A 138,431-nucleotide genomic window follows, 5' to 3' on the forward strand; every position below is an offset into this window, starting at 1 on the left:
GCAGTAAGAGTTTTACTCTTTAGTGGGCCGACCCGGCTCAACTGGATTAGTCGAGTCCAATTGGGCTTTCGAATATCATGATTCCTAAAAAAAAAATTATCAATGCTATAAGGTCAATATCTGATACCAACATAATTTTCCGGTTAGCTTAATTAAAGAATATCGGTCTACGTAATCTCCAAAGGCTCGCCCATGCCAGATGGTTGGAATCACTATAAGAAATTTTTTATGTTGTGACAAATTCTCTTGTTACGAAAGAAATTTTATCACAAGAACGACATATTATGATAATAATGTTAAATTACACTATATAAAATCTCAATATACATATTAAGTACATACATATTAAGTAGGTGCATTATGAGACTTTATCAAATATATTTATGTCTATATACATATTAAGTATATGCACTATGAGACTTTATTTAGTGTAATTTAGCCTTTTTATCACAATATACTTTTCTTGTGATAAAATTTTTTTCGTAACAAGAGAATTTGTCACAACATACAAAATTTCTTGTAGTGGTGGGTTTGGTTGGGGATTTCTGTTGTGATGATATTTGAAGTTTCGGGTGGTGAATTAGCTCAGTTTCTACTCATCACTGTAATATTATATTCTTTTTACAGATGACCGCTTGGATGATTATGGCATTAGTTGCACTTCTGTTGGCCGCAGCTTGCTATGCGCACGAGATCCCCCCATTGTCCTGCAGGTCGAGCGAGCCAAGCCCTCGCTCAATCGGAGGTGAGGGTTACTTCCCACTCCTTGGGTCCGGCACTAATATCGGGTAATTCTCTATTACTTTCAACAATTATCAAATATTTAAATGAGAATATGGGAAGCTAAAAGAACTTTATTATTCTAAAACTACTTTTTTTTTATTGACATTTTTTTTTCTTCAATCATATTCACGTTTGAGTCTATTCCTGATATATTCATGTATAACTTTAATCTTGTTCATATATTTTGCTTATAGAAGTCCAAAATGCATGTTGTTTTTAAATATACTTATGTATAGGAAAGAGAGGTAATATATGCGATAATATACACCTAGTATGATAGTACAAGACCGGAAGAAATTACTTGGTTTGGCAAAGCTCTTTTTTTTTTTTCATTTTATCAGCTTAATAAATTTTGTGGAGATATTTGAACTGAACGTAACATATGAGATAAGAAAAATTACAAGTGAGAGCATTATTTTATAGTGAATTTAGATATAGGCAGTAAGCATGATGAAATGAGAAATTAAAAAAAAAAAAAAACTTTTGAAGCCTTTATAATATTTCAATTGGTGATAACAATAATTTCTCGATATATATTCTTATATGATTATTTAAATAATAAGATCATCATATATGGATATTGTTATTGCTTTTGCTCCGATTACGCTACCCGTTTTAAACTAATCTGATTAATTGTAATATTAACAAGAAAACTAGGTAAAAGATAAAGTATATAATGAATTTCTTTTCAAAAATTTATCACCAAATTTTGCATTTGTTTTTCTCGATTGATAAATTTTTTTGTTGTTAAATACATAGAGGTCATTCTACTCCTATTCCAATTCAAATCATACAGATATAGATAACAATTATGTAAAGGATCCGTGCAATATAAATAATGAGTTTTATTTTCTATAAAATGATTCAATTTCGTTATAAATTATTTCCTATACAATAATTTCGTTAATCAGTTCTTGTTTTATTTCTGTATAAATTATTTCCTAACTCCTCTCGGTTCTATTCTTTTTTGCAGGAATTATTATTATTATTATTATTACGCCAAGGCTGAATTTGGAACTCCGCCACCGGAGTTCTCCTTGGTGGTCGTTCCTTGTCCCATTTTTCAATGTTAAGTGTGCTTTGCTCCGGTATCTTTGGGCTTCATTCCCTTTGGGGGTTTCCTTAAGCTCTGTGTCTTGCGGGTTCGTGGCGCACGCGGTGGACTTGTCTGTGTGACTCGATCAATTCCGGTCTTGGATCTGCTGTTTTGGGGGGTTCTTGTTCATGCTAGGGTTTAGCCCCATTTTCTGTGCACAATAATATATAAGATTTTATGCCACGAAAATAACGGATAACTTGTTACGAGTTTTGTCAAAATAAGTTCGTTCTAATAAGTATATTGTGACAAAATAACATTTGGTCACAATATCTTATAACTTATGGTGATAAACTTATTTTCGCGATGAAAACGTTATACAATGTTAGTTATAATGTTCCTTATGTCACAATATATGAAAATATGTATATATATATATGTTAGTTATTTTGCGAATATTTGGTTTGTAGAGTTCACACAATATTGAAGATATGTGTGTATATATAAATATATATATATATATATATCTTCATACATATTAAGTATGTGCATTATGAGACCTTATTTAGTATAATTTAACATTCTTATCACAATATACTTTTCTTGTGATAAGATTTATTTCTTAACAAGAGAATTTGTCACAACATACAAAATTTCTTGTAGTGAATTGTGGCAAGAGTCACGTGAAAAGGGAAAATTACTTTTGAAATGTTGCCACAATATGGAATTAGATGAAATGCATCGCAAAAAGGTACGATTTTCAAATGTAAAACTAAGAAGGAATAAACAGAAAGGTTATACAAGAAGACTTTCCTCGTGGAATAAAATCGATTGGCAAAATAATCGAATTATAAAGGAAGCTATACAATGAAAGAAAATTTCTAAATAACTATTAAAATGGCACAGATCGTCCGATTTCGCAAAATAATTTTGATTATATAAGAGAGGCTCATATGATTTAGTCCAAGAAATAAATAAAAAATCTAATTAATGAAATGCAGATATGTAATAAAAAAGGGACACAGATGGTTAATATTACACTTACTGTACGTCTCCTTTGTCATTCATGGAATAACTTTTAGTATTACGGATTTAAGTGGTTCCAACTTTGAGTGAACCTAGTTGCAGAAATGAAAGCTAATTAAGTGACACTCCTACTTTGAGAAAGTCTTGGATATAATGGGTATATCACGTAATATGTATCACAAATTAATTGATATTAAACACATCAGCACATGTAATTACAAATTTATAATATGGTACTATTGAAAAAGATATTTGAGTTTTGTGATACAATGCCGCATGACGTACTCGTTAAACATAGACTTTCTTAATTTTGTGGCTTCCAAAAATTTTCCCTTTTCCTCATACTTCCCCTTATAATAAAAAAGTACATCACGATGCCATAACAATTATATCTTTCTCTCACCTTTTTCTTTTTAAATTAATCTTATATATATATATATATATATATATGATAAACAAGACAAGATAAATGAAATTGATCGAATAGGGTGGTGGTGGCCCCTTGCTGACCTTGAAGCTGCGTAGGCGACCACTTGCAATGCCCATGCCTGTGGAGCTGTTTATGTCATTGTCAACTTCCCAATTTGTTCGACCAAAAATAAAAAATTCCCAACTTGCCCATAATTGATGGTTTTTTTATGGCTCGTTAATTGTTTTTCCTTTTTGTAATTATTGTTATTAAATTCCCAAGATTGCATCTCGTTAATTGGCCTCCAAGAATTAATATAACATAAAAGATTTAATGTATGACTTATCTTATTTGTTTAAAGGGATAGGAATATATGTAGAGAGAGCGTTATTTCTCTGAATCTAATAATATCTTGGGGAACTATATTTTTCTATGTGAACTGAATATATTAATCTTGATTTGAAATCTCTTTTCATCGATTTAGGAAAATATAATTAAAACTCCTTGTTTGGATAGACATATATGTCTCAATCAAACAAACTAAAATATAACTCTGAGTCTCTTTCATGGAGAAGTTAATCATTAAGTAAATATAACAACATAACTTATAAAAATCGAGCGTTGGGGTCAGGGAGATGATCCTAAATTTTTCTATGATCACGTGAAATTGTGTTTGTTTCTAACTTGGGCCAGGTCAAAAGGGGTTACATATTTTACAATCGTGCCCACTTCCTAAAGTAGCGTTTTGCATTATGGCTTTTCAAGATCGATGCGATTGGTAACTGGGCGAGCGGCTTTTTTGCACAATATAGGTTTTGCCTTCTTGGTGTCTGCCAAGCTTGGAGGGGTGATCCCAGAACTACAACATAGCGTGATCCATTGGGATTTTTAGACGACTAGTGGTCGAAGTGGACTCCCAAGCCATCTGCGATTTGGTGTTTGGTACCGCTTGGCATGTTGCAGAGGAGTCGACAGCGCACAGTGGTATGCGACTCGCACCTATCGCAAGGGTAAGGCCTGCACTGATTGGCTACCTCCAAGGGTCAATCCTGGGTCCTCGGACATTACGAGTCATTAATTCTTTTCGTATCATCTTTTATTAAGAGATATTGTAGGAATTTCTATGCCCCATCATTCTTTGTTTATTTCGAACTCCTCGCGTCTGCCGGTTTGTTTAAAAAGAAATGGAATTGATTAATAGTGTCATGAATCACAATCTTCATATATAATTGATAACATCGCTACCGAAATCATGGGAAGGCAGAGAGTGGTGGAAAGCTCATTCATTTCATTGGTTGATACGACTAATTAATTTTGGAAAATCGTTGGAAACTGGTGCTTGGATGATTTCGACAACCATTATTAAGCACCTTACCAAAAAAAAAAAACCATTATTAAGCATTTCGAATTTGCTACTCCTGAAACCGAAACCAATGCTTTATGAACAAATTTGACTTTTTAACCAAGTGGAGGAGAAAATTGTTGTTTGGGTTTTGTTAATAAATTTTTTCTTTGATGACATCACTTATTAGATAATTTAGACCCACAGTAGGTATTTTTTTTCATATGCATCTTAATATTCAGAAACTCAACGAATTCCAATTAATTCAATCTGACCTAGATCGACTCACTAAAATGATAAAAAAAATTTCAAATCATGGATTTTTTTTTCCATTTACAAGGCTCGAATATGAGATCTTGTATAAGGAATAAGCATCGAATCGCTTAAGTTAGCCCATGTTGATCGTGCTTATAAAAGAAAAACAATGGTCCCGTCATAGGTATTTTGATCTTAATAAGTCACGACAAGATATTTAATTATGTTGAAATTCAGTATATGATTTCTGTCATAAATCATCAGGCAATTCAGGTATTACAAGATGCTAACCAATGATATATCCAACAAAATGTCATAAGATGCTAACCTTAATAGATAAACACGTAATTTGCTTTTCATTAATTTTCCCTCTCGCACTGGTTGGAACAGTCTGAAATTATGCGGGAAATTTACTGAATCAAAGTGGAAAATATGTACGTTGAATTTCAAATTAGATGTGTTAGTGTACCATATAGAATGACCATCTACTGCTGCGAATTAAACGTTGACCTTATTAGATTAAGATGCAGTTTGTCATTTATTAATGAAGTACTTCAAATCAACTCTTGTATGTAGAAGGTATAACTTATATATTATTAATTGTTGGTTTTTAATGCACTTTTAAATATATATTTTTTTCACAATAATATATTATGACACTCAATCTGTAGAACTAATACGGTCCCCGAATTGAAATACTACTCGCTTAATTCAGCCGACCGAATGAATAATTATTATTATATGTTATATATAATAGACTGCGCTTGCAATAAATTATCCTAACAAATGCTATTGATATTGTAAAATTAATAACTTATTAAATATATAGTTGACATAAATATCATAAATGCTTAGTATTTGCAACAAATAATAATAGTGTGAGCTTATTTATTAGCTATTTAGAATTTCTCTTTCATTGTACTAGGATTTGGACCTCTTTTAAACCGAAAAAAAAAAGTAAGATTATAGTCAATCTATATATATACACACAATACAAATACATGCTATAATGCCATTAATAACAACAAAAGTTATGCTATTATTACAGATACAATAAATAAATAAAGTATATATTGATATATGACAGTATAATTTCTGTTGAGATATATAAATATCTTATCATATAGGTGAAAACTAATTGAACTACTCAAAGTTTATATTGATAAAGTTTATAAATATCTTATCATATAATTTCTGTTGAGACATAAATATCTTATCATATATAAATAAAGTTTATATTGATAAAGTTTATAAAATATTATTTCTCAACAAATTTGAAAACTAAAGTTTAAAATAATAGATAAATCTACGAGGCATAATGATAAATTCATAATTGAACTATTCAAAGTTAGTCCAACTCTATTAAATTTGTTCAACTCTATTTAAGATTATTTTCTAATTTTAATTATTGAAAATTTTTTCTCTTTATTAGTTAATTAATCTTCTAAAATATGATATTCATTATGACATGTAATATAAAAATATGAATATGAATCCGTGCAACACACGGATTGGAAATTAATAATCTTTTCAGTGTGTGCCCTCGTGTTTGGAATGCTAGTGGGCATTGATTAATCCAGTTCAAATTAGGTCGGCCCATTAAAGGGTAAAACTCTCATGGTATTGAATTTCTCCATTCACCATACTCGAATTCGAGACCATGCTTAAGGGAATAAGCACCGATTCACTTGAACCAACTAATGTTGGCAATGGTCTTAATTAGGCTAATGAAGTCTTCATTAATTGATCGTAGATATGTCATCAGATGCTCTTTTTTCCTTCGGTGAAGCTCCTTTTTTCCATGAAAGAAAATTATGGAAGAAAATACTCTCACAAGTTTGGAAGATTAAACATTAAAGGTTATTCTCTCTTCCAACAAGTGTATTTCTTGGGACTCGAACTTGCGTTCTCCTCCGTATGGATTTAAACTAAAGTTGTTTATCACTCAACCAACGCTTTGTCAGTCATTAGATGCTCTTTTTTATTCGATGTGAACACTGCTATTCAGAAGCCTAATTGGGCAGGTCGGCCTATTAAAAAATAAAACTCTTTTAGCATGGATTTTTTGCATTTACAAGGACTCGAATCCGAAACATTATTTAAGCAGAACAAGCGCCGAACTGTTTCAACCAACTTACTTTGGTATTAGATGTTCCTTTCCATCAGGATTAGTCATCTCCTTAATTTCATGAAAATGGCAAGAAATTCATATATTGTAAAGTAAAAATTGGCTACTTAACGAGCCAAATGAAATGCTGCATGAATTGAATGAAAATTTTATGCTTGCAAGAATTTTATCTAATCAATTACATGCATTCCTAACAATTTTTACCATAAAAGGTCCAGAAAGGAATTAAATGACAATCAAAGGCCTACACAGTTCCTCGCGGTCGTGACTCCACCATCCACGACAAGATTGTGGCCGCTAACGTACTTGGACTCGTCGCTTGCAAGGTAGAGGGCCGCCTCGGCGATGTCCCTCGGCCTGAGGATGGTGCTGCTAAGGTTCGCGAGCCCTCTGACAAACTCCTCCATTTTCCCGACCTCCTGTTCATCAGGGACACCGAAGCTCATGCAGTCATCCTCGTCATCGCCCGTCCTCCACGCATTCACTAGCATCGAGGTCGCGACCCCAAAGGGCGAGATGCAGTTGACCCTAATACCATATCGGCCCAGCTCGCAGGCGGTGTTCTTGGTGAGCCCCACGATGGCATGCTTCGAGGCCGTGTATGTGTGGGGACCGAGGCCTCCCATCACTGCCGCTACACTTGCCATGGAGATGATGCACCCGCCGCCCCTTGGGATCATGACACGGGCAGCGTGCTTAATCCCAAGGGCGGTTCCCTTCACATTGATCTGCATGATTCGGTCGAACTCAATGGGGTCGAAGTCGATAATGCTCTTCTTGGTCTGGTTCCCAAGGACCCCGGCATTGTTCAAGAGCACATCCAGGCGACCGTACCGGGACACGGTCGAGTTCACGAGGTTCTCGACATCCTCCTCAGAGCTGACATCACAGTGGACGTAGGTGACCGAGGGGCCCAGTGAGCTCGCAAGCGCGTCCCCCAGGGTGTCCTCAACGTCCGCGATAACTACCTTGGCGCCATGCTTGGCAAATAATCGGACCGTAGCCTCCCCAATCCCTCGAGCTCCACCCGTCACAATCGTGACCTTTCCCTCCAACCTATATAAACGCAAATATATATATATACACATAATGAGAAAACATATATATAGACGTGGAGAAACCTAAGTGAGGTTTCCGATTATATAAGAAAACATGGCTGAAAGTCATTCATCTTCTAATAGTTGGATATTATATATTTCGGTTATATTACGCTTTCAGTTCGATCGTACTGAACCTAGTCAAAGTGAAAAGAAATAAAATGAATTGAGATATCGATATTAAATGGACGAAGAATTAATGAAATGAGGATCAATTGTTTAGTCAGAAAGTAGGAGAAGGGAAGTGAGGACGGTACTAGCTAGTATACCTTCTGGGAGACGGGGCTGGCGATTCCGGTCGTCCGGTAAGGTGAAATCCTTGAAGGGCTTTCTCCGGGACCGGGAGAACTGGAACTGGCATTCTTTCTCTAATATATAGATAGATTCGAATGTCTATTAATAGGAGAATATAATTCACAGAGAGAGAGGGAGAGGGAGAGAGAGGAACTGCAGACGAGATGAGAAGGGTGCGATTCTGGGAAGGAAAGGGAGGGGAATATATAGGGAGAGGGGGAGAGAGAATGTGGGGGCTGACTGTGTATGTGTATGACAGAGAGATACGTTAGATTAGAATTTAGACGTCTATTTCATGGTAACTTCCCAAAACACAACTTTTACCCTGGAAATATGTTTTTATTGACTACCTTTTTCCCTTTTTTTTCTGGCTTCTTTCTCTTCGTCAAATCAGTGTTTCCGAACATAGGTTCTGAATTCAAATGTGTCGACCGACAATATTCAAAAATAATCAACGTCCAAATGTCCTGAGAAAGGGGATTTATAGTGCACTGCCATTCATTTTTCCTCGGGTGGTCGACTTGAAATCGAAATATCTCTAATACAATTTTTATCAGTAAAATTACTTGTGTTCCATTAATTCTTTTTTTCTTTCTATTCCTTGAAGTAATTTAATTTCAGTAGGTTTGAAACTTTTGTGCTACAGGTCAAATATTTTGAATGAAAAAGAATCTCGAACCAAAGATCTTCCTCGACTACTATAATTAACCTATAACCTAGTACTTAACAGCCAGCTAGCACGTTGCTTATTATTGGGACCAGAGTGAATGTTGATCGAGTGGTTGACCAGATTGGATTCGCATCCAATGGTTCACACTGGTCGAATCTATATACGATGCCAAATGAAATCCAAAATATTCTCAAAAATATTGATATTAATACACCTCTCGTGCAGCATGAGGGTATGGGTATGGTCCAATACCGACTTGACCAAATATTCAAGTCCCACATACCACTGTTCACACGTACGCGGTACAACCAAGTTTTTTGTCTTTATTATGTTACTTGACATCTTTTTTTTTTTAATAATATAAAATAACATTTCGATGTAATTAATGTAATTTAATAATGTGTCTTGTACATGAATCATTGTGATAATTTATTGGGATATGGCCGAAATCGTGGAGGACAGAGTCGGAGACTTTATCGTCTTCAAGACAGACTGTCTGAGCTCGGGAAAAAAAAAAAAAAAAAAAGAGTAATGGTGCCGACCACCGTGGATGTGTAGTGTAACAGAACGATGACTTTTTTCTTTTTTCTTGTTTTTTTAAAGCAGATTGAAATTATATTCTATGACTCTTGACGGAAATTTTATGGTCCTCGATGACCTTCCGTCATCCGAAACCGTCGGACGAGATTCCGCCGATTCTCAGGAGCCGAAATGGTTCGTTGAGGCCATGAATTCTTCTGATTCTACCGGCCCAAAAGCTGCTCATCACTGCCAACGATAAGAAAGGTTTCAGATCCCAAAGAACAAATTTGGCCTTCTGTGGTGGTTTTCTATACTTGCGCGTCACTTCAGACCAACTAATTAATGGAAATTAAATTTTTTTCGATGAAGCTGGATAATAAAAAGTGCTAATTATCTGTTAATCCTTATATGGACACTAGTGGTGGGACATTTCATTTGTCAGATCTTTTTTATCTTACTCGTTCTGTCTAAAAGTTAGGATTCTTCTTCCATTAGTAGCAAGTTGCTTCAAATATAAAAGAAACAAATGTCTTCAGAGAACATTAACTTATATCTTTCTTTTTTGGGTAAAAATTATTTTATTTTTTAGTTATTCATTATGTTGGCCGGTTGGCCTTTTTTTTCTTTTTTTTCTGTGGGTGCTGAAAATTATGATCGTGTTTTTTTTTTCTTTTCACTTGAGGATTTCAATAAAATTATTATTTTGATATAACACTTAATTATACATAACTATATATAGAAATTATGCTTTGAGCTTTATCCACAACTATTTTGACCACCTCCAAAATATTTAGTAGTGATTGAAGGTGCAACCCCATTAGAGAAGTGGCCTCCTGTGACTACCACAATGAGTTGGCCATTAAGCAAGTGAACAGGTGTGGGCTGGCCCAAACTCAACCCCAAAATAGTCCAAATTAAGGTAATAACAAGAAATAATGTCGCAGGGCTAGCCTTACTATGAGCAGTCGAGGGTTCTCGGTTAAGTGCAGGAAATCCGGACGTCCTTCGAGGACTCAGACCGGGTCTGGGGTACGCGCCAGGTCCCGATAACGTTAAACAAAATGTATCTACGTCATCTTATTATTCTTGTTGTAGATACCAACAAAACAACCACTCTCAACGATTAAAAAAAAAATCACTCTCAACGATATTCAGTTTCCTACATTTAAAGGATTGCTAGGTCTCCGGCATGGAGCGCACAAAGATTAAACGCGAAACGTTATCGACAAGGAAAGTAAACATTACAGCAAGAAAGCCTTCTTCGGATTGTTCCTGGAGATCGGGCTATGTTTGGTTATAGAGTAAGAGTTCTCAACTCTACCCAACTCTTCACTCAATTCAACAACACAATCATTATATTTTTATCTTTTTATTTAATATAATAATAAATTTTCTTACATATTTTTTTAACCATTATTATAATTAATTTTTAATATTAAATTCTTTCAACTATTTTTTACTTTTTTCTAAATTCAATAATACAATCATTACTTTTTTATATCTTTCTTCAATTAACTAATAAATTCTCACACATATTTTTTTATAATCATGATTATAACCCCACTTAAATATATATATATATATTTGGAATGGAGTAGAGTTATTACCGAACACTACTAATAGGACCGCGGTAATAACTCTACTCCATTCCAAATATATATATATATTTAAGTGGGTTATAATCATGATTATAAAAAAATATGTGTGAGACTTCACTTTGTACGGTCTTCACTTTGTACGGTGCTTCTCGTTCAATTCTTGACTCTGCGTTTCTTATAGGCATCCCCACATGCTCAATCAAATGGCCGGTGCTTTTCTCACCTACCAAACTACGAATGCCCGGCTCTAAGTTGTTCAGCTCACGTATATTTTCACCTCATATGGCTCCTCATTGATTCAAATTGCGGTTCTGCGATATCTCATAGGAAAAACCATCCTGCATGCTTGATCAAAGGGGTGCTTTTTTCATGACATTGTGACTAGACTCGTCCTCCCCTCTTTTTTTTCAAAACTATGGGAAATATTGCCCTTATCATAAAAGTTATTTGTTGTCGGGCACTAAGATGCCCAGTTTTGCTTTTCTTTTTTCGATGTGCCCTCTGTCATTTGAAAATTCAATGAATTTCAACTAATTACTTTAAGTCAGGTTGGCCTACTAAAACATAAATGATAAAACATTCTCTCGTAATTCATAAATTTGAATCAAGATTTTATTTAAAAGAACCAAGTGGTTACACCCCCAATTAGATCCATACGTCCTGACGCACTGACAATTAACAGAATGAAGAATCTGCTATTCGTCAGTTTCACTTATGGCGGCGCAAGAGACTGCGGTAAATGATGTCTGCTTCAGTCTGCGACACGACCGGGCAAATCAGGAACCTCGTACAGGGTCTCTCCTCCCTTTCCCAGCTCCGGCCTCTTCATGCCGCCCTCCTCCGCCACGGCCTTGAACAGGACCCCTTCCTCCTCGGCCCCATCCTCCGCTTCGCCTTCGGCCTCGGCCGCACCTGCTACCCTCTCCTTCTCTTTCATCAGATCAAACGCCCCAGCGTCTTCCTCTGCAATACCGCCATCCGCGGCCTCGTCTCCAGCGACCGCTTCTCTGATGCCATACAGCTCTACCACTCCATGCGGAGTCGTCATAACCTCCTCCCCAACAACTTCACACTCCCCTTCGTCCTCAAGGCCTCCGCTCGGTCCTCGGATTCCGTCCTCGGGGTCAAGTTGCACGCGCTGGTGTCGAAGCTTGGGTTCGATCGGGATGTCTTCGTGCAGACGGGTTTGATCAGTTTGTATGCAAAGTGCGGGCTCCTCGAGGATGCGTGCAAAGTGTTCGATGAAATTCCCGATAAGAACACGGTATCATGGACTGCCATCATCACGGGGTACATGGACTCCGGGATGTTCCGGGAAGCCGTCGATATGTTCCACAGGCTTCTCGGTTCGGGCATGAAGCCTGACGGTTTTACACTTGTGCGGGTACTTTCTGCCTGCGCCCACCTGGGGGACTCGGCCACCGGGGAGTGGATGGATCGGTACGTAACCGAGGAGAGCGGGACGGGAAGGAATTTATTTCTTGCAACCGCATTGGTGGACATGTATGCAAAGTGCGGGGACATGGAGAAGGCCCGTGGTGTCTTTGACTCGATGCCAGAGAAGGACATAGTCTCATGGAGCGCGATGATTCAGGGCTATGCATCCAATGGGCTTCCCATGGAAGCCCTCGACATGTTTTATCGGATGCTGGATGAGAATATGAGACCCGATTGCTATGCCATGGTCGGGGTGCTCAACGCCTGTGCAAGGCTTGGAGCACTGGGGTTTGGTGAGTGGGCCTGTGATCTGATGGGCCGGGACGAGTTCCTCGATAATCCGGTATTGGGCACAGCGCTGATCGACATGTATGCCAAGTGTGGGGCTATGGCACGGGCCTGGGAAGTCTTCCAAGAGATGAGGAAGAAGGACCAGGTGGTGTGGAACGCAGCCATCTGTGGCCTTGCCATGAACGGCCATGTGCAGGCCGTTTTTGGGCTATTTGGTCTCATGGAGAAGTTCGGGATCAAGCCCGATGGGAACACGTTCATGGGCTTGCTCTGTGCGAGCACCCATGCCGGTCTCGTCAGCGAGGGGCGCCGGTACTTCTACGGCATGGCTCGCATGTATTCCATTTCTCCGACGATTGAGCATTATGGTTGTCTAGTCGATCTCCTCGGCCGGGCAGGTCACTTAGACGAGGCACACAGGTTGATTATAAGTATGCCAATGGAGGCTAATACTATCGTCTGGGGAGCTCTGCTCGGAGGGTGTCGAATGCATCGAGACACCCAGCTGGGTGAATACACGCTCAAAAAGTTAATCGAGTTGGAGCCATGGAACTCAGGCAATTATGTGCTCTTATCGAATATCTACTCTGCGACCCGTCGATGGGACGATGCAGCGGAAATCAGGTCTAGAATGAACAGTGAGGGGATCCAGAAAGTGCCTGGGTGCAGTTGGGTCGAAGTAGGTAGCACTGTCCACGAGTTTCACGTCGGGGACAAGTCTCATCCATCCTCGGAGAAGATATATGAAAAGCTCAACAAGCTGGCTAGGGAAATGAAAGCGCTAGGTTATGTCCCGACCACAGAGTTTGTGTTGTTCGACATAGAAGAGGAGGAGAAGGAGCATTCCCTCGGTTGGCACAGCGAGAAGCTTGCGGTTGCCTTCGCCCTGATAAGTACCGAGGATAATGAGGTCATTCGGGTGGTGAAGAACCTCAGGGTGTGTGGCGACTGCCACGAGGCGATGAAGCTCATCTCGAGGATTACAGGGAGGGAGATCATCGTCCGGGACAACAACCGGTTCCATTGTTTCCGAGACGGTTCTTGCTCGTGTAAGGATTATTGGTGATGCCGAGGTATTAGCATTCAGATAACCGGTCTAGAACAGATTAAATCACAGTCATCGCAGACAATTTGGATCGCTCTACCAAATCAACATTTCGCCCGAGCAATGAATTGATACCAGATGGTTTAAACGCCCAAGATTGCAATCCTAGTTGGTAGCTGGCCCATATCATGTTTTGGACACACATATACGGGGTCGATGCAAGAGTTGATTTTATGTAGCGTACAACAGTCACATTAGATGTCAGTGAAATTTTATTTTATTCAAATATTAATTAATATTGTAGTAAAATTCCTCTAAGGTTCAGTAGAAAAGCATATAATACTTTGAAATAAAGAGTTAATTTTGACAAGAACAGTCCCGTAAGTTGGTCGAGGCGCTCAAACTGCGGAAGCAAATTCAACAATTAGCAAATGAGTGTGTGTAATAGTTTGAAGACTTAATTGAATCTATCAATCTTGGATTCAAAATTGCTCTATAAAAAGTTCCTTAAATCATCAGAACAGTAAGAAAAAGGAAAATTCAATAGCACTAGCTTGGTGGTTAAGATGCGGTTTTCTTGATAAAAACTCAAATTTAAATAATTATTATAAATTTAAACAGAAGAATACCTTTTATTGAATCGCCCGAGTGACATATTTGGCTTGGATTTACCTATTTTGGGAGTTTGCTGTTCACATGGGATGTGTCGACTAGTCGAACAAACCATTTATACAACAAAATAAAAATAGTTTTCTTTATTGAAAAAAAAAAATTTAAAGGAAAAGGAGAAGGACTAGTTGTATGCATCCGTACAGCTAAATGCTGGCGATTGATTCTATAATGTAATTACGAAATTATTGACTATTGACTTCATTAAAATAATTGTTCATTTGATTGTATGAATCGGACATCTTTGGGAGCAACCATTTATCAATGAGATGATAACTCATTGCTAACAAGCCGGTGTTTTAAGTTTTAAATAAAAGGAATTTTTACCTTAAATAATTCATGGTTTACCCATTTTGTCAAATTTATTATATACTTTTTTTTGTCAATATATCACATGATTTACTTTTTGCATCAAATCTATCTCAACATTATCTTTTTTGTTAACATCTAACGGCTGTGCTGACGTGGCACGTGAAAGGATAGTGAGCCACACTTGCCACGTGGGCGTCACGTCAGTATGACCGTTAGATGTCGACGGAAAAAATAACGTCGGGATAGATTTGATGAAAAAATAAATCATTGGATAAATTTGACCAAAAAAACATATGATAAATTTGACAAAATGGGTAAATCATATGCCATTTTAGGTCAATTCCACTAAATAAAATAAAATAAAGAAGGTAGATTCTTTTTCTTTTCTTTTTCTTTTTCTTTTTTGCTTGAGACAATAATGAAGATCATTAATTCATATCTAACTAGATACAACGGTCCACTACAAAAGCGGATACAATAGAAAATACCCAAACAAAAATTACAAGAACGAGATACATCGGTTGACTCGCCAAACAATCTATAAAGGAAAATGGGCATCAAGCCACAAGGAAAAAGAACGTCACAATTGTAGAAGGCATCCTAAAACTAATAATTCCGATCAACTACCTTCCTGCAACAATTCTTCATGGAACCCAGTGAAAACCGGGAAGGGGATTCTCAGTCCAGTCCATTAATCCATGGTAAATTTATATATCCACTACGGGAAATAAAGCAGGAAGGATTAGGAGTGATCGGTTCTGGGTACCTTATACTTTTCACGATATCCGAACCCTACCTTGTAAGGGACAAGTTTTAAGATTTTAGAACCGGACCCTACCATGTTGAATCTTGGAACCGGAACCTACCCGGAACCTATATCATACCACAGGTTCTGGGTACCCTGTTGGAACCTATAAATCTTTTTATTTCGCTAAATAAAATCGAAAATGTCACATACATAATTAGTAATCACGCCAAATAGAATATCTACAAATTTAGATTAATCCACAACAACAAAAAAATAATATGTTTCATCAATTCAATGGTAAAATTAAACATCCATAATACGATCTCACATAACAAAGTACCTATATTCTGATTTATTGGAGGAGACAGTAACTTTACTTTTTCCTCTCTATTTTTTTTAATAAATAACCGATTTCCGGGTACCCTGTAGGCATGAACCGAAACCGAAACATGTTTTCGCAGGTTCCTGATTTTAATACCCGAAACCTACCATATTTTCAATACGAACTACCCGGATCCTACCATAACGGGTAGGTTCCGACCGATTTCGGGTATACCCAGTACCCATGCACACCCCTAGGAAGGATGCCTTGTGTCGGTATTCGAGCGCAGGCTCTCATCACGGATCACAACTCTTAGACAGTCAAACCTAGGGAATTAAGCTAGAGCTCCCTAGATCAATTCAAACCTAGATCAGTTCAAATCAGTGACCATCTTCCGATCTTAATCAACCTAACCTAAGCTGTCCAATCCTAAGACAATCAAACCTAAGGAATTAGAGCGACTAAGCAACTGAAGCTCCCTCGATCGGTTTAAACTAGCGATTGTCAAAAGAGAGCCGCCGAGCCATTTAAAATCAACAACAAAAAATAGCCACAAAATAGATGATTTAAACCAGTGGGAAGAAGAGCGGACTAGCTGGAATCATGGTCCTAATCGTGATGGGTGGGGGTGCTGCCACTGATGAGGGGCAGTATTGTCGAAGAGGAGAAGCCGCCACCGGAGAGGAGAAGGAGAGCAAAAGGTTGGGCAGGTAGGGAGGTGGGGCAAGGGCGACGCCACTATTTTGTTGGAGAATGGGTGCTTTGCCGGTCAAGTCGGGCGTGTAGAAGACAGTTGAATCAAGGTGAGCGTGACGGATCAAGTCGGGTCGTCTGCCGGTTCGGGTCGGGGCGAGGCGAGATGCTCAGTTTGGGATGGCAAGTCCTCCACTGTCGTAGCTAAAGATCGAGGAAGATAAGTCAATCTTCCCTCTCCACAATCTACTCGGAGGTGAAGGAGACGTGACCCCAGCGGAGAGCGAGAGACTTCTCCACAGGGGACACCTCTACGCACCACCAGAAACAAAGAGGATGAGGAAAAGGGCCATTCAACCAGCCTCTGACTCAGATTTCGGCAGAGATGTCAGAGACGACCAACAACCCAAGGACAGCCGCCTGGACAGAAGCAAGGCAGCCCATCTGTAGTAGCTTCATAAGAGTAAGAAGGTGACGGTCGGCAAGCCTCATGGTCGGATTCGAGTCATACTGCCCTAGAGAGCTTCGTGACCCCTGTCATGGAGGAGCACCATGACCCAAGCCGTGGATGAGCGCCAAGTAAAGACCCACACCCACACCAATAGATCCCTGGACGAGCCGCACAGTGGCTGGGGACCGGATTAGAGGACGACTGACTTGAAGAGTCCACCACTCTTTACCATCGGCTTGAGGTATCAAGCGGAGCCGTCGCCTCCTCGGCCTCCCTCATCCATCCGAGGAGAAGAAAGAGTGAGGAGGAGATGGGAAAAGGGGATGAGCCAACGGGATCGAAGATAATTGGTAGATAGGGGCGGCACCAATATCTTCGATCCCGGTATAGGTGTAGCCAGACGCACTTGACCGGTGCCGGATGCACTGGTGAAGGTGGAGTAGACTAAGGTTTCTGGCTTAGAGGGAGAATGGGAGAGAGAGAGTATCCGACACAAACTTGATTTACAATCAAAAGTCTTCAAAAAAAAAAATGAAGATTCCCTTATTTCTATTATGGGAAGTTTGGATTTGATTATGTACTTGAGAAAGAGTAGTGTTTCTCTGAAAGTTCATCAGAATTGTAGTAACGAGTTTTAGACCCTTAGTCTTGATGTAACTTGGCTCAAACTGGATATTTCATGATAGGACTCAGCCCCAAATGGTGTTGTTTTTGGGAGTTTGTTACGTCGGCCACCTTCAATTCTTTTTTTATTTTAATTGGATGCAGGTTGAATGTCTAAATAAGAAGCTAACGAATACAAAGACGAGGTATGAAGATCTCTACTAAATGGACAAACAAAAAGTAATCTATACAGTTAAGCACAAAAGACAAAACATGAACTTCGAGAAGTAAAGAAATGGTGCTACGGGCAAGGCAGCCGGCACCACTATTCCATTCCCGATAGATATGTTTGATGACAACCTCCCAATCCTTTGACAGGAGCTGCTTGATGTCGTTCACAAGAGAATGAAGGATTGGTGTGCAACTTGAGCCATCCTCCAAGCTAAGACCACGGGAAATAAGTGTCAACCTCAGGAACAAGCTTACAGCGACTCCCCAAAACTCTACAACTACAATGATGGAAAAACCAAGATTGTGCATGAAGCCACTCACCCATTTGCCATGAGTTTCTCGAATGAGGCAGCTCGCTCCAGCAAGTCTTGCATTCCCTCGAACCGCTCCATCCGAGTATAGTTTGAACCACCCAGCAACTAGTCTGCTCCAACCTATGAGTTTCCATTCCCTAACTGAGCCAGGAAGGACACAGGATTCTCGATCATTTTACTTAGAAGAAATGGAGCAATAAATTTGAAAAGTATGTGTCATTAATGGCACAGGATTTTAGAATTACCAAAACAAATAATTTATACAGTCCCAAAAATTAATATTAGAAATTTTTTTATTATGATGATTATAGTTCATACTTTCGATTTTTTTTAACGGTTGCAGAGGGGCTACTGATCTAGTACAAATAAAATAAAAGTCTTAATGACTTATAAAGGGATAGATAATCCCATAATAAGTATCGAATCTAAATTTTTTTAGTTGTTAAGCAAAGGCATGCGCTACTACGTTATACTCTCTTTAATTCATATTATTGAAAGTACCATAATTTACATTGGGATACTAACTAAGCCACCAGCCAAGATAACCTCAAGACTGACCAGCCAAAAGACTACCAACTAAAGAACGACTGTCAATCACAAGGCCAGCCACGCAGACGTGGATAATTGAGTTATCATCCCTTATTAAAACAAATCCACAAAACAAACCACACGATAAATATAAACAGATCATACCCAATGGATGCCAAGCGATTCTAACTTGACTCAGCACGAGACATGACTGACCAAGCATGAACTAACTAGACCGAGCACACCTCAGTATGGACACTAAAATGGATAGAGAATCGGATAGATGAGTGGCGCCGAACTACGTCAATAAATTGTCGATGGTAATGTCCGACGACCAAAGTTTTTTAGTCATAAACGGGAGGGGGGAGGTGACCATAAGAAATGCCATAATGAATCATGATCGGGATGGGGTGGCAAGCCATGGGCTTGATCAGAACCCTGGCTGGTCATTGCGAAGATTTGAGGGCGAACATACGGGGTGGAGGAACTGTTGTGGCGTGCGACAACCACCATCGGGCTGCAGCGGAGGTCAACAGGCAACAACAACGACCATCAACCACGAGCATCAGCAGCTGTAATCGACAATCAGTAGCCACGATATCAGGAGAGGGCTGAGGTACAAGAGGATGAGGGAAGTGATAAGCTTATGGACAAAGAGGGAAGAGGCAGATGGATAAAAAAGGACGAAGGGATTAGATCGATGAGAGCAGGGGAAGAGGATTCGCGGTCGGACATGCCCAACCGATGCAATACGCGCCAAAGACAGTGGCGAAGATCTAGGGTTTGGATTTCCTGTGGGAAGGTTTTTTGGAGGATCCTTCGAGATGATGGCTTTGAATTTACATGTTAATTTGATTGATAGATGGTTTGAGTTACCATTTTCTATTTGTTTTATCTTTTTCGTTACAAGGGTATGATTAATAAAGATTGAAAAAAATATATGGCATAATATAACATTTTACTTTTGCGTCAATTTTATCACAGATTTTAAAAATTATACTATATAACACAAGATTTAGGGTGTAATGTCAATAATAGCACAACTTTTTATTTTTGTGCCAATTTTATCATAACCTTTTAAAATTATACTATATAGCATATCGTTTATGGAGTAGTATCAATTATGGTATGCACGCGGTCAAATTTTTCGTAAAAATTAAACGGAAGACCGATGTGGCACACCCGTGGATGAACAGTGAGCCTAGACTCTTGCCACATGTGAAATTACTCATATTCCGACATGCCTGGTGGCTTTTTACCCACCGACTCCATCGCTATTAATACTTGAATCTCATTCGCGCCTCTTCACACATTTTCCGCATCACAACAGTCCCAAATTTCTCTTTAGTTCAGCGTTTTGCCCTTTCTCCCCTCTTCACCCACGAACTTGTCAACCTCTCTCTTCACACTTTTTCCTCATTTGTTCACATAGAAGAAAACAAATTAAGGTTTACATTTCATTTGACAAGTATGAGCTTTCTTTTTTTTTAACAATTTTCTTTCGTTATTCACTCCATGAATTATAATACGTTCAATGTGTGATTTTTTTCATTAAATTGATGATGTGATTATTTTTCAAAAAAAGTAATTCCGTATATGAAGGGACGGGAATGAAATTCGAGTATTGATAGTGAATGAGTCGGGTGGGTAAAAGGACACCAGACGAGTCGAAATATAGGTTATTCCGCATGTAGCAAGAGTTTAGGCCCACTATTCATCCACATGTGCCACAAATTAGCCTTTTTTACGGAAAATTTAACGTTAGACTATAATTTACACTACGTTCTAACCGTTGGCTATATAGTATAATTTTAAAAAGGTTGTGATAAAATTAACACAAAAGTAATATGTTGTGCTATGAAATATATTTTTCCCTTAAAGATTTATACTGCGTTTGGTTTCAAAGTATGATTTTAAAATCGGATTTTGATTTTGAAAAAGAGTGGTATAAATAGGGTATATCATTTGACGTTATATGAGTTATTTTATTTTATTGTGAAAAAAAAAAGTGCCATAAATGGGGCTCACGCTTTGACTTTGTATAAGTTATTTTATTTTGTTGTGAACAGAATTAAGTTTTTGAAATCAAACAAGCCATTAGATTTTAGTACTTTTATTTATGGTTTTGTCTTGTCATTTTGCAGACAATATATCTTCTACCTCAGTGGTCTGCCCATACAAATTATATTTTTTCCGCGTGAGCACCGATATTCGGAAATCCAATTGAACTCCGACTAATTTAGTCGAGTCAGGTCCGCCTAGTAAGGGTAAATCTCTCCCAACGTGAATTTTTTGCATTATGAAGTCATACAAATTATATTTTATAGGCATACGAAGAAGCCACCTAAACGGGAATAACGAATGGGCAAGTTAGCACCTCCCAGGGTATAAAGAATTAGTAGCCAAGAATTAAGTCGAACGCAAATTACCTGAATTTCATGTCCTCTAAAAAAAAAATCAATTTCCAGATTCTGCAGTTGGACGGGCAACAGAGATTATTTTCTTCTTTTTTTTTAATAAAGTGCATTTCCAATTAAAAGTAAAAGAAAAAAAGTCGGAAATCCGAAGATAATTTCAGATTATTTAAGGAGAATTTTAAAGCGCCAGCCAGGTAGTACCGATATAATGTTGTATAATTTTCTAAGCATCCGATCCGATTGTTTTAGACCACAGTTTGGCAAAGCTATTCCATTAGCATTAGCACGAACATTCGCAAAAGCATTTCTCAATTCTCCTCGTAAAATTTCCGTAGATTTATGAGACGGGAAGAGAAAGAAAGTTAAGTTTGAAATTACATACACGACTTTTAAACGTTATGTATCTTGGGCAATATTCCATTTATGTATCTAATATTTCAAGAATGTTTTGCTAGCTAGCACATCTGCAACTACTAAAGGAGAGGATCTCGGCCAGGGACGGATCTAGAAATTTAATTCAAGAGGGGCGAAATTAAAAAGGAGGTGAAGAAAATGTAGAATAGTAAAGCAAGATGGCGAGATATGACAATTCATGTAAAAAAATTAGCAAACTCATTAGGATATATGAAAATTTTGTAGTTTTTCCAGTATCCAAGGGGGGCGAACACCCGCCCAAACAGATCCGTCCCTGGGCCCGGTTGACAAACGTGCTCTCTGCATCAACATGACGTATTTGCGTCAATAGTTGTTAAACAATCTAGTTGTTGTATGATTATCTTAAACAGGTAAATGAGATATTTCTTATCCGTACGTACAAAATTTTCGAATGATCACTTAAGTATTTTATAAAATATTATTTGCATATGAGATGACATATCTTAATTACTTTTATAAAGAAAACATATGAAACTGACTGACGAATATTTTTTTCAGTTCACGAATATTTTGATCGTAGTTATTCTAGAGAACGGATGTACTATAGAAGCAAAAATCAGGGGAAGGTATCAACTTTTCAATGATGAACACTTATCATGGCAAGGATAGAACCTTCACCAGTTGAACATGCGATAGAAGAATATATTTGTTTTTTCCTTTTTTAGGTACGAATATATTGATGGATTTCTTTGGACAGGAAAACGGAAAAAGAGGAGAAAAAGGAATAAATATAAAAGAGGAAAACCGAATTACAGCCCAACCTTTATTTGTCTTCTACTTTATATTTAAAGGAGAAGTATTTATAAAAGGAGGGTGATATACATTTTTACCAGATAATTATTAAGATATTTTAATTTCAATACTTGTAATGAGACAATCGGTGTCCGTTCATTATTAAAATTTTATTTTATTATATTAGGTAATAGGGTCTCTCTTGCAGTAAAAAAAATAGAAAAAAAATAAATAGTTGTTCCTCTCACTCCGCATGTGCCGAATGTCTCTAATTGATAAAATGCCCTTGCTTTTTACACCATTTACAGGAAGAAACGCTTGTAATTTACATAATGGTCCCTATATTTGGCGTAAATGCATAAAAGTCCCAGAATTTGAGGGTTTTTTTGTTGCTTTCATCCCTGTTAGATAGTTTGAGGACATCTAGGACGTACATATTTTGGAGGGGAAAAACACATGCGTACTTGAAGCAAAAATCATGGAAAGACATCAATGAGCACTGTATGTATCAGAATTTTCACAGTTGGATCGTCAATATATTGAGGTGGGCCATGCATTATTATTAACTAATCCATAATAATATGATCCTCGTGAATGGTATTCATTTCATAACCTTCACAAGTTATAACTACATAGAAGAATTAATTTTTTTTTCATGGTATGAATATTTCCGATGGCTTTCAAAAGAAAATTAGAAAATTAGAAATAGAGCAGAAAAAGGAAAAGGAAAACCGAATTGTAATCGAATTTTAAGTTTGACCAAGAACATAACTGAAAAGGAATGTTTATGAAAGTCTACTACATCCATCCAGCAAAAAAGAAAAAAAGTCTACTAATCTAAATCAACAATTCTTGAACTTAGAATCAAACAACCACATACCTCGAAAAAGACGAGGATAATGTGTAAACCTCGTCGAGGACCTTGTTGCTTTCGCAAATCTTAAAAGGCCAGTGTCTTGCCAGCAGGCCTCATTCAGGGCCTTGGGAAGACCCTCTCCATAAATCGACAAGTCGTTCAATAATGGATATATAATGAGATTCAATCAAAGACACGTAACACGTATCTATGATACAAAAGTTAATGTTAGACATGCACCTTGAGGTCAATTTATGGTAGAATCCTTATTATTGCACTTGGGAAGGACATATATGTAGTACCAACATGATAAGTCTTGTAGAACAACTATTCAATAAGAAAAGAAAGTCTTGTAGATCAGTTATGAGTGATGTTAATCCATGTCCAAGTTATACCACTTTTTCGAGAAATTGATTGCCGCACAGTGCTTGTTCCTCTTTTAGAAAGTGTCATGTGCAATAATAATACTGTAAAAAAAAAAAAGAATCGAGTAAGTTCTTTCAAATAATTTGTGTGATTTCTTTAAGTAAACTTTCGATTGAGTTTTGTGAATGAGAAAATCTACGATTGAGAAATCTCTATCTCTTATAGGACCAACTCTATTAAATTTTGGATTAATAATAGTATTTTGACCTTTCGAATAGCACGTGGTGCACGGAAAAGAAATATGAAACTAACAAAAAGTCTTCCAGGCTCCAACGTAATGGAGAGGTGTTCATCGTGTGGACGAGAGATGTGTTTGCAAATTCCTGATCATTTATAAGGCAAATTGATGGGATGGAAGTTGGGTTGGGGTCCATGTGGCAATTAATCATAATGGGGAAATAAAGAGAATTTTGAAGACCGTGAAGCAATATTGTCCAGTGACTTATATACTTTCATCTAAGAATAAAAATGTTTCAGATTCGATCACGACTAAGAAGATTATTCGTATGTTTTTATTTAGAATTTTAATATTGAATATTAGATTCGTGAATTTCTCTGATAGTATAAACTAAGGAAATTTATTTTTTTAAAAAAAAAACAAAAAAGCGAAAATTGAGGTTACGTTACATGTTGCGAACGTACGTAAGACCTGACCTCCACGAGATATGACCTCCCTCAGCTCAGCTAAGAATAGAAACGCCCGGGAAGGAATCCGGTGGGGCCCACACTGGCAGCCTGCCCGCCTGCCTGTCCGTATGGGTCTTTGTCTTGTCTTTGCTTTAATCCAAAGCCGTTCTTATCTGAGTAAGGCTGGTACCACGTAAAGGCCATTGTATAAGTACGGCCATCCCTCACCACCGAAAGATCATCTTGCTTTCCCCACTTTTCTCTCTCTTCTTCATCATCATCATTATTATTATTATTCTATTTTGCATTTTTCTCAAAATAATATTATTACTATTATTATTATTATCACCCTTCTCCAACCCAATCAAAAAAAATAAAATAAATGATCATCTTCCAATTTCACGTGTTATATACCTCAACCATACAAAAAAGAAAAATCATCCCGCACATATTAACAATAGTACATAAAAAAAGAAGCAAAATAATAATAGTAATAATAATAATAACAATAATACCGACCTTGTTGGGTAAGAACTTTCAAGTATTAGACAGAATCATCGGCTCGCTTCATATTTCTCTAACGTTTACTCTCTGAAAAATTAAGATGATGTTGTTATTAGCTTGGCTCATAGAGCATCTTGTGTCTACTGATGACAGCATGGAGATGGAGTCTTCGTATTGCACGATTGGTTTCTTGTATCTAATGATCATCATATCATCCAATTTAGTTACTATTTGATATGATCTAGAAGGATCTATCGGATCGATGCACCATCTCGGAATGAAGGAATTCAAGCCTAACAATCTTGCGATTCTTGCCTATTTTCAATGCCTCAGCACGAGAGGTTCCAACGTCCTGTGGACCTCCTGTAGAAGTTGGATCAATTCTTTGTACCATGATCAACGATTGGAGTCGGTTTTTCTTGAAAGGATCTCATTTACGTTCGGTCTCGGTATACTATACATCCGGAGGGATGAATCATTAGAACCTCGGAGAGACTTTTGACTAAGAATATATTTTATGGCGAGTGAAATGAAACGTTTATAAAATTAAAATAATAAATGATATGATATGATATGATATGGTGGGCGCCCCGGGGGGGGGGGGAGGGGGGCGTTTTGACGAAATTTTGGAAAGGAAGAAGGCAATATGTTCGTACAAATCCGTCCTTCCTCACATAGTCCTCCCCAAGTAATGTAATGAGAGTTAGGTCGGGGGTGATAATATACGGTTGTGACGCGAAGATGAAAGCGACTTTTACCAAATGACAAAAGTAACCCCGTGGATTCCCCCTTTTTACCGCCCGTCCTTCCCCGTCCTTTCCCGTACGGTAGCCATCGCTGTTTGCTGAAAGTACAGAAGTACCCCTCCTCCTCCTCCACCTCCACCTCCTTTTGACTGGTCAAATTCGGTCAAGCCTTCCTTCCTTTTTTATATCTCTGCATATATATGTATATATTCTCCATTTTTTTTTTTGCAATAAGTTAGATTTCATTGTCTTAAAAATATCAATTTATAATCCTCCAGTTTGTTAAAAGAAATTATTGCATATTCCTGTCATATTTAGTATACGTAATCCTCTTTTCATAAAAAGAAGTTAGAAAATGAAAGAAGATTAATTTTATCGTAAATAAATTTTTCTAATTTTTGAAAGACTGTTTAAAACTTTTTTGGTGGAAGAACACGAGCAACGCTAATAAGGAAAATAAAGGAAATAAAAGATGAAATATATTTCTCGAATTTTGTCCGATAATATTATATTATCACATATACATATACATATACATCTTATTATATTATATTGAAAAATTATAATAAATGCTAATAAATGGGGAATGAAAAAAATATGTGGAATCCTATAAATGTACATATTATGTACTCTCTCTCGGGGCTGCCCTGTTTGAAACGGCATTGGAACAGAGAATATCGTTTGTCTGATGGATTCGAGGAGTATGAAAAATAAAATAAAATAGAATAACAACAAAAAAGAAAAAAGGAAAAGATGATCAAATCAACTGGGGGGAAAGCACTCATGCCCATTTTAGTAATTTTGCACTCTCCACCTTCTTCACTAACCCCGAATACGAACTACCCAACCTGAATAAACAAACCCACCATCTCCATTTCCATGTCCATTCTGTGAATTCAATGGCTGCCTCAGAAAACTAATCAACCAACCCTCCTCCTCCTCCTCCTTCGGCCCACCCCTCTAGTCTCTCCTTTCTGCAAGTTCCGGCTGACCCTTCACCAGTCTGCTCGCAGAGATCCCATCCTTTCTCCACCATGAAGAAGCAGAAGACGGCCCACCGCGGACAGGAGCTGGGGCAGGAGCTCAAGCTCAACCCCTTCGATTTTCTCTCGGAGGAGATCGTCTTCACCATCCTAGACCTCCTCGGCGACAACCCACTTGACAAGAAGTCATTCTCCCTCGTCTGCAAGTCCTTCTACTCCATCGAGTCCAGCCACCGCCGCGCACTCCGCCCGCTCCGCCCCGACCACCTCCCCAAGATCCTCGCCCGCTACCCCAACACGGCGCGCCTCGACCTCACCCTCTGCCCCCGGGTCACCGACGCGTCCCTCGCGGTGGTGTCCAGCTCGTGCGGGCCCTGCCTCCGCTCCATCGATCTGTCCAGGTCGAGATTCTTCTCCGCGACGGGGCTCTCGCAGCTGGCCGCCAGGTGCGGGAACCTGGTGGAGGTCGACCTGTCGAATGCGAGGGAGCTTCGGGACCCCGGTGCGGCAGCGCTGTCGGGATTGAGGAACCTCGAAAGGCTGTGGCTTGGGAGGTGTAAGCTGATCACCGACATGGGCGTTGGGTGTATCGCGGTCGGCTGCCGGAAGCTGAAGCTGCTGAGCTTGAAATGGTGCCTTGGGGTTGGTGACTTGGGGGTGGGGTTAGTTGCCGTTAAGTGTAGGGAGATCAGGAACCTTGATTTGTCTTACCTCCCGGTAATCATATACTTGATTCCCCTTATTTTAATTTCTGCAATTGGATTGAGATGGGAAGTCGTCTGTTCTTGTTTCTTCAAGCCCACAGGTTGTTTGTTGGGTTTTGTCCATTGTTTGAATTTCATGTTCTGGTTCCGGCTATTATAGGAAAGGATGGAAATTGGTGTTTTAGATTATGCCCATTATTGATTGTCGGCTGACTTGGTTGTAGAGAACTGCAAGTTTGGATCTTGGGAGCAAATTATGACTTTTATGTTGTTTGGATTCAATTTTCTTTGTATGATCTTATTATGATCTGGGAAAACAGATGATTTAAGATATGCCGTGATTGGTTGTTTCCTAAAAATTGATTCTAGGGATTCAGAATTTATCAAATGCACTTATAGGAACTAAAGAATGTTTTTTTTCAGTGAAGAGGAACTAAAAAATGCTGTTCCTACTGATGTCTATAACTTGTATGCTTAGATGTTTTGGTAGCTTTCCATGATTCCATCAGATGTTTAATGGATGTCTCCTGACTCTTGCAGATTTCAAACAAATGTTTACCGTCCATCATGAAGTTGCCGTATCTTGAGGATTTGATACTGGAAGGGTGTTTTGGTATTGACGACAACAGTCTTGCTGCAGTTAAACAAGGTTGCAAGTCACTCAAGGTATATTTCGTGAAAGTTCAGTGCAGCCGAGGTTTACATTTTTGCTCTAGAAATTACTTAAGATGGCACAACCATGATTTTCAATGCTTTATGGTCATATTAGGAAGCCTCCGACACTTCCACAGCATGTATATCATATCGCATGGACGATTGATCATTAGCAGATTTCCTTTACTTCTCTGACTAGCTCGTTTACTTTCTGTGCAGGCCCTTGATATTTCGAGCTGTCAGAACATAAGTCATGTCGGGCTATCCTCCATAGCAAGCAGCACCGAAGGTCTACAGCAACTCACCCTCGCATACGGGTCACCGGTAAGGAATTTATCTTGGTATATGGCATTTTGTATGAATGAACAGAAAGGAAGAACATTCCGTTTTCCTGACGTTTTGGACTCTCAGACTGTAATTACTGGTGGCGCTGTTTCAGGTCACTGCTCCTCTTGCTGCGAGCTTAAAGAAACTAATCATGCTGCAATCGATCAAATTAGATGGCTGCTCGGTCACATGTTCTGGCCTGAAAGCCATAGGGAGCTGCTTTGTTTCATTGAGAGAGCTGAGCTTAAGTAAATGCTCCGGGGTGACCGATGAAGGATTCTCCTTCCTTGTGACGAGACAGAAGCAGTTGAAGAAGCTCGACATCACTTGCTGTCGCCAAATAACCGATGTTTCTATAGCCCATGTCACAAGCTCTTGTACAGGTCTCACTTCACTCAGAATGGAGTCCTGCTGTCTTGTCTCAAAAGAGGCGTTCGTCTTGATTGGTCAGCGATGCCATTCCCTCGAGGAGCTTGACCTGACTGATAATGAAGTTGATGATGAAGGTTTGCCTTTGTCTTTGTGGAAAGATGTTGACCGTTTATAGGTCCTCATCTCATTTCCATCAAAAGTGGTTACTGCCTTTTGTCGCTGATATTATTGATAATTCGTTCTGCAGGCCTCAAATCCATTGGAAGATGTTCCAGACTCACTGTTTTGAAGCTAGGAATTTGCCTGAACATTACCGATGAAGGGCTGACACATATTGGCAGATCCTGCTCAAAGCTTGTAGAGCTTGATTTATACCGGTCAGCAATAAAGTCGAATTTGATTTTGAGCAAAAACTTATATACTATGGATTTTTCTTACTGTCGTTTCGTTCTTCAGGTCTGCAGGAATATCCGGGTCGGGCATTCAACCGATTGCATGTGGTTGTCCCAATCTTGAGCTGATCAACACGTCATATTGCTATGCCATCAATGATGCTGCCCTGAGGTCTCTCTCGAAATGCATGAGACTGAACACATTAGAGTGCCGGGGATGTCCACTCATCACATCCTTGGGTTTGGCGGCGATTGCCATTGGGTGCAAGCAACTCGCCAAGTTGGACATAAAGAAATGTCACCTCATTGATGATGCCGGCATGATCCCACTCGCTCACTTCTCTCAGAACCTTCGGCAGGTAAAAGCAGTTTTCTTCTGATGTCTGTTAGCATGTGGCTACAGTGATTAAAACTCGTGTTCTAAGTTCAGTGTCGGCATTTATTTATTTTTGCCTCTCTGTTTCAATGTCGCAGATAAACCTGTCATACACTTCAGTGACAGATCTGGGCCTCTCATCTCTAGCCAGTATAAGCTGTCTCCAGAGCATGACGATCTTGCACCTGAAGGGCCTGACCCCGTGGGGCCTAGCAGCAGCTCTCCTGGCCTGTGGGGGGCTAACGAAAGTGAAGCTCCATGCCACCTTCAAAATGCCCCTTCCCCAGAGCCTCTTCGAGCACTTGGAAACGCGGGGCTGCGTGTTTCACTGGAGAGACAAGGCCTTTCAGGTCCAAATTCTAAAAGAAGTATAAATCGAAAGTTCAATGGGTTTCAATTTTTTCTTTAATTTTTAGTAGCAACGGTCTTGATGGCTGTTTGCTTGATTGTTTCAGGCTGAATTGGACCCGAAGTCTTGGAGACTGAAATTGGAAGATATTGTGCCGTAGGAGATTTTACAAGCTCTCTACTACGGGATGAAGAGAAATCAAGGAATTGCAAATTTGCTGAAGTCTTGTTTGCACTGAACTTAGGGTGGGTATGCGTTTTTCCTAAGCGTCCTGCAGCATAGATAGCCGTTGCTGTGTGTGATGTGGTCGGAGTATAAATGAACTCAGCTTTAAGTTCACTTACTCGGAAGAGTTTTTGAGCTCAGTTTGCATTTATACTGCTGCGAAAGATTTTGTACCATCTCCCTTATCTGTCGGAGGTTCTTTTCCTTCCTAATCAAGAACAAGAGATGAAATGGGAAAGATTCGGCAAATACTCTTCTCTTGATTGAATGGCAGTTCTATAAAATATGGACTCTGCTCTTCCCAATCAAATCCGAGCATCGGAGGCCGGTCATAAGTTTAACAAACTACGCATGAAGTGGCCTGTGGCTATGATGATGAATGACGAGGTGGGTTGGATAGAACTGTCGCTTTACAGTTAAAAAGGAAAGGATTCGGGCAAAGCCCATGTATCTTCTGAGGTTGTAACAGGGCTTGACACGTTCGATATGTCATGTCGTGATTCACATGTTAATTTCCGTAATGGGTTGGGTTTTTGGTCTGCATAAATATGGATGGGCATGGACAGGACAACAGGACCAAGAGAATTTTGATAGACCTACCACACATCCTTCAGCTGATATGACGGGCAATGAGATATCAATCAGTTCTTCCCACTAATTCATAGTTGTTCGTGTTGATTCAATCGCATTGAAAAATGATGTTTCCTCCAATCAGAGATGCTCTTGTTCTCTTTTGTGATAAATGTGTATAAAGAAGAGAAAGAAGAAGATGAAGGGTCTGACGATTCCTCTACTTTCTCTCGTCAACAAGCTCCTATTCTAGTGATGAAAACTATTGTAACTCTCTCATCGCCTTTGCCCGATTGTCTGACAAGGGCACCCCCACCTCTACTGATGAAGATGATTCCCCATTGACTATGGTCAAATGTCTGACGAGAGCACCCCCACCTCTAGTGACGATGGTGACGATTCTAACTTCAATTCTGAATTTGAGTAGGAGCATCCATCCTTCTCTAGTGATGATGGTGATGATTATCTGACTTTAGTTGTTCCCTGATCCCTCATTTTGTAATTTTATATGTAATGAATGAATGAAAAGCATTTTATATGTTTTGGCTTTGGCATGATTTATCCCTCCTCCCTCACTTGTTTGTTCCCTAAATAAAGAAAGAAGGAAGAAGAAGAGAGAAGACTTATTTGATAGAAAAAAAAAAAGAGGACTTATTTGAAAAAATATTATTGAGATAGTTAACGGAGGCTAACAGAGTTATATCAGTAAGGACTATATTGATGCATTTCACAAGGTTTTAGGGACAATGATAATTGAAAGGCCTAGTTGATGTTAAAAAGGACTTAATCGATGTTTCAAAGGATCAATTTGACGTTACTAGGCCTAATTGATGTTATAAAGAACTAAAGTGGTGTAGTCATGACTTATTTGATATTTCAAATGACTAAATTGATGCTCCTACGGATCAAAGTGGTGTTGATTTTAAGTTCGGGACCAAGGTGGTGCAACTTGCGTAAGTCATGGACCCAATTGATAGTTTACGCTTAATAATATCATTCCATCACGGATCAGTCTTTAGCATAGACTCTGAGAGCAAAAAAAAGAGAGAAGAGATCACTTCTGGGGCGGCGGCCTGCTTTTCCGGTCACCGGCCGCATTGCTGCGGCATCTGTCTTCCCAAAAATCAGACATCTTGGCCGGTTCCATCTCCTCCGGAAGCATCCCAACCAACTCCCACCATGCGTTCCCTCTTTTCCCCTTCCTTTCTCCACTATTTACCGTTCTTCCACTACCCCCTCCCCCGCCCTCCTCTCGTCGGAGCCAACCACACCTCCGCCCGATTCTGCTCCCGCTGAATCAGTCCCCGCCTTCCTCTCCGATCTGTAATTCTCCATTTTTCTTTTTGTTCGTATTTGTTGATTCTTTTTGTTATTTGTTATTGTTTTCCAATAATTTGAAGGAAAGGAAATCTCGGCGGCTTCGATGATAGAGCCAAAGCCGAGCTTCCTGAGGAATATTCTGGTGCGCGCCCTCATCTGTGGCGTCGCCGTCCTCGCCATCCGATTCGCCTACGTCGTCACCGTCGCCGGCGGGTCCTGCGACCTCGGCGACTTCTGCTTCTTTTCCTTGCCTGAGAACCTCAACCTCAACCTCGTGATCGCCGGCACTGCCACTTCCGCCACAGAGGCTGCCCCCATCGCGCCCCCCACCCGCGATGTCCGCAAGGGCAAGGACTGGATCAGGGCCGTCAAGTTCTACTCGTCAGTCTTCGAGGATCTGATCTCCGAGGAATTCCTCTCGCCAAGCTTTAAGTCTCTCTGCGTCGAATCTGTGAGTGGGGACGACGTTCATGCACTCAAGGAGATTGGCGTCAAAAACTCCGTCGGAGTTGCCGGGAAATCCTCTCGCGCTCTAGCTAAATACAGAGATGGCACATTTGATTTCGTCTTCTGCGGTGGAGGCCGCTTTGATTGGGTCCCTCAGCCGGCCAATTTGGCTGCCGAGATGCAAAGGACGCTGAAACCGAAAGGTTTCATCGTGGTCCATGTTAGAGCAAATGACACTTACAGCTTCAATTCGTTCCTCCAATTGTTCGATGACTGCAGGCTGCTGAGAATGCTCGATATCAATGGGTTTGATCCTGGGATGGCTCAAATTCGAGAGATAATCCTGAAGAAGGAGAGTGACTTCCACGTTCGGAACAATCTCGGGAGCAAACCCAGTAGCAAGTCTGGTAATAAGTGTGAAGTCCCGGCATACAAGCAGAGGATAGTAGCTGGGGCCGAGCCATTGATTGAGGAGGAGCCCTTGAAGCCGTGGCTCACCCTGAAGAGGAACCTGGCGGACATCAAGTACTTGCCGTCCATTGTTGATATTAGCTTCAAGAGCAAGTATGTGTACGTTGATATCGGGGCTCGGAGCTATGGGTCGAGCATCGGAAGCTGGTTCAGGAAGCAGTACCCAAAGCAGAATAAGACATTCGAGGTTTATGCCATTGAAGCAGACAAGCACTTCCACAATGACTATAAGCGCAAGAAGGGCGTCACGCTGCTGCCCTATGCCGCCTGGGTCCGGAATGAGTCGCTCTTCTTCGAGATAAACCGGGACACGGATCAGAAGGTCCAGGAGAAAGGCCGGGGGATGGGCAGGATCCAGCCTGGGCAGTCATCGGCTCGCCCCAACAATGGGGACGTCGAGAAGATCACAGCGTTTGACTTCGCAGAGTGGTTGAAGAGGACAGTGAGCGAGAAAGACTTTGTGGTGGTGAAGATGGACGTGGAAGGGACCGAGTTCGAGCTCATCCCGAGGCTGTTTAAGACCGGGGCTATATGCCTGATCGACGAGATATTTCTCGAGTGCCACTACAACCGGTGGCAGAGATGCTGCCCCGGCGTGAGGAGTTCGAAGTACGAGAAGACATACGGGCAATGCTTGGAGTTGTTCACTTCTCTGAGGCAAAGTGGAGTTCTTGTTCATCAATGGTGGTGAATATATAGATTTTCTTTATTTCTGTAACAATGTCTTCTCACTTTTCCTTCCAAGGAGGGATTTTTATCCTGTCAAATTTTTTCTCAAATTTTCCAATTTTGGATTGAATTTTTCTGTAGTCCAGAATAGGGATATGATATGATTGTTTCTCTGCTGTAAAAATTCCCAACTGCAAGCGAAAGGTTATCATGGGAAGTTGATTGGATTCAAGGATGTTTTTGGTTGATTTTGCAACATTTTTGATGGAAATCATGAACAGGTTGAAGGGGGGGACAGTAACATTAATGAAACTGGAATAATGGGATCATGACGTTACTAAACATAGCTTTGCTTTCTATTAAATGAGCAGAGATGGATAGATATCTACTTTGGACAACCCAAATAAAGAAAATACCAAATAAAGAATAGAATCAGGATCTCATTCGATGTTATAATATGATAGATACAGAGGAAAGTACAATTTTCTCCCAGCATTTTGTCCCTATGTAATGCAACATACCAAAAGTAGATGGCGACTTAAAAGTCCCGTGATATCGACATTCAACCAATCTTTTGTCAATGAGGATACGCAAGATTATATATATCGTACTCCACAAATGTGGAAGATGTCTTTTTTAAAAAAGAATGGTGGAATCCTTCTTCAAGAGTTGATCACAAGTACATTCGAAAGCAGATGGGAAAATATAGGCTGCAGCTTCCACCGAAGAAGTTTATAAAAGGAGCAGGCGCCCTCTACTCGAAAAGCCATAAGACTTATGGACATGTCTATATGCCTTTCCTTAGTGGTTTGCCCCATTTAACCTCCCTTGCAAGAGAAACTTCTTGGATAAACCTCACAGGAGAAAACTCGCGGTTCCTCTCAGTTAAGAGATTGATCGTACGACAAGGAGCTGCCAATTCCTAGCAAAAGCCTGTGATGATTGCTCGAATTATGAATCACAACCGCAATAATCCAATTCCAACATCACCCCTAATGAAAAGCACCTTAAATTCCATGTGGAGGAAAATGATACCTGCAGACAAAATCGAGCGTGTTGTGAATTGTGTACAGAAGCTAGAAGACGGAATGAGCGTATCAGTTGAACAATGGTGTGTACCTATGCAACAATAGTTGAACAATAGAATGTTCTTTTTTTCTCAGGATCCAGATGAATCTGAGATACAGCATCAGCAGTAACAAAAGTTGATGATACCACATGTAAGATCTATGGCGAAATATGTGCAGAAGCCGTAAAAGAGGAAATGGGACAGCTCCATAAGAACTGCAGTAAAGAGAGAAACTGAGACCACATGTAACATCTCTGACATATATGGAAAAAGTTATATAAACTGAGGGCGATGATATACCTGGATGGCACCATAGTCCTGATAAAATTAATTGCATGTCGAAATCAGTGCCCGAAATCATCTTCAAGGACATATAGAAGCTTCCTGTAAGCCTGCCCATCCATGGCATCTTTCTCTTGCAGCTGTCTCAGCAAATTCATGGCCTCCTTAACATTCCCCCGTCTACACATCTCGTCTAAGACTGTCCTATATGTAATTAGATCGCCAGACCTGTGTTTCTCAATCATCTCCCACATAAAACTAACTGCACCCTCGATTTCTCCATTTAAAGCCAATGCACTCACAAGGGAATTATACGATTTGCTGCTAGGAATGAAACCCTTTTCTTTCATTTCGTTGAACAATTCCCTTGCATTTACAGTGCGAGCCTGGGCGCACAACCCATGGATCAAATAATCATATGAAAATGAGTTGGGACTACTGTTGTATACCACATCCATTTGATGGAATATTCTGAGCGCATCATTCACATGAAGGGAAAGCACATACCCTTTTATCATAGAGTTCAGGGTGAATATATCGGGTTCGATCCCATCACTCACCATTTGCTTGAACAGGCTCCTTATAGTCTCCATGTACATGTGATTGATGTAAGAATTCTTGCCCCTGCTCAAAAATGCTGCAAATAAGAGATTGTAAGTTCTAACCGACGGCCTACAGTCCAATTTCCTGCTGTTTCGCATGTGGTTGAATATATTCACAGCTCTTGTCAGCTTCCTAGCTTCTGTGAAGAAATATATGATCGTGTTGTAAAGAGCCTCCGTCCCAATATGAGAGACTGCAAGCACTTGATTAACAACAGTATCCATTTCTTCATACATTTTCGCTGAACCGAGTTTCTTTATTGTTATGTGATATGTGCAGACATCGTGCCGGAACCTGTGCTGTTGAGATGCCCAGTTGAACAGTTCTAAGCATACCAAAGGATCTTCCTGCAGAGTTATGATGTCGCAAAGCTCCTCGGGTGAAAACCTTGGCGAGAGTTGGGAGATCGCCTGTTTGAATTGAGCTACATTGAGAGTGGGTTTCCGATTAGCTTTCGCTCTTCTACTAGCTCGCCTTCTGTATGATCTCGACATGGGTCCAGAAGAGTAAGAGGAAAACAAGCAAAGACGAGCACGTAGATGAAGGGATTCATCCAAACCAATGCCCTCTGCCGGTTTAATATGCCCACGGGTTATATAATGTACATACTTCACTGCATCGTTCACAACGCTCAGCTTTTGCAGGCCCAGAAATGGTGATGTCGGCTCGACATAATAGATTAAACTTTTGAAGTATGTGGCGCAGTTCCTATGGAGAGTAAGCATTCCAAAACAAATGAGATACGAATCCAACTTCAATGGGAAGCGAGGCACCCAAGATCAAGGTGTGATTGCCTAGCGATACAGCTAATATCAGCAGATTAGATAACTGAACGCAACCTGCACATGTCCGGGAGGGAAAAATCAATAATGGGGATTCATCGATGATCTCCTACGCCTACTTACTACAAGAGCACGGATAAAGGGTGATCAAAACAGTAGAAAGATAAAGATGGGACTTCAACATACTTTTGATATAAGGATTCCAAGGTTCGCCTATGCATTTCATCAAACAACTGACATGCTATAGCTAGAACATATATTGCTCTGAAGAATCGACAGTGGCAGTCGTCAGGAAAGAAGGAAAGCCCACTACCTGGAAGCATCTGCAGATGAGACGGAGCGACTCCGACAGAAGATGGACTCGAGATCTCCTTGTACTGAGTTCAGGGTCTGCACCGGAAGTCTCACGCCGGTTTTTGTCAGGAAAATCGCGGGAGGAAAAACTGTCGTGCCGGAAGACTGCAGAAGAAGAGTGGCCAATACAAAGCGATTGTCCCTTGTCCGTCCCCTGTGACCGATCGATGATGATGTTGATGGGACCATATGGAGGGAATTATAGGATAAATCAATTCAACTGATACGGTATCGGTGCCGACTCGCACTAGAATGATCCGATTCGCTTGGATCACAAGTTCAGTGAACATATTAAATCTGTGTTACAAGTTTTAATATTAAGAGTAAAACTACTGAACAGTGGTCCCAATCGATCGAGAGATTGATTTATGCGTATCATAACATATGATCTTGGATTGCCACTTTCGCCGGTTTGCTGTTGCCTTGTAAATGTAAGTCCAGGTTAGTGTTGATCTTTTTTATGTACTAGAAATGCAAATGACATTCATATAATATACACACACTCGTGAGCATACACATCCACTAGATGCATCGTCTCTCATCAGCCCATGAAAATAATTATTTGCTGTAGCTCGTTACAAATACGATTTTAAGACAAGAAACAGATAAAGCAAAAACCTTGGAGAAATGCCAACAACAATCTCAGTTATGGCGGGGAGATTTCTTGGAGTTCGACTTTTGGTTTCGGGTGCCTTCAGGAGTAAGTAATCAACTGCTGGCTTGATGAACAGCATTCCCAGCTGCGCATGCACCATGAAAAGCTGTACAAGCAAATTGGTGCACCAGTTCGGTTACAAAACCCTGTCGAGATCCGAGGAACGAGTGCCGAGGAAGAAATCTTTGAGAACTGATATCAATATATTCTCACGCGAGGATCTGAGCATAGAGTGCAAGGAGCCGAAGCATAGGTAAGGATACTACCAGGCATCTAGCTCCAAGATGATGTTTTTACTTTGGGGAGATGAACATGGCATGGACCATACATCAGATCCGAATTCTTCCGATGATTAATAAAAGAACAAAATAGTCTTCTGGCCCGCACGACACGGTAGTCTCTCAGGACTGTAATTTACCTGTCTAGAGGGCCTACACATGATTCAAACTCTAAGCAGAGGACAGATATACATCTAATTCTGGAGTGAGAAACGTCAGTTCATGTCTTGGGCCACCAACGCTCGTGGCTACCCCAGCATGTTCGCACCTGCACTCCATACCTATCGAAATTCTCAAGGTGAAAGACAGAGCCTTCGGTGTTCTGTAAAAGGGAGCGCTGTAATTAAATTTCGTGGAACCCACATATAACTTCGCATCCAGAAAGAGGAACCGCGTCGACTCCTCCCCTGCCATCATTTTCAGCCACAGCATGCTCTCCTTGGATACATTGCTCAGATTAATCTCAACTGGTATAGCAACAGGTAATCCCCGAACAAAGTATAGCGGGTTCTCGGAATTGTTACCAGGGACAGCTAGTTCTGCAGATACACACTCCAATCTTCCTGAGAGCTCGTATTTCTCAAGAGAGAAATGGTCGAGTACCTTCCTAAAGAGATGGGGGTGACACGGGATGTTAATCATTAACTTCTTCAGTTCGGTCACGAAGGATGATAGCTCAATGGAAGCCTCTTCATGGACATGCTCTATGTGTGATAATACAGCAGAGAGCTTCCTCATGCTGGTGGCACAGCGGTAGATCTCAACTTTCGATAATCTAAGGACAGAGGAAACAAGATCTAGCTCCAGGACTCGTAGCTCCTCTTCTTTAGACCGACCTATGAACTGGAACCTCATGTCCCTAAGCCTCCTGTCTAGTTTTCCCAGCAGAAGGTCCAAGTCCCCCACTCTGTAATTAAAGTAGTTCACAGTAGGCAGAAAATGCACCGATATCTTAGCAAGCAGTTTCACTATCCGCAGATATAGGGCTGTGAAAGCTACAGATGACGAGGATCCAGCAGGCTCAGAAGCAAATATCGCCAGCTCTCTTTTGCAAGCTCTACATGGAAACAAGCCATAAAAAAATGTCAAATTTGCTTCAGATTCATTTAAATTAACATCATGAGTTTCAAAATGCAGAATAGAGGAAGAGAAGAGCTCAGAGAGAGTATAAAGAACTCATGTGCTAAGCTATATGAAGTGTTGACTACTAAAATTGAGCAAAATGACCTTCCTTCTAAATCAAGAGCATAAGCATTGATCTTCAAAACGATAAGTTTGAAGTCCAATTTAATTGAACTTGAGAAACAAAAACGGTTCACATTCAGCATCTTTCTAGTGATCTAATAATGACATGCTCCTCGTGTATGATCTGTATAACTTCTTGGGATAGATCACTACTAAGGAGATGAAATTAGCGATATAGTTTAAGCAAGTAGACTAAAAGAGAATATTCTGAATAGTTGGTAAAGATAATTCCCATCCCCAAACTCGTTATCAAATAATTGATTGTATCACTACCTGAGAGTTCTGAGCCCTTCGTGCAGGAATCCCAATTTTACCAAAGACCAGATGTCTTTGATCTTAGCAAGGATAATATTCATGGACTTGAGTAATTGATCATCTGTCTCATGCTGCAGCTTTGCAAGTGTGGATGGTAAGTTACCGCGCTCCAATTTCTGGGCATAAATATCTGAGATCTCAGAGCCCATCTGCACAGGAGAAAATCTGTTGGAATCATTCTTCTCACCATCAGTTAAGCTCAGTTTGTCACATGTTGCTGGAGTTGGTACCTCCTTATAGTCGGCCACAGAATTGGTTGAGCATTTACTGCAATGAGACAAGTAAGCCATAAGGGTACTTTGGTCTACTTCATCAGCTAGAGCACAAGAAATTCTCCCCAAGATAGTAACAGCATAGGAGAATACTGCTGCTGGATTCTTGCTGTGACTCTTCCGATTGCATAATGGAGCTGATATGGAAAGTACGAGGAAAGCAGCTACTCGGGCACTATCAAAGCCGAATTTACCATCAGAAGAAGGCTCTATCTGGAGAATACGATACATTTAAATTTTAAAAATAAAATAAATATAATAACATTGACAGTAATAATGAAAGAGGAGAGACGAAATCAGTGTCTAGAAGCCAAGTGGCTGGGAAGAAACTAAAACAGAAACTCCGACGGAAAATGAAATCAGAACTCAATTTAGTCCAGCAACAAATTAGAATTTGTTGTGTTCTTTTTCTGGCCTGTGTGTTCCACTCAATTGGCTCCAATAACATCTATATATATGTATAAGTAAGAATTTGAGCATACATGTATATTTGACAAGTAAAGAAGCATCAATATTTCTGCTTCACGCCTGCAAAAGTATTCAAAGCCGCAACCACTATACCAGATATTCAAATTTCGTGCATTATCAAACTTACAAGTAGGTGCCGTATGTATATGTGTGTGTGTGTGTGTGTGTACATCCTAAATTCTGACAAAAGGCCACAACAAATCAAACAAAATTGTTGATAAAAAGTAACACATGCGAAAGTGCATAACCCCAAGTTTTGTCAGCAATTAGGTTTAAGTCTATAGGCACGTACTGGTCACATCATAAAAGAGGGTGGACAGGGTGGAAAGACCAAATAATGATAAGCTCCCACAATCATCTCAAATCCAAGTGCCTCAATAGAAATTGTAATGGTCATCGACATTTATCAAGGGAAATAATATTACCATATTTCATATTATTAACAATAGCCAGACAATAAAAATGACAGATAAGGGATTTAATTTTTTTTCCTCCCCTCTGTATGTATACCGAGAGAGAGAGAGAGTAGAAGAGCCTGCTTACCTCTTGAAAAACCTTATTGATAAGAGACACTGTGAAGCTCCCATGACGTCGACCCATTTCAAACAACACTGCAAAAATCTTGGCTTCATCCTGGATTTAAATGATTTTATTGTTTATAGGGATACTATATTATATAAGTATCAAACTACTCTTATGCACAAAACCTCCAATCTAAACAACAAACTTAGAAGCTCAACATATAACTGAAATTTATAATCAGCGATGGAGTCTCCCTCAATAGAGAGAGCTCAAGCAACAAGACATACCTTATGTAAGACCTTCAATGAAAACTAAAAGGCCTAATTATAAATACTCGGAAGGATTCATACACGGGGTAGGATTTCAGAAATATCAATGAGTCCTATTCTATAGAATACTTCAAAACGAAATTGACTGGTAGGAAATATAAGCAGAAGCAGAACGAAACAAAGACCTGATGATATCTCTGCAGGTTTTCTATAAGTCCATAAACAGATAATGTGAATATCTCCAGATTTGGCAACTTCACTGACTTAAGCACTTTCCTCACAGCATCTCTAACCAATGAATTATTGTCAGTTAGGGAGCTGAGAAACTGCAAAAGGGAACAAATGGTTTCATCCTCAGAAATTATGTCCATTTCCCAAAACAGGTGTGAATTTAAATTGAAACCATTAACATGCAGAAGAACCCTAGTGAGTGTCGAAGTTACCCTCAAAAGAATGAAAGGAAGATAGTTGTGATAGAGCCCTCAAAATTATGAATTTAGAAATTGTAGAATATGACACAGATGCATGAGAGAGAGCTACCCTCCCTCATAGATAGAGTCATATTTGTGAAATATGTCATAATGAACTCACCATGTGCATGTTTGCAACCTTTAGAGACAGATGACCACAATTTGCCATCTCACGCATTGTTTCCAGCGCTTGCAACCGAACAGCCACAGCATCATCATTCAGCATATCTGTCAACAAGTTTATTGCTTCACCAGCAAATTCAGAAGATAGGGCAGTAAACTTCTGCATGGAGTAGCAAGCAGATTTCCGAACCTAGTCACCCGAACATCAATTAATTTGCTTGCATATATTACCACATAAGGCCCATCATATCAATATGATATCATCAGTGCATGTCTCATAAGTGAATAAGAACGAAATTAGAGAAAATAATGAGATAACCATCAAAGAATAAAAGGCCCCAGACTGCCTAGGTAAGATGAAAACAATAAGAAAAACCGAATGAGAGCAGCTGTCTCAGGCACAGTTCAATATGAAGGAACAACTAAAGTACAAGATGGTGTCCAGAAAGATCACCTCATAAAATTCATCCTCAAGCCCATGCACCAAAGCTCCAGCAGAAGTTGATACCAATGCTTCAATCTCTCCCGTGGACCCTTGACTACGATAATTCACTTTCCTAATACCTAAGACCTTCTTAGATAGTGTTTGTAACAGAACATCCACAGATACCATTTCTATCTTCCCAAGTGCATCAAAAGCTGCAACTCTGACCTCCACACTCATGTCTCTAACCATTGAAGATAGCTGCAATAACAAATGATCCTAACAAGCTGGTAGAAAGAAATTTACTGGGTTTTCTAGTTTTCTCTCCCCAAAGTTAACAATCGATAAGGGAAAAAAAACAATGAAAGTGCCCAAGATGTCCCACTTAGACACAGATGTAGACATTATCAGTGAGGGGGTAAATAAACTCTGATCTAAACGGACCGTAAAAGAATCCAAGAAATTTCCAGCTCAGGAGGAGGAAGAATCACATGACTTTATCAAATTTTGATACATTAACAGCATTGGCATTCCAGAGTCTCCTCCATAAAAGTAATTCAGAGAAATATCAAATACCTTAATAAATACTGCATCTGACTGCTTCAGTCTATCAGAACCACAACTAGATGCTACCAGCATTTGCCCCCACTCACTCACCTGAATTGGTAATAAAAATGAAAGTTTGTTAGAGGAAAAAATAGCTAATCAGTTGTGAAACATGGGTCGACTTACCAAATAACACCGTAACGAATTAACTACCGGTAACACCCTCAAGCAAAGGGCTTTTGGATATCAATTCTCTACCGGAAAAAATTCCAGCAAAATTAACAATTCCATTATAAGAATCCTCCATCCATGCCTAGAAAACCAGTGACTCTTAACTATTTCATCAACAGCAATTTCAAACAAAACAGGGATGGTCAAGTCCCCGGTTATTGCACCTTATATCATTTCCGCAATTCATTGCGCCACCATTGCCAATATCACCACGGACCACAAATTTTAAGACAAGTTTTCTACTTTTTGCCAAAAAAACCACCCATTTCACATGCTACTGCAAGTATTATCGTACCGTGTGAACGGCAGCAGTCCTAACACAGGCCTCCGTATCACCTAACAGCTCGACAGCACGGCAGTAGCAGCCTTGGATGAGGCTGCTATCCTCGATAGCACCAGACTTGCTCAAACTCATCAATCCATCCAAAGCAGCTTGCCTCACATAAGGATACGGATCCTTCGTGAACCCCAAGAAAACAGTGAACAGCAGGTATGTCCTAATGCCAAACCTTCCAGCATTTCTGAGAAGCCACGCCCGCGAAGGAGCGGGCACGTCGAAGCAGAGGGATACAAAGAAGCTGTCGTCAAAGTTCCGGTCATTCTCCGATATGGAGGCGAGTGTGTCGAGTGACTCGGTGGCGAGGCGAGTCGACTCAGTAGAGAGCAGGAATCTACTAACCGACTTGGATATGACAGCAGAGTGGCCGCCGTCTCGGTGAGCGAGCTCGGTTAGGAGCTTCAGAGTGTGGTGGAGGAGGAGGGGGTCGCGACTGAGCTGGAGGTGCCCGGTTAGGGTTTCGAGGGTCGAGGATATCAACGAGGCGGGAGTGGAGGGGTTTATGATGACAGACCGGAAAGACGCGAGAGTGTGGCGGGTAAGAGGCTCCTCGGAACTGGCCGTTGAAGGAGGCCGAGAGGTTTCGCCGGAACTTGACGCCGGTAGTTCCATTGAAGAGATCCGGTGAGAGCTTGCATAGCGGCAGGGATTGGGAAAGGAGGAGGAGGAGGAGGAAGACGGCGGGAACGACAAACGTCGGAGGAATTTTGCACTGGCCACCCAGAACTTTATTTCATTGTCATTTTGGGTACAGGACTTCACTCTTTATCACAAGGGTCACTCAGAGTGTAAGTTTGAGTCAATTTGGCCCCTCGGACTAACATATTCTTGACCTGAGTCTTATTTGGCCGGATAAATTTTTGCTTTCCACCGCGAATCAATTTTGGATAGATTTCCCATTTCTCCTTTTACTCATCCATTCGAAGTCTCAATCCAATCTTTAAGTGAATCGCCACAATGACACGTTTATTAATCAAATGTTCCGATCCTCTTGAGATCAAACTGAACGAGTAATCTATAAATCTCGTAAATCGTGTATAGATAACATACTTTTTAACTCACCTGAAGAGATAAATTAGCAAAAATACATACAAGCTGGAACAGCTGATCGCAAAATAAACCATCAATTTTCTATCTTGCTAAGTTGTTTTTCTTCATTTTATATATATCATCAATCAAATATTGAAGCTTGGGTCAAAGCCCAAGCCATTAAAACGACCCACAGGGGATCCATGTTCTAGCATGGTCCTTATCCGATCATATTCCAACACACTGAACTTCCGCCTTCAAAAGTTTCCCATTTTCATGAGCAGAGTCTTATTTACATTTTTTTTCACTGAATGAGTCTAAACATTATTCAATTACTCTCCAACAATGCGATAACGGTTAAACTAAGTTTTTAGTAAATGAACTTTATGTGCAGTGTAAAAACTCGAAACTTATTAGATTAAAAACACCTTAGAAAGTAGGAACATGGTAAAGTTGACATCGCCTCGAAATGAGTATAAATGATTCTAAGCCCTCACATGGACAGTTAACTATTTGTGACGAAATAGTATCAGAGCTCAAGAAAGTCTTACAGGTCACGAGTTCGAAATCTAGCAAAATCAATGTGGGGGTCGTCCGCCAAAGGAGTCCAGCGCGGAGCATGATGGGCCTCGGGATGAGTACACATGATTTTGTACCCTCACACGGACAGCTAACTCTTTTTGCGAAATATAATTTGCTTTAGTTAATAAAGTGAGATTATCACTTTTTTTGGTGAAAAGTACGATTGAATTATGAATTTATGTTTTCTCTCGCGGCTATCTCTCCCGCCCCCGGTGAAGTGAATGGCCCCTACTTACTTTTCTTTTGATTATAAATAAGACCGTGACATAATGTAAATAGAAATCGTAATAACTAATAAAAAAAGTGAATAATCTCACTACAATTATCAAACTTAAAAATTCGAATTATGACCTATCATCAAACCATTGTTATCAGAACCGGATCGGACCGGTCGGATCGAGAACATGCACCATGTTCGGTCCGGTTCACCTGAAAACCCAAATTGCATATTTGAACCATCGAACCAATTAACCGGTCAATTTTGAGCAAAATTCCATTGAACCGGCCGGTTTATGAATTTTTTTATGGGAAAATGTCAAATTTGGTCATCAACCTTTAGCTCTTTTTCTATCTTAGTTCTAAACCTTTTTTTTTACTGGATTTCGTCCTCAATCTTTTTTGCGCGGTATGAGTTCAATTCTTCCATCCAAAATTCCATCCATTTTCCCTGACATGTATATTCGTCAAATGAGAGCGCACCACATGCGGGACAGATCACTGCTACTCTAAACCGATTATTATAGGGTAAATTCGATTCTTTTTTTAATCATATCTGTAAACCGGACTAAGATATTTTCGGTTCTTTTAGGATTCCAACCATCGCTTCTCTTTCTTTGTCTCACGCACCGACAAATGGATGGAATCCTAAAATAAACGAAAAATATTTTAGTATGTTTTACGGGTCTAATTAAAAAAAGAATGGGATTTGCTCTATAACAATCGATTTAGAGTAACTGTGATCTGTCGCGCACGTAACACACTTTCATTTGACGAATATACATGCCATGGAAAATGGATGGAATGATTGAACTCATACCGCGCGAAAAAGATTGAGGATAAAATCCAGCGAAAGAAAAGGTTTATGACTAATATAGAAAAATAGCTAAAAGTTGATGACCAAATTTGGCCTTTTCCCTTTGTTTATTTAGTGTAAAAATTGTTTGGTTATTATAAGGATTTGAACTCATGACCTTTTGCTTCCTATACTAGCATACTACCAACCAAATCACTACTACTTTCTTGTTCTTTAAACTTTATTTTTAACTACTTATTAAATTCTAATATTTATTTTAGAGTAAGAAATATTAAATACAGATATTTTCTTACTCTATTTTTATATTTTTTTGAAATCATCATACTTCTATCTTAATTATCATAAATTTTTAATAATATGAATATTTATTTTATTTTAATTAAACGTGCGGTCCGACCCATCGAAATTCCGATTGGACCCACAAACCCATGAACCCAAATCCCTTTATGTTCATCATTCGATCCGGTTATGATAATACTATATCCAACCACTCTCTCTTTCTCAATTCCCGCATATTCTCTTCTACACGACACGTGCATCTTCGTCTTCTCAAATCCACGAGAAGGCGAAACACTTGAATACGTCTCATACGTCACGACAAACTTGAAAACACTATGTTTGGCTAGTGAGTTATATTTTTAAGATTTTAACTCTAACTTCAACTTTACTCACTACACAACAAAAATCAATAACACAATTATTATTATTTTCATTTTCTTCAATTTTTTTAACCATTCAGTTCAATTTTTAATAATAAATTCTCTCAACTATTCATTATTTTTCACAATTTTTCTCATAATTCAACAATACAATTATTACAAACCAATTAAAATCAAAATTTAACTTTATTTAACTTTAAAATCAAACACATCAAAAAATTCGTAATTAACAGACTTCACGAGTCGTGTCATCCAACCACACCGTGTTTCTCTATTCCCACTTATCTTCTTCTGCACTGACACTTGCATCTTTCTCTATACGTCACGTCGGTTTGACAATTTCCAACTTCTGTGGGAAACAACAGTCATTTCCATGCGCATGATTATTTTGATTTCGCATTTTTCTTATATTCCCAATTAATATCATCCGATAATTCAGGGAAATTGTTGATTTTCCTGATTCTTTGATCTTCCTCTTCTATGAGAATGATCATGCCTGTCCATCACTTCGCATCAAATGATTTATGTCCTTTTAAGGAACTGTCCAAGCTGTTTCCATCATTACATTGACATTTTAATATTAGAATTCATATTTTGAAAATTTAATATGAGAATAAAAAATTGCAAGAATGGTTCCTCATAAGAATTAGATAATTTTCTATGGTAGGAATGTATTGGGTGGCATTAACGCACTTAGAACCATAAGAAGGAGCGGAAATGGGTCGTTCAATCTCATGTGTATATTATATTAGAGAATCGTGCACAAGATAAAAATAAAATAAAATTAGTGTACAAAAAATGAGGAAATGGAGTAATAAAAATGAAAGAGTGAGAAAATGGGGTAAGTGAGGAGGAGATAGAGGATAATTTTTTTTTCTTTTGTTTTTACTTTTTTGCTCCTAATTTAATGGTCATAATTACTTGAATAATAACTAAAAATTATGATTTCGACAAATAACAGTGAGACGGAATCTGCGTTTATAACTTTATATAATATATATATATATATATTTTTTATCCATTCACTCTAAAAAAGACAAAATCGTTGCAATTAAATCATTTCAAATGTGTATATAAAGGAATCTAAACATATTAATTTTAATCTCGAAATCATTATTCGTTTTCTGAAAAGTGGTCACAATGTGGTCATGAGACGTGGTGAGGAGCGATTCCATGATCTTTCTCCCGCGTTCAAAGTGCGCCCTCACTTGTAAGTGGTGAGCTACTTGTTGTCAAAAACTTCAGACCTAACAATCGAATATCGATAAAACATTATTAAAATTTTTATTAGAAAATATTTTTAACATAGTAATTTTTATCGAAAGTGAAAATAAATATTCAAAATAAATAATTATTATTTTCGGTAAAGTAATAATTAGAAAAATTCATTTTAGAAATCTATGTCTACGAAACTTATTTTTGATAATAAATAATAATTAGAAAAATTAATAAATATATCAAATTAATTTTTAATATGAAAATAATTAAAATGGTGTGGCCACCATTGAGATTAGAATTCGGACCGATACCATTGTAAGAGATAGTCTCAATTTGATAATAGACTACCATTATCATCCTCTACTTATTCATTAGTAACCGTTTTTGTCCTCGATATATTTTTGTCACCAATTAGCTTCAAACGTTGGCATTCCATCTAACATTTAGACCCTTCCGTGACAGAAAAGTGATGGAAAACATAACGCCGTTAATTAATCTTTTGTCGCGGATGTTAACAGATTGGTATAAATATTAGACGGAATACCAACGTTTGGAGCTAATTGGTAGCAAAAACATGTTACGGACAAAACGATTATAAATGAATAAGTGAAGGGCGACAGTGGTAGTCCACTCCTCAATTTGATGATGGTCCCAACTCTTGTTTATGTGACACGACGGTGGATCCCAAATAAGTGGGACTTGGGACCAATCACTAAACATGCTTTTAGAACTAAAGTGCTTAATTTTATTCACTCAATAATATAGGCATTTCATTAGAAAAAACAGTGATACTCGTATCAAATGTTATTCCCTTCATTCAGAAAACTCTTTTCCTAGCTAGACTTTCAATTTTCCATAGGTCGAAAGTTGGATTTGGTACGGTCCCCCCCCCCCCCAAAACAAATATGTTCCTCGTGGCCTCCACTACACTATTACATTGTTCATGAGATGTTACTACTCAGAAGAAAGTGGGACTAATTTTTTTTGTTTGAATCATAATTCGCACGTTGCAATGAAGACAAGTTTTCTACTTTTTGCCAAAAAAAAGCACCCATTTCACATGCTACTGCAAGTATTATCGTACCGTGTGAACGGCAGCAGTCCTAACACAGGCCTCCGTATCACCTAACAGCTCGACAGCACGGTAGTAGCAGCCTTGGATGAGGCTGCTATCCTCGATAGCACCAGACTTGCTCAAACTCATCAATCCATCCAAAGCAGCTTGCCTTACATAAGGATACGGATCCTTCGTGAACCCCAAGAGAACAGCAGGTACGTCCTAATGCCAAACCTTCCAGCATTTCTGAGAAGCCACGCCCGCGAAGGAGCGGGCACGTCGAAGCGGAGGGATACAAAGAAGCTGTCGTCAAAGTTCCGGTCATTCTCCGATATGGAGGCCAGTGTGTCGAGTGACTCGGTGGCGAGGCGAGTCGACTCAGTAGAGAGCAGGACTCTACTAACCGACTTGGATATGACAGCAGAGATGCACGTTAGATAGGAGAACTTTCCATACCCGCTTGACTTCGGCGTAGACTAAGAAAAATGAGGTCTTCGCGATACAATTTCCTAGCACTGTCGTCCAATCCCGTAAGTCTCGAGACATATATCCAATCAATCAAATTCTATCATTAAAACATGCTATCTGCAATTTCCAGCCTTTCTATGAGTTCGTTCGCGCAGCATTCTCGAACCACAAGAATCATGCCCCACCCATACACTCCACATACCCTCCAAGAGACTCAATATGACACCATCAATCAATCACTGTCGAGAAAAGGATGCATTTTTCCGTCAGGCCTATAATGACACGTTTATTAATCAAATGTTCCGATCCTCTTGAGATCAAACTGAACGAGTAATCTATAAATCTCGTAAATCGTGTATAGATAATATACTTTTTAACTCACCTGAAGAGATAAATTAGCAAAGATACATACAAGCTGGAACAGCTGATCGCAAAATAAACCATCAATTTTCTATCTTGCTAAGTTGTTTTTCTTCATTTTATATATATCATCAATCAAATATTGAAGCTTGGGTCAAAGCCCAAGCCATTAAAACGACCCACGGGGGATCCATATTCTAGCATGGTCCTTATCCGATCATATTCCAACACACTGAACTTCCGCCTTCAAAAGTTTCCCATTTTCATGAGCAGAGTCTTATTTACATTTTTTTTTCACTGAATGAGTCTAAACATTGTTCAATTACTCTCCAACAATGCGATAACGGTTAAACTAAGTTTTTAGTAAATGAACTTTATGTGCAGTGTAAAAACTCGAAACTTATTAGATTAAAAACACCTTAGAAAGTAGGAACATGGTAAAGTTGACATCGCCTTGAAATGAGTATAAATGATTCTAAGCCCTCACATGGACAGCTAACTATTTGTGACGAAATAGTATCAGAACCCAAGAAAGTCTTACAGGTCACGGGTTCGAAATCTAGCAAAATCAATGTGGGGGTCGTCCGCCAAAGGAGTCCCGCGCGGAGCATGATGGGCCTCGGGATGAGTACACGTGATTTTGTACCCTCGCACGGACAGCTAACTCTTTTTGCGAAATATAATTTGCTTTAGTTAATAAAGTGAGATTATCACTTTTTTGGTGAAAAAGTACGATTGAATTATGAATTTATGTTTCCTCTCGTGGCTATCTCTCCCGCCCCCGTGAAGTGAATGGCCCCTACTTACTTTTCTTTTGATTATAAATAAGACCGTGACCTTAATGTAAATAGAAATCGTAATAACTAATAAAAAAAATTTGAATAATCTCACTACAATTATCAAACTTAAAAATTCAAATTATGACCTATCATCAGACCATTATTATCAGAACCGGATCGGACCGGTCAGATCGAGAACATGCACCATGTTTGGTCCGGTTCACCTGAAAACCCAAATTGCATATTTGAACCACTGGACCCATTAATCGGTCGATTTTGAGCAAAATTCCATTGAACCGGCCGGTTTTTGAATTTTTTTATGGGAAAATGTCAAATTTAGTCATCAACCTTTAGCTCTTTTTCTATCTTAGTCCTAAACCTTTTCTTTGACTGGATTTCGTCCTCAATCTTTTTTGCACGGTATGAGTTCAGTTCTTCCATCCAAAATTCTATCCATTTTCCCTGACATGTATATTCGTCAAATGAGAATGCACCACCTGTGGGACAGATCACTACTACTCTAAATCGGTTATTATAGAGCAAATCCGATTCTTTTTTTAATCCTATCTGTAAACCGAACTAAGATATTTTCGGTTCTTTTAGGATTCCAGCCATCGCTTCTCTTTCATTGTCTCACGCACCGACAGATGGATGGAATCCTAAAAGAAACGAAAAATATTTTAGTCTGTTTTACGGGTCTAATTAAAAAAAGAATGGGATTTGCTCTATAACAATCGATTTAGAGTAATTGTGATCTGTCGCGCACGTAACACACTCTCATTTGACGAATATACATGCCATGGAAAATGGACGGAATTTTGGATAGAATGATTGAACTTATACCACGCGAAAAAGATTGAGGACAAAATCCAGCGAAAGAAACGATTTAGGACTAATATAGAAAAATAGCTAAAAGTTGATGACCAAATTTGGCATTTTCCCTTTTTTTTATTTAGTGTAAAAATTGTTTAGTTGTTATAAGGATTTGAACTCATGACCTTTTGTTTCCTATACTAGCATACTACCAACCAAATCACTACTACTTTCTTGTTCTTTAAACTTTATTTTTAGGTACTTATTAAATTCTAATATTTATTTTAGAGTAAGAAATATTAAATATAGATATTTTCTTACTCTATTTTTATATTTTTTTGAAATCATCGTACTTCTATCTTAATTATCATAATTTTTTAATAATATGAATATTTATTTTATTTTAATTAAACGTGCGGTCAACCCATCGAAATTCCGATTAGATCCATAAACCCATGAACCCAAATCCCTTTATGTTCATCATTCGATCCGGTTCTGATAACACTATATCCAACCATTCTCTCTTTCTCAATTCCCGCATATTCTCTTCTACACGACACGTGCATCTTCGTCTTCTCAAATCCACGAGAAGGCGAAACACTTGAATACGTTTCATACGTCACGACAAACTTGAAAACATTATGTTTGGCTTGTGAGTTATATTTTTAAGATTTTAACTCTAACTTCAACTCTACTTATCACACAACAAAAATCAACAACACAATTATTATTATTTTTTCATTTTTTTAACGATTTAATTTAATTTTTAATAATAAATTCTCTCAATTATTCATTACTTTTTCATATTTTTTCTCATAATTCAATAATACAATAATTACAAATCAATTAAAAATTGAACTTTACTTAACTTTAAAATCAAAATCAAAATCAAACTTTATTTAACTTTAAAATCAAAATCAAACACACCAAAAAATTCGTAATTATCAGACTTAACGAGCGGTGTCATCCAACTACACCGTCTTTCTCTATTCCCACTTATTTTCTTCTGCACGACACCTGCGTCTTCGTAGTCTCAAACTCCGCGAAAAGTCCAACATTGATTACCTCTCATACGTCACGTCAGCTTGACAATTTCCGACTTTTGTGGAAAACAACAGTGATCTATGATTATTTCCAATTCGCATTTTTCTTATATTCCCAATGAATATCATCCGATAATTCAGGGAAATTGTTGATTTTCCTGACTCTTTGATCTTCCTCTCCATTGAGAATGATCATGCCCGCCCATTACTTTGCATCAAATGATTTGTTCCCTGTTAAGGAACTGTTCAGGCTATTTCCATCATTACATGACCTTTTTATACTAGACTTCATATTTTGAAAAGTAAATATGAGAATAAAATATTGTAAAAAGGATTCCTTAAAAGAATTAAGAATGTGTTTGGTTTTAGAGTTGAGTTGAGTTGAATTTTGGTTTTAATTAATTTGTAATGATTGTATTTTTGAATTATAAGAAAAAGTGTGAAAAAGTAATGAATAATTGAGAGAAAGTGATGATTAAGTAATGATCGTGTTGTTGAATTGTGAAAAAGTAATGAATAGTTGAGTAAATTTAATATTAAAAATTGAATTGAATGGTTAAAAAAATTTTAAAAAAGGAAAAAAGTAATAATTGTGTTGTTGAATTAAAAATAAGTAGAGTTGAGTTGAATTGAATTAAAAAAAAGTTTTGAAACCAAACACACCCTTAGATAATTTTCTATGATAAGAATGTATTAGATCGCATTACTACACTTAGAAGTTAGAACGATAAGAAGGAGCGGAAATGGGTCGTTCAATCTCATGTGTATATTATACATTAACATATATTAGAGAATCGTGCACAATATTAAAAAATAAAATTAGTTTGCAAAAAATGAGGAAAAGGAGTAATAAAAATGAAAGAGTGAGAAAATGGGGTAAGTGAGGAGGAGATAGAGGATAAATTTTTTTCTTTTATTTTTACTTTTTACTCCTAATTCAATGGTCATAATTAATTGAATAATAAATAATAATGGTGATTTTGAAACATAACTGTGAGACGGAATCCGAGTTTCTAACTCTTAAACATTTGTTTTTTTACTTTTTTTTCTTTTTCTTTTTTCCTTGGGTAGAGTCTTAACATTGTTTTTTTTTCCAGGATGAGTCTAAACATTGTTCAATTAATCTACAGGTAATAACTGCTAAATTAAACTTTTAGTAAATAAACTTTATTTACAATGTAAAAACTTGAAATTTATTAAAAACACCTTAAAAAGTAGGAACATGATAAATGTGACATCTAAATATAATTTGCTTCAGTTAATAAGGTGAGATTATCCGTTGTTTAGTGAAAAGTACGATCAAATTATGAATTTATGTTTCCTTTTGTGGCTATCTCTCCCGCCCCCAGTGAAGTGAATGGCCCCGGCTTACTTTTCTTTCGATTATAAATAAAATCATGATCCCAGGCTTCCCAGTACAAATAAAAATCGTAATAACTAACAAAAATATGTGAAAAATCTCACCACGATAATCAAATTTAAAACTTTATAATTATCAGGTGAGACGCGTCATCCAATTACACTCTCTTTGTCTATTCCCGCTTATTTTCTTATGCACGACGCGTGCATCTTCGTCTTCTCAAACTCCACGAAAAGTCCAACGCTTGAATACGTCACGTCCGTTTGACAATTCTACCTTCTGTGGGAAACAACAGTCATTTCCATGCGCATGATTATTTTGTTTTCATATTTTTCTTATATTCCCAATTAATATCATCCGATAATTCATGGAAATTGTTGATTTTCCTGATTCTTTGATCTTCCTCTTCTATGAGAATGATCATGCCTGCCCATCACTTCGCATCAAATGATTTATGTCCTTTTAAGGAACTGTCCAAGCTGTTTCCATCATTACATTGACTTTTTATATTAGAATTCATAGTTTGAAAATTTAATATGAGAATAAAAAATTGCAAGAATGGTTCCTCATAAGAATTAGATAATTTTCTATGGTAGGAATGTATTGGGTGGCATTACCGCACTTAGAACCATAAGAAGGAGCGGAAATGGGTCGTTCAATCTCATGTGTATATTATACATTAATATATATTAGAGAATCGTGCACAAGATAAAAAAATAAAATTAGTGTACAAAAAATGAGGAAATGGAGTAATAAAAATGAACGAGTGAGAAAATGGGGTAAGTGAGGAGGAGATAGAGGATTTTTTTTCCTTTTGTTTTTACTTTTTTGCTCCTAATTTAATGGTCATAATTAATTGAATAATAAATAATAATGGTGATTTCGAAAAATAACAACGAGATGGAATCCACGTTTCTAACTTTATATAATAATATAGATATTTTTTTTATCCATTCACTCTAAAAAAGACAATCATTGCAATTAAATCATTTCAAATGTGTATATAAAGGAATCTAAACATATTAATTTTAATCTCGAAATCATTATTCGTTTTCTGAAAAGTGGACACAATGTGGTCATGAGACGTGGTGAGGTGCGATTCCACTATCTTTCTCTCGCGTTCAAAGTGCGCCCTCACTTGTGAGTGGTGAGCTACTTGTTGTCGAGAATGTCAGACCTAACAATCGAATATCGATAAAACATTATTTTATAGGAGGTTGTTGATGATGGTGATAATAAAATAACTATATTAAAAATATCAATAATGAATTTGATATATTTATTAATTTTTCTAATTATTATTTATATAAAAAATATATCTATTGGTCATCGAAAAATTAATGGCTATTTTTAATTTATAAAAACCTATAAATACCATCCAAAATACAAATATTTCACACAATTTCCACTCATCGTTTACTCTAATTGAAATCTTATAAGCATTCTCCTCTCTTCTTCCACCAGAAAATATGGATCTCAATAAATTATGTGTCGAAGAATCTTTCAATTCCATGCGAAATTCCAACATTCCTCCTCAAAATCCAAATATTACATATTCTCGATCTTCAAACTCTCAATATCTAATTAATTATTAAAATTTTTATTAGAAAATATTTTTAACATAGTATTTTTTATTGAAAGTGAAAATAATATTCAAAATAAATAATTATTATTTTCGGTAAAGTAATAACTAGAAAATTTCATTTTAGAAATCTATGTCTACGAAACTTATTTTTGATAATAAATAATAATTAGAAAAATTAATAAATATATCAAATTAATTTTTAATATGAAAATAATTAAAATGGTGTGGCCACAATTGAGATTAGAATTCGGACCGATATCATTGTAAGAGATAGTCTCAATTTGAAAATAGACTACCACTGTCGTCCTCCACTTATTCATTAGTAACCGTTTTTGCCCCTGACATATTTTTGCCACCAATTAGCTTCAAATGTTGGCATTCTATCTAACATTTAGACCATTCCGTGACAGAAAAGTAATGGAAAACATAATGCCGTCAATTAATTTTATGTTGCAGAGGTTAACCGAAGAGTATAAATGTTAAACGGAATACCAACGTTTGGTGCTAATTGGTAACAAAAATATGTCAGGGACAAAAAAGATTACAAATAAATAAGTGGAATGCGACAATGATAGTCCACTCCTCAATTTGATGATGGTCCCAACTCTTGTTTATGTGGTACGAGGATGGATCCCAAGTAAGTGGGATTTGGGACCAATCACTAAACATGCTTTTAGAACTAAAGTGCTTAATTTTATTCACTCAATAATATATGTATTTCATTAGAAAAAAATAAAGTAGAGGAGTGATGCTCCTATCACCTGTTATTCCCTTCATTCAAAAACTCTTCTCCTGCCTAGACATTCACGGTGCGTTTGGATTCAGAGTTAAAGTAATTTTGATTTTGATGATGAAAAATTATAAATGAGTTGGGATTATAAATTTGACTTGAGAAACGTGTGTTTTTGTTGTGTAGTGTGTTGAGTTAAAATTAAAGTTAAAATTTTTGACTTGGGAAATGTGTATTTTTATTGTGTAGTGCGTTGAATTAAAGTTAAAGTTGAAATTAAAGTGATTTTAACTCACAAAACAATCGGGCATCAATTTTCCATAGGCGAAAAGTTGAATTCGGTACCGTCCACACCCCACCCAAATATGTTCCTCCTGGCCTCCACTACTTCACTATTACATAATCCGTGAGATGACTCAGAAGAAAGTGGGACTCATTATTATTGTTTGAATCGTAATTCGCACTTTGCAATTAGTCCCCTCCCGTTTTTTTCCCTCACAATGGTAAATATACATATATAAACACATATATGGCATCCAAGCATTGTGATTGAGTTGACAAGGTACCTTCATAATTCGAACCAAAATTCCTAATTTAGTACTTTCTTATGCTTTGGCTTGTTTTAGACTGGTTTGCATTCATATAGTTCAACTTCTGTTATTTTTGTAGCAGCACGAGCGACGGTGCCATATGCTGGTAATTACAAGAGCCAAAAGAAGAAGTATGCCTTGCCTGTATATTTCGACGAACGTGTGCTTGGAGGGGATCGACACAGCTCCCATTTTCTCCGAAGCCACCAAAGCCGTTGTCTCCCTCACCGGCAAACCCGAAAATGTACGCACGTCTTCCCTCTGATCCCCTTCACCCTGTACGTACATCTCTACAAAGTATATCTCATGCATGCTATGAGCAGCTCATCCCATTTTATTCTTCTCGTGCAAACAACGTAAGATATTAACTTCTTGTTTTTTTTTTTTTTTTGGGGTAACTTGGGCAGTATGTGATGGTCTTACTGAAGGGGTCAGTGGACGTTAGTTTGGCTGGGACCAAGGAACCGGCGGCCTACGGGGAGATAGTCTCCATGGGTGGCATCAACACTCATGTCAAGAGGCAGCTCATTGCTTCCATCTCTTCAATCCTACAAACCTATTTGTCGGTCCCGAGGACTCGGTTCTTCCTCAAAGTCCACGACCTGAATGTCGGACGCAATGTTGTTACTCCCAAACTGTGATGATCTGAGAAGAACCGACGAACACGACAAATTGGGATCCTATACATCAAGTGATGATCATAACAAGTAGCTTTTTGTTTTATGCTCGGTATTATTGTGAGGATCATATATCTCACTCATGTGCGTGTCTGTGATTTGGTACAACTTGTTAGTGACCATACATGTCCAACCTGAAGAAGGCAGAATATATAATGCGTTTTTTGGGTCTATATATGTCAATTAGATTCAATTAGATAATTATAATTATCTTATTGAAACAATTTCATCGGTATTTATCTTGAGATAGTTTTGAGTTAATTATAAGTGTTGAAAAACTTTAATATTTATTATTTAAGTGCTTAAAATATTAAATAAAATATGTTTGGTAATCCTTCAAAAAATAATAATGGACCTAGGTGACCTTTATGGGGCTCCTTGAGGCTGCCTGCAGTTGCTCTGTCTACATCGCAGCTCTTTAGAGTGCGTTTAGATTTAGAGTTGAGTTTTGATTTTAATTGGTTTATAATGATTGTATTGTTGAATTATGAGAAAAAGTGTGAAAAAAGTAATGAATAGTTGAGAGAAAGTAATGATTATGTTGTCGAATTGTGAAAAAATAATGAATAGTTGAGAGAATTTAATATTAAAAATTGAATTAAATAATTAAAAAAATTTAAAAATAAAAATAAGTAATGATTGTATTGTTAAATTGAAGATAAGTGGAGTTGAGTTGAAATTTTTTTAAAAAATAAACACACCCTTAAAATAACATCTAATGAGCCTCGTTATTATTCTCGGATCAAAGGTTACAGTTCAGCAGGAGCCTGGCCCGGCACCTCGCAAATCTAGCCACTATGCCTTCCAAATGTTTCGGTCGAAACTTGTCCCCAGTGAGTCAAGATTAGTGTCGAAACTAAACCAGATCTCGAAAGGGAAGCGTTTCCCATTGGGCCTCCAAAGCTACTACTGGGCTTTCTGCACAAAGCCATGAACTGCCCAACTCCCATAAAAAAAAAAAAAAGTACAAAAATCATTCTTGTGGTTTTGTGTCAAGACAAATATATATATGTATTTTTGTTTGGGACAATTAACCCCACGTGGTATACTCTGTTAGCATAAGAGTTACAACGTTAGTTTTTTTTTTTGGTCTTTAATCTTTAGTATTTTAATAATTTTAATTATAAATCTTTTTTTATCATTAATATCCTTAACTTTTTTATTTTTTTCATGTTTGCCCTAAAAAGAAAATAGACAAGGAAAGAGGGATCAAGACTGCCAATCGGCAACTCCGACCCCTCCACCGAGATCGCCGATACCCACGGAGGACTTTGGCTATCTCGATAGAGGGGTCGAGGTCACCGATTGGCGACTTAAACCTCGAATTGACCGGGGACTTCGAGTCGAAGCTCCCGATCGCTTCGTGTCCTCGGGCCGCCAACTAGGGAACCCGACCCCCCACTGAGGTCGCTGGCATTCTCTATTGGTACCGGCGATCTCTGTGAAGGGACCGAGATTGTCGATTGGCGGCCCTAGCTTGCGAATCAATCGGGAGCTCCGACTCGAAGTCCCCGGTCGATTCGGGAGATAGGGCCTCCAATCGAAGACCCCAAGCCCTCTACCGAGGTCGTCGGCATTCAAGGAGGATGACGCAACCTCAGTGGAGGGGTTGGGGTTGCCGATTGGCGACCTCGACCCCTCCTTCCCGTCGATTTTCTTTTTGGGACTAAAATAAAAAAAATAAAAATTTTGAGGATGGGAATAATAAAAAAATATTTAGAACCAAAATGATTAAAAGGCAAAAGATCGATAACTAAAAATGTAGAAAAAATTAACGTCGTAACCCTTTATGGCTAACGAAGTACACCACATGGGCTAATTGTCCATAACAAAAACACATTATGTAATTTGTCCCGATTTCAAATTGCAAGTAGAGATTTTTATACTTTTTTCTTTCATTTTTCTCATTTTTGGACCACACCAATTGTGCAAAATTGGAAATGCAAGAAAGCTATCAAAAAACTACAAGAATTCAAGAAGCTTCTTGAAGGAGAAGAAATACATAAAAGGAAAAGAAAAATTAGATCTTTATAGACTTTTTCCTTATTTGAGAACACAATATTTTTTTTTATTCTTTTCCATATATTTGGTAACAATAATATCTTTTTCATTGTTGATACAAACAGGGGCAGAGCCAGAAATAATATTCAGGGGAGGCAAATTAAAAGTTTTGAGGCAAAAGTCCAATAATAAAATAATTTAGGGGGCATTGATTTTTTAGGGGCAAAAGTTGAAATTTTTACAAATTTGTATGTGAAATTTTCAATAAATGGAAAAGTCAGGGGGCAATTGCCCTCCCTGGAGTCTTAATGGCTCCGCCCTTGGATACAATAGAAGATGATGATGATGTTGATGATGATATATAGATACTATATATATATATATATATATATATATATATATATCGGTTTTGCTCAAAACAAAGTAGGGTTAATTAAAAAAACATAAATTTTTTACATTTTAACAATTTTAGTGCCAATTTTTTTTAACTTAAAAACGCACAAATCTTTCGATTTGATAACAATTCTAGGACAGAGTTAAATTTTCTATTAATTTGGAAGGAATTGAGGCAACAGAGGGTATTGACTACCCCAATCGGGGGGTGGTGGCCTGAATCGAGACCCCCATCCCCCGGAATTGGGAAAACCCTCAAATTGGGGATTCTCTTTATCCCGGCCCGTGGAATCGCGACCCCAACCATCAGCCCCTAATTGGGATCGCTAGCCCTTATATGGCCTCGATTACGTCCAAATTAATGAAAAAATTGGCGACGCGATATAATTGTTTTCTAATTGAAAGTTTGTGTATTTTTAGGTTACGGAAAAAAAAATTATACTAGAATTGTTAAAATGTGAAAAGTTTATTTATTTATTTATTTGTTATTAAGCCACTAGAGTATGATGATATAAACTTAACATTACTCGCCTGAGATATTCGTGTTAATGTGTAGGTAGTCCTTAAGCTTTTGCAAAATAGTACCTCAACTCATATCCACAATGAGATGTAGTAAACTACGTCTATGATGCGTAGTGAGCTGGACTGGCATATGTCCTTAGAGTTAATCGGACCTCAATGTTTTTGTACACAAAATTTTTTTGGCCGTACATTTTGATAGATAAACTTTTGAAAATTTATTTGAAGTCTGAAATTGGAGCATCATTTATATGAGCCGGCCACAATGACATGATTCCATTCACACAAAATTTCAACAGTGATCAATTAATTCATGTGGTTCAATGCCTCTTTACCTTAAGTAAGATATTGGATTCGAGTCTTGATATGACGTGGTGTATATCGGAAAAGGTAACATCAATAAGTATAGGGCCTTAATTGTAATTAGTATAAAATTGAGGGACTTTTTGTTAATTTACCATCCAGCGAGGGAGTGGGACAGAGAGAGAGGACTGGGTGAGGGTTTCATTTCATCAGAAACAGAGTGAGGGAGACGAGTAGCAGAGCATAAGCAGTACCCCTACCAGGAGGACGAAGACGAGATGCCGTGCCTCAACATCTCCACCAACGTCAGCCTCGATGGCATCGACACCTCTGCCATCCTCAGCGAGGCCACCTCCTCCGTCGCCAAGATCATCGGCAAGCCCGAGGCCGTACGCTCCTCTACCCCCCCCCTTTCTCTCTTTATTGTACTCCCTCCCTTTATCATTCACTGTTCGTGCTTATGTTTGCCGATTACATGCAATCGGAAGAATTCTCTAGTCTTGGTGATGTTCGGATAGAAGTACGTTGGCAGTTGACGCTATTTGTGCTGATGGTGAATAATGTGTCTAGACGTTGATTGTCAGTCTTCATCAAATGCCGTGCCGCTGCATGTGTGGATTTTTCAATTATACAATTAGCACAGTGAGATTTCCATGGGAGATTGTTATTTTGCATCTAATAATAACGATGTTTCATCAGATTTCATACTATAGTACAGTTGATGCGATATTATCAGGATTCAGGCGATTTGGTTCGATTCCCAAGATGAAGTTGTGCTCCTTTAAGTATAGTCTTTCAGATTAGTGGTCTGAATTGATTTGTGGATTGGAAAGTCTTGCCAGTTTGATCGATTGAGCCTGTTGCTAAGTGGTCATTCTCGCTGCAACCAATCGGAATAATCATTATCAAGGCATTTCTGCTGGATATCTTGGCATTGAGTCATTTGGCATCTGTTATAATCTGTTGATACGGCTACAATGGTCGTTATGTTTTTATGACGAACTTGATATGATTACCCCAAGAGTGAAAGGCTTGCTACGATATAGTGCAGCAATTATTACTGCATATGCTATGGAGTAAAGATTTTTGATGACTTTATTAATCTACGCCTTTTATTCTAAGACCTGTTTCCTGCTAACTCCTGAATACCTCTGGAAGAGTTAGCTGTTAGTCGGTTGGAGGTGCTCGAAGATGTCTCTACTCTTTTCAGCGGAGCTTGTTGAATCCTTGGGAATGGGCCTTGTTGACAATGGTTTTCAAATGTTCTGCCGTGCTTTGAGATGTTTGTCTTAATTATGTAGCCTTTGATGCTGTCAGTATCTGCCTTGCAGTATGTGATGATTGTGTTGAAGGGATCTGTGCCAATGGCTTTTGGAGGGACCGAACAGCCCGCAGCCTATGGAGAACTGGTGTCAATTGGAGGTCTCAACGCCGATGTGAACAAGAAGCTGAGCGCTGCAATTGCTGCGATTCTTGAGACCAAGCTCTCTATTCCCAAGTCGCGGTTCTTCCTGAAATTCTACGATACCAAGGCAAGCCGCTCTCAACTTTCTTTCTAAAGAAGTCATTGCTCTGCTCTCGTCCTTCTCATTGCATTCTTCCTTTTTGTTTAGGCCCACCAAATCCAAGAGTATGCTCAGTGTTTGCATGCTATACACCAGTCATAGATCGTGCAATTGACCCTTACTGTTAAGACCTCGGGCTACATATTTGCTTTTGTGGATAATTAATCTCATCAGAGTCTCATACTTCCAATCCTTTCAATCTTTAAACCAGGTTCAGCTCAAGATCTGACTCATGCTTTATATTTTGCAGGGCTCCTTCTTCGGATGGAACGGATCCACCTTCTAGATGCTGTGCAAGGCATCCCGAAAGACATAAGACTGGGGAATCTGCTTTAGATTTTAATTCTCTCTGTTCCCTCCGTAAGTTAATTACCTTAATGCAAGGGAAGCAGACATCATCCGTTTCCACCTTATGATTGATTAGTTCTAGTAATATGTGGAACCGTGAAACGGCTTATGACTATATACAATATGATTCCCCCGGAATATGCCTATTGCTATCGTGCTATGCCCTATCTCTTTAAGCCTTTTTTATGTCATGTTTGGTGTGGATGATTGGAAAACATTTTACTATGGAACCTCTGCTGCAAATGTTCTGACGGTCGGAACATGTAAATGTGAATCTAAATCCGGGTCTGTTACATGATTCTATTCTTGTGGACTTGTGCAGAATGTTAATTTAGAGCAAGGTCTGTGACATGATTCCAGGGGCTCGATTGGTGGGAAATCTGTATTGAGTTGGCTTAAATTGCAGACGTAGTTCCTAATGGCAAACAGATTATCATTCATTATTGGAAAGTTGTGGTTGTAGTCTTTCAAGTTTGAGGTTCTATTTTCCCATGAGGAACTCACATTGTGGGTTTCTCAATCCGATACTTGCCGAGTGAAAATGAAGTTGCTCCTCCTACGATGGCGACTCGTCAGCAGAATATTGCTGGCAAGGACAGGACCGTGACCTCCCTCCATCTCTCCTTATTCTCCTGCTGCCATCTTCTTCTCCACTTAATTACTTGTCATCTTCTTCTAATTACTTGTCATCAATCGACAATGCAAGAGGTAAGTAGTTGGGATATTCCACTCAAAAGCAGGTTGGAATATAATGCTTGGTGATGCAAATCTGGTGTTGAATGGACTGTGAGTCGATGCAAGAGGTAAGTAGTTGGGATATTCCACTCAAAAGCAGGTTGGAATATAATGCTTGGCGATGCAAATCTGGTGTTGAATGGACTGTGAGTCGATTTTGAAGAGGCCGAATCACCGTTCAATGTAATGATCTAAAACAAGCAAATCTGTGGAAAGTGAGCCCTGATTAGGTCGCAGGATACGCTAACCGTGTGTGATCTAAGTTGTCTTGCGCCCTGGAAGAGACTTGCAATATGAAACAGAAGTGGCAATATTGCATCCGCCCGTCCGTCGGTCGGTCGGTCCAAGTCCATCCATGTACACGCTTTTAGGAAGTCACTTGGAAAACCGTTTTCCTTTTATTATTATTTTTCCTTATGTCAGTTGGAATTGGAAAGTCACCAGAATTTTAGTTTAGGGTAAATTATACTGGTGATTCAAAAAGTTTTAATAATGTATCAAATTAGTCCAAATTTTTTTTTTGCTACTTGATGGTACAAAATATTTCAAAGTTGTAACATGATAGTACAAACAGTCATCTCGTCATTAACGCCGTCAAGCCGACGCTGATGGTGCAAAATCGATTTTTGTAAGACGTTACATGATAGTACAAAATGTTTTGAAGTTGTAACTTAATAATACAAAATATTTTACGTAAATTACATGATAGTGTAAAATTTACAGTATTGTAAAGGACAGCTTGACGGCGTCAATGACGAGATGACAGTTTGTACTATCATGTTACAATTTTGAAACATTTTGTACCATCAAGTAGCAAAACAAACTTTTTAGACTAACCTGATATATTATTAAAACTTTTTGGACCATCAGTGTAATTAACCATTTTAGTTTATCATTTTCGTACTAATCATTGACGTGGTAGAAGGTCATTGGCCAATACCCACGAGCCAACAAACCTCTCCAATCAAGATTTTTCTTTTCTTTTTCCGTCAAAGCAAATTAGACTTTTTCATTGATATACGTTGATTTAAGCCGTTTGACTTCCATTCTCCTTAAATAATTCTTAAATTTAAATCTTATAAATAGAAAAAATCCCTTATTAAACCAGCGAGTGTCAATTGAATTAATCAAAATTCATTAAATTTTTAGATATTAAAGTGCATATAGAAAAAAAATTAAAATATTCTTTTTTTTATTTTTCTTTTTCCAGGAGTTTCCTTATTTTAGCCCGTCGCCTCCGCTTTGTTGGCTGAACCGTAACTACGAAGCAAACATATACTCGCACCGTTCATAACCTTTCCCTTTCTCTCTCTCTCCGTCACGCTATATTCCATCCCACAGATCGCTCTCTCCCCCTCTCCCCGTTTCCCTCTCTCTCTCTCTCTCTCCGTTCGATCTGAGCCGAAGCTTTGATTGCGTTTGAAGATGTCGTCGGCGTCGCCTCCGATTCTCCCGATCTCCAACCCCCAGACGACATCCACCACCGCCAACACCGCCGCCGGGTCGGCCGTCCAGTCCCAGCCCCCGATCGCCAACCCGGCCTTCCGGTCCTTCATCAACCACCTCTCCGACTCCCTCCGCCACGGCCTCTCCCAGCGCCGCCCCTGGACCGAGCTCGCCGACCGCTCCGCCTTCTCCAAGCCGGAGTCGTTCTCCGAGGCCGCCCTCCGCGTCCGCAAGAACTACTCATACTTCCGGGTCAACTACCTCGCCGTCGTCGCCCTCATCCTCGGATTCTCCCTCGTCACCCACCCCTTCTCCCTCCTCCTCCTCGCCGGCCTCCTCGCCTCCTGGCTCTTCCTCTACCTCTTCCGCCCCGCTGACTCCCCGCTTGTCCTCTTTGGCCGCACCTACTCCGACCGCGAGACCCTTGGCATCCTCGTGGTCTTCAGCATCGTCGTCATCTTCCTCACCAGCGTCGGATCTGTCCTCATCTCCGCCCTCTTGGCCGGGGTGGCCGTTGTCTGCATCCATGGCGCATTTAGGGCTCCGGAGGATCTGTTCTTGGACGAGCCAGAGCCGGCTGCCACCGGATTTCTCTCGTTCCTCGGCAATGCTGCCTCAAATGCTGCCGCTGCAGCTGCTCCGGCAGTCGCCTCCCGTGTCTGAGGTGACATTCCAATGAGATCTGCTGATGAAAGATGATCTATTCGAATTTTAGGATCCATAGAGAAAATGAATAATCATGAAATTATTAAAAGTTTTGTCAATTGTTCTTTACATATATAATAGGATTTGGATATGCTCTTTGACGATCTGCTACTTCTTGCATCTGTTATGGAGGAGTTCGTTGTTAATACGATTTGTACGTTGGAGTTCCATTTGAATGATAGTTGTGAATCAATCTTGGCCTGGTTGTCGAATGTATACCATTGGTGCGTAAATTCTTTTACTTTGGGCGAGATCCTTGCCGTTTCTTATGGAAATTAGACAAGATGTGCTCTTGATCTACATATCGGTGCTGGACAATGCTGCTAAGATCTTCTCCTCAATGGAAGATAGGTATGTTAATGTACGTAGCGTTCTTGTTACGCTGGTGGTGGTTTACTGAATTCGGTCTTACATTGGTGTTTGCGGCAATGGAGTGGCTGGATGGCGTTCGAATGTAATGTGAGTATTTATCCCGATCCGGTACTCCAACTGCATTACTTTGAACTTACATTCGAATGCCATTATTTGCCTGTTGAGCTCATCTATAGTTATGAGTTGGAAATAACTCGGCTTCCAAATCGGATCATTCTCAGGAGTCGTGTGAGGCTCAGTACACTGCTAGCATGATGAGCATCTTAGGCCGTTAGCTGATGAAAAGAAATGGTGTTTGCTCTTGAAATGGTTCTTCTCTGCAGCAGTTGTTGTATGTCAGTTTCGATCTTCTCTAAATTGAGCAGTTTGGATTCGGTGGAGTCGTTGATTGATAAGGTGACTTGGGTTCAGAAGTACCACCAGGTTGAAGTTTCATTCAAATGACAAATGCACTTCGTGTGCACGGTTTTCTTCCTGCAATCCAATGTTGGAAACTCGTAGTAGGATTCCTGGTCGTGTAGACCGCCTGTGCATGTTTTCTTTTCTCGTACTGGATGGCTCTCAGGGAGAAACCTTGGATTGGCAGGAGAGCGCGGAATTGATGATTTACTGATGTATGTAGCAGTGGTCATGGATCAACGTGTGAAAACAACACAATCATTCTGTTTTTATCCTTAACTATGCCTTGTTGGCTAGATCCGTTCTGATCCTTAACTATGCCTGCAAAACGAACCCATGAAGGGACTGCAATGTTTGTCAACTGTTCTGAGGTTTACACCAAAACCGCGAGATTGGCACACACAACTTGCGCTGAGTAATTTGGGGCTTAATTTGTGTGATTTCGAGTCGGACTGGGACAATAGCACGTGCATTAGTCTGCGGCAAGGTTAGGAGGTATGCTTCACAATCAAACAAGGGCTTGGAGGCTCAGCTACAAGCACATATTCTATACAATGGCACAAAGCCCTCAACACTATATCATTCTCTGCTCTGCCTTATTCCGTATTGCATACTGGCAGAGGAGGAGGGGAGGGGTGGATCTTAACAGGAAGCAAGCTGGCTTCTACTTGGGAGGCCCCATTGACTGGGGCCCACTGACCGTGGACCAGTTCCAGCTGGGCAATAAGAGTAGGGGCACTTTGGTGAATTCGGAGCTCCAGGGACCGAGAACGTGACCCACCTCGGGTCAATGAAGATCCCACCAGGACTGGCCTTGGCCCTCCCCCAGCTGAAGAAATGCAGCCGTTGGAAGGAAAAACAAAGACCATCCTTCCCCTTCCTTCCCTTTTTCTTCCCTCTCTTTTATTATTAGCAATTAATTAATTAATTGATTAATTATTGTTATTATTGTCAATGGGAGCAAGGAAAAGAAAATGACTTGGTCACCCGTAGCCGAACAAAACCGATCAGTGACCGTTTTTTAAGAAGAAGCAGATCATAATATCTTGTCCTCAGAAGTAAAAAGTAGCCGTTGGGGTTTCAGTTCTTCCTCTTCTCACATGTCAGCTGTCGGAGAGTTTGGATCCTGTCCCTCTCTTTTATTAGATTAGCTCTTCTTCCATCTCACACTCTCTCTCTCAGACTCTCAGAACAATACTTCCCCTTCTTCCTCCTCCAGCTTGACTCTCTCTCTCTCTCTCTCTCTCTCTACACTCGAGACATACACGGAACCAAATCCACAGGAAGGAGGAGGGAAGGAAGAAGAAGAAGAGACTGATAAGGCTTGAGAGTTGAAACTCAGCGTCCCTTCTTCCTTCCTTCCCTCTTCTGCTTCTCCATTCCATGGAAGAATCCCGGAACCGTTGGACTCGGAACAGATTAACCCCGAAGAGCAGCCTCTGCTTCCTGTTCGTCCTGCTTCTTGCGGTCCCAGTTGTGTCATCATTGTCCCACAGATGGGACGGCATAATCGTGACCCAGGCGGACTACCAGGTCCTCCAGGCCATCAGGAGCGAGCTCGTCGACCCCCTCGGGGTCCTTCAGAGCTGGAACCGTAGCGGAGCAGGGGCGTGCTCGGGCGGCTGGGCGGGGATCAAGTGTGCCAATGGCCAGGTCATTTCCATCCAGCTCCCCTGGAGGGCCCTTGGTGGCCGCATCTCCGAGAAGATTGGCCAGCTCGGGGCGCTCCGCAGGCTCAGTCTCCACGACAACTCCCTCACCGGTGTGGTCCCCCAGTCCCTCGGATTCCTCCCTTACCTCCGCGGGGTCCACCTCTTCAACAACCGCCTCTCGGGCTCGGTCCCGCCCTCCCTCGGTAAGTGCCCCCTCCTCCAGGCTCTCGACCTGAGTAACAACCTCCTCTCGGGGCCGATTCCCCCGGCCCTCGCAAACTCCACCAAGTTGATTCGACTCAATTTGAGCTCCAATGCTCTCACTGGGCCTATCCCTATTGGCCTGACCCGATCCCCTTCCATTGCCTTCCTCGCCCTTGAGCGCAACAACCTGTCCGGTCCTATACCTGACTCGTGGGGTGGGACGGGAAACAGCACTCATCTGCTTACTACCTTGACCCTCGACCACAATCGCATCTCTGGGTCAGTACCGCCCTCTTTGGGCCAGTTAGGCCTGCTCCAAAAGCTTTCATTGAGCCATAACCAGATCGATGGAGCCATACCTGATGAGATCGGCGGCCTCTCGAAGCTCCAAGAGCTCGATCTCTCATTCAATGCCATCGACGGGAGCTTGCCAGCTAGCTTTTCCAACATGTCCTCTCTTGTAGTCCTGAATGTAAAAGGGAACCAACTAAGAGGCCTAGTCCCTGATGCCCTGAACCGGCTGCAGAACCTCTCGATGCTCAACCTGGGGAACAATAAGTTCCGAGGCCAAATCCCGTCGACCATCGGGAACATGTCTAGTATTTCTGAGCTCGATCTATCTGAAAACAACTTCATTGGCGAGATCCCTTCCTCGCTAGAAAATCTAGCCAACCTCAATTCTTTTAATGTCTCCTACAACAACCTCTCTGGTCCCGTCCCTTCCCATCTCTCCGAGAAGTTCAATGCTAGTTCATTCGTCGGGAACATCCAGCTCTGCGGGTACAGCAGTTCGACTCCATGCCCGAATTCTCCTCCCCCACAGAGCTCCATATCCCCCTCGCCAGAGCCAGCCAATTCCACGGGGTCACAGAAACGGAAGTTAACCACGAAGGACATCATCCTCATAGCTGCAGGGATTCTCCTTGCCATCCTGCTTGTCCTCTGCTGCATTCTGCTCTGCTGCTTGTTCCGAAAGAAGGCTGCAGCCAAGAAGAAGAATGGGAAGTCTGCGGCATCAACAGCGATATCGGAGAAGGCTGTGTCTTCAGGCATGGAAGTCGAGTCGGGGGGCGACACCGGCGGTAAGTTGGTCCACTTCGACGGGCCATTTGTGTTCACAGCTGATGATTTACTGTGCGCAACCGCCGAGATCATGGGGAAGAGCAGTTATGGCACAGCATATAAGGCGACGCTAGAGGATGGTCATCATGTAGCCGTGAAGAGGTTGAGGGAGAAGACCACAAAGGGCCAGAAAGAGTTTGAGAACGAAGTCGCTGTGCTTGGTAGGATTCGGCACCCGAACCTGTTAGCTCTCCGGGCCTACTATCTTGGCCCAAAAGGAGAGAAGCTCCTCGTCTTCGATTACATGCCTAAAGGGAGCCTCGCATCGTTTCTTCACGGTAAGTTCGATTTTACGCTTGATTACTAGCATTAAATTGATGATGGAATATGAACTCGGAAAGTTTGTCCCGTGGTTCCTAGACCTGATAAATCCTGAATTTAATTTCACCTGCAGCACGCGGCCCCGAGACGAGCATTGACTGGCCAACAAGGATGAGAATAGCCATTGGGGTGGCGCGGGGGTTGAAGCACCTCCACACCCAGGAGAACATGGTCCATGGGAACCTCACATCGAGCAATGTCGTGCTGGACGAGCAGGCGAATGCCCACATAGCCGACTATGGCCTATCCCGCCTCATGACCAGTGGTGCCTCCACCATGGTCGCTACTGCAGGCACGGTGGGCTACGCTGCTCCAGAACTCTCCAAGACCAAGAAGCCGACCAACAAGACCGACGTCTACAGCCTTGGGGTGATTGTGCTCGAGCTCCTCACAGGGAAGTCCCCGAGCGAGGGCACCAATGGTGAGGATCTGCCCCAATGGGTCGCATCGATCGTGAAGGAGGAGTGGACCAACGAGGTGTTCGATCTGGAACTGATGAGGGACACGATGACGATCGGGGACGAGCTGCTCAACACCCTGAAGCTGGCCATCCACTGCGTTGACCCTTCCCCCACGTCCCGTCCCGAGGTTCAGGAGGTACTCCAGCAGCTGGAGGAGATCATGCCCGAGACGGCCGCGAAACCTGGGTATGAAGGGACAGAGATTCTGGCACCACCGGCCGAATGAAAGAAAAGATGATCCATCCATATAGCAGCCATAAGGCAATAATACACACACAATGGCATAAGAACAAGGAGAGGGTATAGTCCATAAAATATAAGGCATTCGTTATTCTTTTACTAATAGTGAGAATAAATCAAACCAGCTGGGTGTTTTTTTTCATAATTAGCTCAGGTTGCTATATAAATTAATTCTTTCATCGCTTATGTATTTTGATTTCATTTTCCATTCAGTGTCTGTATATATAATTGCGCTGTATTCATGCATTCATTCGTTCATTCATTAATTATGTCTTCATTTATTTGATTCCTTCACTATTACCGACATGTTCAAGTGCTCTGATACCTCAAGTAAATTTTCAGTTTCGAGTCTTATGAATAAAGTAAGTCTGTATCCTTTAGTGAACAACCAAGTTCCATTGTAGCGGCAGTGGTGACGTCTTCACCGTCAATTCCCGATTTCTATGACTTTGATGAGTCCGATCTCCTTGAAATCTCCATATGAAAAAATTAAATGGAAATTATCCATATAGAATATATAATTGCAAGATGACGGGGGAAGATTGAGGTCGTTGCTTGAAATATGCCAAATTTCCAAACTCGCTAATCATCGTAAAGTGACTTTTCACTTGCCGACTACTAATTAACTGCAAAATTAAATTCTAAATGAAAACATGTTACAAATAATAAATAATAGATAATTAAAACTTAATGCACATAGGAACTAAGTCAGATAGCTTTTATAAATTTCCAAATGTTGATTAAATGAAAATTAATATTAATTAACAATAGATAATTAAAAATTTAATAAATAAGATTGGTGTGAGGGGAGCCAGGTTCGCATAGTTGATTTTTAAAATAATTTTATATTCATTTCTTGAAGTAATTATTTTGTTAAATAATAAAAAAGATAAAAATTGCAAAATAATTTAGAAACAAACATTAAATGCAAGTTTTCAAAATAAACTACATTTGTAAAATGACGAGTAAACCGCACAATGCATGAACAATTAGAAATTTTAATTAATTACCTTAGTTTTGTTTAAAATATTTCTATTCTCTTGAGCTAATCATATTGATAAGATATATATTAATATTTGTAAGTCGTGTTCTTTTCCATAAATAAAGTACTTAATAGAGCTAAATTAATATAATGAATTTAACTTTTTTTCTATTAATTGTTAACTTGAAATTTATCAAAGAGTTAATTCTATAATCATAGATTCATTTAAATAATAAAATAAAAAATGTCACGAATAACAATCCGGTGCATTGCACAGTGCAATGGCCAGTAATAATAATGTATTCATTGCTAAGAAAATAATATAAATCTAGGTAGCTCTGCGAAATGGTATGCTAACAAGTGTCAAGACAAACCATCAAATTGCCACGTCACCATGTGCCCAACTACATTTTTGTACATTTTCTTTGTCAGAAATAATAAATTTTAATATAACCAGAAAATATAAATTTTATGCTAGTAATTGTTAGAGAAAAATAAACAACACTTATAAAAATTCATAACACGTTCGAGAAAACCAAACACTTATAAGTTCACAACATATCGAAGAAGATTATTTTATAAATGAGTAATATGGTGGTATAGTAGCTTCACACTTAACGGGTTTTAAACGAGTTTTGAAATAAAACCTTGAATTTTTCTCAATCCAAGGGGATTTTGACCTCAAATCCTAAACCATTCTCACGACTCGACGGATAAAACTCTTTCATAACCTATGTATGTATTTGAGACGGTGAAATACCCATTTACGAGGACCTATTCCCGCTCCTACTCAGAAGTATAAAAGTAGCCGTTGATCCATCCAAAAAGAAATAGAAAAGAAAGTAGCCGTTAGGGTTTTGTTCTTCCTCTTCTCCCCTTCCAACATCTACCCCTTCTCCCCCACACACTCACGTGTCAGTTGTCAGGGGCTTTGATCCTCTCATGTCTCTCTTTTAATTAGTTAGGCTCCTCTTCCATGTCACACTCTCAGTAAGTACTCCTCTACTTCCCCCACCGTCCTTCTTCCTCCTAAAGACATACACAGAACCACCTCGTTCTTCACTGTCCCTTCCTTCCTTCCTTCCTTCCTTCCGCCTCTCTTTCAATGGTAGAATCCCGGAACGGTGTGAGCCGGAACAGATTGACCCCGAGGAACAGCCTCTGCTTCCTCTTTTTCCTGTTTCTAGCAGTCCCAATTGCGCCCTCCTCATCGTCCCGTGAATGGGACGGCGTAATCGTGACCCAGGCGGACTACCAGGCCCTCCTGGCCATCAGGAGCGAGCTCGTCGACCCCCACGGGGTCCTCCGGAGCTGGAATGGTAGCGCGCTCGGGGCCTGCTCTGGTGGCTGGGCTGGGATCAAGTGCGCCCAAGGGCAGGTCATCGTGATCCAGCTCCCCTGGAAGGGCCTTGGTGGCCGCATCTCCGAGAAGATCGCCCAGCTCGGGGCGCTCCGCAGGCTCAGCCTCCACGACAACTCCCTCACCGGCGTGGTCCCCCAGTCCCTCGGCTTCCTCCCTTACCTCCGTGGTGTCCACCTCTTCAACAACCGCCTCTTGGGCTCGGTCCCGCCCTCGCTCGGTAACTGCCCCCTCCTCCAGGCTCTCGACCTGAGAAACAACCTCCTCTCGGGGCCGATCCCCCCCGCCATTGCAAACTCCACCAAGTTGATGCGACTCGATTTGAGCTCCAACTCCCTCACCGGGTCTATCCCGGTTGGCCTGACCCGATCCCCTTCCATTGCATTCCTCGCCCTTGAGCGCAACAACCTGTCTGGCCCTATACCTGACTCGTGGGGTGGAGTCGGAAATAGCACTTATCTGCTTACCACCTTGACCCTCGATCACAATCGTATCTCGGGGTCGATCCCGCCCTCTTTGGGCAAGTTAGGCTTGCTCCAAAAGCTTTCAATGAGCCATAACCAGATTGGTGGAGCAATACCTGACGAGCTCGGGCGTCTCTCGAGGCTCCGAGAGCTGGATCTCTCATTCAATTCTGTCAACGGGAGCTTGCCGGCTAGCTTTCCGAACATGTCCTCTCTTGTAGTCCTAAATTTAGAAGGGAACCAACTGAGGGGCCTACTCCCCGATGCCCTGGACCGACTCCTGAACCTCTCGATGCTCAACTTAAGTAACAATAAGTTCCAAGGTAAAATCCCGTCGACTATCGGGAATATGTCTAGCATTTCCAAACTCGATCTATCCGAGAACAACTTCACTGGTGAAATCCCTTCCTCACTGCAAAATCTGGCCAATCTCAATTCTTTTAATGTCTCCTACAACAACCTCTCCGGTCCCGTCCCCTCCCGTCTCTCCGAGAAGTTCAATGCCAGCTCATTCGTCGGGAACATCCAGCTCTGCGGGTACAGCAGTTCGACTCCATGCCCGAATTCTCCTCCCCCACAGAGCTCCATATCCCCCTCGGCGGAGCCATCCATGGGGTCCAGGAAACGGAAGTTGACCACGAAGGACATTATCCTCATAGCCGCAGGGATTCTCCTCGCCATCCTGCTTGTCCTCTGTTGCATTGTGCTCTGCTGCTTGTTCCGAAAGAAGGCTGCAGCCAAGAAGAAGAATGGGAAGCCTCCGGCATCGACGGCTATATCGGAGAAGGCTGGTTCTTCAGGCATGGAAGTTGAATCGGGAGGCGACGCTGGCGGTAAGTTGGTCCACTTCGACGGGCCATTTGTGTTCGCAGCTGATGATTTACTGTGTGCGACCGCGGAGATCATGGGGAAGAGCAGTTATGGCACAGCATATAAGGCGACGCTAGAGGATGGTCACCAAGTAGCTGTGAAGAGGTTGAGGGAGAAGACCACTAAGAGCCAGAAAGAGTTCGAGAACGAAGTTGCTGTGCTCGGGAGGATTCGGCACCCGAACCTGTTAGCTCTCCGGGCTTACTATCTTGGCCCGAAGAGAGAGAAGCTCCTCGTCTTCGATTACATGCCCAAAGGGAGCCTCGCATCGTTTCTTCATGGTAAGTTCGATTTTATTTTACGCGTCGGTAATAAAGTTTAGAGGACGTTTAAATAGAAAATCGGAATGTTTAACTTATGGTTCCTAGACCTGATAAATTCTAAATTGATTTCACTTGCAGCACGGGGCCCTGAGACAAGCATCGACTGGCCAACTCGGAGGAGAATAGCCATCGGGGTGGCGCGGGGGCTGAACCACCTCCACACCCAGGAGAACATGGTCCATGGGAACCTCACATCGAGCAATGTCCTCCTAGACGAGCAGGTTAATGCCCACATAGCCGACTATGGCCTATCCCGGCTCATGAGTGGTGGCGCCGCCACCATGGTCGCCACTGCAGGAGCATTGGGCTATGCGGCTCCAGAACTTTCCAAGACCAAGAAGCCGACCAACAAAACCGACGTCTACAGCCTTGGCGTCATTGTGCTCGAGCTCCTTACCGGGAAGTCCCCGAGCGAGGGCACCAGCGGGAGGGACCTGCCCCAGTGGGTGGCATCACTCGTGAAGGAGGAGTGGACCACCGAGGTGTTCGATCTGGAGCTGATGAGGGACGCCACAGCCATCGGGGACGAGCTACTCAACACCCTGAAGCTAGCCCTGCACTGCGTCGATCCTTCCCCCACATCCCGTCCCGAGGTTCAGGAGGTCCTCCAGCAGCTGGAGGAGATCATGCCCGAGGCATCCGCGGAACCTGGGAACGAAGGGACCGAGGTTCCGGCACCAATGGTCGAATAAATCAACCAGTTGGGTGTTCTATTCTCAATTAGTCCAGGTTGCAAAATTCTTTGATTGCTTATTTAGTTGTCAGTGTCTGTATATAAATCGTATTGGGTTCATGCTTTCATTCATCATTTCATTTCTCGATCGATTCATCTATTACCTGCCATCTCGAGCCAGGACCTTCCTTGTGACCGAGAAAGACTTCAGGCCCATAAAATTTCTGGATAAGGCCCACGAAATTGATATGGGCTTTTTATCATCGGCCTAAAGGCCTTTTAGCACATTGATTCAGACTTCTCTGCGCTTCTCCCATCGTAATTGAGATAGGATTTGCCGCCACTCATCCAATAGAAAGACAGATAATTAAAATTTTAAATAAAAACAATAAAATAATAATAATGCCTTCGTCGCCAAGAAAATGACGTAAATCCAGGCTCCTCCGCGAAATGGGCTGCTGAGACGTGTCGCGACGAGCCACTTGGCTGCTTCGTCACCATGTGCCCTGGCGGCGTTCCCCTACATTTACTTTGTCAGCAAGAAACAGCGTGTCTTGCCTTGCTGTCTTTATTTATACCCGAAGTCTTTCGCCATTAAACCCTTCGCCTTCGGTAAACTTCCAACTAAAACCCTACCAGTGCTCTCTGCAGGTAAGGTAAGGTAAGGTAAGGGAAGGGAAGGGGGGAAGCTCTCGTTTTTGCAGATTTACTATGAATCTGAATTTTGCAAGAATTAGCATGAGCTGCAACCCGAGCACGAATCAGAGCCCGGGTCCGGTTACGTCCCCAGCTTTGTCTGGCGTCCGGAGGCTGAAGAAGCGGCAGAACGGGTCGGACTCGATCGAGGACACTCTCTCAAGGTGGAAGGAGCACAACGAGAGCAGCCCCACCTCGGGGAGGCGTGTCCCGCCCGCGAAGGGCTCGAGGAAGGGGTGCATGAGGGGGAAGGGCGGGCCCGAGAACTCGGTATGCAGCTACCGCGGCGTGAGGCAGAGGACCTGGGGCAAGTGGGTGGCTGAGATAAGGGAGCCCCTGGACAAGTCCCGGGGCCAGGTGAAGGCCAACAGGCTGTGGCTCGGGACTTTCGAGACCTCCCACAAGGCAGCCCTGGCCTACGACGAGGCCGCCAGGGCCCTGTATGGACCGCTGGCCAGGGTGAACTTCCCTGAGTGGACGGCCTCTGCTTCAGCTTCAACCCTGTCGAAGCCGAGTTGCTCGAGGGAGAGGCAGGAGATTGATGGCTGCGAAGTTAGTAGCGGCGGGAGTCGCTTTGAGGGGAAAGAGATTGTTGAACCTTCTCCAAATGGCAGTTTTGGGACGTTGTCTCCAGTGAAAATTCCGGATTCCGATCCTTCAACTGTTCAGGGTAGTTTGGAAGTTAAAGGCGAACCATCAAGTGATCGTATGGAACTTTATGGACCCATGATCAATGGAAATACTGCGGTTAAACCGGTTCCGAGCTCTCGTGATCCAGGACTGGAGTTGTTCTGCAGGTGTAGCGGGCTGAAGTCTTACACCATCTCGCAAGCCAGCGGAAATTTGGACGACCCCGGAACTTGTTATGTGCCTTCAAGTGCTGCCAGCGTCGAACTTGCAGGGAGCATGGACTCCACCTGCTCAAATTCTATAAACAGTTGCAACAACAGAGTCGATGGTCGAGCTTACCATGGTGCTGTGGCCGCAACCATAAAAATGGAACAACAACAGCTAGGTCGAGCCGACTCTATTGGTTCTTCTGATCAGCCATTCGTTAGGGAGGCTGGAGCAGCAGGGCTGTGGGATCAGCATTCGAATTATGGCTTGATGTGGAAGTCAGGAGGTTGTGGGATGCTCGGGGATCAGGTGGGAGATGATGAAGAGGGCACGAGCTACAACTTTGATTTCCTGAGGCCGGACTATGATTTCGGGTTGGTCGAGGAGCAGGGGCTGCTGCATTCATGGTTCCGTCAATGACATTATCAGTTCATTTTTCTGTTGTTGTTACAAACTCGGGCAACAAAATTTTGAGGACTTCCGTTGTTAGTTGATCCGAAGTTTCCATAGTGTTCAATATTGATAATTTATATCGAGTTGTGAAAAATTATTACATGGTCTCGATTTATGAATGACAGGATGAATCAAATAAGTTGATTTATCAGGTAGTCGAAGCATAACCCCAAATCTATTTCCTTTTCCCAGTAGATTCCACTTCGTTTCCTGTGGCAAAGTTTGGCCCGGACCAAGAGTTTCATGCCCGCGCGAGTGTACGACTTAATCCTGGATGCTCTTGGTTCTGAGTCGACCCAAAACAGAGGAATCAACACCCAAAATCGATCAAACCCAGAAGCAAATAGACTTAGATTCAGCAATAATATCAATGGCATTCATCAATCTGCTATCTTGGGCTTTCTTGGACCGCTTGTTGGGCTCCATGCCCCGAAGCGCTTGCTCGTCTGTGCAATTCTTCTCTAGACAACAATAAAGTACACGATGCTTTCCAGTTTGTAACAGATACAACATCCGAAGGTTGATGAGGTCTATGGTTACGGCAGACAATCCCTCGTCATCTATGGACACAGAAAAAGTCTAGGCGGCAAAGGCAGTCATTTGCCACGGACAATGCTCTTGCTGCGGCGAGGAAGGAGCAAGTCGATGATGGGAATTAATATTGTAATTCGCACAATGAGGAGACCAAGTATGAAGCCATATTCCATTAGAACTTCCATCAAATCATTTCGTATTAAGATGTAAAAAAGTCTCTCTTGTCCATCAAAGGCTGAATATTTTTCATTTGAGTTTTGCAAACCTTAAACGTTTCGATTGTTACGCGAAAACGACCACCGATGAAAAGTTATGTGCTAGCATAATATGGCTCTTCCTCCATTCAAGAGAATCTTAAGGGGCAAATAATTTGACTCGCTCTTTCCAGGAGAAGATTTTCGGGGCACGTTATGCGTTGCGGCGCCAATAAACGTCTGCAAATCCAACTGATACTTCATTTTTTGAGATAATCGACCAAGAGTTTATCTCAGTCCCCCTCGTGTTTCTACAGCGACTTTACTATGTATTATTATATTCGTTTTCTGTGCTTCGATCCTCAATGAGAGTACGATGGGCAAGCTTCATCTTTGATACAACAAAATATTCCATCCTAAGAATCATTTTCACCCTCGAGCTATTTTAGAAAAAGGGAAAATGAAAATGACATGGAATGGAACCCTAAAGAAGGAAAATTGGATGTCCCAATTCTAGTGGTAGCATTTAAGGATGCCTGGACAAACACTTGCCTGCAGAGGAAGATAAAAAATATCACAAAATCTGTCCTCTTTTTTTTTTTTTTTCCTGCTAAAACACGTATATCACACGACTCAGATGTGATTCTCTCTAACTGTCTGACTCAACATTTATCGTATGCCCATCATAGAAAAAGTTCATTTTACGGCAAGTGATTGGTTTTCTCAACGACGATCGAACCAAACCACGCGGAATTAGAACTTTTTTTTTCTTTTCTTTTTTGAAATCTTCTCGAGATCATGCTGCCAAAACCTTTTCCAGGACTTCAAATCGGAAAACGAAGTCTTTTTCCAGACTAATAGGATTTTATACGGAAACAATCACTCTCGATGCAAAAGCAAAGCACGAGCCGGTTAAATTTCTCTCGTTATTCACGTGTTTGTTTACTTTGGTCTTTTCTTTATCCCCCTTCACTAAAGTCCACAGACTTTCCTAATAAATAAAGATTAACTAGAAAACAGTGAAAACCTTTTATTTATGGGGCATTGGAAAAAGAAAGACAGAGACCGAGGGTTAAGGATCGTTGACTGGTCTTCCCAGAGAACAATGCCTCGAAAATACATACATGTTCCCGGGTCAAGGTGTCAAACAGTGTCTACATTTCCATTTTCTTTTTCCTTCGGATAGTTCACCCCCCTATTTTCAATTATTTTTTTTCTTTTTACACTTATATATCCCCCCCCCCCCCCCCCCCCCCCCCCAAAATTATATATTACCTCAAATAAACGAGAAAATGGATAAGTATTAGCTAACCTATGATAGCTTTAAAGAGCAATGGATTGCCTAAATGTAGATTTTTGATTATTTAACTTTAATAATTCTTCTTAGTCGTATATAAATAAACCATTTCTCCAAGTGAAATAATGCTATCTTACTTTGATTTACGAAGTAAAATTGTCAGAGATAGAAGTTTACTTATCAAAAAAAAAAGATTATGTCCATCTCCATAAGGCCGGCGACGATCGGAATTTCACATTTCCCAAGTCCATTTTACACAGTGACCGTAGTCGATTGAGGATATCAATGTTTAACATTGCTGAGGATGAAAGCAACTTACGGTCATAAAACTGCAAGCCCGCAACCTCTTTTTTTCTTTTCTTAAAAAGATACACAGTTATATAGATATTATTATTAATTCTAATTTCCATAATTATAGAAGGATATTCCATGGAAAATAATTCAGGCATTATCTCAATTATATATATATATATATATATATATATTTAATTTTTTTGGCCTTTTGAGCCCTAATTAATTGGGAAGCAGTCAACATCTATTTCCGGACCTTAAGATATCATTGGCCACGAAATGTTTGATTTATGAGGTCTCACCATCACCACCGGTACTCTCTGAGAGCCTTTTATCCCCCTTTCTCATTCTTCGTCCTTTCATTTTCAGAATGCATCACAACCAGATGTTAGGCTCAATCCATTTTCCAAATCCCATTCTTCCTCCCCCCCCAACCCCCCGAGACAATGAACTACATATATTCCTCAACAATCAGTCCCGTAAGTACGGATTATGCGGTTCGGTCCTTCGAGCTGAGGGACCTCTCACCTGTCGTAGAATTGAAAACGACTTCCTTTTGATAAAATATAGAGTACTAGATATTGGATAGTCGTACCTCGACCATGGTCATGTCCTTACGTTCTTGATAATGTTCGGGACGTTAAACACCATAAGGCAGAGAGGATGATTATTGATGCCCTAAACTTCAAGCCCGGCCTAATTCATTCTCGAACCAGTCCAAGCAAGTCATCTGTATGGGAATCAGATCGAGTCCTCGGAGTGGGAAAGTTTCGACAGAACATGGGCATCGCGCAACCGTCGGATGACGATATGTATGTAGTGACAATCGTAATGGATCATAATATGTAGATGCCGATGCCATGGAATCCAATTTAAGACAAAAGAGGAAGAAGTTAATCAGCGAATCATCTGCACCTAAACATGAAGCTTGCACTCTCAGCAGCAGGCAACTACAAGAGAAGTTTACCTTAACCAACATGGTACCCCTACATTTCTTGTGCGAGTGGTCGAGACATTACCTCGACGGGAAGAGAAGCCACGGACCAATTATGCAATAGCGGACAAACGGGAGCACAAAGGAGCTCTAAAACTCAGGATGGATAGCGCCAGTGATGAGACCATAACATCATCGAAACGACATGATGATGATCGACCCGGCTGGCGGCGCTATCCCTCCTGAGCTTTACAGATCCTTCACTGCTTGTAATCAATCTCTTCCCAACTTCTCAATTCAAAGATTTAGGATCTCTCTAGCTAGCACATAACATATATACATCATGCATATACATATATCCATACACACACACACATAACATCTCAGCAGCAGGAAATTACAAGAGAAGTTTTCCTTACCTGACACGGTATGCGTACATTTCTCGTGCGAGTGATCGACACATTACCTCGACCGGAAGAGGAGCCGCGGACCAATTGTGCAATTGCGAGCAAAGGGAGAGCACGAAGGAGCTCTAAAACTCAGGATGGATAGCGCCGGTGATGAGACCATAACATCATGGAAACGACACGATGATGATCGACCCGGCGGGCGGCGCTATCCTTCCTGAGCTTTACAGATCCTTCACTGCTTGTAATCAATCTCTTCCCAACTTCTCAATTCAAAGATTTAGGATCTCTCTAGCTAGCACATAACAGATATACATCATGCATATACATACACACATATAACATCTCAGCAGCAGGCAATTACAAGAGAAGTTTACCTTACCCGACATGGTATGCGTACATTTCTCGTGCGAGTGATCGACGCATTACCTCGACCGGAAGAGGAGCAGCGGACCAATTATGCAATTGCGAGCAAAGGGAGAGCACGAAGGAGCTCTAAAACTCAGGATGGATAGCGCCGGTGATGAGACCATAACATCATTGAAACGACATGATGATGATCGACCCGGCGGGCGGCGCTATCCCTCCTGAGCTTTACAGATCCTTCACTACTTGTAATCAATCTCTTCCCCAACTTCTCAATTCAAAGATTTAGGATCTCTCTACCTAGCACATAACATATATACATCCTGCATATACATATAGCCATATACATACAGACATATATAACTGAGAAAGATATATGTGTATATATATGTGTGTGTGTGTGTGTGTGTGTCTGTGAATGAATGAAAAGTGGGAAGGGGGGAGCTGTGTATTTATAGGCGCAGAGAGGGGGAGAGAGCTGTGAGAGAGAAGAGGAAGAGAAGGGCTTGACTAATAAGTAAAGATTTTGACCACAAAGTCTGGGCAATTGACCCCTAAACAATAAAGATAGAGAGCAGTCTCTTCATCGCTCTCCAGTCCAACCTCTAATAAGTCATAGAGAAATATTATTTTTTAATTATCATATTTGTACTTATATATATGAATATATTTATTTAATATGATTGTTTTCTTGATCCTGCCTGGCTCTGCCGACTACGATTTTGTATACGTATAATTGTTGTGGCTTTTAGTGAATGTGAGGGTATAATCTAATAATCAAATATATTCCTAGTTATCAATATGGGTTGATTCAAGCGGTTCGACACTTATTTATCTTAAGCAATGTTTCCAGTTCGAGTCTTGCTAACGGAAAAAATCCACAATGGGAGAGCTTTTATTTCTTTAGTGGGCAGATTCAGTTCGACTGAATCAGTCGAGACCCAATTGAGTTTTCGGACATTTAAAAAAAATTCCTAACTAGAATATAGACTAATTTGGCAAACGAATCGGATAGCTGACATTTAACCAGAAAATGAGGACGTTAACCATAATTTATTGCACCGAGATAAGAAAATTAAGTATAATGTAATAGTACACGTTCTTGTCCGAAATCATGAGATTTTCGAGTTTGATTATAGGGAAATTCTAAGAGGACATGGGATTATCATGACCCTGCATCTTGAATGAGTGGGATGCAGGGTCCACACACATCCACGCTCGGATGCGGGGGTTATGGTGACCCCATGTCACTATAGAAGCACCATTGAGTATCACTAATGGGACTTCTACACTCTTATCTTTAGAAGCTACTTCTTCGATGCATTTTTTATTTTTATTTTTTCATACCATATAAAACTAATTTGGACCTTTAGATTTTCTTCAATCTAATCTAGACCGTCAATTTTTATAAGTTTTAAAAATTTAAAAATATCCAAAGACGATCTGATCACATTTTATTATATAAAATGTAATTGAGGAGGTTGGCAAAAAGAATCCCAACGGTAACATTGAGCTGAAACAGAAGTCCTCCAAATATTGTTGTGGGTGACATGATTTTTTACTTCAACCGGTACTCGGGTGCTCGGCCGACAAGAATATTATCTGTAATGTGAAGATTGCTTTATCTTCAATTGTCTGACAAGAACTGCAGTTTGAAGTGTGAAACAATCTGCAATCTGAAAATAAAGCTCCAATGCGAGTAGTAAGATTAGATTGATTGGCAACTGCAATATCTTCAGGCTTGAATGAGCATGAACGAATCCGTTAATAGCTTATCATGGTATTGAATGGATGGAAACGAGGAACCTGTTGGAGTTAAGGGGCTATACCCGTCCCATTGTCATCTCTAATCACGTAATGAGTCGTGTAACAAGTATTATCGTCAATTGTTCGCCGTCCCTAAAACACCTCAAAAGTAATTTATGAAAATTAAAAGTTGTAAGAGCTGAGCATACATCTATTTATAGAAGACAAATGAGGTTTTTTAACCTTTCCAGGGAGGATTTGGCAAGGTCATACTGTCCAAAAGTATATTTAAACGGGCGGTTGAAAATTCAAGTCAGGACATCAGCTAATTGATGAATCGGTTGATTTAGAGATACGGTTCAATTAATGTAATCGGTTTGACAAGTGGTTTATGGTTGATAACATGGTACTTCCCCATTGGTCCATGTGTGAGGACTAATTTATAATATTATTAAAAATTTGTCGAAGAAAAATAGGAAAGTAAAAAATGTAAATACTTAAAAAGAATTGTGTACAATGAACGGTTCAAATTGAATGGGAGAAATTTAAGGGCCCATATTAATTCTGAACAGTGTGAAAAAATCGAAATTATGCACCTTTGAATTTGGGTGGCTTTCAGTTTCTTTTTTCTGTACCAAGTACATTAAAGCCTCCTATGATGGAGAACAATTATTACCACAGTAAATTTTTTTTTTCAGTGAATGTTTCGAAAAAAAGTCTCCTCTCTTTTTTACAAGACGAAAATATATACACCTCGAGTTCGTGTCCAATCTCTTAACCATTAGCCTGAACTCGATAATGAATATTAGTTGTGTTTGGTTTTAGAATTGAGTAGAGTTTGCGTTCTGATTTTAATTATTTATAATGACTATGTTGTTAAATTATGAAAAAAAGTGTAAAAAAGTAATTAGTAGTTGAGAGAAAGTAATGATTGTGTTATTGAATTGTAAAAAAAGTAATGAATAGTTGAGAAAATTTAGTATTAAAAATTAAATTAAATGATTAAAATAATTTAAAAAAAGGAAAAAGTAATAATTGTGTTATTAAATTAAAGATAAGTGGAGTAGAATTAAAAAAAAAAAATTAAACCAAACACGTCCTAATCTTCGACTGCTGGATCTCATGATCTTGATCGGTCATCGATTACGTTGGGCAAAAGTATTTATTAGAACGAAGATTGATTTCAAAACAATATATGCTTAGGAAAATGGGTAATGTATAAGGTGCCAGCCATTGATGTGATGTAGGTCCACTAATTGATATACCACTAATTCATACAGTGTACAAAACAATCACATGTGAATTCAAGCATATATGGTCATGAAACGCGGCCCTCAAAACGAGTGGCTAATTATAATTTTTTTTAAAATTCTAATACGATAAGAAGTCATATATAGTGGCACATTTCGTACTTTAAATTTAAGTATTCAACATTTCAGTTTTAGTGTTTGATACTGATAATATTCGCGATGAACAATACAAATGTGCGTACTATATAAACATTTGAACAAAAATGTTCAATACTTGAATTGAAAAATAACAAGTGTACACCCGTGACTCGTTGTTATAGTAGACAAACCTTTATTCTTTTGGGTTGATGTGGCTAATTTGTATATATTCAAACTAAATCATAATCAGCAAAATTATGAATTTTATGAAACGCATCAAATTTAGCAATTGCATGGATGATAATAATTGAACACGGAATCATGATTCATGAGATTCTGGCAATACACGATTCCCTTTTTTACACCTCAATTCTTCTCCTTATGTAATTTTTGATTTGTGAATTTATTATTATTACATCCTTTTCCCTTGAAAAGTTTGCTTTTTTCTTTGTCGCTTAATCATTATTACTATTTTCCTCTTTTCCATTAATCTTCAAATTAATGATTAGGGTTCGTACAATTATATTATATTAGATCAATCCATCAATGTTTGGGTGGGGAAGGCCGCCTCCGGGAATCTTCATTAACATAAGATGAATATATATATATATATATATATTTCACCTTTCCATATTTTATAATCCACAGAAGAATGTATTGCAAGTGAGTAATTCTTCTATAAAATTAATTCTTTTAATGACCAAATGTTTATAAATATTAATTCATAATACACTCACCATACCGGTGTGGCCAACTCGAAAAAACATATTAATTAAAAATTAATTAGCTCGAGTTAAGAATCTTAATTTGTTTCTCGAATTTATTTATTTATTTATTTGCTCGGTTGTTGCTTGAATTTATTGTTAATAGCTTTAATCTCATATACACATATATACATATATAAATAATTCCGCAATGGTGCGATGGAGTTTGGTCAAACAACTTTACGATCGAGAGAGCCTGTTTTAGGTAGAAAGTGACGCATCTCTGCGTGCAAAGTCTTCCCAAAAGGAAGACAAATTCAGCCACTGAGACACCTAACACTCTCTAAAAAACATTGCTACATACATATATATATATATATATAATAATAATAATTTTTTGGTGTAAAGTCGAAGCAAGAGGTGGAAATTCTGGAACATGCCTGTCGACAAGTATTTTTGTGTTTACCTTATTATATTTTCATATGTAATAATATATATACATATATATATATATATAAGTGCATGCAAATTATATACAACAAAAGAGCCTCGAATGCCACCTGTCAAGCATATGAGAAAATTTGAGTGTCACATGGTGAAACCTGACGAAGTGTTCATGACATTATATATTATATATTGATTCGAATATTAAATTCGATTGAATGAATTTTTTCATTTAATTAAAGTTATATAGATATATTCGTATTAACATTAAAGCAATTGTTTTGGTGCTTCAAATATATCAATTTAAAAGTTAAACTTGATTGAAATTATTTTTTATTGACATAATTTTTTTCTGTTTAATCTTATATGAGTTTCACCGTATGGTGCAATTGTACCAATTCGATTAAATTAATTAAGTTTGTATTTTTTCCATGTGTATTTTTCGTATTAAAATTAGAGCAATTGTTTTGGTCCTGTGATTAATCTATTGATGTGTCAAAAAATAATTTTCCATAATTGTATATAATATTTTCTATAATACTAGTCATTTATTATTATTTTTTATAAAAAATATTTTAGCAATTTATTATAATAATATTTAATTATTATATAAAAAAATTTCGTTTAAATTAAGTTTGCATATTTTGCCACTTCTCGTGTTAAAATTAAAGCAACTATTTTGGCCCTGTAACTCTACCAATTCGGGGGTTGGCTATGATTCGATTGTATCGAGGTAACCATAGTAATTTATTATTATTTTGATTAATTAAGTTTGTATTTTTTTGTCACTTTTCGTATAAAAAGTAAAGCAATTGTTTTGGCCCTGTAATTATGCCAATTCAAGGATTGGTTATGGTTTGGTTGTATCGAGTTAATAGTAATTGGTGGAGGTGGAAGGATTTTTTTTTAGCAGTTGTTTTATATAATAATTAAATATTTTCAATGTGAACTATCGAAAAAATATTTTCGGTGTGTTTTGGGAATTTTTTAATTTATAATTACATGAGAACCTTGAATGTCACGTGCCAAGCATAAGAAAGCTTGAGTGCCATATGGCGGAACCTGATAAAGTGTTCATGCCATTATATATTATATATTGATGATTCTGGGGTTGGTTATGGTTTGGCTGTATGTGAATGGTAATTGGGTGAGGTGGAGGGATATTTTTTTTAAAATTTTAGCAGTTGTTTTGTGTAATAATTAAATATTTTCGGTGTGAACTATCAAATAAATATTTTTTGTGTGTTTTGGGGATTTTTTAATATATAACGCCACTATCAAGTATAAAAGAAAGCTTGAGTACCATGGCGAAACCTGGTAAAATGTTCATGCCATTATATATTATATATTATATATTATATATTGATGATTCAGGGGTTGATTATGGTTTGGTTACCGGATAATTGGGAGAGGTGGAAAGACTTTTTTATTTTAGCAGTTATTTTAATCAAATATTTTCAATGTGAACTATTAAAAAAAATATTTCCAGTGCTCTTTGAGGATGTTTTTAATATATAATTACACGAGAGTCTCAAAACGTCAAGAAAGGAGAAAGTTTGAGTGCCACATGGGGAAACTCAACGAAGTGTTCATGTCTTTATATATTATATCTTGATTAGTTAGCCAGGATGCATGAGGTAGATAATCAATTAATAAATCCTTATTGTATGATAAGAGAAGATGAAAGCAATAATTTGGATAAACATTTCATCGTGAACATAGATTATTAATTCATCTAATCATGATCGCAGTCACTTGGCAAAAACCGATCCTTTCTTCGAACCATATATTTTCAATCACGTTATATGTTTTCAAGCGAACAGTAATATTATTGACAATCCTTAGAGCAGGTGATGAATTAATATATATGAAAACATCATTTGGTATTGCAAATTAAATTTTTTGATATTCTTTTGCAAGATTATCCCGATCATGTCGGCCTCGTGCACAGTAGGTATATGTAATGTTTCAAAGCATCTATCCTCCACATCGAATCGAATATAAACTGATTTGTATATCCACCAAATCTGTTTGACATGACTTCTGGCCCCTCCATCGTGCGCATAGTTTAGGTCCCAATTACACCCCCCCTGGAAAGATTCGAATTTTTACACAAACTAATTTTATTTTATTTTTGAAATTATTTCTCACGATAGACTTTTTTCCAAAAATTATTTCCCAAAACAGATTTATACTGTTCTTTTTATTATTCTTCTAGTCCTACAACTTTTGATATGTTTCGTCTAAATCCCTTAAAAAAATATGTTTTATTATTATGACTCTTCCTCAGATAATTTTTTGGTAATTATTCCTCAAATAAATTATTTTTAATATATTTATCTCATCAATTTAAATTTAAATTTTATATAAAAAAATTGCATATTTCTTTGAAACTTTTAAGAGTTATGTTAAGTCGAGTATGTGAGCAAGAAAATCTATTTGATTAATAGGAATATTGGAGAAATCTAATTATAAATTGTTTAAAATACTATTGAGAATTTTACGTAGAGAATTCAATATTTTAAAAATAATTTAAAACTATGGGAATAAAACAATAAGGAATAGTTTTAATTAGTACATGCATGCCTCAGAACACATTTATTATAAATTTGGTGTATTTTTCACGATTTTATGAAGATTATAAATCTTAACTATGATAATTTTGTACATTGTTATGACATTTTCTAAGGGAGAGAATTTTACTTCTGGAGCATCCCCTAAGTTTACTATAATCACACTTCCTATCAACTGGTTTGCAATTGTCAATATATATTCCTGTAAATAAAAAAAAGAAATATATATATTCCTGTAATTCTTTTTATTATACATAAATATATTATGACTACCTAGTTTCCTATACTTTTAGTTTAACAAAACTCTAATAAAATTCTATCATGTATTTAGTAGTTTCATCCATAAACCTTATAGAATGATTAACTCAAAATTTATTTTAAGATATGTTTAAAGCAAATTTGTAAATAGTTCGTTCATGATAATACTAAAGTAGACTTTTTATAACAGGATTTAAAAGAAACGAATCAATAAATTATAAGGACTATAAAAATAATAAAGAAACTGGCATAAATTTATTTTGGGAAAATAATTTTCGAGGAAGTCTATTATAAAAATTACTTTTAAAAAGAAATTTTGCATCTGCAAAAACTCGAAAGATTCAAATAATATTTTCCCATTCTTCTCTAAAAGTATATTAACAAAAATTTTAAAAGATGTATCAAATAATTAATTAATTGAATTTTTGTGATAAGAAGGAAGGGATAGCCATTTATAGAAAAAATCCCAAAATCCATCAAAAAGCCCGTCAGTCACCGCCAACCCCCGTGGCTTGACGTGCAACAGAACTCTCTACTGACTCGTAGGGATTAGGGAAGGCTCCTCGGAAATTGAATCCTAATTGAGACTTTCGAGAAAAAGGACGAAGAAAAGTTTTGGGAAGATGAATAAATTACCAAGTACACTTTGTCACATTATCAAGTCATGAACTCTCATGGTGTAATAATACGAGATTCTATAATTTGGCATTACCCATTATATGATGTAGTTGGTAAGCAATGACGCGGTCATTTATATTTGGATATATTGTACCATATAGTCACGTCAAATGGTGATATTAAATTAGCAACGTTGAAATATCTCAGGTAAAAAAATGACGTTGGGAAAAATCTAAGAATATATATCAACGTTAGGCTATATGATGCAATAAACCCTTTATATTTGATATCTATGAATTCCTATGGACTGTGATAATAATTTTTGTTATTAGCATCATAATATTAGAAAGCGTAATGAATTTGACTAATCCAATTTGAAGCAAGTCAATTCATTAAGAAGTGAAGCTCTTCAGCATGAATTTCCTCTATTCGTATAATTAATGCCCGAATTTAAAATCTTATTTAAGATAAACAAGTATCGAATCACTTGAACTAATATGTATTAATAGAACTTTCTTATTTTATGATGGCTCATTACATATGATATACATTCGATATACTTTAACCTTTTTTTGTCCTAATTTATCTTCATAGGAAGATCTGGGATTAGAAGGTGTAGAATATTAAGAGCCTAATTATTATATAACATTATAGTAGCAATAATTTGGCACGAGTTGAATGAATTTTTGTACAATCCAAGGAAGTGTGTGTAGGGCATAGATTCAATTGTAGCCGTAGGTTAAGAGGCTATACATCAGCCAAGTTGATCGAGTAAGTACAAGCTCGACCGTTCCATTTTCTTATGTTATAAATTAATATTATTACCATTATATAAAGAAAAAAGGGGCCACTTATTATATATATAGTTAGATGTATAATTTCTATATCAGCTTACATTTCATTGTTATTACGTTCTTTTAACAATTAAACTAAAAATTCTTAATTTAATAGATATATATATATATATACACACATATGAGACGAATGAGGATCATTAGCCGTACTTTTTTGAAGTATTTAACATTTTTACTGTGACAAAGGAGTAGGCTTACAGCTTAATATAATAAAATTGAAATTTTAATAATTAATAAAATAAATTCAAATAGTTTCATAACGAAAATAGAGCATGAGACCTTTTAGATATCAGGTGAGATTATGCATCACTACACCATATCATTTTTCTCGAATTTAACAATTTTGATCGGCTTATTCTATATATTATACTATTTATTAAATAAAAACAAATATAACAAAATAATAATTCTTGTTACTCTATATCAGATTAGGACACAGCTATATTGGTTAGCTGGCTCTAGCCTAGCTGCGCTTGCCATTGTGAAAGCGCCACCAGAGAGCAGCAGAGTTAATAGTCAGCAGCCAGAGGTAGGCTGGGGATCAGAGTTGGCCCAAAATTAAATATGTATCAACTTCAACATGAAAACCCAAAGGACATTTTTCCAAAAGTATCATTTATTTGAACTCGAAATTTTTTTTTCGATTACAAGAGATACTTATTATAAGTTCAATAAAGAAATATTAAAGGAAAGCAAAGTCGCAAGATCGGACACGAAATTTCTTAATTTAGGCAAGCGAATTGTTGCTGGACTATGCATTCCTTATCACAATGCCAAACTTTTATTTTGCTTCTTTTTTCGGTGAATCATTTTTTGCTCAGATAAATTTACTCTGTAAATTTTATTCAAGGACCTGAAGGGACGGCCTGAGATCGATCAGGTGGATGTTCGTCCATTTATGAGCTACCCTTTATGTGGAAAATTTCCTATATATAAGATAAGATTCGTTCTCAAATGTTATTGGAAATAAAAAAAATACTATTATTTTCTCTTTCACTAGAAAAGAGGATTGAAAACTATACAAATGTATCAAAGTTTATATAAGATAAACTGGGAAAACAGTCCCCGATTTATGAATATATATATATATATATACATATATATATTATGTAACTAATACAGACGACGTGGATATCAATGCTCTAGTATGATCTTTTGATATTACAGCAACCTACCTGATGTTATGCTGGGACCAACTGTTGTAGAATGTGATGATCCAAAATCTTATGATATCTCTATACTAAGCTCGGGCCCCAGGGCATACGTGCCCTAGCTATTCAACAACCGGAACTTAGTAATTGGACGTTGTGTTTTCGCGTTTTCTCGATTGTAGGGAAAACACTATGGTTCATGTATTATGCGCGATAGAATTAACATGTGACGCTAACGACCAACAAGAATGAAGATAAAACCACTCCAAATGCTTGTAGTCTGTAATACATTTCTCTCTGTATGTGTCCCTCCTTGTCGGGTCTTGACAAGATTGAATCCTACGGATTAGCTCTGGCAGGCTGTCACCGAGCTCCCTAGCCAAACATGGCACATCACACCTCAATTAATTATTCATGCATTTACCAACAAGGGTTGGTTCGGAAGGTTAGGTATTTATTTCTCTTATAGATAATTTCGAATTTGAATTTTATGAATGAAAAATATCCTTAATTAGAAGAGTTTTATCACTTAAGAGTCCGACCTGATCATAATTAGATTAATAAGGGTTGGTTGAGTTTTTAGATAATAGGTCACTCGCCCAAAAATTAAACTACAATAAAATTGGACTATTTCGAAACTTTTCTCTCGACACTTTGCAAAGCGTCGAGATAAATTGGTCTCGGAGGAGCTTTTCTGAACTCTTTAGAGAGCATCAACATAGATCGGTTTTTAGGCGATGTTTTGAAAAAAAGATGTCTTTTATTTACCCTATCGTGACTTTTTTTTGGTGCTTTTTCCAACCTTTTCAAAAGTATCGCGCTAAAACTATTTATGCCAACCCTTCAAATGTCGGCCATTGTCTTTTTTTTGAACAATTCAAAGACTAAGCGGAAGTTCCCGCTTAGCCGAAAAATTTGAAAATTTTGCTACAGGATGTTGTCAAATATGTTATCAGGTGTGTCTTTAAAGCGTGTCAGCAGATTGTCATTTTGTCACTGGTTGTTATCAAAAGTGTTGTCACTAATATCCGTGGTTCATAATAGGAAGGGCAACTCGCTGTCTCCTTACGAAAATCTATTGTTGTGGAACACATGATATTATCGAGGATGATGTCGATTAAATAAATCTTTCAAGATTAAATTTATGACGATCTTCAATAATTGTCTCAAATTGAGAAGAGAATGGCTTATTGCTACGGCTTATTGATCGACTCAAATTCACAATGGCTCTTTAACAAAAGACTGACTATTTATGGAAAGTGTTGCAAAGAAACTGTGGATCTGTTCTATTAAGAAAAGTATATGGTTTCGAACCCTTTGTGGGATCACGTTTTCGTCTATTAGAGTATGAACTCCGAGAGGCTCGATCAAGAAGATATTGCTCTAGGAAAAATCTATATATTAAAGACTTAATTTATATGCTAGCTTATATATGCTAAAACCTAGAAGAAAAATCCACAAAAGATATTTCCAAAGTTAATATAAACCAAGTCAGTCGCTAGTATTTTAATCATACAAAATAACTATTTAATTCCTTATGGTCTAGATTTCCTCGAAATCGAAAGAAACATTTTTTATAAGTAGGACCACATATTACAAGAGATCAGTTGAACAACAGAAAGTGTGTATTGTATTCACACCTTGCTTCACGTAATTAGGTTTCATGAGAAGGACTTAAAAATACGAAATTAATTATTTTAAACTAGCATGAGATCGACTATATAAGACTCAAGAATTAGACTGACCAACTAGATTACTTTCTAATTAGCCATCTTACTTGTTTATGACTAGAAATTTCCATGGCCAACAATTACGCTTCAATGTTTATGTAGTACTCTTATGGGTTTCCAACCTTTACTTCATGACATTAATACCGTGTAATGTGTGTGTGTGTGTGTGTATATATGAGTAATGTTAATCGGTGGAGGAAGAGAAAACGCGATCCACAAAGTTAACATTTGTAAGATTCGATCCCGGACTCTCTTAGTTTCGAATTGTTGGTGAATGTTTGCACTAATTACTCTTCCAAACAAAAGTATATGTTTATTTAATCAGAGATTATGATAATAACATCTCTTCTAATACAAGGGAGCTAAAAGACTTGATGAGTTCTATATGTTTCTACAAGAATTTTGGAGCAAGAGCCCTCAAATACTTTACTTCCATATGTGACAACAGATAGGAAAACATGTTGTCATACTTGTTGTTTCGGCCTAGACAACCTTGGGTCGATGTTTAAATGTCGACCCATGTTGATCTTAGGTGATAACATGTTGTCATATATGTTATTAATGTGTTGTCACCTGAGATCAAAGTGAGTCAACGTGTTAAATATTGGTCCAAGGTTGTTTGGTCCGATACTTTACGAAACATCGACCAAAGCTATTTAAGCCAAAAAATAAAATAAAATAAAAGGTTGAGCGAGAATTTTCCCGCCCAGCCCTTGAAAATTTCAAAACTCAAAAATTCAAAGGTTGGGTATAAGATAACCCTCCCTTCCTCCCTCCCTCCCTTCTTCTTCTTAATCGCCCTCAAAAGACAGACAACCCCTTCCTTTCCTCTACCATCTTCCACCATCACCTTCAATCACCCTTCTGTTGCTACTATCTTCACTCTACTGTCGTCACCACTACAACCTTCCTACCTCCTCTACTCCTCATCTACTTCCATAATCAATTCCATTATTGTCATCCATCTCCTCATCTTCTCTATCCTCGTCCTTCTCCATCATCACCTTCACAATAACTCATCTCGAGACGGTGCTCTAACCGGTCATGAAGTTCGAGAGAAAGAAGCTGCATGTCAACATCAACACCATCGGACACATCGACCATGGGGAGACCAACATGATGGTCCCAAGGTCCTCTTTCAAACCTGTTCTTGACGTGCTGCTACAGTTCCTACATCCATCCCCTTGTTGCAATTTTTCGTCCGTTCTTGAAGCTGCTACTACAGTTGGTGGCTCGCCCTCAACCTCTAGAAGTTGTTGTTGCTAGTGGACGCCCCTCCTCGACCTCTCATGCTAGTGAACTCTCTCTTTCAATTTCTTTTATTACTTCTACCCATTTTCAATTGAATGTGCCCTTCCAGTAATGTATGATGATTTTTTTTTATCAATTTAAGAAGTTTAAGCTAGATTTTGATGATTCGAAGTTGTGGTTGAGTATCGAGAATTGTGGCGTGATTCTTTGAACGATTTATGATGTTTTCTTAATTTAGAGGGCACGACAATCTATTGTCAAAAATTTGATAACCTGCTGTCAGTGGTGAACTGGGTACGTTCACACTTGACAATGGGTCGTCAATTTTCTGACAATTGGTTGTCCCTTTTTTTCAAAAAAAATGAAAATAGTATGTTCCGACGCTTTTTATGTCAGTCTAGGAATGCTTTTAGCCAATGCTTGCAAAGCGTCGATCAAGACATGGCTTTTAGCCAACACATTTTGCGTTGGCCTAGGGATGGTTTTGGCCCTACGCAAAAAACATCGACTTAGAGATGGGTTTGACCGATGCAATAAGTGTCGGCCTAGACTTGGTTTTCAACCGACCCTTGAAAAGCGTTAGTCTATGATGGATTTTTGCCGACGCTTTTGGAAAAATGACTAGAAGCATATGCCAACCGAGCTGTCCCGACTCTTTTAAAAGCATTGGGAAAAACGTCGGGAGGGCCTAGGCCGATGCTTTTTGCGTCTGCAAAGGTCAAGAAAAGCATTGGCCTACCCCCTTTTTTTTTTTAGTGAATCATGCATTTGCTAGAGCCAAATTGTTATTGGACCATGTCCTCTCTCCCTAGCTTATTCATACACAAACATATGGAGAAAACACATGCTTGTGCCCCTATCGATTATATGAGAAAAGACTGCCTGTCTCATGCACATAGGGGCGAAGCCAGGATTTCCATTCGAGGGGAGAAACTTATACTTTTGGGGTAAAATTTTAAAAATTTAAAGTTCAGGGGGGTAAAATACTAATTTTACATTAAAAAACTCATACTTTTAGGATAAAATTGAAAGAATTCAAAGTTCAGGGGGGGCAATTGCCCCCCGCCACTACATTGGCTCCGCCCATGCATGCACGGTTCTTGACTCGATCATGCTTAAAATCTTTGTTTGAAATATTGGCGATCGGGTAACATTTCCAATTTGCCAGATCCATCAATGCAGGTAATTTGAAGCAAGCGCACTCTCGAATGAATCAAACATCTTCGAGTTAGACTTGTTTGTATTGAGCATGGCATCCATAATTTACAACGTAAATCTAAATTAAAGTAGGTTTTGATAATCCGCGGGGAGAAGACTCGTGCATGACAATATGAACAGTATAGCTAAGAGGGTGTTTCTCATGTTAGCTTCCCCAGGCAGATGAATGGAGCATTTTTGTTTACCTTTGTACATTTGTGACGATAGACATCGAAGTATGTATTATCACGCGAGGGCATATGTATTTTTATTTTTATTTTTTTGATAATGAGAATGGAAGCGGCCTCACATTGTGCAATTAATAAGAAAAAAATGGGTTTATATTACATAAATGGTTTTTTAACCACTTTATAGTAATAATCAACGTAGGGGTTATGAATGGACATGAGTGTATCTACTTATGGACCCCTATTTAATGAAATATTTACAAACAAATTTTCATTCTACGTCGATGATGTTACGATAAATTATTGCTAGTTCGTGTTTGTCCTTTGCTTATATTATTCGACGAAAACATCTACATCAATCCTTAAATTTTTTCAGTCGTCCAGATCCCATGACCATGTTTGGCAAGAAAGAGGGCATTAATTAAACAGCTAGCGAGTGTGGTTAACTATAAATGGGACATTCACCCAAAATAGCAGTTTTTAGGAAGTGACAGATAAATCTCCTTCCATGGCTTCTTGAGCTTGCTTTTGCTCACAATTGTCATTACCATGATATAATTATCGAAAAGGGACAAAAAAAACATTATCTTTAAATCACATTATTTAAGATTCACTTAGTTAATTGATCAAAATCACATGTTATATATCATAGAATAACCATATAAAATATGTTTTTTTATTACACCCGAGAAAAAGGTGTAAAATCTTAGGACTTGTGATTGAGATTCGTAATTCATGTTTCACCTCTCCTTTATCTGATTGGGAGAAAGTAAAAAAACAATTGAAAATCATGTATCTTCCCTTCTCATTTATCATTGTTTAAGGAAAACTCGTGCATGTTTTCCATTTTCCATCATATATGTTCTACAGTTCATTATGTTATAGAGTTTCTAATTTCAAAAGGTTAGCTAATTAATCAATGTCCCATTTGATCATGATCATAAAAGAGGGGCAGAGAGAAGTTACGGGTAGAGATTGAATAATATCAAGACGGAAACGTGTTGTCTTGGTGAATTGAGAAGTCGAACTCAAATAATTAGGACGACTAGCACCAGCGGCCATGGTTGCGAACGAGGAATTGTTCAAATCAGTCATGTAGGTCAAATATTCATTGATATCATCTACGACTAAATCATTATGAAGTTACGCTCTATTCAATCAACTATATTGGACTAAGATTCTCCAGATCATCTTGTACAATTCTATATTTGATCTTTGTCCGTTCAATACAAACTCTCCAAGATATTATCAAAGAGCCTGAAATTTTGAGAGACTAAGATCGAGTACCTCATAGATTCATGAAGTCACCCTATTTAGTTCGATCATGGATCGAGTTATACGAAGGACAGCAGTTCATGGCAGAGCTTTTGCGAAGTAAACAATGCACGGCATGGTGGTTTAGATTAGCCAGATAATCAGTACGTAGTTGTACCCTTTTTATATAATCTCAGCTGCAATGCATGGATCCCAGGCATTGGGTTTTTTCCAGTATGTGCACTAGGGAACATACTTACATGTACAATATTCATCGTTCGTGCCAGATGGGCGCAGTATGCTGAAGTGATGGATCATGCATGCTAGCAATATATGGGTGCAAGTGCAATTAATATAGAAACTCCTACAAAGAGTAAAACCTAGGGCCCCAACAGATAACTTCCACAGCTTTTACTGCATAGCCTGCATCAATCAATGTTTTCTTGGCCTTTGGCTTTTGTTTGATTGGACTTGGCTCTTTATACATGACCTTTAGAAAGTAATGGACTTCTTCCATTATCGAAAAAAAAAATGCCATTATCGAAAACAAAAAGGGGTTTCTTCTTACTTCTTTTTCTCATTTAATTTTTTTTTAAATATTTCTTTTCGGAGTCTCGTGTATAGCCTTAGACTGATCATCTTACGGGTTTCATGCTGCTCTGGCTATGAACCGTTCAGACGATTTCGAACTCTTGTCCTGTGGCCGAAGTCCATATACTAGTAAGCACTGTTTGCTAACCGTACCGCATGTCATGTCGCGGTTGGAAGCAGAGGACTTCTTTTGCCCTCGATGTTTAAAGGTCAATTAATTTCTATATTTAATTTCCTATTCCAGTTTCATGAATATTCTTCAGGTCCTGACCAGAGGGCTTTGTTTGGACAGATTCTCACAAAGTGGAAAACCACCGACTCTCCATTGACGCATTTTTCACTTGAACTGGTATGCTCTTTAATTTTGGCAGGTTAAGGAGCTTGTCTGGCAGCATCTTCATATTTGGCTCTTCCATGATTGTACATTTTCAGGCTCTAGCTTGGCCATCAACTTAGTAAGGCTTGGCTTTTTTATTTATCAAAAAAAACTTATTAAGGCTTGGAAACTTTGCACAACACACACACACAAACACACATGAATATATATTGTTATATACATTATGCGTACATATCTATACGATTAAACACATAGGATATCTCTATATATCTTGGTCGCTCGAATGAAGCGAGACTCATTTGGATTCTATATGACTCGCTTTACTCTTATATCTTGATTGGGTATGCGGGAAAATGAGATTTCACATAGTAAAAGAAAGTGTAGTACAACAGTCTACATCCTTATCTTATCTTGTAATAATGTACACAAAAATATTAATTCGATGAGTGTTACGTAACCAAAAAATTAGATGAGTGGTACTCATCCACAATGAATAAAAAATAGTCATTGAATATTTCCTTGATAACTGAGAGGTTTCATATTCAAATACAAAAATTAGTCCATCATTTCTTTTGTCAAGTGAAATATGGATGGTTTGATAAAGAATTACATATAACATAAAAAGAGGTTAGTGTCTTCTAAAACATCTCAAAAAATCTACAATATTTGTGACATATTAAGTCAAGTTTATCATTTTTCTACGAAATTATCTTACTCTGCTTCTCTTACCTTTAAGATTTTAATGTTTATATTCCCTGGAATTTCGCTCCATTGGACTAAATCTCTATATCCATCCCTGCCGCCAAAAAGCCAATTCTCATGTTTTTTTTTTTTGATGAGTGCAGAAATCCATTTCCCTCGATCTCGAGCGGTTCGTTTTCGAGTGCCTAATTTTCATACCTTAGGACCTCTCATTGGATCAATGACTTGTGGGCATCACCTTTGTTAGGTTATGAGTCTCCATATCACTTTTTGGGACGTCACTAATATCCGACTCATATATGGTCGAGTAGCTGATAGGATCATCGGACGAGACATGAGAAGGAATCTTCTATTTAATGATTATATCCCTAACCTTTGAAGATCAAATTCGATCAAACGTAATCCTAAATTTTGTTGCCGACGGACATCGAGACAAAAGACCTGGCCATAAGTTCTGTAAAGCCGTACTCCACTTGGCCCATGATGACCCTTAACGATAGCGACGAGCGAGACTATTTGTACGGTGACAAGTTTATCGGTCAACACCGTATTTATTTCTTAAACTACATTATATGTCAAAGATATTACTTCCTGTTTAAATATCAGTAACCTGAGGTTGCCGTGGTTTCTTCCAAAACATATATATATATATATATATATATATATATTTCTTTGTTCTCTCTCTCTCTCTCTATTTTTTTTTTTTTGGAATCCATCTGTTTGGGTAGATTATTTAGTGATAAAAAAGGGACAATACCAAAAGCCTTTAGGAATTTTCGAAGTAATTCGGGCATCATTGATGGATGGCGAAAAGGAGGTGGCCTGCATCCAACATGGGTTGGTGTTTATTTCCTTTAATCAAGGTTTCGAATTTAAGTCTCATGAATAAAAAAAAATCACAATTTGTAAAGTTCTACTTTCCAGTGGACTGACCGTGCTCGAACCTGGATTAGTCATCGTCGATGGACTTTCTAGATACCGGGTGGTATCGAAAAAAATAAAAAGAAAAAAAGAGGAGGATTATCGGCCCGGGCCCGGGCCCAAGCCCATAAAAAAGCCCATAACAAGTCCCGCCATTATTTTCACTTTCCCGCCCCTTCTGAAATAGCAGAACATCACTAGCTTTTCCAACTCTTTGCCATCCATAAACGTGGAAGTGTGATTTCTTCAAGGGGAACGGACCTAGCCGGGAGATGTCGACGTGGCAGCTGCTCTCCGCCGACGGGGACGACTGCCGGTGGGAGCTCTCCGGCGGTCCACCAACAACTCGTCCCGACGATGAAGTAAACGGAGCTCCAGCTGAAGCAGTCTCTCGTCTCCCTTCGATGTCCGATCTCTTGCTTCAAGGTTCTACGCTGATTCAACTCTCTGGTACAACAGCTTTGTTTCGAGTATGGATGGATTCAGAGCTGAGAATTGGTCTTGCGATTGATTTGATAGGGTGTTCGAAGATTGTAGAGAGCAATAGTGGCAGCTCGACCTCTGGGAGCTCGCCGATGTTCCGCACGGGTTTGGGGAAATCGGTGGCTGTGAAGCAGTCTTCCGTAGCCAAAGCCTTGCGTGTTCTTGCGGATGATGATTTGCCTCATACTGGTAGGAATTCGTTTACATTTCTCAATTGCTAACCGAGAAGCTTCAATTTCTGGCAGTATGTGAAGATGATGTTAAGTTAAACCAGTGAAATTCGACATTCCTTCTCTGGGACTTGGATTGATAGTAATGATGTTAATATATTCAATCAACGTGGGGGTTCCTTTTGCTTGATTGCGGGGAAAAATATGCTGTTAGGAAGAAATAGTGAGGTATGTGTTGGCTTGATTTCGCCATGAACCTGCTTTATTATCTTTCCTTGAGCCGGGGATAATCGGAATGAGGAAATTCATGGCTCGTGTTTTAGTTCTTACTGCTTTTATTCTTTGAAGTTCATCAGGCTGCTGGTTATAATTGGGCAGTTCTTTTCCATGCATGGCTCTTTGCTCTGGAGATGGGAGTCAGTGGATGTAAAGGAATACTCTTCCTTCTATAAATTAGTCACGGTTTTAGTTTTACAGTTAGAAAGTTACTTTGCAGGTCAAGTGGATCCCGAAAGTCATACACCTGCCAGTAATTCTCTTTTCCAGACTGGATCAGGCAAAATGGTGAATGTTTCATCGGCAGGTCTAGTCAAGGCCAAGACATTGTTGGGCTTGGGAGAAGATGATGACCACTGTGCTTCTCAAGGCCTTGGGATTTCAAAACCATTCTCCAATAATAATGGATATAGATCTCTAAATTCGTTGCCTAGGGTGAAAGGTGGTGCAAACGTTGCTGATGTGATGGAAGGGGAATCAATTTCAGGTTCTGGATCGACTTGCCAAAGTGGTTCAGCTGAAAATAGGTTGAAGCTCCTAGCTTATCCTAATAGCGTGCAGCCGAAGACGCACGACTTGCCTGCAAAACCAGCTGCAATCAAGTTCCATACAGCTGGTGGAAGATCCCTTTCCATTTCCAGTGATGCACTGAAACGTGCTAGGAGTCTTCTTGGTGACCCCGAGTTAGGGAGTTTCTTGAACGAGGGGAGATTATGCAACGATCCATCAAAGAAAGAAAATGAACCCCCCATTTCCCTTCAGTATCAAGGAACCCCAAACCATAAAGATGCGACAAAGAGTTTTATATCTCCTCTCCTGCGTTTATCTTCTGATGGAGAACGTTCATTAAACTCATCGAAGAAAATAAAAGAGGGAAGTAACTTGATTGCTCAATTCAATGCAGCAGCCAGCGAGTGTCCTTATAGGTTTGGTTCTGATTCAGGTTCTCCCAAGAGGCCCTTGATGGAGAGATCTTATGCACCCGTTGATCCTTCTGTGGTAAAAGATTGTGATTCACGGAGTAATTGTCATGCTAGCCCACGAGGTCAGGTCCTGTTGGATATATCGAACATAACTCGTGTGAATTATTCCAGCAACGAAAATAATGTCTCTGAAAAGAGATTTGGTGGTAATAGTTCTATCTCCCCATTCAAGAGGCCTCGCAGTTCCAAATTTAACACCCCTTTGAAGAGGAATAGCTCACTGGCTCCTAGTGGTAACTTTTTAAGCTACATTTATTTTCTTTTTCTTTTTCTCTTTTTTCACACAATACTATTAGTAGTCTCATATATACATATGTATATATTTTAGAGCAGCCTCATCAAAGTCATCTGTTCAAGCCCCCTCAAAGGGAAGGGTCTCCACTCGGTATCCATTTTTGCTTCCAAGAGTATCCATGAAGGAGTATTTCGGGGGGCCTCCATTAGACATGGTATTTGGACAATGAAAGTTGGTTATTCCATATTTAGTCTTTGATGCTCACTCTTTCATCCATCTCTTTTACCTTTTTCTTTACCAATTAATTGCAGGCTCCCACAAACAGCATAGGAGGTGTCACTTCGGACAATGCTGGAAATTTCATGTTTTCCAATGAATCTGGTTTGAATTGTATCGGGGCAGAATCTTTCTATGACATGTTGATCCAGTCTGGAGCATCTGCAGAACATATTTCTAAAATGTAGATTTCTATATCAGTAATTCCTTTTCTAATCTGAACTTTCTTTTCTTGCTTCCGAAAATATGTTTCAGTTTGACTTATGAGAACTAGGAAAATGAAATATTAGATGTACAAGCTTTATTATCCATGCATGTCCTCGATATTTGGATTTATAAGGTTAGACAATTCGCTATCTGCTGTTCATGATATGCGCTTGAAATGGTTTTACATCAGTACTGCCACTAAGAATTTTTTATTGACCAACCAATAAGTTAATACTTGGATGTGAGATTTCTATATGATATTTGGTTATTCTCTGATTTTTCTTTTCAGCATATTGGTTCTCGACGTGTTTGTCATTTTCTAACTGATTAATTTGTCCACCTTCTATTATTTTGTCAGATGGGTCACCAATCATTATAGGTGGATAGTTTGGAAACTTGCCTGCTATGACAGATGCTATCCAGCCAAAACTGTTCGGAAATTGTTGACTATTTCAAATGTGCTTGAGGAACTGGAGTACAGGTACTTGCACTGAAGTGTTATATCTATCAGTGGTTCCCTTGGCCTACTTGAGAATATTTTGTGATCATTTTGTTTAGATATGAAAGAGAGGTAAACCATGGCCACCGTTCTGCTATCATGAGAATTCTGGAAGGAGTTGCATCACCTTCTTCGCTGCTTGTTTTATGTGTTTCTGCTATATGCTCCAATTGCTACCCAACGACTGAGGGTCCCTCCATGGCATCTGAAGGTGACAAAAACAAAATGAAAGTTGAACTGACTGATGGTTGGTAAGTAATATTAACTTATTTGTTCGCTGTGAAGTTGTTCAGGATTTGATGATAAAGTTTTCAGGTACTCGGTCAATGCAGTTTTGGACATCGTATTATCAAATCATTGTAATTCGGGAAAAGTGTTCGTGGGCCAGAAACTTCAGGTAGTTCATATATTCCTTGTTTTCAATGCTTTCTGATCTGGAGAATAGTCATAGCTTTACTGTTTATATTGTTTTGTGAAGATCTGGGGAGCAACGTTGTGTGGCTGGGCTGCTCCTGTTTCACCCCTAGAGGTTCTTGTTGGCTCTACTTTTTTCAATTTGTTTCGTGCAATTAGTTCCTAGTTGAAAAGTAATACTCCGTACTTGTTTCACTTTCAGGCAACAAAGACAGTTAGTCTATTGTTACATGTGAATGGGACTTATAGAGCTCACTGGGCTGATCGACTAGGATTCTGTAAGCAGAATTTGAGTTTGAGATATGTTGAATTTACACTTTAACTGCTAGCATGACTTGAAATGACATACCACAGGTAAGGGCCGTGGTGCCCCTTTGGCATTTAGATGCATCAAAAGTAATGGCGGTCCAGTGCCTCAGACATTAATTGGAGTAGCACGAGTGTACCCTATTCTCTACAGGGAGAGGTAACTTTCTCTCATCTATGAGATTTTTTTTCTATTGCAAATGCATTAAGATACTTGTTTTTCATGAATGTTTTTATTCCCAGGTTAAGTGGCAGGGGCTCCATCATTAGATCAGAACGGATGGAGATGAAAACTAGGCAGATGCATAACCAGAGGTGAGGTCCTGCCCCAGATGGAATTTTAGCTGGTGCTGGAGTGCTGAATTCTGTTTAATCTCATCACATATGCATCAAATATCAAAAGCTTAGTTTCTTCTGTGTGTGATCTTTATTTATCTAAATGCAGGCGTTCAACAATTATAGATGGTGTTATTTCTGAAATCCAAAGAGCCAAAGACATCCATCTCTATAACGACAGTGACAGCGAGGAAGGAGCAAAAATATCAAAAATACTCGAAACAGCTGCAGAGCCTGAACTACTAATGGCAGAGATGAGTCCTGACCAATTGAATGCTTTTGCCACTTTTCGTTCGAAGATAGAGGTCAGTCTCAGATGCTACTTGGACTACCTAAAATTGTTTTTGCAAAAATACTAACCATGGCAGGTTTGAAATTAGGCGACCAGGCAATCAGACACTGCAAAACTAATCGAGAAAGCTCTGCAAGATGCTGGCTTGAGTGAGAGAGAAGTTACTCCATTTATGAGGGTGAAGGTGGTTGGTTTAAGAAGCAAAAACTGTGGAAGAAACAGCGGTCCTGAAGAAGGATTGATAACAATCTGGAACCCAACTGAAAGGCAGGTATATGAGAATGAGATGTGATTTTGGATTGAGCCCCCTGCAAGACATTGACTTCATCATTTGTAGATGATCAGTCCTTTACTCTTGTCATGGAGGTTGTTCTCCACCAGTAATGGTTTATTTAACTCTTTGACTTGAAAATAGAAAGATGAATATGATTTTCGATATATTCTCAAGTTGATCCTTGAACTACTTTTGCAGCAACATGATCTGGTGGAGGGACAGGCATATGTTTTTTCAAGGCTGAATCCAATAAACTCTCCTTCAGATACCCTTTATCTACAGTGTAGAGGATCCACTACAAAATGGAGGCCTCTGACTTCACAAGAGATGAAAAATTTCAGGTAAACTTGTAATGTAAGCTCTTGTTCTACTCTTTATCATTCATGTCTCCAATCCAAATTTATCCGTCTTGAGTTCTATGAAAACAAAATGCAGGCCATTCTTCAAACCTCGTGAAGCCATCTCTCTGTCTAGATTGGGTGAAATTTCCCTTTCCAGGTTTTGCTTAGCTTCTGATGATAATCCTTTTTGTCAATTTATTTTGTTGGTATTAAATTTACATTTTAACTCAGCTCCTTGAAATTCTCCAGTGAGTTTGATATTGCTGGATATGTTGTCTACGTTGGGGAAGTCTTCACAGATGCTCAGCAAAGAAGGCAGTGGGTGTTCGTTACAGATGGCTCCATAGCTGATTTTTATACAGAAGAATCATCAAATTCATTACTTGCCATCTGTTTCTGCTCGCCGTACATTGATGACTTGTCCTTCGCTCCAATTAACTCTAACCTTGTTGGGTCTACTGTAAGTGTCATCCTGTTATATGATGACTCGATATATGGTTTTAATTTCGGTTTCACGGTGCAGTCTTGAGTGGAAAGACAAGCAATCCAAGTGAGACGAATCATTTACATAGAGTAGCATTGAGTGGTTAATATTTGGTTAGAGATGCGATTCGTTAAACTTTGCATATTTGCTGCAGTTATTTCTGATTCCAAAGACCAAGTTCTAGCCTTTCAAATTTGCTGCTGTTTGCTTCATTGTTGTTCCAGGTTGGCTTCTGTAATCTGATTAAGAGAGCAAAGGACCACTTAAATCACCTCTGGGTAGCGGAAGCGAGGGAAAACTCAACCTATTTTCTCAGTTTCGATTCACCACATTGTTCTCATCTTAAAGATGCCGCCCTCTCGACTCAAGGATGGGCAAAGACCTCTGAATCGGTAATAATGCACTCCATTGATCGGATAGTTGCAGTTTGTTTCGGTTTCTTCTGTTAAGGTGATTTCTACCTAGTAAGGGTTCTCTGTCGCTTGCGTTCAGGCCATCAACACACTAAAGGAGGGGGTTTCATTTATTATTGGCAACTGGAAAGGCTGAGGTGGTAAAGAAGTCAATATCATATCGGACATGGTATGTGTACGAGGGCCGTTATGTGCTTTATTTGAGAAACAGCTCGCAATATTTCTTGGCAGAACATTCACGCTTGTTGTGTCCGAGTGCTATTGTCTTGCTTCGGGATTAATTTCTTTTTATTTCAATGCTCTTTATGGGGCTTTATCACAAACTTAGCTAAGTGTTCATGCAGGTACTCTTTGCACTTACTAGTAACGACCATGGCATCGGTTGCCGGTCCCAAAAGATAAACACCTGGTGTGCTGCTGAAGCTCTATCCCTAAGAGGACACAGAAGCGTGTTCAGAGCCTGTACCATATTCTTTTCTCTCCATCGGCCGATTATACGTGCATTATGATGCTCGCGACCAGGTTTACAGTCGGTCACTTTCACATTCCATTTGTCATCTAGCTGATGTGGCCTTTGTAAATAAACATTTGAAGAGGTCATTGATTTCCTCAAATTCGCGGAGGATATCTGCTTCCTTCTAAAGAAATGGAAAAAGGTGAAATTTCAATCCGACCTACGTTGGTTCTTGAAAGATCTGATCTCTATAGTTTCCGGTGGGAATTTGTGAAGGAAAAGGACTTATGCTATCGTGAAAATTTGGGTGGAAATTTCTGTGATTTCCAATCGATGAAAGAATTGAGAGTCAGACTCTATCTTGTGGCTTATATATAAACGCATGCTGGGTTTTTCCTCTTGCAGTGGATCGTTGCGATTGTGATTAGTCTCGGCGAAAGAAGAATTATTTGTTGGTTATCAACCATTAATAGTTTGAGTCGGGAAAGGTCACGCAAAAGTAAAGGTCCAAAGTGGAATCTCGCTCTCTTTCACGAATTACCGATTTTGGCAAAACGGAAACGGAAATGGTACGGATGTGAGGCGGCGGGCTGTACGGCCGGCAACAACATTCCCGACAGGTACTCTGTTCTGTTATGAAAACAGCATCGCAGGAAAAATCGAGAAGTAATTAATTACCATAAAATGGATTATCAAACTCTACTCGAATAGGTTGCCCCAAAAAGGGAAAAAACAGAAAAAGAAAGCCCAAATGGAATACTATAGTCGATCGTGGTATCGGATTGTAATCAGGGCAGTCGTAATTGGCGGAACTTAAATATATTGGACATTGGTTCAATTTTACCAAACTGTGATGGACTCGTGCATAAGATATAGGAAACAGTCTTGAAGATAGTTTTCGTGGATTACATTACCGGAAACGCGATGGTTATTTAGAGCATTTGCCAAGAACTCTGACTGTGTCGAATTAATAGTTTCAGAGCTGATTTTATCGTTTACGTTTGATTCTTTTTTGTTACGATACCTTTATAGACAGGGAAACAAATCGTACAAACATATCATAATGATTGGAGAATTTTTTTTTTTTAAAAAGCCTTCACGATAGTACCATAATATTCCTTTTTTTTTTTTGGGTTTCAAATATCCCAACTCTATAAATGGAAACCGTCTCAATGATCATCGAGTGGAAAAGCCATTACAAAGACAAATTAGAAGAATACTAATTAATATATTATATGGGGGTGGAAAATAAGAGTGCCGTGTTAAGAGGCTGCATCAAGGCTACTAGGGGTCCTTGGCTCGTGCGCAGGACCGACAAAGGTGGGCGAGTCGCGACAAGGTTACGGTTCCCTTCGGAAAGAGAGAGACTGAACAACAAGCAGAGGGAGAAGAAGAGGCGGGACATGGCTAGGAAGATCTTCACAGGGCTCCGAGCTCACAGGAATTACGGCTTGCCGCTACATGCCGATAACAACGACCTACTGATGGCTCTGTGCAAGGAGGCGGGCTGGCACGTCGAAGAAGACGGGACCATCTTTAGGAAGGTATGCACCTAACATTTTCCCCTCGTAGTGGTCCTAATCAGATTGTGTACATTCAGAAATTAGGACACAAGTTGTCTCCTAGTAGAAGAATTATTCTGACAAAGACGATATGTATGTTTATAGTCTCATAGCCGAGAGAGTATGTTTATTGCATACTTCAAACATATTTGGTAGGTTCGGTCGGAAACACCAACATCGAGCTCTTGTGCCACTTCATCGGAAAATCTCGACCACTGTAATTGTGTTGAATACGGGCACACGACACCAGCAGCAGGAGTCTTTTCATCAAAAACTGCGTCTTCATCATCAATAGACAGCAAGCGTGATGAAGATGTGGATCTTACGCTGTCGCTGTGAAGTATGAGGCAAAATGGAGATGGTTAAATATACGGTCAGAAGCTTGTAGTTGTTCATTATGGCTAATGCAATGCCACTCATTCATTCCAGAACGAAACGATATTAATTCGAGAATACCAATAGAATTTTCTCTCTAATAAAGTAATGCTTTCGTATGACCTTATAGTTGCTAAATATACCAGCCGCTGTCGGCGCTTTGTTTCTATCACGAAACATCTAATTTTCTTAGCATGGATTGTGCACATTGGGATGAATAATGTTGAAAATCTGCGGAATTTAATTGAACACGTACGTAAAAAATCTTGATCTCTTGAATATTATTGAACTTATTGAATGAATTGAACATCCAGTAATCACTTTGGGCAAACCAACATTGGACACTGAGTCCTGACTCCATGATTCTTCAACTCTGCTCTCTAACTTGGGCACACAATTCCTGAAGATGTGAGCATAGAGCAGCTCGCTCCACACGTCCGGCACTCCCAGGAGGCACTAGTGGTAGCAGTCGGCGTGGCTCGTCGGGTTCGCCGCCACGCCGGGTTCGCCAGTTGCCTCTCCCTCAGTAGGCCGACAACAATGACCTACTGTGATGGCTCTATGCAAACCTGCAAGGAGGCAGGTTGGCACGTCGAAAGAAGATTGAAACCATCTTTAGGAAGGTATAATACATTATTTAACATTTCCTCTCGTGGCTGTCCCAATCAAATCGTGTATTCAGAAACCAAACCATAATTTTTTATCCTTATACAAAAAGTATTTGGTAGATTATAGTCCGAACGACACATCAACGCAATGTTAATTTATTTTGACGCAGACATATATGCTTATATATTCATAGCTGCAGAGTACGTTAAATGATTGATTGTGACCCTTCAAATATATATAGATAGGTTATGTTCGATGCACACGAAGACAAGACCTTTTGGTTCCAGGTGACGCATTATACCACTATATTAAGACCCCTTCCTCTTATAGCATAGATTTTAGATGTGCAAATGTAACAAATAATGTTGAAAATTTGTCAAATTTATTTGAACACGTAAAAAATCTCGATCTTTGAGCTTATTGTACAAATTGAACATCCAATATTCCGAAATACTTTAGATGCCCCGGTTTATACGTTTTCCTCTAATTTGGGTACCCAATTCTTGAAGATGTGAGCATAGAGCAGCTCATTCCACACATCCGGCACGCCTGGGAGGCACCAGTGGTAGCAGTCCGCATAGCTCATCGGGTTCGCCAATTGCTCCTCCTTCAGTGGCACCCACTGCTTTCGATAAATCGTCGGGTGGGCCTCTTTCCGGTACTCCGAGAGTTGAGTGATGTTCAGGATCTTTACGGTCACGCCCCGTGCTCTCAGATCATCGATGACTGTCTCCACCACCCGCATCATAGCTTGATCGGACCCGCTTCCCCAGTAATCCTCCTTAGTGATCGGCTGCGTTTCTTGGTAGCAGTTTTTCCCGGCAACCCCTCCCCATTCCTCTGCCCTGAAAATAGTAATTCATTTAGATGACTTTAGTGAAGTGCTTGATTTCAAAGAGACATTGACTGAAGTGAAAAAATATGTACCAATTTACCAATAAAAAAAGAAAAAGAAAACAATATGTACCGATAATGAGTTGGTGACATGCTAACAAAGAACAATTCGGTCTTTGATCGGTTCACATGAATTTCCATCCACTGCGACCACGTATTCAAAGCCATCTCGTAGGCACGGAGCTTCTTCACCTCCTTGTAAATCCCGCTGGGACTCTCAAACGATCCCCACCTTTTACATCGCCGCAAGAACCCAAACCGAAAAGATAAATCGGGGCAGACTTATTTACCAGTAGATAAGAAGTAACCAAATTTGATTATAAGCAGTCGGTTGCTTGACATGATGAGTGTTTGGCTCTTACAGAACTTTCACGTTGGACCACCTCCACCAGAGGTAGGTGTCGAAGACAAGGATATCGGCGTCAGACCAATGCCGGGCATGCTTCTTGATTGCCTGAATCCGCACTGTTCGGTCGGGATCGGGTTTCCTGGGATCGTCACAATTCGATTCCACCAGCAGTGGCGCCCAGTAGAACTCTATGGACGCATTATACTCCTAATTGTTTGTTCATTTATCGATGGAATCAGTTGAGATGCTGAAACTAATCACCGTACAGACACTTGAGAGAGGTCGATACGACCAAATATTGCCAACAGAAACTTTATTATGAATCCTGTATCTTGACAAGCCTACTTACCTTGGCCTTGAAAACCATGACGGAGGATTTGCCAGGGGAGGACAACAAATTGACAGAATTGGAAGGGATGGCCGATTCGACCAAGCACACCATCGAAACCCATTGGCCTCTATTGAGAGAGTCGCCAACGAACACGATCCTCTTATTCCTCAACCTCTCCAGCATTGCTGTTGCATTGAACCTACCCTTCCGTTTTAAAATTAATGAATCCGATCTCTTTACGTATAAACAATTAGACATTAGCGAATATCATCATCTTCTATGATGCGGTGTAGATAAGGAATTTCCGGAGTTGAGAGAAAGATATACATGTATTATGTACCTAGGGAGATCACAATCATGGGGCTGCCACCTCCAGTTCTGATACCCGAGGTCCTCCCTCCCGTACTTCTCGCACGCAAAATCATCGGACAAGAACTTGCATTCCAACCCCTTGTATAAAGGATACGACATGTTGTCGTAAACCCACCTGCCTGAGAAAAGGTTGCACTCCCCCTCCCGTCGCCCCGCCTTTCCCATGCCGCTGACACCACCCTCCTCCTCAGAGGGTGGCGGTTCTGCGTCCCTCGCAAGGTATATAATGGTCAGCGTGATGGCTGCAATTACGAGAGCCATCAGGAGGTCGAAACGCCCCCTTAGCGAACCCCACGGGGTGGCTCTCCCTTGTAGGTTCGCCATTCAAGTCTCCTCCTGTTTCTCCTGCTATTCTAATTCTTCCTCGGATGTTTTTGTCTGTCTTCGTTCCATAAGTGTATATATGTGTACTACTAAGGTTCTGGGGAAGTTCAGCTGTTTGGTCCCACATCCATAAGTCTGTCCCGGGTGGGTTTAGCCCAACATTTTCTTTTTTCCCCTTGATTTGCAGCACGGGGCATATATCCAAAAACTAAACAATCCCCAACTAATTCAGATTCGAGCCCCATCGACCAGTAAGAGGTAAAATTCTCCTAATTGTAGATCTCCTTCGTCTTCAAGATTCGAATTGGAGAAGTTACTTAATAAGAAGAATTATGGAACGATATTGTCCCATGTTGGTAATGGTAGCTCAACAATTTCTTTTACCACTTCTACACTTGACTTGAGACTTATAATTTGCACATTTCAGTTTTTTCTTTTTTATTTTTTTTTGCTGTAATAGCGGTGTCCGGATTTCACTTAAATAATTCTTGCTGTCCCTACGTATATCTGCTAACGCACAAGATAAAGTAAATCGGCACGCATTCGGCTGTGCAGGGTAGCCCCATAGGGATTCAAACTTGGGATCGCGATGGATACATGCGCTTTTCTTAACCACTAGGCCAATCTACTTGAATTATTTTTTTTAAAGAAGTTTTTAGTCTCATCTATATGTCACCTATTCATCTTTCTTCAACTAATTAATACAATGACTTCTCTTCACTGATGGAGCCCGTATATGTAAATACCAAATTCGAGAGTGAATTTTTTTTTTTTTACAATGGAGACTCAAGGTTCTAATAAAAATCATAATATCTAATAAATGAGTCATAGTCATCTTGAGAATTTTACAGGTTTACAGAAGATGATTACTCTTTGATTTGAAACAAATTAAAGTTTTAAGAAATTGACTAAGCTTAGCCAAGAGGTGCTGAATTTGCTGATGCTCATCGCTAGAGAGACTAGAAAGCTCGATCAAGGCTAATACGTGATGTTATGGTACAGTAAAAGCTCAATTGGCACCCACGAAATTGACTCTGGGCTCCACGTGACATTTTCCGAACGATAAAATGGCTATGCTACTTGACGACTGCGAGATACACCGAATATCATCCGAGGAATATATTCTGGTTCAGGTATCCGGACAAGCATATGATATGTACATACCTTGGCCTTGAAAACCATGAGGGAGCCATTGTGGTGGAAGGACAAGGACTTGAGAGAATCGGAAGGGATGGCCGCTTCTACCAAGCAAACTATTGAAACCCATTGGCCTCTCTGAATAGAGTCACCTACGAACACCATTCCCTTGTTCCTCAACCTCTCCAGCAGTGCTGTGGCATTGAACCTACCCTTCAATTTTAACATTAAAACAAACCCAAAGAAACCCAAAAGAGCACCCACATAAATGAGGGCGGCGACCAGGAGAGCCATTAGGGAGTAGAAACTCCGCCTTATCGACCCCCTCAGCGCGACTCCTCTTTGTAGCGTCGACAGTGGCTTATCCTCCATTTGAGTCAATCTCGTCCTTCTCTTCTTCTTCTTCTTCGGATGTTGTTGTCTGTCTTCGGTCTTTAAGTTTGTGCTTCTATTGGTCCGGCGAAGTCCAGGTAGTCCATCACACATCCATGTAAGTCTGCACCCTGCGGGTTTGGCTCGACACCTGAGGCTGTGATTTATAGTTCTGAGGAGTTGTGTTCGATCAATAAATCTAGTAGATTAACAATAGCCTTTATGGAATATGCACATTTATACATCCGAAACATGTGTGTACTTTTGTGAGTAAAGCATCAGGTTCGGCCGGTTGGTTAAAACGGCATGAATTCCTTAATGAGAATCCAAATACGAATTACCATAAAATCATACGAAAAAATGCTCCCTATTGAGCCACCAACACTGACTCTGTGGACCAGGATTTATCTATCCTAAGAAAGAAATTGCATGCAAATATCAGTCTTGTAGTATCAACTTCAACATCCAATCACTACGTCAGCACGCCCTCACACTCGGTCACCCTTCGGCCAGATCTTGGTAGGGAGCACCCTTTGGGCCCCCCTCCCACCCGGCAAGGTCACCGGCGGCGTCAGCGCCTCCCAGCCACCCCCTCTTCTGGTGAGGTCGGCAGTCGACCTGACGTGCCAGCTACCTCTTCCCAAGGGTTGGGGGGCTGGCGACCCTCGGCAAATGCCCAGCCCAACAAGGGCTGGGTTTTCCTTTTTTTTTTTTAATATTTATTTTACTATTTATTTTTTAAATGCCACGTATTAAAGAAGAGCACATCAGCAAAACCATAATGATTACGGAACGAATCACAAGTGTTGTATTTAACAAAGAGACTAATGTGATATTTTTAGAACTTAAGTTTAGCATTTTACATAGTTTTAGGATTTTCGCTATAATTTTACCCAAATAATTTAGTTGATTTTGCCTTTTCTACTTTATTTTTCTTTCTAGAAAATGTATCTGAACATATTTTTCCCCTTAAAGTCAATGATATTTAAGTTCTGAAAATTATACTTGATCATATAAATGACTTGCTGTAAAGTAAACAAATCGACGTTGAAGAAAGAAATTTCTCCTCAAGTTTTCATGGTCACAGTGACGAAGATTGTGTAAGGGTAAGTTTTAAAACTTACATAGTTCTGAAATCGCCGCTTCTGTAATGTTGAGTTTTAAATATTGTTTGAAATTGGAATTTTCGATCGATAGGTAACGAAGAATATCTTCTAGCGCAAAAATTAAGCATATAACTGGGTCAAAATAACACAATTTGGACAAAGCTTTACGCTTTAAACTTGCGTGAGGACCCTCAACAGAAAACACATCGCATTGCAATTTGCATTTGTATTGTAATTAGATAAAAACTCGCATATTACATGGACGATTACTAAGGAATTTAACATAGAAATCTTGAAATATGAAAATCTATTAGTATTGTTAATTAAAACTGGAATAAATATTTTATTAAAATAATCAATATCGAAAAAATTAATTTGAAAAAGAAATTACATTAAAAAATTCATTCTCCAAATTGAAATTCAACTAAAGAATAATAATAAATAAATAAAACTACTGCAAGCTAATGAACAAAAAATTTCTATTAAATTATGAAATAAAAAAGAAATATTTAAGGTATATAAATTAGAATAGTCTTACCGTTACAGAAGCAGCGTCCATAATATAACTCGAATAGAGGTTCTGTCAAAACGATCAATATCGAAACAATCAATCTCGATTAAAGTTCATTCAACAAATCACAGTTCAATCAAGAAAATTGATATTTTGGAGAAGATTATTAAAACAATCAAAATATCATAGCAATTAGTTTGAAATTTGTATTAAAAAATTCTTCTTATGAATCAAAATCCCACCATGAAAAAGAACAATTTGGGAAAGAAAGTAAAAAAGAGATTTGGAATTATATATAGAATATTGTTCTCCTTTAACCGATATTCGGTTTGGCAGAGGACTATATATATATATATATATATATACAAAGGTTGAATTTGTCAGAAACAACAATTATATATTTATCTATATATGCTAACCATCATAATCTACGTATATTTAATTGGAGCGGCAACTATATATATATATATATATATATGCCATCTATATATATTTTATTACGGTAACTATATTTTTTATATTATTTATATAGCAATGCAAATTATTGTAATGCTCTTATTGAGTTATATTCTATTATAATCTAAATATTGAGAGATGTATATGTATAATATATATGTTCTATTGCATATTTTGTTTAATTGAGTATACTTATGTGTGCCTTATGTCATATTTTATTTCCTTATATGTATTTGGTTGTGCCTTATATATAAAATTTATATATTTACTACATAATTAATTAATTAATTAAATTTCCTTAATAGAAATATAAAATTTCCTTATTGTAAGTGATTTCATTCTTCATAAGAATATAATAATTTCTTTAATGTAAATCGATAACATAGCAATGTGAGAGAGTTTTTTATTTTTGATGATGTGGTGGCGTGAGAATTCAACTTAGTCTTAGTTTTCATATATATATATATATATATATAAGAATTTTTATAATGTGCACCGCTTGTGGAAACCAATTTCCACAAACGGTTTCTATAATTACGACATGTATCCTTTTTCATCCCAAGAACTAACACCATTAGTTTTCAAGTTAATTTTATCTTTATAATTAAAATTATAAAGTTACCTTAAATTAAATATTGAGTTTCTATAATAATTACAACTTATTGAGAGAAATAACCCTAAGCAATATGGAAAAATTATGCAAAACTATCAGTACGTTCTCTCTCCTTTTCTACAAGATTCTTTGACCTTCATGGATAGCAAAAGACCTAATAAGGGGCTCACTACTCTTCTGACAATGGTGAAAGATTGATGTACACAAGTTACAAAATTTACTCTTTTTTATTCATTGTTTTTATTTAATTTTTCTTAATACTTGAATTATATATGATCTTTCGAGAAATCATCCATTATATCTATATTTGATTTCATTAAAGATTTTAGATTCTTCTCTAAAATTTTCTCTTCTTACACAACCTTATAAATCACTTGCAACTTGGAGATGTTAAAGTAAAATTATGTTATATCACTTTGTGACTACCATCATCTATCTACTTAGAAATCATTAACATCGCATTACCATAGTACATATTATTATTCGATACATCATCTTCAAGTATTTCATCATTATTAATGGAATCCCCATTGATCCCATCAACATGAATTTTTGTTAACTTCTTCAATTGAAAATTCATGGACCTTGGAGAATATTGGAGAAGAAGATAAGGAATGTATAAAGAAGTCTAGAAATTTTGTAGATTTTACGCATTGTTTGCAATCGTTTCTCATTTAAATTGTAATTATTATAGAAAGTCAATGCTCTATGTATGGTAAATTTTAAAGTTTAATTATAAAGATAAGATTAATTTAAAAATTAATGGTGCTACTGCTAGTTCTTGGAATGGAAAATGATGCATGTCTCAATTATAGACGCCACTTCTGAAAAATTGATTTTTACTAGCGGTGCATGGTATAAAAATCCTATATATAAATGTAGATTTGCAATCAAAGTAAGAAAAAAATTATAGATTGAATGGAGTTCGACAGTCGACCATCGATCGTATTGCATCAATTGGCGGTTGTAATTACCTCGTACGTCTTTGACCACAGATATTGCATCAATTGGCGGTTGTAATTACCTCGTACGTCTTTGACCACAGATATTGCATCGCAATTGGCTGTCCCAGTCAATAATTGGCGGAGTAAACCCTGATATATCCGAAAACCCAATTGAAATCCGATTAATCCAGTTAAATTCAATTAGTCCACTAAGGGATAAAATTCTTTTAGTGTGAATTTTCTGCATTCACAAGTACTCGAACCCGAAATTTTACTTAAGCAAAACAAACGTCGAACCGCTTGAATCAACCGACGTTGATCCCGGTCAATAATTGTGTATTCAGATATTGGAACATATATAATTTTCCATAAAATGCTAGTTATTTTGACCAAAGATATGTTTATATTTGTAGCTTTTGTCGCCATCCTTCAAAACCTTTTGGTAGGTTCAGTTGGAAATTAATTAAGACCAACGTCACGTCAAGCTCTTGTATGACTTCGATCATGAGAAAATCGCGATTATTTTTATTTTGTCGATTGTATACGTCAATGTGATGCCTAATTAATCTTAGAATTGAAAACCATGTTAATCTTTGAGTTCACTGAAAAATATTAAGTATGATAAGATAAGCAGTTAGAAACATTAACTTGTATTTATTCCTATAGCTATAATACATACAATGCCATATATTTAGAATTGAAAACCATGTTGATTTTTGTGTTCTAATAGAATCTCGTTTGATAATATTTAGTGCTTTCTTATGGCGTAGTCGTTAAATACCAGTCCTCATGATGTAGTGTGATAGAGGAGATGAGAATTAAGATTATGAAATTCGGTTCGAGTGAATAGATAGAGAGGATTATGACAAAAATAAGAAATCACCCTTCTTATACAGAGAACCAGATGTTCCACCCAACAAATATTAAAATTTATTTATTAAAAAACAAATATTTAAAGTTCACTGAAAGAGCAAATATTCAAATAACATATATTAATACAAAAACTAAAATTTAAAGAAAAAATTTAACTTCACAAAAAGGAAGAAGGCGAACCTGGTTCAAGCTTCGGCGAACAAGTGGCTCCCGAGCCTCTTGGGGCTTGGTCCCAAGGTTGGGTTCGCCCTTGGCTTGTGAACGTAGCCCTGGGGCCCACACGAGCCCTTTGTGCGAACAAAGGGCTTGGCTCGGGACCCACAACTTTGTGGGTCTTCAAGGAACCTCGGCTGAGATGTTGGTCATTGGGGTCAAATCCGGCTAATTCAAAGCTGGATTTGGCTTCCCGACCTCGATTCCGGTCGAATATAATCAATGTCCTTGGAGGTGGAGGGGTGGCAGGGGGGCAATGGACAATTTGAAAAATTAATGAATACGTAAGGGCATATGAATTTGAAAATTAATGAATTCGAAGCTGGATTCGGTCTTCGAATGGTTCACATGAATTTCCAACCACTGGGACCACGTAGTCAGAGCCATTTCGTAGGCAAGGAGCATCTTCACGTCCTTGTAAATCCCGTCAGGACTCTCGAATGATCCCCACCTATAACATCACCGCCAAGAACCCGAACCCTGAAGATAAGTCGGGGCGCAAACTTATTCACCAATGGATCATCTCTGTAGTAACCATATTAATGAATCAGCAGTTAGATGGATGCTTGACTTGATGACTGTGTGGCTCTTACAGGACTTTGATTTCGATATATCTTGTCCACCAGAGGTAGGTGTCGAAGACGAGGATGTCTGCATCGGACCAATGTCGGGCATGGTTCTCAATTGCCTGCACCCGAACTATTCGGTTGCTCAAATTGTGGTGAACGGGATCATTGGAGTTCGATTCCACCAGTAGGGGAGCCCAGTACGACTCTATGGATGCGTTATATTCCTGCCAATCATTCATTTACTGGTGGAATCATAATCACTAGACAGTGGCCAATTAGTTTGAAAGGTTTACACAAAATGATCGACATTCGAAACAAACTACAAGAAATTTACGAAGCTTTAGCTGAGATGCTGCTGCTAACTGCTAGAGAGACTGGGAATGCTTGATCAAAAGACTAATGCGTGAGATGTTACCATAAAAATCCAATCGACGCCCACAAAAGTGACTCGGGGGCTCCACGTGATATTTTTCGGGGGAAGTTCTGGCGTTTGGTGAGAACCATAAGTCTGCTCCTCGTGGGTATAGCTCGACATTTTTCTTTTTAATAATTTTAATGTGTCCCTTATTCATTTTTCTAATTGAACAAATGGCTTCTCTTCGTGGATGGAACCCGAGCATAGCGATCACGAGCAGGAAATGAATGAACATGCCAAATTTGAGGACCAGGAATTCATAAAAACCTTAGTATGGAAAGCCGATAACGGAGCTGACCCATATCATGAATAAATCGAAAGGACAAGTATGAATACGTTGCTCCTATAAAAATGTGTCACTCATACCGTTCCTTGTTGCAACTCACGTCATGCCATTTCCGTAGTTTTCATGGATAGTTATATGTTTACAGAATTTACATAATTTATTCAAGGAGTTTAAAATACCTCTAGATTAGCTGGTGAGGATTCGTGCAATTGCACTGTAGCCATTTTTCAAAGAGTTTAAAAAACGGGAAATTCACCTCACTAGGCAGTTTGATCTGATCCGCGGACTCCGGTAACGGAAGTGATTTTTTTTAATTATTGGGTGAAACACGTTGTGATTATTTTTCAATTAAAGAAAATATATGATATAGGAGCTCCTGCAATTAAGTCACGATTACATTTTTCTAGGTCTCGTAATCAGAAATCAAATTAATTTGGAGTGGATTAAACATTTAAAAGGGCAAATTATTAGGGAGAGTTGATTAATCTTTAAATATTGAAAAAGATTATAATGCAGTACCAACATGGATTGGTTCAAGTGATTAGGCGCTTGCTCCTCTTAATCAAGAAAATCAACGCTGGGAAAACTTTATCCCTTATTGGGCCGATTAGGCTCGACTGGATTAGTCAAGGTACAATTGGATATAGTGTTGTGACATATATGTTTGTTTTAGAAACAAGAAGTATTGTATTCGATTTCCATGAGTGAGATTACTCGTATCTCTTAACTTATTATTTTTATTTTCAATAATAGGCTCATAAATCTCCTTTATAATAAAAAAAAAAGTTAAGTACATTTCTGGTGATTAGATCATCATCATATATTAAACAAATTGAAAATTTGGGATGATTTATATGTGCGGCTTTTTTTTGGTAAGAAACGGGGCTATGCCCAGTACAAAAAGGAAAAATAAACTACGAGCTAAGAAGGCGGGGTAAAGAAACCCCAATTATATCGTCGAACAATAGCGGTCCAAGACCTACAGAAGGGCTCTGCATAAAATGAACACCTAACGGCTTTTGAAGCACATGTCGAGGCAACCAATCTGCACACGTGTTTCCATCGCGGTATGTGCGACAGTTTGAGTAATCCGAACACTCCAATTCCTTGCCAATAAATCCCAAATGGAGTCCACCAATGAAAGAAGATGCAGCTCTTGATTGATTAATATGTATATTTATTTTGCTCATCTCTTATATATGTATAATTGGAAGGACAAGTACGAATCGATCCTCAAGGAGTTTCAAACATCTCTCTTTGCTCTTTCGTCCAAAAGTCTGATCCGCAGTCTCCGTGAACGGGCAGGTTCTGACTATTTTGCATTGAAGAGAAAATATATATTATAGTTGCAATTGAGTCATCATTACGTTCCTCTAAGTCTCGGAATCAGAAATCAAATTAATATTGCTAAATTAATCTTTAAATAATACATGAGTTTTTTTTTTTGCTGGAATTAATGTATGTGTTTGGTCAACAGTTTCTTCATATACTAAACAAATTGAATTTCTTGATATTAGTAACTGCGTCCCTAGCTTTATGAAAAAGATTTTTTTTTTTTTGGGCCACTCAAACAATTCCTCTTTGTTAATACTCAACCAAAAGCAAAGAAATCAAGAGAAATGGGGGTTCAAGGGCCAAATTAACAGAACACATTTCCCTTTTACAATGACTAGCCGCCCAATCGGCACACTTGTTTTCTTGTCCTGGAATGAATCCAAACTGCAGGTTTTGAATACTGCTCTGCTCTTGGCCTCCTAGAAAAAAGGAGTTTTGAATTCGATTTTTACTGATAAAACTTCCTTCAATCCCTATATTTTCTCTTTCTTTATCTATTCCTTTTTAAATCCATGCAAAAAAATGCTCCCCAGTGAGTCACCAACACGGGCTGTGTGGTTAGATTTATATCCTCAGAAAGAATTGCATGCAAAAATCAGTCTTCTGGTGTCGATTTCAACATCCAATCACTGTGTGAGCACGGCCTTCATACAGGAAAAATATTCAATGAGTGTTACATACACTCTTTTTGATCAATCAAACATGAACTTCTTTCTTGACTGATAGGCCAATTAGAGATCGCCAAGACTTTCCTCATAATGCAATTTGGGCAGTGACTCTGACTTCATTTATTCTCAACTCTGCTCTCTAATTTGGGCACCCAATTCTTGAAGATGTGAGCATAGAGTAGCTCGTTCCACACGTCTGGCACGCCTGGGAGGCACCAGTGCATGCAGTCGGCATAGCTCATCGGGTTTGCCAGTTGCTCCTCCTTCAGCGGCCTATACTGCTTCCGGTGGATCGCCGGGTGGGCCTCTTTCCTGTACTCAGAGAGCTGGGTGATGTTCAGGACCTGTATAGTCACTCCCCGTGCTCTCAGATCATTGATGACCGTCTCTACCACCCGCATCATCGCCAGATTGGACCCGCTTCCCCAGTAATCCTCCTTAGTGATCAGCTCTGTTTCTTGGTAGCAGTTTTGCCCAGTGAACCCTCCCCAGTCCTCTGCCCTGAAAACTTTAGTAATCTCATAATTGAAGTATTTGATTCGAAGAAGATTTGGCTAAATAAATCGAAACGTGACATACCTTTCATGAGTTGGAGACATGGTAACAAAGAACAATTCGGTATTTGATTGATTCACATGAATTTCCAACCATTGGGACCATGTGGTCATACCCATCTCATAGGCACGGGGCATCTTCACTTCTTTGTAAATCGCATCAGGACTCTTGAACGATCCCCACCTGTTACATCACCACAAGAACCCGAAAACAAAAGATAACTCGCCGCAGACACACTCACCGGTTCTGAGTAGTAACTATATATCTATCGCCAGTTAGTTTGCTTGACATGATGAGGGTATGGCTCTTACTTACAGGACTTTCATTTGGGGCCTTCTCCACCAAAGGTAGTTGTCGAACACGAGGATGTCTGCATCGGACCAATGCTGGGCATGTTTCTCGATTGCCTGCACCCGTACTATTGGGTCGGACGCGTTGTGGTTTATGGGATCATCGCAGTTTGATTCCACCAGTAGTGGAGCCCAGTATGACTCTATGGACGCGTTATATTCCTGCCATATGTTCATTTTCAAATCATAATCACATTGATAATTGTAAAGGTTTCAGACGACGATAACTGTATGATGTTACTACAGAAATATCTTCCGGACTGTTATAAAGGCTATGCTGCTCATTGACACGAAATTTTATGATTTCGGTAGGCAGACAGGCGTATGTACGTGTGTACCTTGGCCTTGAAAACGACGCGGGAGGCATTGTGGTAATAGGTCCTGGACTTGAGGGAATCAGAAGGGATGACCGAATCCATCAAGCAGACCATCGAAACCCATTGGCCTCTGATGAGAGAGTCCCCAACGAACACCATCCTCTTATTTCTCAACCTCTCCAGCAATGCTATGGCATTGAACCTACCTTTCAATTATTACATTAAAACAAACCCGAAAATGAAAAAAAGAAAGACCGATGATATAATGTTTTCTTTGTCTACATGTATATTTGAGAAATTATAATCATCCAGGAATTACTTTCATCCAACCGGCTTAGTTCTTTCTACTGCCACATTTTCCGTTTTTGTGAAATCTAAAATTGAATTATATATTTCCGAATCGAAAGAGTTATGTGGATATTACCTAGGGAGATCACAATCATGAGGCTGCCACCTCCAGTTCTGATAGCTAAGGTCCTTCCTCCCGTACTTCTCGCACGTCATTTCAGATATGAACTGGCATTCCTTCTCCTTGTATAAAGGATACGAGACGTTGTCGTAAACCCACCTGCCGGAGAAAAGATCACACTCTCCTTCCTGCCTCGCCCTTCCCACTCTGCCATACTTTGGTGCCACCCTACTGGTCTCGTTCGAGGATGGCATCTCTGCTTTCCTGGGAAGGTATGTAACGGCCAGCATGAGGGCGGTGATTAGAAGAGCCATTAGGGAGTGGAAACTCCATCTTATCGACCCCCACGTTGCGGCCCCCCCTTGTTCTCCCGGAAGCTTCTTCGCCATTTCAGTCTCGTGACTCTCCGCCTCCTCCTCCTCCTCTTCTTCGGATGATGTGATTTTAAGTCTGCTCCGTGTAGGATTAGCTCAACACTTCTCTTTTTACTTCTTCTGCGCGAGAATAACAATCTTGAGCAGGAGATGAACATAAATCTACTGGTCATGCTGATAAGATCAAGCCATGCTTACATTGTTCTAGATCTCGTGATCGGAAAGTAAATTAATATGGAGTCGATTAAACTAAGTATCTTCTTGGTCAATGGATCCTTCTAATATTAAACAAATTTCAATTCTGACATGTTCAATTTATAAATGCGACTTTAGTTGTCTTTCCGAAGTTCAGGTTAGTACTTACTTCAATGTTCTGTGAATAAGTGAAATTTGTATTGCTTAATAGGAAATGCACGCCTAGACAGTTAGTCCGATCTGACTGGATGCACGCAAGGTCATGGATATATGTCCAAGTGAATTGGCAGTCTCCCTTGATTAGAGAGGAGGCGCGAACAATTGAATCTGAGAGTGTAATTTACGATTTAATATATAACCCAGGAGGTTCAAAGGTTTGAAGATGCTGATAATGACAATTGGTACATTGCCTAGATAATTCTGAATGGCCTCGTACGCCAGCACAAACTCCTGGAGCCATTGGCAGTATAAGCTACAATGCATAACCATGATCGAGATGGGGAACTGTGGTCCCAAGTGGCCATGACCTTCTATGTTATTGGCACTGGAAGTGTTCAGTTGATTAGGCCATGACGAGCTCCAGGACCGGGAGTTGTCCTCGATTGATTGGGGGTCTGGGTAACGTGACGGACACCAGCTCCCATTTTCTCAATACTTTTTTCCTAGTTTTGACACTGTTGCCCTTGATTAATCTTATAGTTCAAAGGCATTGTGTTTGGTTTCGAAAACTCTAGTCGGCTAACATTAGTCTTTGCGGAACGTGGAAAGCTCAAGTGTGGTATTAACAGAAGCTTTTAGCCATTAGAGATGCTCCAAACTTGGAAAGAGTAGAATGGTGCAGTGTAATGTTGTTAAAGAAGGTGGGGCCCGGTAAAGATTGCTCCTGGAACTGGAGAAAGATATTTAAGTTGCGACAATGGATCAGACCACTTATTTAACATAAGGTGAGGCCCGGTAAAAATATTAGTTTTTGGCATGACAAATGCCTACCAGTGGGATGCTTAGCCGATTTTTGTAGTTGTGGATCCTTGTGTTTTCCTTCTATAAAAGAGCATGATATGGTCGGCAAAGTTTTGAAAGAGAATGTATGGCATTGGCCTCAAAGTGGTGACCCTCAAGCAGAAGTAAAAAGCTTTGAGGACTTGCTCTACAGACCAAAGACATGGTGATTTGAACAATTGACAAGTCAGGTTCTTTTTCCACATCAAGCTCTTGGCAGTACTTCAGGAGTAAGATGCCAAAAACTATGTGGGGCAAGGCAATCTGGTTCATGGGGCACATCCCAAAAGTATCCTTTATATGCTGGTTGGCAATTTTAAATAGATTATCCACTAAAGAAAGAGCATCAAATTGGGACATGAATGTCTCAAATCTTGACTGTGAGTTCTGTGGGGAAAAGCAAGAATCCCGAGACCATTTATTCTTTACCTATAGGGTCACAAATGATATTTGGACATGCATCTTAAGTAGAGTTGGTCTCTCTCATCAACACTCCAATTGCCAATCTGAATTCCTTTGGGTCTCCTCCTTGAAGGGTAGATCTTTGGACATAACATGCTTGAAGATCCTATGGATATTATGCATATATAAGATCTGCGCTGAGAGAAACAATAAAATTTTCCAACAGAAGGCTATTGATGTTGCTGGGTTGATTCGCCAAGTTTTTGAAGTTCTGAGGATGAAAATATTGTCCATTCCAAATGTTGACCTCAAGATAGGCAATCAAGTTATAGCCAAGTCTCCCGGTTTAAATAAATTTTGCTAGTTCTTTGTATGTAAACTGGTCATTGGATGAGTAGATGTAACCCTTGTACATATTCTTTTTATCAATGAAAGTTGCACCATTTATACAAAAAAAAAAATGTTGTTATAGAAGAGTGATGCAGGATGTCTCTTAGACTCTGCTCTCTAATTTGGGCGCCCGATTCTCGAAGATTTGAGCGTACAGCAGCTCGTTCCACACGTCTGGTACGCCTGGAAGGCACCAGTGGGAACAGTCGGCGTAGCTCCACGGGTTCGCCATTTGCTCGTCATTCCTTGGCCTGTACCACCTCCGGTATATCGATGGGTGGGCCTCTTTCCTGTACTCTGAGAGCTGAGTGATGTTCAGAACGTGTACTATCACGCCCCGTGCTCTCAGATCATTGATGATCGTCTTCACCACCCGCATCATTGCCGGATCAGACCCGCTTCCCCAGTAATCCTTCTCAGTGATAGGCTCTGTTTCTTGGTAGCAGTTTTGCCCAGCAACCCCTCCCCAATCCTCTGCCCTGAGAAAAAGTAATTTGATATGAACAATTTCTGTGAAAGTTTTGATTCCGAGGAACATTGGCTTAAACATCGAAACAATATGTACTTCTCATGAGTTGGAGACATGCTAACAAAGAACAATTCGGTCTTCGATCGGTTCACATGAATTTCCAACCACTTGGACCACGTATCTAGAGCCATCTCGTAGGCACGAGGCATCTTCACGTCCTTGTAAATCCCATCAAGGCTTTCGAACGATCCCCACCTATTACATCATCGCAAGAACCGGAACCCAAGAAAAAAGTAGAAGCAAAGTCATTCACGAGTGAAAGTAGTAAGTAAATGCAACACCGGTAATTTGCTTGACATGATTAGTGTATGTGGATCTCACAGCATTTTCATTTGGGCCTTTCTCCACCAGAGGTAGGTGTTGAAAACAAGGATGTCTGCATTGGACCAATGACGGGAATGTTTCTCAATCGCCTGCACCCGAGCTATTGGGTTGGACGCGTTGTGGTTCATGGGATCATCGCAGTCCGATTCCACCAGCAGGGGAGCCCAGTAGGACTCTATGGATGCATTATATTCCTGTCATTTGTTCATATACCGATGTAATCATAATCACATTTAGAATTGTGCTGTGTTACACAACATGAGAAGTTACTTTCAAAGCCCAATCGGCTCTCACAAAAGTTACCCAGGGCTCGGCATGATGCCTTTTGGGCAGTTAAGGACTATACTACTACTCACTGACAGCAAAGTTTTATGGCTCCGGAAGCCCAATAAACGTATGTAGGTGTGTACCTTGGCCTTGAAAACGTTGAAGGAGGCGTTGCGGTGATAAGTCATGGACTCGAGGGAATCTGAAGGGATGACCGATTCCATCAAGCAGACCATTGAAATCCATTGGCCTCTATTGAGAGAGTCCCCAACGAACACCATCCTCTTATTCCTCAGTCTCTCCAGCAATGCTGTGGCATTGAACCTACCTTTCAATCATCAATTATTCCATTGAAAGAAGCCAAAATAAACCCAAAAGGAAAAAAAAACCAAATAGCTTAAAGTCAAATCCTTAATTGATAGCTTAAAGTTAAATCCTTAATTGAATGGATTATATGTTGCTCCGTTTCCTTTTCTCGGTTGTGCTTTGCTTCCAAGTTCTTCCATATGAAATGTGGTGTTCTCAGTCTATTAACAGATTGATCAGCTTATAGTTGAACTACAACCTCATTTTCCTAAAATAAAAAAAAATAAAATAATAAAAACCTTCTATGTATTATTATCTGGATAACCATCTATTTTGTACGAAGAGACAGCATGAAAATGAGACTTATATATGAAGTGGACACTAAGGATCTTGCCCTTTTCAATTTTATAATTTCGAGAGATAATAATATCCAAGAACTACTTTCATACAAGTTCGATTTTTCGTATTGCCACATTATCCATTTTTCATGAAATTTGAAAATCAAAAGTATCACCACATTATGTTGGTCGAGATAATCGAGGGAAATATGTGAATGTACCTGGGGAGGTCACAATCATGGGGCTGCCATCTCCAGTGCTGATAGCTAAGGTCCTTCCTCCCGAACTTCTCGCACGCCAACTGATCAGACATGAACTTGCACTCCTTCTCCTTGTACAACGGATACGACGCGTTGTCGTACACCCACCTACCGGAGAAGAGATCGCACTCCCCCTTCTGGCCCGCCCTTCCGACACCGCTCTCCTTTGCTGCCACACTAGAGTCATCCTCCTTCAAGGGCGGTGACGCTGCGTCCCTCGCAAGGTATGTAACGGCCAGCACGAGGGCGGGGATTAAGATAACCATTAGGTAGTGGAAACTCCCCCTTATGGAGCCCCAAGCAGTGGATCCCCCTTGTTCCATCTGCAGATCCTTCGCCATTGCAGTCTGCTCCTCCTCCTCCTCTTCTTCTTCTTCTTCTTGATGTCTGTCTTCGTTCTTCAAGTATGAGTTGTTGAGAAGTCAGGTGTTTGGTGACACCTCAGTCTGCTCCGAATGGGGTTTAGTTCAACACCTTTTTGTTCTTTTATTTATTTGCCACTCACTATGTGGACTTTTTCGCATTAATTATAAATGGGTGGATCTCAGAAATGAGGTATACTATAATATAAAATACCCTCGCACAGCAATCAAAATCTTATAAATTCAATTTTTATCATGGGACTTATTGACATTACTTATTAGGTATTCCTTGCTAGGTATTTTATATTCTTACATTAGAGTCATGAACCTCCTTTATAACATTTAAAAATAAATAAATGGTACAGCGAAACATACTTTTCACTCCATATGCGCCTTCAATGCGGTACAGTGAAATCCCGACTAATTCAGGTTGACGTGCTGTGGGGATAAAACTCTCCCAATATGGATTTTTTTTTAATTTACAAAACTGAACACGAGATTTTGCTTAAGGGGAACAATGTCAAACTATTTGAACTAATCCATATTAATTGTTCTATTTTATTTTTACCCATCTTGAAGAGTCTATGCAATAGAAGGCATATATTTCCTTTTGGTCTCTCGTCTCTCCCTTTAAAAATAGCATGACCAAAAATCGGAACATATTGGAGGCGTTTGGTATGGTTCGAGAGTATTGTTAAACTATAAACAAAGTGTATATGAAAGTGAAGATTACAACAAAAATTTAATCATTAAATCAGTTTTTTTTTTCTATATTATAAGCTGAAATATGAAATTGTTGCATTTAGCGAATATATATGGATTACTTAGAGAGTATAAGTGATGATAAAATATATGACTTATTCTTATAAAGATAAGATGTGGGTCTCGCGATTGTAATCTCGATTTAATCCGAGAATTCCATGTGTTTTAAATGTAAAGCTTAATCAACCACAATTGTAAAGTTTTAATTCGAGAAAGAGATTACAAAAGTTATTTTTGCAACCAAACATAGTAAAAATACGTTGAAGTTCGGATTTTCTCCCCCAAAGGACCGCTCCAAATTTTCTTTCCACTCTCCTCTTCTAGTAGGCCATTTCACTAAGAAAGTCTTCCATGCTACAGAGTCATCACATGAATATAAAATCGTCCAATCCGAAGACGGCACCTGTTCAAAATTCAAATGCCTTATCAACAGTACTCGTCAACAGCTTGATGGAATTCCCCATTTCCATAGACAAATAAATAAAGCCGTTCCCTTACAAAAATTTCGAAAGCATCAAGCAACCCGCCTCGATATTTGAAACTAGAACATCATCTTCATCGTCTGTCTCCATGTCTCTGTCTTAATCTCTGTCTTTATCCCTCACTCCATTTCTCTCTGTCCCCTTCTTACTGTGGTCCCGACTCTCTTCCTTCCCTCCCCTTCTTCTTCTTCTCCTCTCCTCCGAGGGAAAGTCATTGAGAGCTCCAACTTGTAGAGTAGAACAACATCGCCATTATTGTGAATTATGTTTTCAACAAGAGGAAAAGGACGGAGGCTCGTAGGATATTGTTTGTTCAGCATCATGGGACCTACTGTATATTGGAAAAGCAATGCTATGGTGATTTTCCTTTCTTTTTTTTTTTTTTTACATATTAGTTCTGGTGTAATTTTTTTCGGCTTCAAAAATTGGGCTCACAGTTAGCATAAAATTATTCCAATTGTGGATTTTCCACACTCGGGATACTCGAATTCCGATCTTTTTTAAGGTGAAATAAGTATTGAACCGTGTGCATCATTCCAAGTTGGTTGTTTTGCGTCTTTTAGATGAATCACCTGTTCATCACTCATGTGGAAGGGGCATTTTAATAATAATGGCACAACTCACCGATTCGAAACCAAAATGTCATGATTCGGTTCTTATCGGCGAAACTTTGGTACCTCATTATTTTACGTTTTATATTCTTATACTTAACTTATGGGTTCTGGAAATCAAGAATAATGATCATGAGAAGGAGGACTAGAAAAAATGATAGTATATAGTAAGAAGATGACCTATTTGAATAAATCCTTATATATGCGCTTATCTCCTAATAGGTTGGAAGGACAAGCACCAGGGCTGTGATCATTTTGCAATAAAAGAAAATATCTATTACAGGGAGCTTCTGCAATCAAGTTTAAGTATTTTTTGGGCAATAATCAAGTTCAAGCTAGGATTACCTTTAATTTTCTGGATCTCGTAATCAGAAATCAAATAAGTGAATTAATTTTGGTCGATAGACCCTTCGTGCACAAAACAAATGGCAACTTTACATGATTTATGCCTGCACGCTATACAATGAGAGACCATGGACACCTTGCAAGCTCATGGGTATATGTTCATGCATTGTTGATGGTTTTCTTTTTATTGAAGGAGGCACAAAAATTCGAATCTAAGAGCTTACTTACGAATTATGATTCTATTGTTATCTACTTTGTTTATCCCACGGCCCCTACCATTACCATCCGTCATTTTAGCCGATGGACTATTCAGCCTCAGCTTAAGCTCGATATACAATATTTAAGCCACTCATCTTTCAAAATAGTTTTTACTTGTTACCAATTCTAATTAAGTTTTTTTCGGTGTTCTGTTCATTTTTCTGGCTTTCCGTTTTTTATTCTTAATTTCATAAAATAAAAAAGAAAGTTGTTGAGAGGGAGAATTCGCCGGCGACTTTGCCTGGGATGGCGGGGGCCTGCATTTAGCCACCCGCTGTCCCTAGTCGACTCCTCTTTCTCTTCGCATTAGAGGAGAGGCCGGTTTTGGTTCACGCAATAATTTCTAAGAAATGAACGAATACACGGGGAAAAAAAAAATCAGTCTTTCTTGTACAATTTGAACATTCAATCACTATGTAAGCACGGCCAGCTTTATACACTTTTTTTTTTTTTTCAGATCAGACACAAACTTGATAGTTACAATTAGGAATCCCCAAAACTTTCTCATCACAAACCGATTCTGGGCACTGAGACAGAGTTCGTCATTCCTCAACTCTGCTCTCTAACTTGGGCACCCAATTCTTGAAGATGTGAGCGTAGAGCAGCTCATTCCACACGTCCGGCACGCCCGGAAGGCACCAGTGGTAGCAGTCGGCGTAGCTCAATGGGTTCGCCAGTTTCTCCTCCTTCAGCGGCTCCCACTGCTTACGGTGGATTGATGGGTGTGCCTCTTTCCGGTACTCCGATAGCTGAGTGATGTTCAGGATCTGCACCGCCACGCCCCGTGATCTTAGATCGTCAATGACCGTCTCCACCACCTTCATCATCGCCAGATCGGACCCGGCTCCCCAGTAATCCTCCCTGGTGATCGGCTGTGTTTCTTGGTAGCAGTTTTGCCCTGCAACCCCTCCCCACTCCTCTGCCCTGAAAATAACAATTTCATCTAATTGATTTGAGCGAAAGATTTGATGTTTTAAAGGACATTGGCAAAGCTATCGAAACATTAATACTTACCTCTCGTGTGTTGGAGACATGCTAACAAAGAACAATTCGGTCTTTGATCGATTCACATGAATTTCCAACCACTGGGACCACGTATTCAGAGCCATTTCATAGGCTCGGGGCATCTTCACGTCCCTGTAAATCCCGTCTGGACTTTCGAATGAACCCCACCTATCACGTCATGATCACAAGATGAGGAGTATAGTGAAATGCAGCATTGGTTAATTAATGGTTGCTTGACAATGTGATGAGTATTAGGCTCTTACAGGACTCTCATTTTGGACCTTCTCCACCAGAGGTAAGTGTCGAACACGAGGATGTCTGCATCAGACCAATGCCGGGCATGCTCCTCAATTGCCTGCACCCGAACTATGCGATCGGGCACGCGGTGGTTCACGGGATCGTCGGAGTTCGATTCCACCAGCAGCGGCGCCCAGTAGTACTCAATGGTCGCGTTGTATTCCTGTCATCCGTTCATTTATCGATGGAAGTCACTATCACGTAGAAAACTGCTCTGATTACCCGTTGAAGTTGAAACGTAGTACAATAAAATGACTAAGCTCCGTCGAGATGGTAAAGTCGCACTCACTAGAGACTATTATACAAGCTCGAGCAGCATCCGCAAAAGTGACCCTGCGGGCTGCACGATACACCTAACATTGCCAAGGAAAATTTTAAGACTCTGGTATCTCGTTAGGCGTACGCGTATGTACCTTGGCCTTGAACACGATGAGGGAGTTGTTGTGGTGGAAGGACATGGTCTTGAGGGAATCAGTAGGAACGGCCGATTCGACCAAGCAGACCATTGAAACCCATTGGCCTCTATTCAAAGAGTCCCCAACGAACACCATCCTCTTATTCCTCAAACTTTCCAGCAGCGCTGTGGCATTGAACCTACCCTTCAATTTTTACATTAAAACAAGCCCAAAAGAGACCACAAAAAAAAAAAAAACCCAAACGGAACTCAAACTTTTATTCAAATGCAATGTTGTATATTCATTTCAATTACTGGTTCTTCAAGATTTACTGGGTATCATGGAACGGGTTGAGAACATTTTACGATCTCATTGGAAAAATCAATATTTTTTTTTTCGGTTATAAAGAAGGCTCATGGACCTTATATAGTGAAATAGAACCTAATAGCTAATAAAGAGACATGTGTAATCTCACTGAGTATCGAACCTATAACCTCTTGATTACCAGATAAGACCATGCCCTACTGCTCTATACCATCTTCTATAAAAAAAAAATCAGTAATTAGAGTTAAAGGGATGCCATAGGAATTGTACAGAAATTCAGTTGTTAGAAATTGGATTAATGGTGGTCCCTAATTAAATTAACTAGACATGTGTATAGTTTTCGGAAATTTTTCGTTTTCCATACGTTTTCTGAATCTCCAGCTGTTTTCTTAGTAGACAGAGCACAAACATGGTACCGGATTTAAATATTTGGAGTGACAATAATCTTAATTAATTATGCATTGGAATCAGATCTTCTCTTCTTCTTTTTTTATATATGAGAAATTTAGCCAAACAAATATTGGAATTTCCTTTGACAATTACTTTTTTCAAGAAATTACAATCTTCCACGAATTACTTTCATCCAATATCGATTTTTTTCTATTGCCGCATTTTCCATTTTCATGAAACAGAAAATTGGTGCTTTCTTCCACCGAAAAGAAAAAATGGATGCTTTCCCTCTATTATGCATATATTATATCCATCACCACGTTGCCAGGTTCATAATCATAATATGAGAGTATATGAATATTTCCATAAACTCGATTGCAGTTGCAGCAGTTGAATCCGCTCTCTCTATTATGTATGTATCGACATTGATTTACTACTTAATATCATCGTTTACTATCGTGGTGGTGAGGTGTGGCCAAGAAATTCTAGAATCGATAGAAGTATGTGAAAGTACCTAGGGAGGTCACAATCATGGGGCTGCCACCTCCAGTGCTGATAGCTAAGGTCCTTCCTCCCGTACTTCTCACACGCCAACTGATCGGACATGAACTTGCACTCCTTCTCCTTGTACAGCGGATACGACACGTTGTCATACACCCACCTGCCGGAGAAGAGATCGCACTCCCCCTTCCGGCCCGCCCTTCCCACGCTGTTGACCCTACCCACCTCCTCTGCTGCCACCCTCGCCTCCTCCTCAGAGGGTGGCGGTTCTGCATCCCTCGCGAGGTATATAATGGCCAGCATGAGGGCAGCAATCAGGAGGGCCATTAGGGAGTGGAAGCTCCCTCTTATCGTCCCCCACGCTGCCGCCCCGCCTTGTACCGTGAGCGGCAGCTTGCTCGCCATTGTTTCTCTTCGGGGCTTCCCGCTCCTCCTCTTCTTCTTCGAATGTTGTTGGCTGTCTTCTATAAGTACGTGTCTTTAAGGTTCGGGGAAGTTCAGACGTTTGGTGACAATTATAACTCTTATCCCGGGTGGATTTAGCTCAACTTCTTCTTGATTTGTTTATTTTATTTATTACATAGCGGGGATTGGGAGTTAGTGAGAGAACAAGTTTGTTTTGGTGGTTTGAGGAAAGCAATTGATGGAGAGAGGCAGACAGATTCGGTTAGTCAATTGTCCCAAAGACGCCGCAGTTTATCTACATAGCAAGTATAGCTATATATATATATATATATAATTATTAACTTTTCATTTTGGCAAATACTTGAAAGCCACACGTTGAGAGTGGTCCTCCCATATTAAGAAAGTAGAATTAAAAAATAAACATATAAGATGATTGAATTCTTCATTTCTTATAATCGGCTCGAATTTTTTTATAAGACATTGTCCAACACACTATAGGCCGAGTGAAAATATTCATTTCTTGCATTATTGATGCGTATGTAAGTCAAACATTTGTCACTTTTGTATTTCGGGCATATTAACCTAATAATTAACATGTAACTCTGGTCCTTTAAAAGAGTTGATAATAGCCAAGGCATATAATGTTGCTTTGAAAGACCAGTGTGTTTATTCTCGAAAATAGCCCGGCCCTCAATAAGTTTCTCTACATGGATAAAGTAAATAATCATTATCAACTTTTAGCTAGCTGTAATTAGCAAAGTAGTAATTCATAGTTGAGGTGCCATTAGATTAGAAGTATGCATCACCGAGCCTGCGGGATATAGATAGCTTTGAGTCGACCTATGATGTTTATTGCATGTTATGTATGTCCATATGATCAAAACAGCTTATAATTCTAAATTTGGTTTGGTTGTCTATTCGTCATTAAACTTAAGGTTCTAATGCGGAAAAAATGCTATTTGATTTAAATGGGTTAATGGTTTTATGAGAAAGGGATAGTGTTGTGGACATTTCAACTTTTTCCAAACAAAAGTTCAAAAATTACTCCCATTCTATCCTTGACTTTTGTAGATAGTGCTAAAACACTAGTACATATGCTTGTGGTCTTTTCTTTTGTCCCTTTTAGATAGCAACAAAAACAAGGAAAATGTTACATTTATAACATATGCTTAGTCAAAAAGATAATCCAACTTTGGTCTATTTAGGGACATTACGAGTCACCTCTTGTTCATGTAAAATGCCAAATTCAAGGACGGGAAATTCATTAAGAATATATACAACCACAGAAAAAATAACAGATGACCCCATGTGAATAATTTTTAAGATTTTCTTTTCACTAGCTAATAATGTCGTGAATGTAATATTGAATCTCGTGAAGATATTGAAGAGACGCATAAGAATACGATCATTATTATGGGAAAATCTCGTGAATATATTGAAAAGTCGCATAAGAATACAATCATTGTGGGAAAAATCATGTTACAGCTAGTAGCTCCAAGTGCCCTCCTCCAGCAACATGGTGCAACTTGCATCTTGCCATTTCTGCAAGCCAACGAATCCGACATGATTCATGAACAATGGTCCCTTTTTAACGGGGGATTTGACATCATATTTGATTGATTAACTGTGGTTGTGACCGATTGATTTATAATTTCGTTTGGAGAGGGTTGGGGACTATTTTCGTAATTAGAGCTGGGACAATATATAGCAACTCCTCAGCTAACCGCACTATTCTTTTTTCTTTTTCTTTTTTGGCTGGGATCACAATAGTCAAATAAAAAAAGAATGGACGAAGTGGGTCATGTGGAGTCGTTGAACTCTCTACATCGAGTTATAAAACTTGTATATATATATATAGCATATCTTTATGTATATATTTGTAAGTTTCGTGTCAGCCTTTGCCTTGAAGGCCCCTCAAGGAGTATCAAACAGTTCTCTGATCTCAGCTTCCTCTCACGTAAGTTTGATCCGGAGTCTACGGAAACGGGCAGGTTGTGACTTGTGATTATTTTTGCAATTTAACAATAAAAATAAGAGCAATTAGTCCCTTTAAAAACGGTTTGACACTTATTTCTCTTAAATAAGATCACATGTTTGAATCCTCTGAATGAAAATAAGCTTCCCCTCACCAAAAAATAAAATAAAATAAAATAATAGCTCCTGCAATAATCAAGTCATGAGATTTTCTTTTCTAGATCAATCTCGTAACCAGAAATCAAAATTAAATATGGGGGCGCCTTAATCTTTTAAATATCATTTTGTCACATAGATTCCTCAAATAATTAAACTGTGAGTCATATTGTAGTTCTCTGACATGATTTATACATGCCATGCTGCTTGAGTTGTCTTCCTGAGGTTTCGGTCAGTATATACAGGTGAATTACAAGCTCATGGATGCAAACGAGCGATCAATTGACATGGTCTCCCTTGATCGGAGGAGGGCTCAAACATTCGAGCCTGAGAGCATGCTTACGATTTTATATTGCTACCTGCTTAATTTCTTCATTATACTGCATAAATCAAGATATTTGTATATGGTACTATTGCATAAATCAAATCCTGAAACGGTGATAAAAAGACCACGTATGACCTAGTACATCATAGATTGCAAGCTTCGACCGATCGATTGTGGCCATGAATTCCTGGATCGAGATATTTCTCTTAGCGAGCTTCAACTTCCGAATTGAAGCCCCTCTTAAGCTTGAGGTAGAAGGATTGCAGCTCATGCAGATCAAGGGCCCTCATCTTAGCCATTGGTCGTGGCAGCATATATAGCTACTGTCCCGAATGGATTAGCTATATCGCTTCCTCCTAAAATATTGAATCAAGCTCAAGCAGAACTATCTCATAATGATCGAATGAAAAAGAAACCATCTAATATTATTTTGCCAGTATACTATAATGTTAGACGACTCGATTGACATCGCCTAATAGGAAATAGAAATAGAAAGATATAAAAGGTTATCGGAAATCTCATGCTTGACCATTAGTTTCAATATCCCGAGGTACCGTGGGTAAACTGACCTGCAACTGACTACGATATTCTCGATATAGTTTATGTTGCTCTAGAGACCGTTGCCCTTGACTGATTCTGATTAAGAAATGTTTAAGCTTCTGCGAGTTTCTATACGTACGTTGATCTTAATAACTTTGTTCCTAACGAGTCAGTGTTCATTAATTAAAGTACTAAACTAAACCCTCATTAATTATGGGTAACGTTTATGGTTCTGAGGCGTTATGTTCGATTGATAAATCTAATAGCTAGCTCGACATTAATTAGAGGGATATATATATATATATATTGATTTATATATATCATATATAAGCATGCACTTTTTGTCATTATAGAAAGTTAATAAATGTGTAAATATAGTAAAAGGAAATATATTGAATTTATTAATTTGTTTGTTATTATAAGAGAAGATGAACGTTCTTCCCAATTTCCATGCACGATACCTGGGTAAGCTAGTTCAGTCATCGTTGGAACGTGTGCCAAATATTCTACAGAGATCACGGGTGGTATTGTTCATAATTCCCCTTTTTTTTTTCTTTTTGATTTGGTAATGGAGGGTCATGGTTTCATTAGCCTAAAGTAAAAAATGAAGAAGTTTGTCATTGAACTATTAAGTGGTGTCCAGAGCCAATTTACGGTGTCTTTACGATCTATTTATTTAATTTTCTATCTCATAATTGGGATAGATGCAAATGGTTTATTATGTCGAGCCTTGAGAGATGACAAATCACATTGCTAAAGAAGATTGATAAGAAATTCTGCTAAGGCAATTTTCATTTGGTTGGCAGGGTTTAGTTTCAAACTCCACAACTTCACTTATCGTTTACTTTATCGGTTTTTTTTTTCTTTAAAATATATATCTTTTTAGAAAATATTTCGAATAAAAAGTTATTCTGATCACACTCGTAAAAAGAGATCCTAATATGATTTCAGACTATAATTAGAAAACTGAAACATTAGAAACAATGTTTGATCCGTATCCCATATAACATGTGTGAATTGATAAAATGCCGCAATGAATTCTAAAAGGTTTAGTTCAAATTGAAATTTTATGAATTTACTATATTTGATCTAGATGTTAAAAATATTATTTTATTGTAAATAGTTAATAAACATACGATAATTGAAGACATAAAAAAATATCGAAAGAGGCCATACTACGAAAACTGAGCAGATGAAATCAAATTGAAAAATTATAACAAATCAAGTTCATTGTAATTTGATTTTAGACTCAAAATTTTTTTAATTTTTTTTAATTAAACGGCAGCAACGTGTGGGTTATTCGCTAGTTGGAAGAAAAGCACGATTTTTATTTTAAAACTATGCGAAGGAAAGGTTTATTGCACAAAACTTTACATGGGGGTGTACAGTCAGTTCTCTGTTTCCCAGGCCAGTCGGGTTTGGGCCGGTATCAACTGGGCCAGTCCAATTGAACAATTAATGGGCCAAAAAGTTGTACTTGATGAGCCGGCCCATCAGCCTGGCCTTTCTCAAATGGAGAAGAGGCCCAGAGGATGAGGAAAAAGAAAAACACGGCCTTGACTTGAGCTCGTTCCTTCCCCCTCGGCAGGCATAACACCTTCTCGTCCGTCATCCTCTGCCAACTCCGCGGGAAATGTTCGTGCACTCCATGTCCTGAAAACCCTAATGGTGAATTGAAGAAGGTAACGTACATATTTCCTCAGCTCGTATACCCCCGGCAGCAGCTTCGGTTTCGTGATTGCCACCTCGTTTCTGTACGTCCTGCCATTTTCTTGAAATTTAGCTCCTTGAGACCCATCATTGGTGGCTTAGCCATGTTCCTCTGCTGAGATGGATACCCCGTGTTAATGAAGTCAGCTGGAGGGGGGTGGATTTGGGAGAAAATGGGATGTCGTGTGCTGTGTTATCTTTATCTCCTCGAGTGTGCCGGCCCTTTGAGCTGTTAAAGGTTAATTAGCTTGTTCGAATTTGCTGTTTGATGAAATGCCTCAGTGGTGCGGGCATGCTGCGAGCAGCCATTTCTGTCCGGATATATCGAAGCCCATTTGCAAATACATTATCATTTTTATTTCTTTTCAGTATTTATGCTTTCCGCGATTTATTGTTGAACTGAGTCATGCTTATTCATATTCTATTTGGCAAGCAATGAGCTTTCAGTGATCAAACACCTTTATATTTTTCTGTACTATATGCCTTTTCCTTTTAAGTCGATTTGTTTCTTGCATAGTTATGTTCATGTTCTCTGCCCTTCAGGTTAACAAGATAAGTCCTTTTTTTTTTGTCAATAATTGCATTTTTCATATACTTGAAAAGTTGCAGATCGTCGCTTTATAATCATTTAATTGCAATTTTGATTTTTGCCTTGCATGAATGACTTTTCTACATCTTTCATCTCTGCTTATTAAAATATTTTAATGTTCTTGTGATGTTGGATTTGTAATGGATTGAATTTGCGGGTTTTCTTCTGCTAATTTGATGCTACACTCATTTCAGATATTGTATCATCCATTTATGATATGGTCATTGTTGTCTTGTATCATTACACTGATGTTTCGTCTAACTTTCAATGTTGCGTTGATTGTTTAGGGATTTTCTCACAATACGTCACTTTTTTGTCAGCCCGGATCCTCATAGTGATGGCTAAGTCCTGCTTTTCAAGATTCCAAAGCATTAGCCACAGAGTTGCATCACCATTGTCCAAAAGCCAGAGGCGTGCATTACGGTCCTCTAGATCCTTGTCATCCCTTAGCCCTCCACTTCCCCCTGCATCTTCTCTCATCCTTCGTCCCCCTTCTTCACTTGTACTTGCTGCACGTTTTATACCATCCGATGCTCCCCAACGCTCAGATGAGTGGTTTGCACTAAGAAGGGATAAGCTTACGACAAGCACGTTCAGCACTGCACTAGGATTCTGGAAGGGGACCCGCCGCTTTGAGCTCTGGAAGGAGAAAGTCTTTGAACCAGACAGTCAAACTGCAGAAGCTGCCCAGATGCGGGCAATGGAGTGGGGCGTGCTCAACGAAGCAGCGGCAATAGAAAGGTACATAAGCATCACCGGCCGGGAAGTCAGCTCACTTGGGTTCGCAACACACTCTGAGGAGCGTTTTGAGTGGCTCGGAGCCTCTCCCGACGGCCTCCTTGGTTGTTTTCCAGGAGGTGGGATTCTGGAAGTGAAATGCCCCTTCAACAAGGGGAAACCTGAGACTGCTCTTCCTTGGTCCACGCTGCCGTTCTATTACATGCCCCAGGTGCAGGGTCAGATGGAAATAATGGACCGAGACTGGGTAGATTTGTATTGCTGGACAATCAATGGGAGCACAGTTTTCCGGGTATACCGGGAGCGTGGATACTGGGACCTGATATATGGTATTCTGCGAGAGTTCTGGTGGGAAAACGTGGTTCCTGCTCGGGAAACCCTGTTGATGGGAAGGGATGAGGAGGCCGTAAACCTGTACAAGCCATCATCTACGCATAAGCAAACAGGGCTTGTGATCTTTAGGAGCGCAAAAATGGCTAGCGAGGCAAAGCTGTTGTGTCGGGAGATTGCGGGTCATGTTGAATTTTATAGGTGATAAATTATGAACGGTCGGAGCAACACATTAGTTGGTTCCAATATATATCATTGCCTGGATTAAGTTCGGTCTCTATGCCGTTTTATTTGGCTTTTATAATTAGTTCTCTTCATTTCGGATGACATATTCCGAGGCATACAATCACATCTACAGATGCGCAAAATCAAACTGATTAGTTGATTCCCAACGATCTTCGACCTGTTGGGGTATGAGCTGGGTTGTCGGAGGCCTGTGATCGACTTCCCCGGTTCCCATTGGTCATTAAATTACTAGAGAAAAGAATGAAAGTACATGTAAGGAAAACAAAATGAACGCCAGCCATTGAGAGGTCCGAGGAAAGATTTTTTTTTTTCCGGTTACAAAGGCGACACATGGACATGATACGTTGAAATATAAATATTAAATATTTAATAAATGGGCATGGGTAGTTTTACTGGATATCGAACCTGAGATCTTTTGATTACCAGACAAAAGATACATCACTATACTATACCCTCTCTTAATATAGGAAAGATTTTTTGCCGTTAAACAATAACTAACTTACCTCTGACAACCCATTGATTGTTCTAATTAAGAAAGTTGAAATGGGATGACTGCTAAATTAGGAAAGGAATAGCTCAAGTGATCTTTTACCCAAAGATAACGGCAAAAAACTAGAAAGATATTCATTCAATACCCAAATTCTGAATCATTTTCATTTTTTCAGGAGAGAGGGAAAGGAAATATTGGTCGCGAACAGAATGGATTCCGGCCTGTCGTGGGCGGACCAGTGGGACTACAACAATGACCCTCCACCACGGTCCTCCGATGATGACAGCAAGAAGGGAAAAGGGTCGAAGGTGAAGAAGGTGAAGCTGATCAAGTGGGTGAAGGATCTCTGCAAGAAACCTGCCAACAAATAATACCCGAGTTTCCAGCCTCATCTAAACGGAGAGAAACCTTCGGCA

At 39.2% G+C, this 138,431-nt stretch overlaps 18 protein-coding genes across 34 annotated transcripts; 11 read left to right on the forward strand and 7 right to left on the reverse strand.

Annotated features, from left to right (window-relative positions):
• Nucleotides 1–6,974: 6,974 nt before the first annotated feature.
• On the reverse strand, nucleotides 6,975–8,556 carry LOC116207093 (short-chain dehydrogenase reductase 2a-like). Its single transcript, XM_031539954.1, has 2 exons — nucleotides 8,346–8,556; nucleotides 6,975–8,035 (listed from the first exon to the last, which is right to left on the reverse strand). Exons 1-2 carry the CDS (start codon nucleotides 8,435–8,437, stop codon nucleotides 7,216–7,218), a joined length of 912 nt encoding a protein of 303 aa, XP_031395814.1. The 5' UTR covers nucleotides 8,438–8,556; the 3' UTR covers nucleotides 6,975–7,215.
• A 3,176-nt stretch (nucleotides 8,557–11,732) lies between these two features.
• Nucleotides 11,733–14,251, forward strand: LOC116206663 (putative pentatricopeptide repeat-containing protein At3g08820). The gene has a single exon (XM_031539458.1). It carries the CDS (start codon nucleotides 11,900–11,902, stop codon nucleotides 13,952–13,954), a length of 2,055 nt encoding a protein of 684 aa, XP_031395318.1. The 5' UTR covers nucleotides 11,733–11,899; the 3' UTR covers nucleotides 13,955–14,251.
• Nucleotides 14,252–26,383: 12,132 nt separating this feature from the next.
• Nucleotides 26,384–30,192, forward strand: LOC116207938 (F-box/LRR-repeat protein 3). 2 transcript variants are annotated; one of them, XM_031541080.1, is made up of 8 exons: nucleotides 26,384–27,247; nucleotides 27,775–27,900; nucleotides 28,108–28,212; nucleotides 28,328–28,721; nucleotides 28,835–28,964; nucleotides 29,044–29,338; nucleotides 29,454–29,723; nucleotides 29,811–30,192. In XM_031541080.1, the coding sequence occupies exons 1-8, from the start codon at nucleotides 26,582–26,584 to the stop codon at nucleotides 29,862–29,864; spliced, it is 2,040 nt and encodes a 679-aa protein (XP_031396940.1). In that variant the 5' UTR covers nucleotides 26,384–26,581; the 3' UTR covers nucleotides 29,865–30,192. The 2 variants fall into 2 exon arrangements, with proteins under 2 accessions (XP_031396940.1, XP_031396941.1); XM_031541081.1 differs by having other exon boundaries at nucleotides 29,454–29,705.
• A 1,305-nt stretch (nucleotides 30,193–31,497) lies between these two features.
• LOC116207939 lies at nucleotides 31,498–33,641 on the forward strand. The gene has a single exon (XM_031541082.1). The coding sequence runs from the start codon at nucleotides 31,923–31,925 to the stop codon at nucleotides 33,426–33,428; it is 1,506 nt and encodes a 501-aa protein (XP_031396942.1). The 5' UTR covers nucleotides 31,498–31,922; the 3' UTR covers nucleotides 33,429–33,641.
• A 185-nt stretch (nucleotides 33,642–33,826) lies between these two features.
• LOC116207940 (pentatricopeptide repeat-containing protein At2g27800, mitochondrial-like) lies at nucleotides 33,827–36,903 on the reverse strand. Of its 3 annotated transcripts, none has more exons than XR_004156987.1 (4): nucleotides 36,456–36,860; nucleotides 34,776–36,199; nucleotides 34,526–34,690; nucleotides 33,827–34,441 (listed from the first exon to the last, which is right to left on the reverse strand). XR_004156987.1 is itself a non-coding variant. In XM_031541083.1 (3 exons), the coding sequence occupies exon 2, from the start codon at nucleotides 36,083–36,085 to the stop codon at nucleotides 34,820–34,822; it is 1,266 nt and encodes a 421-aa protein (XP_031396943.1). In that variant the 5' UTR covers nucleotides 36,086–36,199; nucleotides 36,456–36,903; the 3' UTR covers nucleotides 33,827–34,441; nucleotides 34,776–34,819. The 3 variants fall into 3 exon arrangements, 1 of the variants encoding a protein (XP_031396943.1); XR_004156988.1 differs by having other exon boundaries at nucleotides 33,827–34,339; nucleotides 34,442–34,690; XM_031541083.1 differs by lacking the exon at nucleotides 34,526–34,690 and having other exon boundaries at nucleotides 36,456–36,903.
• Nucleotides 36,904–37,002: 99 nt separating this feature from the next.
• Nucleotides 37,003–43,412, reverse strand: LOC116207937 (protein SIEL). 3 transcript variants are annotated; one of them, XM_031541076.1, is made up of 9 exons: nucleotides 42,610–43,347; nucleotides 42,114–42,194; nucleotides 41,568–41,798; nucleotides 41,112–41,303; nucleotides 40,706–40,846; nucleotides 40,273–40,362; nucleotides 39,220–39,474; nucleotides 38,948–39,138; nucleotides 37,003–38,486 (listed from the first exon to the last, which is right to left on the reverse strand). In XM_031541076.1, the coding sequence occupies exons 1-9, from the start codon at nucleotides 43,261–43,263 to the stop codon at nucleotides 37,601–37,603; spliced, it is 2,721 nt and encodes a 906-aa protein (XP_031396936.1). In that variant the 5' UTR covers nucleotides 43,264–43,347; the 3' UTR covers nucleotides 37,003–37,600. The 3 variants fall into 3 exon arrangements, with proteins under 3 accessions (XP_031396936.1, XP_031396938.1, XP_031396937.1); XM_031541078.1 differs by having other exon boundaries at nucleotides 38,948–39,474; nucleotides 42,610–42,835; nucleotides 42,994–43,135; XM_031541077.1 differs by having other exon boundaries at nucleotides 38,948–39,474; nucleotides 42,610–43,412.
• Nucleotides 43,413–55,795: 12,383 nt separating this feature from the next.
• LOC116207187 (macrophage migration inhibitory factor homolog) lies at nucleotides 55,796–56,858 on the forward strand. Of its 3 annotated transcripts, none has more exons than XM_031540069.1 (3): nucleotides 55,796–55,929; nucleotides 56,040–56,201; nucleotides 56,365–56,858. In XM_031540069.1, exons 2-3 carry the CDS (start codon nucleotides 56,058–56,060, stop codon nucleotides 56,596–56,598), a joined length of 378 nt encoding a protein of 125 aa, XP_031395929.1. In that variant the 5' UTR covers nucleotides 55,796–55,929; nucleotides 56,040–56,057; the 3' UTR covers nucleotides 56,599–56,858. The 3 variants fall into 3 exon arrangements, with proteins under 3 accessions (XP_031395929.1, XP_031395928.1, XP_031395927.1); XM_031540068.1 differs by having other exon boundaries at nucleotides 55,804–55,929; nucleotides 56,037–56,201; XM_031540067.1 differs by lacking the exon at nucleotides 55,796–55,929 and having other exon boundaries at nucleotides 55,951–56,201.
• A 3,191-nt stretch (nucleotides 56,859–60,049) lies between these two features.
• LOC116207134 (macrophage migration inhibitory factor homolog) lies at nucleotides 60,050–61,942 on the forward strand. Of its 2 annotated transcripts, XM_031539999.1 has the most exons (4): nucleotides 60,050–60,239; nucleotides 61,182–61,382; nucleotides 61,464–61,538; nucleotides 61,666–61,942. In XM_031539999.1, the coding sequence occupies exons 1-3, from the start codon at nucleotides 60,129–60,131 to the stop codon at nucleotides 61,515–61,517; spliced, it is 366 nt and encodes a 121-aa protein (XP_031395859.1). In that variant the 5' UTR covers nucleotides 60,050–60,128; the 3' UTR covers nucleotides 61,518–61,538; nucleotides 61,666–61,942. The 2 variants fall into 2 exon arrangements, with proteins under 2 accessions (XP_031395859.1, XP_031395860.1); XM_031540000.1 differs by lacking the exon at nucleotides 61,464–61,538 and having other exon boundaries at nucleotides 60,053–60,239; nucleotides 61,666–61,939.
• A 1,802-nt stretch (nucleotides 61,943–63,744) lies between these two features.
• LOC116207133 (PRA1 family protein B4-like) lies at nucleotides 63,745–64,865 on the forward strand. Its single transcript, XM_031539998.1, has one exon. The coding sequence runs from the start codon at nucleotides 63,924–63,926 to the stop codon at nucleotides 64,605–64,607; it is 684 nt and encodes a 227-aa protein (XP_031395858.1). The 5' UTR covers nucleotides 63,745–63,923; the 3' UTR covers nucleotides 64,608–64,865.
• A 1,580-nt stretch (nucleotides 64,866–66,445) lies between these two features.
• Nucleotides 66,446–69,714, forward strand: LOC116207132 (probably inactive leucine-rich repeat receptor-like protein kinase IMK2). Its single transcript, XM_031539997.1, has 2 exons — nucleotides 66,446–68,676; nucleotides 68,793–69,714. The coding sequence occupies exons 1-2, from the start codon at nucleotides 66,804–66,806 to the stop codon at nucleotides 69,404–69,406; spliced, it is 2,487 nt and encodes an 828-aa protein (XP_031395857.1). The 5' UTR covers nucleotides 66,446–66,803; the 3' UTR covers nucleotides 69,407–69,714.
• Nucleotides 69,715–71,272: 1,558 nt separating this feature from the next.
• On the forward strand, nucleotides 71,273–74,227 carry LOC116208292 (probably inactive leucine-rich repeat receptor-like protein kinase IMK2). Its single transcript, XM_031541650.1, has 2 exons — nucleotides 71,273–73,377; nucleotides 73,498–74,227. The coding sequence occupies exons 1-2, from the start codon at nucleotides 71,508–71,510 to the stop codon at nucleotides 74,109–74,111; spliced, it is 2,484 nt and encodes an 827-aa protein (XP_031397510.1). The 5' UTR covers nucleotides 71,273–71,507; the 3' UTR covers nucleotides 74,112–74,227.
• Nucleotides 74,228–74,708: 481 nt separating this feature from the next.
• LOC116208293 lies at nucleotides 74,709–76,185 on the forward strand. Its single transcript, XM_031541651.1, has one exon. The coding sequence runs from the start codon at nucleotides 74,804–74,806 to the stop codon at nucleotides 76,043–76,045; it is 1,242 nt and encodes a 413-aa protein (XP_031397511.1). The 5' UTR covers nucleotides 74,709–74,803; the 3' UTR covers nucleotides 76,046–76,185.
• Nucleotides 76,186–98,221: 22,036 nt separating this feature from the next.
• On the forward strand, nucleotides 98,222–106,510 carry LOC116209197 (protein BREAST CANCER SUSCEPTIBILITY 2 homolog B-like). 6 transcript variants are annotated; one of them, XR_004157164.1, is made up of 23 exons: nucleotides 98,222–98,434; nucleotides 98,528–98,680; nucleotides 99,158–100,153; nucleotides 100,254–100,369; nucleotides 100,467–100,615; nucleotides 100,997–101,119; nucleotides 101,197–101,388; nucleotides 101,453–101,534; nucleotides 101,616–101,666; nucleotides 101,754–101,829; nucleotides 101,906–102,017; nucleotides 102,101–102,172; nucleotides 102,303–102,498; nucleotides 102,574–102,756; nucleotides 102,958–103,100; nucleotides 103,195–103,257; nucleotides 103,350–103,560; nucleotides 103,809–103,976; nucleotides 104,077–104,166; nucleotides 104,342–104,653; nucleotides 104,857–105,071; nucleotides 105,761–105,995; nucleotides 106,170–106,510. XR_004157164.1 is itself a non-coding variant. In XM_031542777.1 (20 exons), the coding sequence occupies exons 1-19, from the start codon at nucleotides 98,281–98,283 to the stop codon at nucleotides 104,131–104,133; spliced, it is 3,297 nt and encodes a 1,098-aa protein (XP_031398637.1). In that variant the 5' UTR covers nucleotides 98,222–98,280; the 3' UTR covers nucleotides 104,134–104,166; nucleotides 104,342–104,803. The 6 variants fall into 6 exon arrangements, 1 of the variants encoding a protein (XP_031398637.1); XR_004157163.1 differs by having other exon boundaries at nucleotides 104,857–105,995; XM_031542777.1 differs by lacking the exons at nucleotides 104,857–105,071; nucleotides 105,761–105,995; nucleotides 106,170–106,510 and having other exon boundaries at nucleotides 104,342–104,803.
• A 791-nt stretch (nucleotides 106,511–107,301) lies between these two features.
• LOC116209198 (protein trichome birefringence-like 34) lies at nucleotides 107,302–109,471 on the reverse strand. Its single transcript, XM_031542779.1, has 5 exons — nucleotides 108,912–109,471; nucleotides 108,590–108,770; nucleotides 108,254–108,447; nucleotides 107,965–108,123; nucleotides 107,302–107,842 (listed from the first exon to the last, which is right to left on the reverse strand). Exons 1-5 carry the CDS (start codon nucleotides 109,265–109,267, stop codon nucleotides 107,467–107,469), a joined length of 1,266 nt encoding a protein of 421 aa, XP_031398639.1. The 5' UTR covers nucleotides 109,268–109,471; the 3' UTR covers nucleotides 107,302–107,466.
• Nucleotides 109,472–118,640: 9,169 nt separating this feature from the next.
• LOC116208765 (protein trichome birefringence-like 34) lies at nucleotides 118,641–120,901 on the reverse strand. The gene is made up of 5 exons (XM_031542320.1): nucleotides 120,412–120,901; nucleotides 120,009–120,189; nucleotides 119,636–119,832; nucleotides 119,345–119,503; nucleotides 118,641–119,266 (listed from the first exon to the last, which is right to left on the reverse strand). Exons 1-5 carry the CDS (start codon nucleotides 120,783–120,785, stop codon nucleotides 118,882–118,884), a joined length of 1,296 nt encoding a protein of 431 aa, XP_031398180.1. The 5' UTR covers nucleotides 120,786–120,901; the 3' UTR covers nucleotides 118,641–118,881.
• A 1,810-nt stretch (nucleotides 120,902–122,711) lies between these two features.
• Nucleotides 122,712–125,274, reverse strand: LOC116206898 (protein trichome birefringence-like 34). The gene is made up of 5 exons (XM_031539731.1): nucleotides 124,742–125,274; nucleotides 124,020–124,200; nucleotides 123,607–123,803; nucleotides 123,322–123,480; nucleotides 122,712–123,235 (listed from the first exon to the last, which is right to left on the reverse strand). Exons 1-5 carry the CDS (start codon nucleotides 125,119–125,121, stop codon nucleotides 122,860–122,862), a joined length of 1,293 nt encoding a protein of 430 aa, XP_031395591.1. The 5' UTR covers nucleotides 125,122–125,274; the 3' UTR covers nucleotides 122,712–122,859.
• Nucleotides 125,275–127,940: 2,666 nt separating this feature from the next.
• LOC116206858 (protein trichome birefringence-like 34) lies at nucleotides 127,941–131,052 on the reverse strand. Of its 2 annotated transcripts, none has more exons than XM_031539684.1 (5): nucleotides 130,526–131,052; nucleotides 129,316–129,496; nucleotides 128,869–129,065; nucleotides 128,615–128,773; nucleotides 127,941–128,524 (listed from the first exon to the last, which is right to left on the reverse strand). In XM_031539684.1, the coding sequence occupies exons 1-5, from the start codon at nucleotides 130,915–130,917 to the stop codon at nucleotides 128,143–128,145; spliced, it is 1,311 nt and encodes a 436-aa protein (XP_031395544.1). In that variant the 5' UTR covers nucleotides 130,918–131,052; the 3' UTR covers nucleotides 127,941–128,142. The 2 variants fall into 2 exon arrangements, with proteins under 2 accessions (XP_031395544.1, XP_031395545.1); XM_031539685.1 differs by having other exon boundaries at nucleotides 128,025–128,524; nucleotides 129,316–129,482; nucleotides 130,526–131,048.
• Nucleotides 131,053–135,444: 4,392 nt separating this feature from the next.
• On the forward strand, nucleotides 135,445–137,608 carry LOC116209562. 3 transcript variants are annotated; one of them, XM_031543224.1, is made up of 2 exons: nucleotides 135,445–135,594; nucleotides 136,532–137,608. In XM_031543224.1, the coding sequence occupies exon 2, from the start codon at nucleotides 136,549–136,551 to the stop codon at nucleotides 137,482–137,484; it is 936 nt and encodes a 311-aa protein (XP_031399084.1). In that variant the 5' UTR covers nucleotides 135,445–135,594; nucleotides 136,532–136,548; the 3' UTR covers nucleotides 137,485–137,608. The 3 variants fall into 3 exon arrangements, with proteins under 3 accessions (XP_031399084.1, XP_031399086.1, XP_031399087.1); XM_031543226.1 differs by having other exon boundaries at nucleotides 135,466–135,594; nucleotides 136,499–137,608; XM_031543227.1 differs by lacking the exon at nucleotides 135,445–135,594 and adding an exon at nucleotides 135,626–135,860.
• Nucleotides 137,609–138,431: the final 823 nt, after the last annotated feature.

Source organism: Punica granatum, chromosome 5 (assembly GCF_007655135.1).
Source record: "Punica granatum isolate Tunisia-2019 chromosome 5, ASM765513v2, whole genome shotgun sequence".
In the NCBI taxonomy this organism is placed as follows: Eukaryota; Viridiplantae; Streptophyta; class Magnoliopsida; order Myrtales; family Lythraceae; genus Punica; species Punica granatum.

Excerpts from the sequence above, each read along its gene's own strand:
- LOC116209198 (XM_031542779.1), bottom strand. The coding sequence starts at position 109,267 with ATGGCGAACCTACAAGGGAGAGCCACCCCGTGGGGTTCGCTAAGGGGG. Across the intron at positions 108,124-108,253 it reads TGGTCCAACGTGAAAGTTCT|GTGGGGATCGTTTGAGAGTC; the intron begins GTAAGAGCCAAA and ends GCGATGTAAAAG. Across the intron at positions 107,843-107,964 it reads ATGTCACCAACTCATTATCG|GGCAGAGGAATGGGGAGGGG; the intron begins GTACATATTGTT and ends TACTATTTTCAG.
- LOC116208292 (XM_031541650.1), top strand. The coding sequence starts at position 71,508 with ATGGTAGAATCCCGGAACGGTGTGAGCCGGAACAGATTGACCCCGAGG. Across the intron at positions 73,378-73,497 it reads CCTCGCATCGTTTCTTCATG|CACGGGGCCCTGAGACAAGC; the intron begins GTAAGTTCGATT and ends TTTCACTTGCAG.
- LOC116209197 (XM_031542777.1), top strand. The coding sequence starts at position 98,281 with ATGTCGACGTGGCAGCTGCTCTCCGCCGACGGGGACGACTGCCGGTGG. Across the intron at positions 102,757-102,957 it reads GGAACCCAACTGAAAGGCAG|CAACATGATCTGGTGGAGGG; the intron begins GTATATGAGAAT and ends CTACTTTTGCAG. Across the intron at positions 103,977-104,076 it reads GGGCAAAGACCTCTGAATCG|GCCATCAACACACTAAAGGA; the intron begins GTAATAATGCAC and ends GCTTGCGTTCAG.
- LOC116206663 (XM_031539458.1), top strand. The coding sequence starts at position 11,900 with ATGATGTCTGCTTCAGTCTGCGACACGACCGGGCAAATCAGGAACCTC.
- LOC116206898 (XM_031539731.1), bottom strand. The coding sequence starts at position 125,121 with ATGGCGAAGGATCTGCAGATGGAACAAGGGGGATCCACTGCTTGGGGC. Across the intron at positions 123,804-124,019 it reads TCAACGTTTTCAAGGCCAAG|GAATATAATGCATCCATAGA; the intron begins GTACACACCTAC and ends AACAAATGACAG. Across the intron at positions 123,481-123,606 it reads AAGGCCCAAATGAAAATGCT|GTGGGGATCGTTCGAAAGCC; the intron begins GTGAGATCCACA and ends ATGATGTAATAG.
- LOC116207134 (XM_031539999.1), top strand. The coding sequence starts at position 60,129 with ATGCCGTGCCTCAACATCTCCACCAACGTCAGCCTCGATGGCATCGAC. Across the intron at positions 60,240-61,181 it reads TCATCGGCAAGCCCGAGGCC|TATGTGATGATTGTGTTGAA; the intron begins GTACGCTCCTCT and ends TCTGCCTTGCAG. Across the intron at positions 61,383-61,463 it reads TGAAATTCTACGATACCAAG|GCCCACCAAATCCAAGAGTA; the intron begins GCAAGCCGCTCT and ends CTTTTTGTTTAG.
- LOC116207940 (XM_031541083.1), bottom strand. The coding sequence starts at position 36,085 with ATGCTTACTCTCCATAGGAACTGCGCCACATACTTCAAAAGTTTAATC.
- LOC116207938 (XM_031541080.1), top strand. The coding sequence starts at position 26,582 with ATGAAGAAGCAGAAGACGGCCCACCGCGGACAGGAGCTGGGGCAGGAG. Across the intron at positions 27,901-28,107 it reads AAGGTTGCAAGTCACTCAAG|GCCCTTGATATTTCGAGCTG; the intron begins GTATATTTCGTG and ends CTTTCTGTGCAG. Across the intron at positions 28,722-28,834 it reads TAATGAAGTTGATGATGAAG|GCCTCAAATCCATTGGAAGA; the intron begins GTTTGCCTTTGT and ends TTCGTTCTGCAG.
- LOC116207939 (XM_031541082.1), top strand. The coding sequence starts at position 31,923 with ATGATAGAGCCAAAGCCGAGCTTCCTGAGGAATATTCTGGTGCGCGCC.
- LOC116208765 (XM_031542320.1), bottom strand. The coding sequence starts at position 120,785 with ATGGCGAAGAAGCTTCCGGGAGAACAAGGGGGGGCCGCAACGTGGGGG. Across the intron at positions 120,190-120,411 it reads CATGATTGTGATCTCCCTAG|GTTCAATGCCATAGCATTGC; the intron begins GTAATATCCACA and ends ATTGAAAGGTAG. Across the intron at positions 119,267-119,344 it reads ATGTCTCCAACTCATGAAAG|GGCAGAGGACTGGGGAGGGT; the intron begins GTATGTCACGTT and ends TAAAGTTTTCAG.
- LOC116207187 (XM_031540069.1), top strand. The coding sequence starts at position 56,058 with ATGCTGGTAATTACAAGAGCCAAAAGAAGAAGTATGCCTTGCCTGTAT. Across the intron at positions 56,202-56,364 it reads TCACCGGCAAACCCGAAAAT|TATGTGATGGTCTTACTGAA; the intron begins GTACGCACGTCT and ends TAACTTGGGCAG.
- LOC116207093 (XM_031539954.1), bottom strand. The coding sequence starts at position 8,437 with ATGCCAGTTCCAGTTCTCCCGGTCCCGGAGAAAGCCCTTCAAGGATTT. Across the intron at positions 8,036-8,345 it reads CCAGCCCCGTCTCCCAGAAG|GTTGGAGGGAAAGGTCACGA; the intron begins GTATACTAGCTA and ends GCGTTTATATAG.
- LOC116206858 (XM_031539684.1), bottom strand. The coding sequence starts at position 130,917 with ATGGCGAGCAAGCTGCCGCTCACGGTACAAGGCGGGGCGGCAGCGTGG. Across the intron at positions 129,497-130,525 it reads CATGATTGTGACCTCCCTAG|GTTCAATGCCACAGCGCTGC; the intron begins GTACTTTCACAT and ends ATTGAAGGGTAG. Across the intron at positions 128,525-128,614 it reads ATGTCTCCAACACACGAGAG|GGCAGAGGAGTGGGGAGGGG; the intron begins GTAAGTATTAAT and ends TGTTATTTTCAG.
- LOC116207132 (XM_031539997.1), top strand. The coding sequence starts at position 66,804 with ATGGAAGAATCCCGGAACCGTTGGACTCGGAACAGATTAACCCCGAAG. Across the intron at positions 68,677-68,792 it reads CCTCGCATCGTTTCTTCACG|CACGCGGCCCCGAGACGAGC; the intron begins GTAAGTTCGATT and ends TTTCACCTGCAG.
- LOC116207937 (XM_031541077.1), bottom strand. The coding sequence starts at position 43,263 with ATGGAACTACCGGCGTCAAGTTCCGGCGAAACCTCTCGGCCTCCTTCA. Across the intron at positions 40,847-41,111 it reads AGGTTGCAAACATGCACATG|TTTCTCAGCTCCCTAACTGA; the intron begins GTGAGTTCATTA and ends TCCCTTTTGCAG. Across the intron at positions 38,487-38,947 it reads GAAGGGCTCAGAACTCTCAG|AGCTTGCAAAAGAGAGCTGG; the intron begins GTAGTGATACAA and ends GTTTCCATGTAG.
- LOC116209562 (XM_031543224.1), top strand. The coding sequence starts at position 136,549 with ATGGCTAAGTCCTGCTTTTCAAGATTCCAAAGCATTAGCCACAGAGTT.
- LOC116208293 (XM_031541651.1), top strand. The coding sequence starts at position 74,804 with ATGAATCTGAATTTTGCAAGAATTAGCATGAGCTGCAACCCGAGCACG.
- LOC116207133 (XM_031539998.1), top strand. The coding sequence starts at position 63,924 with ATGTCGTCGGCGTCGCCTCCGATTCTCCCGATCTCCAACCCCCAGACG.